A 144,179-nucleotide genomic window follows, 5' to 3' on the forward strand; every position below is an offset into this window, starting at 1 on the left:
AGTATCTGAGCAGTGTTAGCTTAGTGTATCTCAGCCCTAGCATGGCAGGTGTATGTAGTATAGAAAAGCCCACAGTAACTGAGTGTTACTAGACCGGTGTATCTCTCAGCCCTAGCATGGCAGGTGTATGTAGTATAGAAAAGCCCACAGTAACTGAGTGTTACTAGACCGGTGTATCTCTCAGCCCTAGCCGACCCCCGGCTGATGATATTGACAGCTAATGTTAACGCTCCTCGCCTGATAGAGTGGTGGAGACTAGCGTGAGATTGCCAAGATCCGTCAACGTCTGTGAAACACACACCTCCCTGCATCCCCACCTCAACCCCCCCAGCCCATCCCCCCTCAGCATCCCCCTCAGCCTCTGGCCTCCATCCTCCCCATCTTCCTGCCTTAGTCTTAACATCCGGATTGTGTCACCGTTTGATCTGACCCCCGTCTACCACACCTCCCTTCACCGGAGATGGACACATCCCTCCATTTTCTTCTCGTTTCCCATTCTCTCGTATTCAGGATCGATGTACTGTTAATGTGGTAGCGCCACAGAGGGAGAGTGGGAGGGTGGAGGATGGAGGGTGGCAGGGGGGAGAGGTAGCTACAGCAGCGACAGTAGGGTGACAGCCTGCTCTGTCTTAGGGAAATGGGGATGGGAAGTTCTGTTTATTTTAGCCAGGGGCGTGAGCATTCTTTGAGAGACATGACTAGTAATTGTCCTGATTTATTGTGTGTTCCCCTCCCTACTTTTAGGTGTGTTTGTGTGTGTGGTGTGTGGTGCATGTGCTTGTGAGTGTCTGTGTAAGTGTGTAGATACGTGTGTGTAGAATGAAGTCGCCCCTAAACTGATCTAAGGTCAGTTATGCACTTTCCCCCCAAATGATTCCAAATTGAATAGGGAGAATAAACTGATCCTACAGCTGTACCTAAGGCCACTTCTAAGTGCTGTGTGGAAAGGAGCAGTGAAATATTAAATGTTGGCCTTGTGCCTTACACACAAGGGCAATTTTAAATCATTGTTACATAAGCTAATGAAATTAATATTCCCTCTTTTATCTATTGCGGATAATTTCAGGTCAATGCATTAACTAAAGACTATCACTTGTAGTTCTCAGGGTTTCCTTATTTCATTTATTTAACATGACACACCACAGTACGTCTCAAAGAAAGCTCTCTTAACTTTTCTCTTCTCTAACTAACTGACTGTCAAGACAAATTTCATTTGTCACAATTCTTCTGAAAAGCACAGACACTGAGCAATAACAATGGGTAGATTTTCTCATTGATTTGACAAATTCACCGGGAATAGAAATAACTCTGAGAATAAGAATCTGAGCGATCAGATTTGTACTTGATTTAGGCCTTGGGTTGGAGACTGTGTGTGTGTGTGTGTGTGTGTGTGTGTGTGTGTGTGTGTGTGTGCATGCCTATGGGTGCACATTGGACACGTTGTGTCCTTAAGCATACAATAATACACTGTGCTGTCAATCAAATGTTAAAATGAAATGTTCTTCAAACGCAAAACTATGTAGGAGCAGATCAGGCCAAAAATGTAAGTAAGTCCAGTCCTCTAGCACTGGCAGAAAATTCTAGATACCATCTCCGGCTATTGTGCCCTTGAGCAAGACACTTAACATACACAAACTGCTCTATGGGTGCTGAGCCATGGCTCACCCTGGCTTCGCACCCATCGAGCTGTTGCTCATGTCTTGTCCTATAGCAGTGTGCATCAGCAAAGCGCTCAATCACTGAACAGACTACATCCTCCATACAAGACTCTCTCCCTCCCTCTCCTTGCCTTGTTGCATATCTGTAATCCCTCTCCCTCTCCCTCTCCCTGCCTTGTTCCAGATCCCTCCCTCTCTGTCTCCCTCCCTCCATACTACTGATCATCATTGTGAGTGAGCTCAATCTGAACTATTTATTTGCTTTATTTGCCGGGATCAGCGATAAACAACAAACACTATTAAGACGGTCAATCAATACAGGAACATCAGCGCTCTCCACACAATAGATTTATACTATCTGCCCCAGCTACATAAATCACATATTCATACATTAAATTAAAAACCTGATTGATAGAGGTGCAAGAGAGATTGTGTACAAAACCGCATGATGTAAAAAATATTAAATATTATTTTGAGGGGACATTTTGTTCAGAGAGACAAATATTTTTCTTCGATAAGATATATGTCCTGGTTCTTTTCCTTTTCTATGTCCTTTTCCTTGTTGGTCAGATGTTTAGAAGTTGTTGTCTATATACACTGAGCGTACAAAACGTTAGGAACACCTGCTCTTTCCATGACATAGACTGACCAGGTGAATACAAATGAAAGCTATGATCCCTTATTGATGTTACTTGTTAAATCCACATCCCTCAGTGTAGATGGAGGGAACAGATTAAAGAAGGATTTTTAAGGCGTAAGACAATGGAGACATGGATTGTGTATGTGTGCCATTCAAAGACAACATGTTTAAGTGTCGTTGAATGGGGCATGGTATAATGCAGGCCTGGGCAATTATTTTCCATGGAGGGCCACATTAGAATATTTTTTTGCCATAGCGGGCCAGAATCATATTACAGGATTATACATCATGTGTATGACTGTGTTGACAGATATATCTACTGCAAATCACGTCCAGATATGCTACTTATTTTACGTGCACATAAATAAACCACATCCATGTTCTCCTTTTGGTAGGTATTTTCATTATTAAACATGCAATGAACTACACAGAGGGAAAAGTACACTGTGCATTCAGCACCTCAGACAGAACTCTTGTTAACGGGTATGCACAAGAGAGAGAGAGCTCAACATTACATGTAAACTACTCAATTAAACATTCTTTAATGAATTTGCCCTCAACGAATGGCTTGCTATGTTAAGCAATTTTGTGGGACAGTACACAGCTAGGTCTCGCAATTCCGTTGTTTGATGAATGCAGTTTTGTGAAAAGTCCTTGCTGCTTTTGCAACTGAGAAAGCAACTCTTTCGATGAACTTGCCCTCTGCTCACAAGACACATTCCTATATTTCTCTGCATGCTTTGTCTGGTAGTGTCGGGACAAGTTGCAGTCTTTCAAGACAGCGATGCTCTCTTTGCACAATAAGCACACAGCTTTCCCTGATACCTCAAAAAAGAAATATTTTGATGTCCACTCTTGCTGGAACACCCGACATTCATTGTCTACATTCATTTTCTTTGAAAATCTTTGAAAAACAATTTTTTGCGCAATTTCTAGCAAGCTATTATTTGTAACTGTGACGTGTGTGTCAGTTTGTCAGTCAATGTCTGTCCTCGTGCAGTTGTTATTTATACGTGCCTTCAAAATAAATGTCCCACAAGCAGTGGGAGTTAAATCATTACACAAAGGCGAGAATTCATTGGGCTTTAAAATTTGAATAACAAATACGTTTTTCAGAACTTTACTATCACAAATTCTTTATGTGATTTGAGCTTAATTCCACGGGCAGTATTGAATCAGGTCGCGGGCCGCATACGGCCCCTTGGCCGGCCATTGCCCAGGCCTGGGATAATGTGACATCGCACCGGTTTGAGTGTGCCAAGAACGTTTCAAATCAAATCAAATTGTATTTGTCACCTGCGCCGAATAAAACAGGTGTAGACCTTATAGTGAAATGCTTACTTACAAGTCCTTAACCAACAATGCAGGTTTAAGAAAATACAGAAAAAAGTTTGAGATAAGAATAACAAATAATTAAAGAGCAGCAGTAAATAACAATAGCGGGGCTATATACAGGGGGTACCGGTACAACTCCAGCTCTGTTGTGTTTTTCATGCTCAACTGTGACACCCTGACCAACCAAACATAGAGAATAAAAAGATCTCTACGGTCAGGGTGGGACTCGGGTGGGAAACTCTATGTTCTGTGTTTCTATGTTTTGGCCAGGTATGGTTCTCAATCAGGGATAGCTGTCTATCGTTGTCTCTGATTGGGAATCATACTTAGGCAGCCTTTTCTTCCTTTTGTATTTTGTGGGTAGTTGTCTTTGTTAGTGGCCTGTATAGCCCTAGTAAGCTTCACGTTCATTTTTGTTGTTTCTTGTTTTGTTGGCGACATTTATAATAAAGAAAGATGTACGCTCACCACGCTGCACCTTGGTCCGGTCATTTCCACGACGACGGCGATCATGACATCAACAGCTTCCCTTGTGTATTACGAATGGTCCACCACCCAAAGGTCATCCAGCCAACATGGCACAACTGTGGGAAGCACTGACGTCAACATGGGCCCGCATCCCTGTGGAATGCTTTCGACACCTTGTAGAGTCCATGCCCCTACAAATTGAGGCTGCTCTGAGGGAAAAGGGGGTGCAACTCAATGTTAGGAAGGTGCATCTACACCTACAGTATTCCAAATTGTTGCATTACTTTACTGATAAGAATATAGGCATTGCACAGGAGGAATTTCAAGGATAGAGAGAGAGAGAGAGAGAGATAGAGAGAGAGGTATAAAGGGGTGAAGAGAGAGGGCAAAAAGAGTGGGAGAGAGAAACAGAGAACAATATGGCAGCATCCAGGCTGGGCCGGATGGAGGGAGGAAAGGATGGAGGGAGGGAAGAAGTGAATGGAGGGAGAGAGGATGAGGGAGGGGGGTCTGTCAAGGACATTTAAGAGAGCTGTCAGAGAAAGGTGATCTACTGAGCTCCCTGTCGGTGGCTAAACCTACACACCAAGCAAGCAGCATGTCTCTGTTCCAAACGGCAGCCTAATACCCTACAGTACATAGCCTCATGGGTCTTGCACAAAATTAATAAACTATAAAGGGAATATGCATGGTGCTATTTGGGAGGCAGCCCATGTGTATGAAGCGTGATCTCAGCACTCAGCCCAGGGCTCTGGAACCCTGGTTCACAAACGTGCGAGCATGTAAGCACACACACACGCACATGCACACATGCATTCCATACAAACACACACACTCACACACTCACGTACAGTACCAGTCAAAAGTTTGGACACACCTACTCATTCAGCGGTTTTAATTTATTTTTACTATTTTCTACATTGTAGAATAATAGTGAATACATCAACACTATGAAATTACACATATGGAATCATGTAGTAACCAAAAAAGTGTTAAACAAATCCAAATATATTTTATATTTGAGATTCTTCAAAGTAGCCACCATTTGCCTTGATGACAGCTTTACAAGCTCTTGGCATTTTCTCAACCAGCTTCACCTGGATTGCGTTTCCAACAGTCCCACATAAGGACTTTCCACATATGCTGAGCACTTGTTGGCTGCTTTTCCTTCACCCCGTGGTCCAACTCATCCCAATCTATATCAATTGGGTTGAGGTCGGGTGATTGTGGAGGCCAGGTCATCTGATGCAGCACTGCATCACTCTCCTTCTAGGTCAAATAGCCCTGATACAGCCTGGAGGTATGTTGGGTCATTTTCCTGTTGAATACCAAATGATAGTCCCAATAAGCGCAAACCAGATGGTTTGGCATATCGCTGCAGAATGCTGTGGTAGCCATGACAGTTAAGTGTGCCTTGAATTCTAAATAAATCACTGACAGTGTCACCAGCAAAGCACCCCCACACCATAACACCTCTTCCTCCATGCTTCATGGTGGGAACAACTCATGTGGAGATCATCCGTTCACCTCTGTGTCTCACAAAGACACTGCAGTTCGAACCAGAAATCTCAAATTTGAACAGATTTACACTGGTCTAATGTCCATTGCTCTGGTTTCTTGGCCCAAACAAGTCTCTTATTATTATTGGCATCCTTTAGTAGTGGTTTCTTTGCAGCAATTCGACCATGAAGGCCTGATTCATTCAGTTTCTTCTGAACTGTTGATGTTGAGATGTGTCTGTCACTTGAACTCTGTAAAACATATATTTGGGTTGCAATTTCTGAGAATGGTAACTCTAATGAACTTATCCTCTGCAGCAGAGGTAACTCTGGGTATTCCAGTGGCGGTCCTCACGAGAGCCAGTTTCATCATAGCACTTGATGGTTTTTGTGACTGCACTTGAAGAAACTATCAACGTTCTTGAAATTTTCAGAACTGACTGACCTTCATGTCGTAAAGTAATGATGGACTGTCGTTTCTCTTTGCTTATTTGAGCTGTTCTTGCCTTAACATGGACTTGGTCTTTTACCAAATAGGGCTATCTTCTGTATACCACCCCTACCTTGTCACAACACAACTGATTGTCTCAAACGCGATAAGAACGAAATAAATTCCACAAATTAACTTTTAACAAGGCACACCTGTCAATTGAAATGCATTCCAGGTGACTACCTCATGAAGCTTGTTGAGAGAATGCCAAGAGTTTGCAAAGCTGTCATCTAAGTAAATGGTGGCTACATTGAAGAATCGCGAATATAAAATACAGTATATTTAGATTTGTTTAACAGTTTTTTGCCTTCTAGTAGATTCCATACGTGTTATTTCAATGTAGAAAATAGTAAAAATAATGAAAAACCCTTGAATGAGTAGGTGTTTCCAAACTTTTGACCAGTACTGTATGCACATACTGATCTAAAAATACATACACACGGGGTGACAATTTAGTTGTCTTGTGGTGCAACAGCGTGGGACTATATATTAATGTATGCACTCATCCAGAGCAGTTTGCAGGGCAAGAATGTATTAGAATTCAGCCTGGTGAACTGCACTGTGCTTCCAGTAAATAAGGTGTGCAGTTAATAGTCAATTGTATGGCCATTTATGTCCCTTCCGACCTGGCCATCTAGTGCCTGCACTCTCCATCCCTCCCCAGTCCATAGCAGGCTAGTTAGCCAGCAGAGTGAGAATCACTGTGCCAGAGGGTTCACTGCATGGGGACCATTACTAAAGCTTAATGATATGAGAAGTGTTCTCCCTTTCACCACCCTGCACAGAGGAGATTCATCACAGCATGAGCACAGTGTGTGTGTGTGTGTGTGTGTGTGTGTGTGTGTGTGTGTGTGTGTGTGTGTGTGTGTGTGTGTGTGTGTGTGTGTGTGTGTGTGTGTGTGTGTGTGTGTGTGTGTGTGTGTGTGTGTGTGTGTGTGTGTGTGTGTGTGTCTTTGTGTTTGCAGTCATACAGTCGTTGATAACGGAGCTCAGAAGAGATTCATCAAAATGCTGTAGCACTAGACAGCCTACCACTATGAGAGGGACATTTCTTCTCACCGTAGTAAAACTCCTGAAAAGGGACTTCCGCTATTTTAAGATCAGGATAATTCCCACAGGGGAAGGGGCATGCGAGGTCTTAGAACGGTGTCTATCAGTGTGGGTGATAGATTCAGGGGTTTATTAGCTGAGTAAGGGGATGATCGGGAATTGATGGAGGGGAAGTGGAATTTACGACACACACACACGTTTCCCATGACTCAACTCACGCAGGACCCTGATTCCGCGACCGAGTCAGGAAGTCCTACTATCATTGAGCGATAGATTTAGAATGGTGTGTGTGTGCGTAATACATTGTTTCCAGGGTTTTTCCAGTCTGACGTTTGTCACTATGTCTCCCTGAGGAAAAGTCACTCTCTAACTGAAAGATGCCTCAATCACTCAACCATAGATATACAGTACCTTCAGAAAGTATTCATACCCCTTGACTTATTCCACCTTTGTTAAAATAATAGTAATAACAACAAAAATTATCACACATATACACACAACCCATAATGACAAAGTGAAAACATATTTTTATAATTTCAAATATATTTAAAATTAAATACATAAATATATATTTACATAAGTATTCACACCCCTTTGCTACGACACTAATTTCCTTTGATCATCCTTGAGATGTCACTACAACATGAATGGAGTCCACCTGTGGACATGGATGGAGTCCACCTGTAAATAGTTTTTTTCATCATTTAGAAAGAACCCCACCTGTCTATATAAGTCCCACAGTTGACAGTGCATGTCCGAGCAGAAAATATACCATGAAGTCCAAGGAACTGTCCATAGATCGCTGAGATAGAATTGTGTCATATCTGGGGTAGGGTAAAAACTTTTTCTAGAGTGTTGAACGTTTCCAAGAGCACAATGGTCTCCATCATTAGGAAATGGGAAAAATATGGAACTTCCCAGACTCTGCTTAGAGATGGCCGCCCGACCAAACTGACCAACTGGGCAAGAAGGACCTTGGTCAGGGAGGTGACCATGAACCCAATGACCACTCTGACAGAACTACAGAGTTCCTTGGCTGAGATGGGAGAACCTGACAGAACGACAACAGTCTCTACAGCACTTCACCAATCTGGGCTTTATGGTGAGTGGCCAGAGAGAAGCCACTCCAGAGAAAAAGGCAATTGACAGCACTCCTGGTGTTTGCAAAAAGGCATGTGAAAGACTGTGAGATCATAAGGCAAAAGATTGTGTGGTTTGATGAGACAAATTTAACTCTTTGGCTTGAATGCAAAGTGCTATGTCTGGAGAAAACCAGGCACAGCTCATCACCAATCTAATACCATATTGTGAAGCATGGTGGTGGCATCTTCATGCTATGGGGATGCTTTTCAGCAGCAGGGACTGGGTGACTGGTAAGGATAGAAGGAACAATGAATGGAGCCAAATGCAGGCAAATCCTTGAGGAGAACCTGATACAAAGTACAAACAATCCTAGACTGGGGGGTGAAGATTTACATTCCAACAGTACAATGACCCCAAGCATACACCTAAAGCAACACCGGAATGGCTTCAGAACAAGAATGTGAAATCATTGAATGGCCCAGCCAAAGTCTAGACTTGAATCCCATTGAAAATCTGTGGAAACACTTGAAGATTGTTGGTCACTGCCGCCCCCCCCCCATTTATCAAAATGTGGAATAAGTGTATGAGCACTTTCTGAAAGCACTATCCCAGTGTCCCACATAAATAACATTGTAACCAGCCACATGGGAATAGCACACATAGTAAACCAGAACTGCAGGTAAGTTCCAGCACATTTTGCTTACATTCTTTAATGTTGGCTTGTATATCGACCCTACAAGGTATTTTGAACTTTGCTGTGCAGATAAAAACAATATGAATGAACTTCCATCTGGAGATGTTATATTTTTTGCTTACATACAATTTTACAGAAATGTCCTGTTTTCAAATGATAAATTAAACTACTTTTACAAATCTGTAAGAATAGTGAGGAACGATCAAAATGCTCTATATATTATTTATGTTCCAAATAATTTTCTTTATTTGATAGTTAATTGACAAGACATAAGGATTTACACGGTATGTTAAAGACAATAACAGCACACACAACACACACACACACACACACACACACACACACACACACACACACACACACACACACACACACACACACACACACACACACACACACACACACACACACACGTACACAGACACACACAGTGTATAACAATATATTACAGAGGTACACTACATGACCAAAAGTATGTGGACACCTGTTCGTCGAACATCTCATTCCAAAATCATGGGAATTAACATGGAGTTGGTCCCCCATTTGCTGCTATAACATCCTCCACTCTTCTGGGAAAGCGTTCCACTAGATGTTGGAACATTGCTGGAGGGACTTGCTTCCATTCAGCCAATAGAGCGTCAGTGAGGTGGGGCACTGATGTTGGGCGATTAGGCCTGGCTCACAGTCGGCGTTCCAATTCATCCCCAAGGTGTTCGATGGAGTTGGGGTCAGGGCTCTGTGCAGGCCAGTCAAGTTCTTCCACACCAATCTCGACAAACCATTTCTGTATGGATCTCGCTTTGTGCACAGGGGCATTGTCATACTGAAACAGGAAAGGGCCTTCGCCAAACTGTTGCCACAAAGTTGGAAGCACATAATTGTCTAGAATGTAATTGTATGCTGTAGCGTTAAGATTTCCCTTCAATGGAACTAAAGGGCCTGAACCATGAAAAACAGCCCCATACCATTATTCCTCCTCCACCAAACTTTACAGTTGGCACTATGCATTGGGGCAGGTAGCGTTCTCCTGGCATCCGCCAAACCCAGATTCTTCCGTTGGACTGCCAGATGCTGAAGCGTGGTTCATCACTCCGAAGAACATGTTTAAACTACTCCAGAGTCCAATGGCAGCGAGCTTTACACCACTCCAGCCGACGGTTGGCATTGCACACGGTGATCTTACACTTGTGTGCGGCTGCTCAGCCATGGAAACCAATTTCATGAAGCTCTCGACGAACAGTTCTTGTGCTGACGTTGCTTCCAGAGGCAGTTTGGATCTAGGTAGTGAGTGTTGCAACTGAGGACAGACAATATTTATGCTTCAGCACTTGGTGGTCCCGTTCTGTGAGATTATGTGGCCTACCGCTTCATGGCTGAGCCGTTGATGCTCCTATGCGTTTCGTCTTCACAATAACAGCACTTACAGTTGACCGGGGCAGCATTAGGTGGGTAGATATTTGACAAACTGACTTGTTGGAAAGGTCCCATCCTATGAAAGTGTCACGTTGAAAGTCACTGCGCTCTTCAGTAAGGCCATTCTACTGCCAATGTTTGTCTATGGAGAATGCATGGCTGGGTGCCCGATTTTATACACCAGTCAGCAATGGGTGTGGCTGAAATAGCCAAATCCACTAATTTGAATGGGTGTCCAAATACTTTTGGATATAGTATATAGTGTATATAGGTTTACTAAGTTTATGACCTCAGTAGTTTGTATGTTTTAAGCGTCCCAACCTCACTGGCTTTAAATTATGGTGGGAGACGTCCTTGAAGAAGTGAACGTCTCATTTCAGTGGGGAGTGCATACAAACAAGTGCGCGAACACACACACACACACAATAAAACACACACAAATGCATGAGCGAACACAGACACACACACAAGTGCGCGAACACACACACACAAACACACAATAAAACACACACAAATGCATGAGCGAACACAGAAACACACACATCTCATTTCGCTAGGGGGTCTCAGGGAGGCTAGGTCATCAGAGCATGACCAGGGAATTATACAACTGCAGACCAGCAGCAATAAACCTGCAAAGGCACACACACATGTGCGTGTGTGTATGCGTGTTAGTCTGATCAGTGTCTGAGCAGCACCGACTCAATTCCAATCTCCTCACTTAGCTCTCTGTAGATAAATTGTGACTGCAGAGAGAGCAGGATCACTCAGTGTTATAACACTGTTTGATGTAACATTGCTTAGTTCACTGGAGGGTACTGCCATTCTGAAGTACAAGCCTATGCCTTGTGGAAATGTTGTGTTTCTATTATTCTACCCACAGTCTGTGATATGTTCCTTGCAAATTGAGAGCAGAGAGATTCTCTTATCTATAAAAATTACCCTGACGTGGGATTGCTACTGCAGGTAACATTTCATAAAATTCCTCCCTAATTGAAATAGTGGCAAACTAGACAGACCAATAGCACCTGAGCTGCAAAAAGTTTTGAAGCCTATATTCGAGTGGAATTCATTTTCACATGGATGTATTTTTTTCTGCGTTTGGATTATTGCCATTACATATGAGGGGCAGACAAAATGCTTTGATTGGTGAAAACGGTTAACCTATAGCCTATATTTGGGTATATAAGATGTAAAGAGTAGAAAAGTTTCACAGATTCTGTACGCACGTATGAATCATGATGAGGATGAAATGTAAAGGCATTGAAGCATCCTCTTAGCATCCCCGAATAACCATCGCATCTCCCAGTCCCCGGTCGCCGCTGCAACTCATTTCATATTTTAATGAGCACCTGAGAAAATTTACACTCCACGCGCCCACGACTCCCTTTCCGCACTATCCATTGGCTGCCTCCTAAAACTTCACGCACATGTCTGCCGATTGGTTTAAATCTGACACTAGTGATTTCATAAAGCTTTTCTTTTCTAACTAGTGTAAATGGGTGAAGAAGTCTGGTACCCAAGAGACACTTGAAGTGGCTTGTCTCTACAGAATTCGCTGACTCGTCTCCTCTTACTCTTTCTGGCACTGGAGGAATAGTTGCATCGGTGTGTCCATGTGATTGCGAGTGAGTACCCTGGGTCTTTTGACAGTTCTGCGGCGGTAGGCTACTGTACTTAACTGGACGGCGCGCAGATAGGATGCTCTGAGCGCGTCTGTGGAAGTTTAGCTCGTCATCATTCAACACAGTGATATTATGTTATATTCTATCATACGAGCGCATGGCCAATGATGTGTTGATATGGGTTCTATTCTAAGCTTGTACAATATGTTCGTGGTAGGTAGGTAGGTAGTTAGTTAGGTAGGCTACTAGACTACAGTATAAAGTTGATACCCAAGTCAAAGGTTTGCGGGATTGGGTAGCCTAAATGCAAAATGCTGTAATGTTCAGTGATGCTGAGTAGTCGCTGCAAAACTTTTAACTTGTGTGTTATATATATTTGATATAGGATAACAGTTGTTCCCAGGCTATTTGCAAGATAATATATTATGGATTTGAAAGTAATGTCTGCGCAGACTATATCATTTGTATCTAGGCTAGAATGGATTTATTTATTGTAATGATTACATTAATTCATTAATGAATTAATGGTTGATGAAAAATAACATCTTATAACCCCTATCCTAACCCTCAAGTTAACCCTTACCCTTATCTGAGCCCTAACCTTAACCTTTACCCTAACCCTAACCCTCATTCTAAACCTAACCCCAACATTAGCATATCAACAGATGGTATGTAGAGCATCTACAATGGACTATCCAAATAAAGTGTGACTCATTATTATCATTATTATTATAAAAAAAAAATTATCGAGCTAATCAGTTATTAATTATTTTTCAGAGCTAATCAGATGTGATTGAATTGCAGTGAAATATTTAAATACATTCGTAGTTTGTGCTGAGTGTCAAGTTGGACCTATTTGAGAGCAGTAAGTGTTGTAATTGGCCATTAGTATGATTGTATAAGTGCCCTGGCTCTGATTTGAAGATGGTATGTGTTTGTGTGTGTGATGAGGACTCTTGCTGCTTCTCACTTTTTCAGAAAATCTCCTGATGAAGTAGCATTCCTCTAAACTGTTGATTGGTCAGAATGATTATGACTAAGCTCAACTCAGTGTGTCTGGAACAGTTTTAATTCACTGATGGCGGCTCTCTCTCTCTCGCTCTCTCGTGTGTGTGTGTGTGTGTGTGTGTGTGTGTGTGGGTGTGGGGGGGGGTGCAGTAATGGTGTCCTTCACAGAGAGGAGCCTCCATACAGCGTGTTGTGTAAGTGAAGATGCTGGTGCTGCATGGGGCTCTTTGTCGCAGTCTTATCAAGATTTGAGCACGGCGTGAACACTTGCTGATGTTTGCATACTGTACTGTAATGGCCTCTTTATGGCCCCATAAATAAAGTCCAAAACATCTCACCATTTCAAACGACAGTGTTCCAATCTGTCAAATCATCTTATTTCGTTATTGAGAGTGATATTCTATTGTATTGAAGGAGAGAATTTGGTTATTTTCCATAAAGAAAGCAGGTTTTGGACTATATTTCTGTATTGTTCACTGATGTCCGAGTTGTTGGTTGTGTGAGAGTGGGGTTTGGTTTAGTCAGCATATCCGTAACTGAGGTTACTCACAGCTCAAATACAACCATGATATATCATATATGACAAACATATTTCATATGAGTCATAGCTAAGTACTTTAGAACTTCCGAAACTCTTGTAGGGAGGGGTGTGGAGAGCAATGTGATAAGGGACGTCCCAGAGAGTGTAATGTGTTTTACTGCAGTGCGAGGTAGTTGAGAAATGGGCAGGAGCCGCTCAGATCTGTCCTTGAGGTACAGTAGTACCGTAGAAGCCTAATGTACTAGCAGGGTTCTGTCCTCTCTGCTCCTCTCCTGTTGTGAAAGAGCTGGACTGGTGAAAGCAAAAATACTTGCTAGACATTTTGTTGTCCGTGCAGGGGAAGGAGAAATGAGAAGAAAGATACTTTTTAGACTGTTGAGATTAACACAGTTCCAACTCTTGGATAAGTGCAAATTAAGAAAGGAGGGGAAGAGAGGATGCCACGTTAGACCATTGAGATGCAGCTGCTGTCTCATTGCAGCAGTAGAGCTTGTGTAAGACCTCTGTCTTGGTTTGGCACCAAGCTAGCTTAACAAAGGATCTAATAATAAATCAAATCCAATTTTATTGTCACATACACATGGTTAGTGGATGTTATTGCGAGTGTAGCAAAATGCTTGTGCTTCTAGTTCTGACAGTGCAGCAATATCTAACAAGTAATATCTAACAATTCCACAACAATTACCTAATACACACAAATCTAAGCAAAGGAATGGAATAAGAATATATAAATATACAAATATATGGATGAGCAATGACAGAGCGGCATAAGCTAAGCTGCAATAGATAGTATAAAATACAGTATATACATATGAGATGAGTAATGCAAGATATGTAAACATTATTAAAGTGACAACTGTTACATTTATTAAAGTGGCCAATGATTTCAAGTCTGTATGTAGGCAGCAGCCTCTCTGTGCTAGTGATGGCTGTTTAACAGTCTGATCTCCTTGAGATCGAAGCTGTTTTTCAGTCTCTTGGTCCCAGCTTTGATGCACCTGTACTGACCTTGCCTTCTGGATGGTAGCGGGGTGAATAGCTGGTGGCTCGGGTTGTTTTGTCCTTGATTATCTTTTTGGTCTCCCTGTGACATTGTGTGCTGTAGGTGTCCTGGAGGGCAGGTAGTTTGCCCACCCTGTGATGCGTTGTGCAGACCGCACCACCATCTGGAGAGCCTTGTGGTTGTGTGAGGTTCAGTTGCCATACCAGGTGGTGATACAGCTCACCGGAAGCTCCTAATTGTACATCTGTAAACGTTTGTGGGGGTTTTAGGTGACAAGATAAATTTCTTCAGCCTCCTGAGGTTGAAGAGGTGCTGTTGCACCTTCTTCACCACACTGTCTGTGTGAGTGGACCATTTCAGTTTGTCCATTTCAGTTTGTCCCTCACCTCCTCCCTGTAGGCTGTCTCGTCATTGTTGGTAATCAAGCCTGCTACTGCTGTGTCGTCTGCAATCTTGATGATTGAGTTGGAGGCGTGCATGGCCACGCAGTCATGGGTGAACAGGTATTATAGGAGGGGGCTGAGCACACACCCTTGTGGGGCCCCAGTTTTGAGGTTCAGCAAAGTGGAGATGTTGTTTGCTACTATTCACCACCTGGGGGCGGCCTGTCAGGAAGTTCAGGACCCAATTGCACAGGGCGGGGTTGAGACCTAGGGCTTCAAGCTTAATGATGAGCTTGGAGGGTACTATGGTGTTGAATGCTGAGCTATAGTCTATGTATATCATTCTTACAGAGGTATTCCTCTTGTCCAGATGGGATAGGACAGTGTGCATTGTGATGGCGATTGCATCATCTGTTGACCTATTTAGGTGGTAAGCAAATTGAAGTGGGTCTAGGGTGACAGTTAAGGTGAAGGTTATATGATCCTTGACTAGTCTCTCAAAGCACTTCATGATGACAGAAGTGAGTGCTACGGGGTGATAGTCATTTAGTTCAGTCACCTTTGCATTCTTGGGTACAGAAACAATGGTAGCCATCTTGAAGCATGTGTGGACAGCAGACAGGGGTAGGGAGAGATTGAATATGTCTATAAACACAGGCTGGTCAGGTGAAAAAGAAAAAAAAGGACTTGACTTCTTGTATGTTGTTACAATTACACCATGAGTCATTAATCATGAAACATACACCCCCGCCCTTCTTCTTCCTGGAGATGTTTATTCCTGTCGGCGCAACGCACTGAGAATCCAGGTGGCTGTACCGACTCAGACAGCATATCCCGAGAGAGCCATGTTTCCGTGAAACAGAGTATGGGACAATCCCTGATGTCTCTCTAGAAAGCAACACTTGCCCTGATTTCATTGACCCTGTTATCTAGGGACTGGACATTAGCGAGTAATATACTTGGAAGCGGTGGGTGGTGTGCGCGCCTCCGCCTCTCCCTCTTCTCCGGCGGCGTTGTTTTGGGAAGGCCTCTGGAATCAGTTAAAATTCCCTGGGTGGGAAAGTCGTATTGCTGGTCATTGTGCTGGTAAGTAGACGTCACTCTGATATCCAGTAATTCTTCCCGGCTGTATGTAATAACACTTAAGATTTTCTGGGCTAACAATGTAAAACAAAATACTGCAAAGTTTCTTAAGGACTAGAAGCGAGACAACCCTCTCTGTCAGTGCCATCTTGCCACGGATCCCCCCGGTACTGCTGCTCATTCCGTTCACCAGCTCCGGAGGTCTACGTCACTGGCCTTCTAGGCGTCACTGAATTGGATTCATTACCACCAACCCCGGACTGTCTTGTCTCATTACGCACACCTGGTTCCCTGCCTCCTATCATTATACAACGTGACACATCTTTAATCTTTGTAGTAGGGTAGGAGTGTACAGCATCGGGTAATTATTAATTGATCAATACATGTACTTTGTTAGTTTGTTTCTATTTAAGTGGTATACCCTTAACTTTCTCACCAACCACTGGCCAACATTGCACCTATGAAACATAACACATTTTCCTTCATATTTTGTGGTTATAGTTTTTCAGTCAAAGTTCCATTACTCATCTATCCCTTCCTGTCCTCCCCTTTTGTAATATATGTTCTGCCCTCTTATCTATTACAGAGCATTAGCAGGCCTGTAAAATGGCCTGTATTTCTCAGACTCATCAGTCATTATGCTCGCTTCTAATGGGTAGAAACGGCCACATCTCTTCCCTTCTCTACCATTCATTAACCCAGAGGCGATGAACGCAAGACTGTCTTTGCTGAACGCTACCCTCTTATCACTGTGCTGCCCACACACACACACACGGCCAAGGAGGCTGGTGGGAGGAGCTATAGGAGGACGGGCTCATTGTAATGGCTGGAATGGAATGAATGGAACTGTATCAAACATATGGAAAGCTCATGTTTGACTCCGTCCCATTTATTTAATTCCAGCCATTACAATGAGCCCGTCCACTTATAGCCCTCCCACCAGCCTCCTCTGACACGCGGATGTACACATGAATGTGCACACACACACACACACACACACAAACACACACACAAAAACACAGCTTGCTATTACCCTACCCCGATTACTGGGACAATGATGCCGTTTTATCTCAAATTGAATTGTTGAGGAGGATGTTAAAGAGTCATATATCACTCAGACAGAGGCAAAGCAGAACGGTGTGTGTAAGCACTAAGCAGTGAGTGAATCCACAGCACCAGGGAGCTGAGATGAGAATGGTTGTATTACATTAGAACTGAGGGACTGTGATGATGGCTTTTGGTGTTTATACAGTCAGTTGGTAAATCAAGTTGTCAGCTTTTATAAGGCCATCAGGTTCAGTGTGTATATGTGTATGTGTGTGTGTGTGTGTCTGCTTGACATTTACAATGGGAATGACCTTCCCCAGCGGTCAAAACTGGTTGCCATTTCCTCGTTATGACGCCATGATCAGGTTGTAGAAGACTGTTTTGTTATTGTTTTTTTAGTGGTCAGAATTATTTTTTATGAAGACAAGACGAGAGCCTTGCAACCAACGGGCATAATGTAGTGCTGTGCTACGCATTACAGCCCACAAGAATAAACTAGCTGATTTGTGTCAAGTGATTATGATACCAGACAGCTGCTTCTAGGTTCTCTACTCCCACCCGCAATGAAATATCGAGCATCAGGAGCTTCAAAAACCATATGCCATTTGAAATAACTTTATTAGCCTAAATTATATTTTGATAAAAAATGTAAAAAATGAATCACAAAATTTAGTTCCACATTTCAAATATGGACAGTCCAGGAATATTGTACTCCAGATTTTGATAAGAAATGGCCATACCAGACAATTTTTTTAAAGACAGTGGTAATGGACTGCATAGATTGGAAACTGATCAAATAGTAAGAGTAGGGTACACCAACATAAGTTTTCCATGCATACAATAATTGCCACAGTAGAGATTATTTCAGTTGTACGTAATGATTGTTAGATTGTCTGGGCAAAATGTAGGACTAAGTTTTTCCGATGATAATACCCACCAGAGGGCGAATATACAGTACCAGTCAAAAGTTTGGACACACCTACTCATTCAAGGGTTTTTCTTTATTTTTACTCTTTTCTACATTGTAGAATAATAGTGAAGACATCAAAACTACGAAATAACACCTAAACAAATTAAAATATATTTTAGATTTTAGATTCTAGCCACCCTTTGCCTTGATGACAGCTTTGCACACTCTTGGCATTCTCTCAACCAGCTTCATGAGGTAGTTACCTGGAATGCATTTCAATTAACAGGGGAGCCATGTTAAAAGTACATTTTTAAAATAGATTTCCTTAATGCATTTGAGCCAATCAGTTGTGTTGTGGCAAGGTAGGGTAGGTATACATAAGATAGTCCTATTTGGTAAAAGACCAAGTCCATATTATGGCAAGAACAGCTCAAATAAGTAAAGATAATTGACAGTCAAGCATTACTTTAAGGCATGAAGGTCAAGAATTTTGAAAATTTCTTCAAGTGCAGTTACATAAACCATAAAGTGCTATGATTGAAACTGACTCTCAATGAGGATCACCACAGGAAAAAGATGCAGAGTTACCTCAGTTGCAGAGGATAAGTTCATTAGAGTTACCAGCCTCAGAAATTGCAGCCCAAATAAATGCTTCACAGAGTTCAAGAAACAGACACATCTCAACATCAACTGTTCAGAGGAGACTGCGTGAATCAGGCCTTCAAGGTCGAATTGCTGCAAAGAAACCATTACTAAAGGACACCAATAATAAGAAGAGACTTGCTTGGGCCAAGAAACACGAGCAATGAATATTAGACCAGTGGAAATCTGTCCTTTGGTCTGATGAGTCCAAATGTGAGTTTTTTAGTGAGTCGTGAAGTAGGTGAACGGAGGATCTCCACGTGAGTGGTTCCCACCGTGAAGCATGGAGGAGGAGGTGTGATGGTGTGGGGGTGCTTTGCTGGTGACACTGTCTGTGATTTGGAAAAGGCACACCTGTTAATTGAAATGTATTTCAGGTGAAATGCATTTCCTCATGAAGCTGGTTGTGTTATTTCAGATTTTTGATGCCTTACCTATTATTCTACAACGTAGAAAATAGTAAAAACAAAGAAAAACCCTTGAATGAGTAGGTGTGTCCAAACTTTTGACTGGTATTGTATATTCAAAGACCTTGGTAGCAAGCAGGACAGAAGGTGTCATCGACATCAGCTTTTTGGGTACAGTTATGAGGTGACCAATAATGGTTGCAAATGAGATCAGCTGTGTTGGTGAATTTAGCACTTATTGATGGTTTAATGTGAGATCAACTGGTGATAATCTGGTGGCCATCGATGGTTACAATATGCCTGACACCTTTTCCAGTACATTTTGTTATGAAAAAACAAGTATTTACCTGGTTGTAATAGTGACTATTTGGTTTGGTTCTGGTTATAATCTTCTCAACCAGAAAGACACTTTTCATCCAGAATGTGATGTCAATGTGATGTCATATTTTCACCTCCACTGCCCAGCTGTTCTGAGGGTGTGGAGGGTTGCAAAATTATGCTAACTTGACCAAAATATAAAGGTTATCCAGAAGTCCTGCTTAGAAGATTTCCGGAATCGGAAGGGAATATGCAGAAAATGTAGAATTTTCCAACCAGGATTTCCAGAAATGGAACGATGCTAAAATTTTGCATCCCTAAGGTTGTGATTCTGTCTGCAGGTGATGATGTCCCTGTGGGTGTGTATATTCCTCCCTGTCCTCTCTGCGGCCCAACGGTCAGAGCCCATGTTCTCAGCGGTCACAGAGACCATGCTTCCTCCGGACTATGACAACAATCCCACCCAGCTCAACTACGGAGTGGCTGTCACCGACGTAGACAACGATGGAGACCTTGAGATGTTTGTAGCCGGGTGAGTGAGTGACATGGTCATTAGAACTAATCAGAACTAGTCCGAATTGGTCAGAACCAGTCAGAATGTGTCAGATCCAGAATATGTTAGACATAGGAAGCAGTGGATGATCTGGAGATGTTCATAGCCAGGTGAGTAAGTTAGAAGGTCTCAGAACCAGTCAAAACTTAGAAGAACTTATTTACCTTCAGAGGTGAATGTAGCAAGCCAGTGGCCGTGATAAAAGTTTGTTGTTGTTGTACACTCTCCTCAAACAATAGCATGGCATTTTTCACTGTAATAGCTACTGTAAATTGGACAGTGCAGTTAGATTAACACAAATGTAAGATTACTGCCCATATAAGACATGTCTATGTCCAGGAAAGTTTGCTGTTACTTACAACGTCATGCTAATTACATTAGGGCACTTTAGCTCAACAGTCCTGGTATAGGGACACCGATCCTGTAGAGGTTTGTGTTTCCAAGTCTATACTGTTGTTGTGTAAACAAATTGTATATATGCTTTCACTGGACATCGTCATTGGTTTTGAAAACTATTATAAATAAACAGCACAACGCAGAAGCATCAATTATTGAGAAAGTGGCACACATTTTTACCCATTTATAAAAATAAAAAACTGAAATATCACATTTACGTAAGGATTCAGACCCTTTACTCAGTACTTCGTTAAAGCAACTTTGGCAGCGATTACAGCCTCGAGGCTTCTTGGGTATGACACTACAAGCTTGGCACACCTGTATTTGGGGAGTTTCTCCCATTCTTTTCTGCAGAACCTCTCAAGCTCTGTCACGTTGGAAAGGGACCGTTGCTGCACAGCTATATTCAGGTCTCTCCAGAGATGTTTGATCCTGTTCAAGTCGGGGCTCTGGCTGGGCCACTCAAGGACATTCAGAGCCTTGTCCCAAAGTCACCCTTGCATTGTCTTGGCTGTGTGTCTTGGTTGTTGTCCTGTTGGAAGGTGAACCTTCACCCCAGTCTGAGGTCCTGAGCACTCTGGAGCAGGATGTCAAGGATGTCTCTGTACTTTGCTTCGTTCATCTTTGCCTCGATCCTGGCTAGTCTCCCAATCCCTGCCATTGAAAACATCCCCACAACATTATGTGGCCACCACCATGCTTCACCGTAGGGATAGTACCAGGTTTCCTCCAGACGTCATGAGAGTTCACTTAGTTCAATCTTGGTTTCCTCATACCAGAAAATCTTGTTTCTTGAGGTCTGAGAGTCTTTAGGTGCCTTTTGACAAACTCCAAGCAGGCTGTCATATGCCTTTTACTGAGGAGTGGCTTCCGCTTGGCCACTCTACCATAAAGGCCTGATGGGTAAAGTGCTGCAGAGATGGTTGTCCTTCTGGAAGGTTCTCCCATCTCCACAGATGAACTCTAGAGCTCTGTCAGAGTGACCATTGGCTTCTTGGTCACCTCCCTGACCAAGGCCCTTCTCCTCCGATTGCTCAGTTAGGCCGGGCGGCCAGCTCTAGGAAGAGTCTTGGTGGTTTCAAACTTTTTCCATTTAAGAATGCCACTGTGCTCGTGGAGACCTTCAATGATGCAGAAATGTTTTGGTACCCTTCCCTAGATCTGTGCTTCGACACAATCCTGTCTCGGAGCTCTACGGACAATTCCTTTGACCTCATGGCTTGGTTTGTGCTCTAACATGCACTGTCAACTGTGGGTTCTTATATAGACAGGTGTGTGCCTTTCCAAGTCATGTCCAATCAATTGAATTTACCACAGATCGACTCCAATCAAGTTGTAGGAACATCTCAAGGATGATCAATGGAAACAGGTGCACCTGAGCTCAATTTTGAGTCTCATAGCAAAGATTCTGAATACGTAGTAAATAAGGAATATTATTTTTTTAATCAATTTGCAACATTTTCTAAACCTGTTTTTGCTTTGTCTTTATGGGGTATTGTGTGTAGATTGCTGAGGATTTGTTTTTATTTAATCCGTTTTAGAATAAGGCTGTAACAAAATGTGGAAAAAGTCAAGGGGTCTGAATACTTTCTGAAGGCACTGTATATGACTCTGGTCAAAACTGTTATAAAACAGCCTATTCAATATACTCTCAATTATGTTTGACCTTGTTACATTTATTCCTGCTTCAAGAAAATCCACAAGCGCATGTTTTATAGAAAATTCACAGGGTGGCCAAAATGACATCAACCTTTATGTAACATTACAGAAACAAACCTAAAACAACCTCTATTCTGTTTAAATTCACTCCTGCCTCAAGAAAATCCACCATGACATGCTTCAACAGTAAGTGCAATACAAGGTGGTACTATCACAAATTATGTCTATTACAGATAATTACATAACAAAATGTCTTCTCTGTTATAAAATGTGAAATCCCATTCTGTTTCAAGAGGAAAATTGATTCGTTCTCACAGTAACAGGAGAATCAGGGAGTTTATAGCAGTAAAACGCTTTCTTCCATTTATGGACCTAAGAGACAATTACAGCGATTCCAAGACAAGATAGTGATCTCTCCAATAACCCCAACAAGGTGGGAAAAATGGAGTGATCTATCGTTTGCTTAACTAAAGTTTAAATAGGTCCGTAGCTCTTGCTCTTATGTTAAGGTATCGTTACTTCACTGAACTAAACATAGGGGGAAAGGGGATCTGTCATTTCTGACCAAGAGGACCAGATTGAGGGTAGGAAGTGTTCTGTCACTCACTTAGCTAAATGTACAAGAAAAGGGGGGGAAGAGATCTGTCATTTTCTGAGCTAATGGAAGAGAGAGAAGGGCTGAACAAGGATGAAAAGAAAGTGTTTTACAGGATGAAAGTGTATAAGGGTGACCTGAGTCTTCGACAAGTGGTGCTCATGAGAATGGATAATGCTGGATGGCGCTACACTTGGCGAGACTGCAGTATACAGGAGAGTGGAGGGAGGGGCAGAGACAGGGATGGTGAAATTAAGCACTGTCATCCCATGACTATGATATAGTTTAGTGAAGTGTGGCATCTAGTTGAAGTTAAGTGATTGGAAGTTCAATAAGAAGTGGTCCTTTATTCTTAAAAACAAGATGTTTTGGCATCAAACCTTTCATCAGAGCAGGCTGGTAACCTTCACATTGTCTGAAGATCCCCTTCTCTTCTCCTTTATTCATTATTCATGACAAATGGCCAGATTTGAACCAGGTGCATATATTTTCTAAAGGGAACATTGAGGACACAGATTAAATAATGGTGAGATATATAAAAAAGTAAATTGTAAATGAACATAGTTTAATGTTTTAGATTTTATTTTTTGGGTGTTTTAACCTCGCTAAAAAAACCTGGCACTTTGGAAGTAAACCTGTCCCTCAGACATAAAATACTGGGACATAGCCTACTGTATACATGTATATCTTTGAGCAGCATTATTATTCCATATACACATATTTTGACATAGTTCAGTCTCAACCTCTCTCCCCAGAACCAGATCTCACGCAATATTTTGTTCTGGGTTGCCGAGATGAGACAGTTTAATGTGTGTCTATGCTCCATAGAACACATCTATAGTCAAAGTATGAGACAGGTTGTCAGTTAATTCCTGAGGTCAGATAAGGGTATGTGCTATCCGGGATCCCCGGGACGTCCCTACCAACCTCACTGAGCTCGAGCTGTTTTGCAAGGAGGAATGGGAAAAAATGTCAGTCTCTCGATGTGCAAAACTGATAGAGACATACCCCAAGCGACTTACAGCTGTAATCGCAGAAAAAGGTGGCGCTACAAAGTATTAACTTAAGGGGGCTGAATAATTTTGCACGCCCAATTTTTCAGTTTTTGATTTGTTAAAAAAGTTTGAAATATCCAATAAATGTCGTTTCACTTCATGATTGTGTCCCACTTGTTGTTGATTCTTCACAAAAAAATACAGTTTTATATCTTTATGTTTGAAGCCTGAAATGTGGCAAAAGGTCACAAAGTTCAAGGGGGCCGAATACTTTCGCAAGGCACTGTATATATATTTTTGCATGGGCTGTGTCTCAATTCTCCGCATCTGCCTATGTCTCACTGCTGCATCTGCGATGGAAAGTGTCAGAGCTACAGCACTGTTTCAGACCAACAGACATCCGGAAATCCGTCTTCTCACAAAAACAACTGTAGCATTTGAACGGTTTGGCCTTCAAACTAATACCATTCTATAGAAAGGGGAGACTCTCACAAATATGATGGTGTTTTCTGTTTTGCTCTACGACCCCCACAAGCCTCACGGGACTTGTCTGAAATCAGTAACGCTAATTTGCCAACTTTTGTCTGTAGTGTCCGAACCGTTTGGGCTACAAACGAATATGACCCCAGGGTAGACTTTCACGAACATGATGGTGTCATGGGCCTATAAAAATAAGGGGTTAAATGTGTCAAAAAAACTACAAATATTTCCAAAGCTTTCTTATATTTCCTAGATATAAGAAAGACACGTCAATAACGTAATATTATAAATAATTGTAAAATTCAAAATCAAAGACATAGACTTTTAAGAAATAACATCGACAACCTATAACATCCAGCCTATAACTACTGTAGTAACTACACACAGTTTTAGAAACAGACTTTTCTAAGGGAACTCTTATGAACCTTAGATGGGGCTTGAACATTTTTACATTATTCTAAATACCTGAAGGTATAAGACATAAACTGGTGTTTACTAATACCTCAACTTTAGCTCAGAGGGTTAACACGATCTTGAGGCGAGTAAATACAAGAAGGCAATTACTCCCTGTTGTTCCCCCATGATTGATTGTTTGTAGGTGCAGCCCTATGGGCGACAATGAACTCTTCTTAAAACAGGTACTATTTGCCCTAACAATGCCTCACAAATCTTCAAGTGGGATCTCAAAACTTCCTTTAGAATAATGTCCATGAAAAGGTAACGATTATTTATGCAAATATTAAAGTTAACACTGGAACTCTGTGCCCTGTAACTCTGATGTTGCTATTGCCTAGCTCAAAGGGTTTACATGATGTGCAGCCTTTAACTCTGTTGTTGGTCTCTTACAGGTACAATGGTCCTAACCTGGTTCTGAAGTACGACAAGCAGAGGAAGAGACTGGTCAACATTGCTGTTGACAACCGTAGCTCCCCTTTCTATGCTCTGAGAGATCGCCAAGGCAATGCCATCGGAGTGACAGCCTGCGACATTGATGGAGACGGAAGAGAGGAGATCTATGTGCTCAATACCAACAACGCCTTCTCAGGTAGACATGCATACACACACACACACAGAGATGCATGCATACGTTTAAGCATTAATACTGTACATACACCCGCACATGCACTAATACACACACACACGAGTACACACACACATCCACACGGATCATGTCCTCTCATCTCTCTTCAGACACAAACACGGAAGGGAGGATCAATATAGCAGAGATAAACATTTCTAATCACAGACTTCATCAGGTAACAGATAAGGACTTTGTGTCGCTATTAATCTTCTGAGAGTTTATAGGACTGACTGCCAAAACTACAATATCACAGCTTTATCATTTTCTCTTTACTTTATTTACCCCCAAAATGGTTGTATAGGATTCTAGATGTTTTATCTTCATTTAAATCTAAAATATTCTGTTCTTTTCTTTTCTCTTTTCTTCTCCCCTCCCCTCTTCTTTCCTCTCCTCCTCCTCCTCCTCCTCCTCCACCTCCTCTCCTCTCCTATCCTCCTCCTCTCCTGAAGGTCGTGCCACCTACTCTGATAAGCTCTTTAAGTTCCGTAATGGCCGGTTTGAAGATCTGTTAAACGACGATATTAACGAACACCGCGATGTCGCCAACCGCTTGGCTGGACGATCTGTAGCCTGCGTAGACCGAAAGGTACAAGAGCCACACACACACACACACACACACACGCGCGCGCTCAGACTGAGAAACACACTCGCACTGCAGAACTCACTATACACAGCTCTCTCTAAACAGATCTGTCTTTCTATGTCAGTTTCTGTCCTTTACACCCCATTACTAACCTCTTATCTCATTTGAGCATATCAACAATAACTCAGGCTTTCTGTTTAGTGTCTCTTCTCCCAGCCCATATTATGATGTGGGTTTTATATTTGTGTGTGTGTGTGTGTGTGTGTTTGTGTGACTGTAGGTGCGTAGTCATAATTCATGCTTGCTGTGTGTCCCGCCCTCCTCAGTGTGTGTTATGACAGTTCATTAGAAGAGAGATGTGGTGTTCCGTCTCCTCTTTTGCTCAGTGCACCGCTGTAATTACAAAACAATGGGCTCGTTCATTCTACAGACTGACATACAAGGGGAGAAATTATGTCTACACACAGACACGCATACACACAAAATACAATGACACAGACAAACACACACATTTAAACAAACATGCATGCATGCACTTGCATGCACACACACACACACACATACAGTAAAATAATGTGGCAATGGATGGCCAGTGTATGGGCCAAATGGAGATAGGCAGAACAGCATATTTCTGTAATCATGACTGCAGTCCTCTCTACCCCACCCCAGGTTGAGGGATAAAGCTGTTACCCAGTGAGGTACAGTACGGACGGTATTAGAATCGATTTTCTGACTGCAGTCTCATCTGACTGGGCATGGGAGAGGAGCCAAGCCCATAGGAAGAGATCTCCTTTTAATATGACAATACCTTTACAACGGTCCAAACTCTTAGTCTCCTTGAGTGTGTGGTCTCCTTGAGTGTGTGTATTGTGTGTGTGTACTGTGTGTGTGTTTGCGCACGGGCATGTGCGTGCGTGTGTGTGTGTTCATTTCATGAGATGGATGAGAGAATAAAGCTGTAAAAATCTACCTCTCCTATAGTTTCTGAGAGGACCTTCTTATTCTCCCATCCACAGTTGGAGTTAAGTTTACAGCAGTCATTGATGAGCAGGATGTGAGCCCGCCTCATGTAATGGAGATTTCTCATCATTGTACTGTAATATGATATATAATATATACATTATATCCCCATTGGAGCAGCATCACAAGGTTATAAAAGCCACTGGTTTGAGCAGTTTCAGAAAATATTCCTGCATTATAATTAATTGGCATTTTTGTAAGGGTTGATACATCTTTTGTTAATCAAGTCTGACATTTTCTTAGGTGTAAATTACAAACTTCAGAAGCCTTTTAAACCTTGTATACACTGTTTGCATTTCCTGCTGCACAGGAAAATTCCATTTCACAACACAGATCAAATTAAGATATAGCACATTTGTATGTGGTAGGAAATTCAATTGATCAATCAACTTCAATTTTGTATCACTCACGTCCCTAACACACTTTATAGTGAAAGACAGTGTGAAAAAAGGGGGAAAAGACAGAGAAAAATGTTGTAATAAGGCCTAAGATGTGAACCACTCTGTCTTGTTCCCCCTTTCAGGGGACCACCAAATCACAGTCAAAAGCTCTTGAAGACCACAATTCCCAGAGTCGCAGAGATTTTTTTTAACATAAAATATGTTGCAGTATGTTTTTTTGTATTTATACAGTACCAGTCAAAAGTTTGGAAACACCTAGTCATTCAAGGGTTTGTCTTTATTGTACTATTTTCTACAAGGCATGAAACTCTGAAATAGCACATATGGAATCATGTAGTAACCAAAAAAGTGTTAAATAAATCAACATATATTTTAGATTCTTCAAGGTAGCCACTCTTTGCCTTGACAGCTTTGCACACTCTTGGCATTCTCTCAACCAGCTTCACCTGCAATTATTTTCCAACAGTCTTGAAGGAGTTCCCACATATGCTGAGCACTTGTTGGCTGCTTTTCCTACACTCTGTGGTCCAACTCATCCCAAACCATCTCAATTGGATTGAGGTCGGGTGATTGTGGAGGCCAGGTCATTTGATGCAATACTCCATCACTATTCTTGGCAAATAGCCCTTACACAGCCTGGAGGTGTGTTTTGGGTCATTGTCCTGTTGAAAAACAAATGATAGTCAAATGATAAGCGCAAACCAGATGGGATGGCAAATCCCATGCTGGTTATTGTGCCTTGAATTCTAAATAAATCCCAGACAGTGTCACCAGCAAAGCACCCCCACACCATTACAACTCCTCCTCCATGCTTCATGGTGGGAACCGCACATGTGGAGATCATCCGTTCACCTACTCCGCGTCTCACAAGGACACGGAGGCTGGAACCAAAAATCTCAAATTTGGACTCATATCACAAAAAGGCCACTGAAAGTGTGGGGGAAAAGAGAAAAAAAAAGGTAGAAAGATGAATGTGTTTGGTGTTATTTACTTCTAAATAGACTTCTATCGCTCACTCAGAGATATAATTACTCATCTAGACCACTGCATCTTTCTTAGTCTCCTTCAGTGTGTGTGTGTATTCCGCATACGTGCCTCTGTATATGTGTGTGTGTGTGTGCATGCCTCTGTATGTGTGTTTTTTTAGTCTCCTTGGGAGGGAAGTGCCATCATTTGTCTTTTCCAAACTGATGAAGGGAAGCTATTGATTTAAGACATGTGAAAGTGATAGATGACACTGAAACAGGACCACTTTCAGACAAAGACTAGTGACCGAAAATGAGCTTTGGTATAAAGAGTTATCTGGAAACTATTTACACTTTTAGCTCCAAATGTGAATATTTGGTCCTACCCGAATGTCAAAGTTGATTTGTTGACTGTAATAGCCTCCCTAAGTCAAACAACGTCACAATGCGAAAGGCCTTCAAAACACGCACACACACATGCCCACACAGCCATTCATGCATGCATGTACACACACACACACACACACACACACACACACACACACACACACACAACCACACATATTATGTATAGTCTCCTGATCTGTAATGACTGGTTACAGAAATGAGCGTGAGTGAAACATCATTACTGAAAACCACTGACTTTTAACACCAGTAACTAATTTTCAATGGCCTTGGAGCCTGCAGCACTAAATCATACGTGTGTGTGTGTGTGTTTGTTTCTATTACCTGAGATGGATGTGCTGAGAGAGTGAGCTGTGACGATCTGATGCTGGTGGTGACATTTACATTCCTTAACAGTCATTTTCATTTTAGTCCCGCAGTGGAAATTAGATTAGATTGGATTTAGTCACATACACAGGGTCACAGATGTAGTTGCAGTGTATAGTGAAATTGTTAAGCTCCGAGCTGATTGTCTGGGGGTAGAAGCTATTGCCCAGTCTCTTAGTTTTAGCCATGATGCTCCTGTACTGCGTGCGTCAAAGTGATGGATGCGAGGAGAACAGGCCGTGGCTCAGGTGGCTGATGTCCCGGATGATCTTCTTGGCCTTCCTGTGACATCTGTTGTTGTAGGTGTCTTGGAGGGCAGGCAGTGTGCACCCAATGCTGCATTTGGCTGAGCGTACCACCCTCTGTAGTTCCTAACGGTCCGCGGTGGTGGAGACTGTGGGACTGGGACTGTGGGACTGCTGTGATGCAGTCCCACAGTATTCTCTCGATGGTGCTTCGGTAGAAGCAGGCAAATTTCAGCCGAATTTCTTCAGCCTGAGGTGGAAGAGTCGCTGTCGTGAATTTTAAGATAGACTGGATCTTTATATTTTCCATCTGGGTCTTGTTTTAATAATAGTGAAATAAGACCTTCCTGCTTAGTACCTGACAGACCATTTCTATAGGATTAATTAAAACAATCTAACAATGGAGCTTTTAGTATATCAAAAAAGGCTTGATAGACCTCTACCAGTATGACATCAAGCTCTGGGTTTTTTCCAGACTGAAAGGATTTAATAGCCTCAAAGTTATTCCTCTGTAATTTGGCCTTCACACTGATCTTTCTGTACATTTGTTAATTTTTCCATTTTTTGTTTTATTTGTAATAATTGCTTACCGTAATCTTCATTCAGTGGGAGAGGATGAGACGGAAAAGAGAACATCTGCTTAAAATATTTAGCTTCCTCTTTTAAAATATAATTCGGAGAATCATAGATGACTTCAGTAACGAGTTTCTGCAAATTATTTTTGTTAGCGTTCCTGTGTTGGAGGTTCAAGAAGAATTTTGTGCATTTTTCTCCATATTCCATCCAGTTTGCTTTATTTTTGTAATATATTTCATTAGATCGTTCTTGAATAAGTTCCTCAAGTTCTTTTTGTTTTTCCTCTAACTTATTTTGTCTCTGTAACACCGTTTTTATTGCTATCTACCTGTACTATTAGTTCATGTATTTCCCTTGTTAGTCTTGTCTCTTTAGCCAGAAACTGCTTTTTATTATTGATGAATATTGAATTGAATGACCTCTGAAGGTACATTTAAAGGTATCCCAAACAATAAGTGAATTTGCTGTTCCTATATTATACTGTAAAAATTCAGTTATAAATGATTTTGTCTTAGTTAAAAATGAGTTGTCCTCCAGTAAACTTTGATTACATTTCCAATATCCCTGTGGAAATATCCATATCCAATATCCATGTGGAAATTCTATAAGAGTTATGTGAAGGCCAATTAGATTATGATCCGATCGCGTTCTGTCTCCTATTAAATCTTTTTTCACCTTTGATGCAAGAGAGAAAGAGACAAGAAAGTAGTCAAGACGGCTAGTTTGATTAATTATATCTCTCTAGGTCGGGGTTTTTTAGTCTACAAATATCCACTATTTCTAATGTGTTCATAATATTTGTGATTTCCTTAACGGCACGGTGATAATAGTTTGTAGAGTGATTTCCTTTACAGTCCATTGAGGTATTTAACACTATGTTATAGTCTCCTACCAGAATGATTTGGTCATTTGTTGGCTGTAAGTTCAATAAATTGGTATCAATATTTTCAAAGAAGTATGGATCATCCTGATTTGGACCATATAGATGAACCTTTCTAGTGCAGGTGTTCCACTAGCGGAACCCCTCGACAACATTCCGCTGAAAAGGCAGCATGCGAAATTCAAAAATATTGTAGCTTTCACACATTAACAAGTCCAATACAGAAAATGAAAGATAAACTTCTTGTTAATCTACCCATCGCGTCCAATTTCAAAAAGGCTTTACAGCGACAGCACAACATATGATTATGTTAAGTCAGAGCCAAGTTTCAAAAACACACAGCCATTTTTCCAGCCAAAGATACGAGTCACAAAAAGCAGAAATATAGATAAAATGAATCACTAACCTTTGATGATCTTCATCAGATAACACTCATAGGGCATCATGTTACACAATACATGTATGTTTTGTTCGATAATGTGCATATTTATATCCAAAAATCTCAGTTTACATTGGCGCGTTACATGACGGAATGTTTTGATTCCAGATAGCCACATCAAATCCCAGAAATACTCATAATAAACATTGATAAAAGATACAAGTGTTATTCACAGAATTAAAGATAGACTTCTCCTTAACTTCTTATGGTATAGAGGACGCTTGCGTGCCACTTGGGCAAAAGCCAGGGATAATGCAGCTCGGCAAATAAAATAAAAATGATATAAAAATCTAACTTTCATTAAATCACACATGTAAAATACTCAATTAAAGCTACACTCGTTACACTCGCGAAAGCATAAGAAGCTATTATCTGATGATAGCACAACAGTAAACAAAGATGGTAGCATATTTCAACCCTGCAGGCGCTACACAAAACGTAGAAATAGAATATAAAACATGCCTTACCTTTGACGAGCTTCTTTTGTTGGCACTCCAATATGTCCCATAAGCATAACAATTGGTCCTTTTGTTCGATTAATTCCGTCCATATATATCCAAAATGTCAATTTATTTGGCCCATTTGATCCAGAAAAACAGCTTCCAAAATGCGCAATGTCACTTCAAAATATTTCAAAAGTTGCCTATAAACTTTGCCAAAATACTTTGAACTACTTTTGTAATACAACTTTAGGTCTTTTTAAACATTAATAATCGATCAAATTGAAGACGGGTCTATCTGTGTTCAATACAGGAACACAACAAACCAAGCTACTTTTCAAGTCTTGCGCAACTCTCAACAGTATTACGCAGTTCCTAGATGGCCAGACTTCTTCATTGCACAAAGGAATAACCCCAACCAAATTCCAAAGACTGGTGGCATCCAGTGGAAGCGGTAGGAACTGAAAACAAGTTCCTAAGAAATATTGTTTGCCAATGAGGACTCAATGAACAGACAGAGACCTCCATTTTTTTTTTCTGAACGGTTAGTCCTCGGGGCTTTGCCTGCTACATAAGTTCTGTTATACTCACAGACATGATTCAAACAGTTTTAGAGACTTCAGAGTGTTTTCTATCCAAATCTACTAATACTATGCATATCTTATATTCTTGGCATGAGTAGCAGGAAGTTGAAATTGGGCACGCTATTTATCCAAAAGTGAAAATGATGCCCCCTATACCTTAAGAAGTTAATGCAACCGCTGTGTCAGATTTTTAAAAAACTTTACGGAAAAAGCATAATCTGAGTACGGCACTCAGAGCCCAATCCAGCCAAAGAAATATCCGCCATGTTGGAGTCAACAGAGGTTAGAAATAACATTATAAATATTCACTTACCTTTGATGATCGTCATCAGAATGCACTCCCATGAATCCCAGTTCGACAATAAATAACTGATTTGTTCCATAAAGTCCATCATTTATGTCCAAATAGCCACTTGTTGTTAGCGTGTTCAGCCCAGTAATCCATCTTCATGAGGTGCGAGCACTACGTCCAGACAAAAACTCAAAGTTCCGTTACAGGTCGTAGAAACATGTCAAACGATGTATGGAATCAATCTTTATGATGTTTTTAACAGAAAAATTCAATAATGTTCCAACCGGAGAATTCCATTGTCTGTAGAAAAGCACTGGAACGAGAGCTAACTCTGTCGGGACCGCGCTTCACGAGCCTGAGACACTCTGACAGACCACTGACTCATTCATCTCCCATTCTCCCCTCCTTTAAAGCAGAAGCCTGAAACAAGTTTCTAAAGACGGTTGACATCTAGTGGAAGCCTTAGGAAGTGCAACTTGACCCCATAGACACTGTGTATTTGGTAGGCCAAGCTTTGAAAAACTACAAATCTAAATCAAAACAAATCAAAACAAATGTATTTATATAGCCCTTCGTACATCAGCTGATATCTCAAAGTGCTGTACAGAAACCCAGCCTAAAACCCCAAACCGCAAGCAATGCAGGTGTAGAAGCACGGTGGCTAGGAAAAACTCCCTAGAAAGGCCAAAACCTAGGAAGAAACCTAGAGAGGAAGCAGGCTATGTGGGGTGGCCAGTCCTCTTCTGGCTGTGCCGGGTGGAGATTTTAACAGAACATGGCCAAGATGTTCAAATATTCATAAATGACCAGCATGGTCAAATAATCACAGGCAGAACAGTTGAAACTGGAGCAGCAGCATGGCCAGGTGGACTGGGGACAGCAAGGAGTCATCGTGTCAGGTAGTCCTGAGGCATGGTCCTAGGGCTCAGGTCCTCCGAGAGAGAGAAAGAAAGAGAGAATTAGAGAGAGAGCATACTTAAATTCACACAGGAGACCGGATAGGACAGGAGAAGTACTCCAGATATAACAAACTGACCCTAGCCCCCCGACACAAACTGCTGCAGCATAAATACTGGAGGCTGAGACAGGAGGGGTCAGGAGACACTGTGGCCCCATCCGATGACACCCCCGAACAGGGCCAAACAGGAAGGATATAACCCCACCCACTTTGCCAAAGCACAGCCCCCACAGCACTAGAGGGATATCTTCAACCACCAACTTACCATCCTGAGACAAGGCCGAGTATAGCCCACAAAGATCTCCGCCAATCCAACCAATTATTCTCAGGTTTTCGCCTGCCATATGAGTTCTGTTATACTCACAGACATCATTCAAACAGTTTTAGAAACACCAGAGTGTTTCCTATCCAATACTAATAAAATATGCATGTATTAGCAACTGGGACTGAGTAGGAAGCAGTTCACTCTGGGCACACTATTCATCCAAAAGTGAAAATGCTGCCCCCTATCCCAAACAAGTTAATGAGCCAAATGTCTTTTTCATCCACTTTCATATTAATAAAGATCCACCTTCCTTGCACATCATTCGTAACTAGTTGCACATTCAGATTGACATTTTTGTAAATTAATATTATCACTCCTTTTGAGTTACCGTGTCCATGACAGAAAATTATTTCACTGCTCCATTCCTTTTTTCCACGCAACTTCATCTAAGGATGTAGAGTGAGTTTCCTGTAAACAGAATATCTTCTTTGGGAACAATCATCAGGTTATTTTTAAAATATATAATCGATAATATTTCAACCGGACTGTACCTTCTTCAATAGGAGAGAGAGAGAAAAATTCTGCTCCAAGCTGTTGCGCATGCAACACTCTGCTGGCTCCCAGCCATACAATGACGCGATGTGATCTTTCTCACTCATTTTTTCAGAATAAAAGCCTCAAACTATGTCTAAAGATTGTTCACAACATGTGGAAGCCATAGGAAAAGGAATCTGGTTGATATCCCTTTAAATGGAGCGAAGGCAGGCAATGGAGCAGAGAGCTTTCAGGAAAAACAGCACCTCCGGGTTGGGATTTTCCTCAGGTTTTCGCCTGCGATATCAGTTCTGTTTTGACAGTTTTGGAAACTTTAGAGTGTTTTATATCCTAATCTGATAATTATTATATTAATCCTAATTATATGCATATTCAAGATTCTGGGCCTGAGAAATAGGCAGTTTCATTTGGGTACGTTTTTCATCCAAACATCAAAATACTGCCCCCCTACACTCAACAGGTTAAAACTTGTTTTTCAACCACTCCACAAATGTCTTGTTAACAAACTATAGTTTTGGCAATTCGGATAGGACAACTACATTGGGCATGACACAAGTTATTTTTCTACCAATTATTTACAGACAGATTATTTCTGTTATAATTCACTGTATCACAATTCCGGTGGGTCAGAAATGTACATACACTAAGTTGACTGTGCCTTTAAACAGCTTGGATAATGATGTCATAGCTTTAGAAGCTTCTGATAGGCTAATTGACATCATTTGAGTCAATTGGAGGTGTACCTGTGAATATATTTCAAGGCCTACCTTCAAACTCAGTGCCTCTTTGCTTGACATCATGGGAAAATCAAAAGAAATCAGCCAGGACCTCAGAAAAAAATAGAGCTCTCCACAAGTCTGGTTCATCCTTGGGAGCAATTTCCAAACACCTGAAGGTACCACGTTCATCTGTACAAACAATAGTTTGCAAGTATAAACACCATGGGACCATGCAGCCGTCATAACGCTCAGGAAGGAGACGTGTTCTGTCTCCTGGAGAGGAACGTACTTTGGTGCAAAAAGTGCAAATCAATCGCAGAACAAGGACCTTGTTAAGATGCTGGAAGAAACCGGTACAAAAGTATCTATATCCACAGTGAAACGAGTCTTACATCGACATCACCTGAAAGGCCGCTCAGCAACTGCAACTGCACATGGCGACAAAGATTGTACTTTTTGGAGAAATGTCCTCTGGTCTGATGAAACAAAAATAGAACTGTTTGGCCATTTTGACCATCGTTTTGTTTGGAGGAAAAAGGGGGGGCTTGCAAGCCGAAGAACACCGTCCCAACCGTGAAGCACGGGGGTGTCACGTTCTGACCCTAGTTCTTGTGTTATTTGTTTGTTTTAGTTGGTCAGGAAGTGAGTTGGGTGGGCATTCTATGTTTTGTGTTTCTAGGTTGGTTTTCTGTGTTCGGCCTAGTATGGTTCTCAATCAGAGGCAGCTGTCGTTAGTTGTCTCTGATTGAGAATCATACGTAGGTAGCCTGGGTTTCACTGTTGTTTTGTGGGTGATTGTTTCCGTGTCTGTGTTTGTCGCCACACGGTACTGTTTCGGTTTGTTCACGTTTATTGTTTTTGTATTCATAGTGTTCAGTTTATGTTTTTTAAATAAACAACCATGGACACTTACCACGCTGCGCATTGGTCCTCCGATCCTTCTCGCTTCTTCTCCTTAGACGAAGAGGAGGAGGAAAACCCTTACAGGGGGTGGCAGCATGATGTTGTGTGGGTGCTTTGCTGCAGGTGTGACTTGTGCACTTCACAAAATACACTAAATGTATGTGGATATATTGAAGCAACATTTCAAGACATCCGTCAGGAAGTTAAAGCTTGGTTGCAAATGGGTTTTCCAAATGGACAATGACCCCAAGCATACTTCCAAAGTTGTGGCAAAATGGCTTAAACAAAGTCAATGTATTGGAGTGGCCATCACAAAGCCCTGACCTCAATCCTATAGAAAATTGGGGGCAGAACTGAAAAAGCGTGTGCGAACAAGGAGGCCTACGAACCTGACTCAGTTACACCAGCTGTCAGGAGGAATGGGCCAAAATTCACCCAACTTATTGTGGGAAGCTTGTGGAAGGCTACCTGAAATGTTTGACACAAGGTAAACAATTTAAAAGCAATGCTACCGAATACCAATTGAGTGTATGTAAACGTCTGGCCCACTGGGTAATAATTCATTCTTTCTACTATTATTCTGACATTTTACATTCTTAAAATAAAGTGGTGATCCTAACTGACCTAAGACAGGGAATTTTTACTATAATTAAATGTCAGGAATTGTGAAAAACTGAGTTTAAATGCATTTGGCTAAAGTGTATGTGAACTTCCGACTTCAACTGTATATATTCTTAATTTCTTTAATTTTTACTTTTGGATTATGTGCGTTTTGTTTTCTAGGTATTATTACTGCGCTGTTAGATCTAGAAACACAAATATTACGCTGCACCTGCCGTAACATCTGCAAATCTGTGTACGCGATCAATAAACTTTGATTTGATGTGTGTGTGTGTAAGGGCCAGTGGGTAACTTAGCGCATTGTAATGGTAGTGTGTAATCTATTAGGGTGGTTCCGTCTGTGCCTTTATGTCTGCAGGGACCCTCACTGATAATGGAGTGTGAAATTAACCTCCAAAGGGATGAAGAGAAAGATGGAAGGAGGAGAGTGAGAGAAGGAGGGAGGAGAGAGAGGAGGGAATGAGATGGAGGGCTAGAGAGAAAAGAGAGGGAAGGAAAGAAAGATGGAGTAAGAAGACAGAAAGAGGGAGAGAGAGATTGTAGGATGAAAGAGAGAGAAGGGAGATGGGTAGAGAGGTGAAGAGAAAATTGTATGTGTGTGGGGAACTGAGTAAGGAATTAGGGAACAAGGATAAGGGTTGAGTTAGATGAGTGAAAGATAGGGGTCTAGAGTTCCAACCTTTTTGTGCAGTCAATGGTTGCAACTTTTCATGTCTCTCCTTCCTTATGGAACTGGTTGTGATGCCATGGACAATGTTTGTTCACGTTGCTTACTAAAGTCTCTTATCCAAATAATTCCTTCTCCTTTCATATGGTACATATTGTTATGCCATCTTCTAAATACTGTTACAAACTTCACCTATGTTCTTCTCTTCATACATGGTTGTTTTAATAACCAAATTTACCAGCGGTAACTTAAATCTAACTCAAAGTCCATGTCTTCTTGTCTCTAGGGTACAGGTCGTTATGCCATCTACATAGCTAACTATGCTAGTGGTAACGTGGCTCCCCATGCCCTGATAGAAATGGATGAAGCTGCCAGTGACCTCTCCCGAGGCATCATCGCCCTGTCCAACGTCGCAGAGCAGGCTGGAGTCAACAAGTTCACAGGTAGATCTGTGTGTGTGTGCTTGTGTACCTATGCAGAATTAGAGAGAGAGAGTAAAAGTGAGAGTACTAGAATGAGAGAGAGAAAGACAATTTGGGAAAAACGGAGGAGTGATAGAAAGGGAGGAAGAGACCATAATCCATTGTGTGCCTACTTGTCCGGTCTGTGTTTATTTTACACCTAAATAAAATACAGAAGAATGTGCTATCGAGAAAGACAGCAGTTGCTTTGCGAGGTCTCTCTACCTGAAAATGCATGATCTAAGTGATTGATAGTTGGTATTCAGCAGTCATAAAATTATTTTTAAAAACATTTTATTTAACCTTTATTTAACTAGGCAAAGGTAGGCCTTATTTACTTTGAAGAACTACTAAAATACTAAAATAGTGGTTTTGTAAGACAGCATAGGCAGCAGCTCTGTAGAGATGAGGGTGAAGTAATAAAGTCATCAAATAAAACAAATGTAATGCAACAACTGAAATAAAAGTAAAGTATTGTGAATAAATGATGGTTAATAAGCAGTAATGATAAGCAGTAATGGGCATCACTACCATCATGGGACTTGTATTAATTGTTTTATTCTGTTTTGTTACATTATTCAACCCACATAATGCATACTGCATTTTCATGTTTAAAAAAATAATCGAAAACAGTGATTTAAAAAAATGATCAAACCGAAACCGAACCGACCTCAAAAAGAACTAATTGCTTAACACTAGTTTGAGATAGTTAAAACATTTGCTAATAACAACGTATGCCTATTTCTGAACACTAAGAGTTCTTTGGGAAGGGTGATGGTTTTATGGGGAACCATAGTGAATCAAAGAACCCTTCAGTGGTTCAATCGAATATTTAGGGGCGTGGTTTGCTCACAGCTCTTATTGTGCAACTGTGAGTGAGAGTCATTCCAGTTGATCTAATCTGTTGTGTTATGCCATTACATGCTATATATGACTATGGCCAGTGACTGTGTCTTGTGAAAGAGTCACGTATGGTCTTGTGTCAATTGAGAACGGTCGACTAAGTCAGTGGTTAACAATTTTCTCCTCGGGGACCCCCAGCTGTTCCAAAGCTAGCACACCTGATTCAACTTGTCAATTAACACAATAATAACGCCTATGGCATTTTAACAGTATAGAATACAGAACCCTCTGGCGTAGTGGTTAAGGGCGCTGTACTGCAGCGCCAGCTGTGCCACCAGCGCCAGCTGCGCCCAGGCTCTGTCGTAACCGGCCGCGACCGGGAGGTCCGTGGGACGACGCACAATTGGCCTAGCATCGTCCGGGTTAGGGAGGGTTTGGCCGGTAGGGAAATCCTTGTCTCATCGCGCACCAGAGAGTCGTGTGGCGGGCCGGGCGCAGTGCGCATTAACCAAGGTTACCAGGTGCATGGTGTTTCCTCCGACACATTGGTGCGGCTGGCTTTCGGGTTGGATGGTGCTGTGTTAAGAAGCAGTGTGGCTTGGTTGGGTTGTGTATCGGAGGACGCATGACTTTTAACCTTCGTCTCTCCCGAGCCCGTACGGGAGTTGTAGCGATGAGACAAGATAGTACCTACTAAAAGTTTCTATACAGCCCCCAAAAGGGTTGTAACCATAGTGGAACCCTTTTCTGGTGCAATTATAGAACCTTTTTTTTATGGTCCTTAAGATACCTTAGGAAAGGGTTCTTTATAGCACCACAGGTCCATTTACATAAACTTAAAAAATGGTTCTATGTAGCACCAACAAGGGATCCGCTTTTGTTGCAACCCAGCCAGATGAGGACTGGCCACCCCTCAGTGCCTGGTTCACGTTGCCCCTAGTGGATGGGATTGAAGCATCCCCCGACATCCTGCAGTGGATCTGGTGTGTGTGTGACTGGCCATGTTCTTTGTCCCGAGCCTGATTTACAGAGCGACCAAGTCCCACTGAAATATAGACCTTTTTGCGAGAGAGAGAGAGAGCAAAAGAATGAGTGAGAGAGAGCAAAAGTGAGAGCACTAGAATGAGAGAGACAATTTGAGAAAAACGAAGGAGTGAGAGAGCAAAAGTGAGAGCACTAGAATGAGAGAGACAATTTGAGAAAAACGAAGGAGTGATAGAGGGAAAGGGAGGAAGAGTAAGAAACGAGACATAAAGGTGTTATAAGAGAGGAGAGATAGACAGAGACTGCCTTGTCAGCTGTTTACTCCAGTCAAAGTCATGAAGTGAGGGAGAGGAGAAGAGAAGGGCGACACGCACATACATCACCCTGGACTGGCTCAATGACATTACTCACTGCTTAGTAGAGCTGTGTTCGTGCGTATGTGTGACAGGGAGTAGAACGGACAAACCCTGAATCCCAAATGTACTCCTTGCCCTCCTTAGGTCTAGATCTAAGAAGATTGGATAAGTGTAGGCAATATCATTGTTAGCTCCATATATTCCTCTGATAGGCAAGATATACCTATCCAATCCTCTTTGATCTACACAATTGCCTAGGAGATCAGAGATAGGGGTTGATTTGGTCTAGGTAAGCAGCTAAATTGCTAAACCAGGTTTTGTGGTCCTGGGATTGCACACAGGTATGGTGACCACTGCTGTAGGAAGGCATCCAAACCACTAGAGGGCAGAGCGTTCAGAGTGGGTAGCTCATTAATCACACTGGAGGAGGAACAGACAGTGAGGTTGTATTTTTAATCGTAACATCGTCCTGGGGGAGTTCATATTTTATGACCTAAAGGAGCAGTTGTGTTGTCTGAACTGATAGAGAGAGATAGTCAATCAACAGATATAAATCTGATACCAGGGTGACTCTGCAGATTTTAAGACTGAGTCCTGACTCCCCCCCCATACTCCCCCTGGTCCCTCGCTCTTCTTCCTTCAATCTGGTGTTGTCCTGATATAGGGGGGACAGATATTATACAGGGAGTATTTTGGGTGGCTAGTTCGACCCATTTCATTCAAGCCAGCATCGGTGCAAGATTAAAAGCAAAGTGATTTGAGCAATTAATACAAAAGGGCTTTTGGCTTCAATAAATTAATTGTATGGTACAGGGTGTGCGCGTGTTTGTATCTGTGTTAACAAGATCTCACGGTTTTACCAATTTGACTTCAGATTCTAACGTTTATTCACGTTTTTACTAATGTCAAATTTAGAAGTTTCCCCAAATGTCAAATTCGACCCATTTCAGGAAACTAGGCTTATGTCTCTACTTCACAGCAGAGCCGTTTGAACGTAATTTTTTTTTTTATCTAAATGTTTTTTTGGGGGGCAGAAATGCCTTCTCGAACATATACATTTTTATGTGCCTTAATAACACACTTGTATGCCATCTGAAAATACAATTGTTAAATTACGAGCCTAGTTGGTTTAGCCACAAAGTCAGAAACCTTCCCGCTAGCCATGATTGACTGATAATGAGTGGGCTGGACAGGCAGAGAGATGAGTTTGGATTGGTCTGCCATATAGCACGCTTCTGTATATTTGAGCTGGTCAGTGTTGCTAAGTAATCCTGTCTAAGGCGGCTTTACATTTTTTTATTGAGTAGTAAAACTGCGTAAGTTTTGGTCTCCACTTTCTGGAGGACCGAGTTTTGAAATCAGTGGAATTCGAGTATGATAGCTAAGGAGATGGAGAAAACACCTGTCTCCAGATTACATCTTCAAACTAAGGGCAACCATGGCATCCGACAGGAGACGCGTCCATCCATGATGTATACGAGTAGATAGTCTAGCTAGCTACATTTTCAGATATTACACGTTTCTAATTTTGACAGAAATTTTAATTTTGACATTTCAAGTTAAAGTGTACTGTTAGCTAGCTAGCTAATGTTAGCTGGCTGGCTCGCTAGCTAATGTTATGTGTATGCTTGGCTAGTTATAGCCTAATGTTAGCTAGCTAACATTGAACCTGGTTGCAGATTCATGCAGGGTAGTAACGTCATGAGTTGGGATTATGGTTCATTGTTTAGCTAGCTAAATTTTTTAACAAAAGACTACACTATGCAAGTAACCATTTCGGGTGTGTTCGTAAATTCCATCTACTGGCCATCTACTCCGATTTCAGAGCACTCTCATCTGAGTGTGCCAGAGCGCAGAATATCAGATGAATTTACGAATGCTAAACACCCTTTGAATATGGCCGGTGTCAGTAAACATCGACAAAAAAGCATAATTCAATTGTTGCCAGCAGGACAGTTAGTCACCAACGCTCTGGATAACATGAAAACAGCCTAACCAGCTCTGCTAGGGCAAGTACAATGGGTGGGGGCTAAAGCTTAAGAGAGTGTAAACGATGCTGAATGGGTGTAGACAAAAAGAGCTTTTCAGTACGTACCAAAACATTCAAAGGCCTCTCCAGTAGGTTCCAAAGCATTTCCCATTGTTCCTCAAATGCAGTGTATGATATACCATTTTGTTGCTCTGTGTCTCTGCTTTTATCCAGTGTAAATAGAAATGTACTTGTTTTTTACACCATGGGTTTTACCTCCTACTCCGCATCATTCTATTTCTCCAAACGTTACATTTCGAATTTAAGGATTAAGGTTTCGAAAAGGGTTAAAACATTTAGTTTAGGAATTAATTCTGATTGTTTAAGGGTTACATTTTGAGATAAGGTTAAACAAAACTACAAAAAACGAGTGTCTACCATTGGGATTGAATTTACTACCTTCAAATCAGGAGATTACACCTATCTGCCACTGCTGTCCACAACACCTTAGCAAAACCCAAGCCTACTTGATGGTAATAGTGCTCACTGTTGCCCGTAGTGGCTGGTTTTGAAGTAATTTCCCAACGTCCTCTGGTCATGGACAGGCATTACATTTCTAAGTCAATCTTGAGCAATCTGGCTGATCTGTGCGTATTGTATGTGTGAGTGTGCGTTTTTGCATGCATGTATCTTTCTGTGTGTGCGTGCGTGCGTGTGCATGTTCATGTGGTCATGCTCCCTGTGATGTGTTGGCAGTTGGTGTTCTTTCTCTCTGTGAGGTCTGTGTCAGCAGAATGCCCTATGTTCCGTTCAGGGGAAATGGCCTGGAAAGACTGTAATGATCTCTCTGATCGCTTTTCTGATGGAGCCTGCTCTCGCCTTCTTTCCTCTCTCACTCGCTCTCACTCTCTAGCTCCCTCTCTCTTTCTCTCTCTCTCTCTCTCTCTCTCACTGTCTCTCCTTTCTGTTCTCTTTTGATGTCTCCCTGTCCCGCGCTATCCCCCCAGGTGTTGGAACCAAAATTACAGTGCCTTCAGAAAGTATTCACACCCCTGGACTTTTTCCACATTTAGTTGTGATACAAAGTTGGATTAACATTTATTTAATTGTCAATTTTTGACAACAATCTGCACAAAATATTCTGTAATGTCAAAGTGTAAGAAAAATTCTAAAATTTCAAAAAAATATATGAAAATAAAACACTTGGTATTGTATTTAGTACTGAACCCTCTGAGTCAATACATCTTAGAATCACCTTTGGCAGCAAGTACAGCTGTGAATTGTTATGGGTAAATCTCTAAGTGGTTTCCACACCTGGATTGTGCAATATTTGCCCATTAATCTATTCAAAATTCTTTGAGCGCTGTCAAATTTGTTGTTGATCATTGCTGGACAACCATTTTCAGGTCTTGCCATAGATTTTCAAGCAGATGTAAGTCAAAACTATAACTTGGCCACTCAGAAACATTCACTGTCTCCTTGGTAAGCAACTCCAGTGTAGATTTGGCCTTGTGATTTAGGTTATTGTCCTGCTGAAAGGTGAATTAATTTCCCAGTGTCCTCTAGGATTTTGCCTGTGCTTAGCTCCATTCCATTCATTTTTTTACCTTGGAAAAACTCTCCAGTCCTTAATGATTACAAGCATACCCATAACATGATGTAGCCACCACTATGCTTGAAAATATGGAGAATGTTACTCAGGAATGTGTTGTATTGGATTTGCCCCAAACATAACACTTTGTATTCAGGACTAAAAGTGAATTGCTTAGCCATATTTTTTGCACTATTACTTTAGTCAAAACATTTTTATGGTAAATGACTTCACCAATCAGTGCAGCTAGAGCAGCTTGCTATGGAGCGAGTAAGCACTTTAATCTGTATAGTAAAGTTGTTAAGAGCAAATTGTATTTTGCTGTAACAGCATGCACTGTTAAAAAAGTGTTTTGTAACACTAAAACTAATGGCAACTGAGCTGCCACTATTGTTAGGGAGACAAAACCTTTACTTTGCTGGGGTTTACACCAATCAGGCCCCTGAGGACTGTAATTGCCTGTGGCCTCAGGAGATATGTATGGGGTTATGAGGCAGATTTACGGTGTACTGAAACCAGTGGCAATTTTACTATGTAAGTCTTGGTTGGGAAAACTCAAATTTTTTAGGCGGGGGATACATGCCAGCAAAGCCACAACACTAAACAATACATGAATTGCACTATAACGGTGACAAACGGTGCCCGTAAACTGTTAGGGTCTACATAAATGTGTTCAAACAGCAAAGCTGTCTTTTCAGCAACCATGGAGCGAATCCTTACCTCCACCACACCTGGCTATCAGTGGGGCCTTGTCTGGCAGCGACACAGTTAATTCAGCATCATTTACTACAGTTTAAAAAAAAAAATCTGATATGGCTGACTCGCTTAAACAAATGTGGTTTCTACTGACAATTGAGATGTACAAATTATGGCATAAGGGAACGATGAGTGGATAAGATGTAATCCATAATTTTGATTAAGACATTAATAAATCCTCTTTGGATAGAGTTTCTAAAACTGTTTGAATCATGTCTGTGAGTATAACAGAATAATAAAATTTATGTAGCAGGCTAAACCCCGAGGACTAACCCTTCAGATTTTATTTTTTTGAGGTCACTGTCTATTCAATGGGTTTTCATTGGGAAACACTTGTTTGCAGTTCCTACCGCTTCCACTGGATGTCACCAGTATTTGGAAATTGGTTGAGGTTATTCCTTTGTGTAATGAAGAATACGGCCATCTTGAATCAGTGTAACGTTATGTGTCCTGTTTGAGTGTTGCGCAAGACTAGAAAGCATGCTTGAGTTTGTTGTCCTCCTGTATTGAAAACAGAGAGACCCGTCTTCAATTTGATCGATTATTAACGTTTAAAAATACCTAAAGTTGTATTACAAAAGTAGTTTGAAATGTTTTGGCAAAGTTTACAGGTAACTTTTGAGATATTTTGTAGTGACGTTGTGCAAATTGGAAGCTGTTTTTTTTCTGGATCAAACGCACCAAATAAATGGACATTTTGGATATATATGGACGGAATTAATCGAACAAAAGGACAATTTGTGATGCTTATGGGACATATTGGAGTGCCAACAAAAGAAGCTCATCAAATGTAAGGCATTATTTATATTTTATTTCTGCGTTTTGTGCTGCGCCTGCAGGGTTGAAATATGCTACTCTCTCTTTGTTAACTGTTGTGCTATCATCAGATAATAGCATCTTATGCTTTCGCCGAAAAGCCTTTTGAAATCTGATACAGTCCCAAGATTTAAACACCCCAAGGAGCACTGTGCAAGCGATAATATTGAAATGGAAGGAGTATCAGACCACTGCAAATCTACCAAGACCTGGCCGTCCCTCTAAACTTTCAGCTCATACAAGGAGAAGACTGATCCGAGATGCAGCCAAGAGGCCCATGATCACTCTGGATGAACTGCAGAGATCTACAGCTGAGGTGGGAGACTCTGTCCATAGGGCACCAATCAGTCATATATTGCACAAATCTGGCCTTTATGGAAGAGTGGCAAGAAGAAAGCCATTTCTTAAAGATATACATAAAAAGTATTGTTTAAAGTTTGCCACAAGCCACCTGGGAGACACACCAAACATGTGGAAGAAGGTGCTCTGGTCAGATGAAACCAAAATTGAACTTTTTGGCAACAATGCAAAACGTTATGTTTGGAGACGGAGATTTGTCTTCCAACAAGACAATGATCCAAAACATAAAGCAAAATCTACAATGGAATGGTTCAAAAATAAACATATCCAGGTGTTAGAATGGCCAAGTCAAAGTCCAGACCTGAATCCAATCGAGAATCTGTGGAAAGAACTGAAAACTGCTGTTCACAAATGCTCTCCATCCAACCTCACTGAGCTCGAGCTGTTTTGCAAGGAGGAATGGGAAAAATTCCAGTCTCTCGATGTGCAAAACTGATAGAGACATACCCCAAGCAACTTACAACTGTAATCGCAGCAAAAGGTGGCGCTACAAAGTATTAACTTAAGGGGGCTGAATAATTTTGCACGCCCAATTTTTCAGTTTTTGAATTGTTAAAAAAGTTTGAAATATCCAATAAATGTTGTTCCACTTCATGATTGTGTCCCACTTGTTGTTGATTCTTCACAAAAAATACAGTTTTATATCTTTATGTTTGAAGCCTGAAATGTGGCAAAAGGTCGCAAAGTTCAAGGGGGCCGAATACTTTCGCAAGGCACTGTATGTTGGCTGGATTCACAACGAGTGTAGCTTTAATTTGGTATCTTACATGTGTGATTTAATGAAAGTTAGAATTTTATAGTATTTTATTTGAATTTGGCGCTCTGCATTTTCCCTGGCAATTGGCCAAATGGGACGTGACAGTCCTGCCTATCCCAGAGAGGTTTGAGCGAGCTAAGACAAACGTAGTCAATAAGACGGATGTAGTCAAAACTATTTGTTCAGCACTTCTAAAATGTACAATGACAGAATTCAGAACATGGGCCATTCTTACAGTAATCTCCCATTACACCAAGTCAGAGCCGTCGGATAAATAAAGGGGGAATATTAGCAGACAATGAAAGCTTTAACAATATTCGTTGATGACATTTCTCTAAAACAGGTTATAGGCTACATGTGCACCTCCAAGTTGGAACTGTAGGCTAAGTTATGAGGGGTAGAAGGACCAAGTTATTAGGGTGTGGCACATGGGCTACTAACAGCTTACTACACAACATACATTCAGTATTACTTTCTAAGCTACAGTATACATATCTCCCTGGCATTTTACATCATTTATTCAGCAGCATACAAGTCATTTTTGGAGTCATCATTGTGCTGTGCTCACTTGAACAGGAAGGTGGCTCACGGTCCTTCTTGTGGGCAAAGTTTGTCATGAAACTTTGTCATCAAAGTCTTGTCATTCTCTGGATTTATGGTGCTTTCAAGACAACTGAGAACTCAGAAAAAATACAAGGTTAAATCATGACGTCAGTGCTCTTCCTCAGTCGTTCCTTAGAGTTCCGAGTTGTCTTGAACTCACTGAAGTCTGAGATTTTCCAGTTCCTAGGAATGACAGCATGGCCAATTTATTCAACTTTTTCTGGCCCATTGTTTTGCATGTGAATTTTTATCCTTTTAAGCTTGGAAAAGAGACCCTTAAAACCAGACTTGAACCACACACCCTCCCCACTGAATAGCAGGGTAAGCAAAACAGTGATTCCTTTGCAACACTTGCAGTTAACCACGGATTCATTCCAAAATAGTCATTGCTGAATTTGCGATTTCCAACTTGTTGTGTAATGTTTATGCCAAATGGCCGATGAGCACCGATACATTTTAGCTATAATTTATCTTTATATGACAAGGATTGAAAAGGATTTGCCAGTAGATTGTCGGCTTGTCTAGCTTGCTAGCTAAGATTTTGAAAGTATGATGTTGAAATTATCAGTCCAATCAAACTACGGTAGCTATAGTTGAAGTCGGAAAGCTACAAAGCTACAAAGCTACAGTTGAAGCCGGAAGTTTGCATACACTTAGGTTGGAGTCATTAAAACTCATTTTTTCAACCACTCCACAAATTTCTTGTTAACAAACTATAGTTTTGGCAAGTCTGTTAGGACATCTACTTTGTGCATGACATAAGTAATTTTTCCAACAATTGTTTACAGAAAGATAATTTCACTTATAATTCACTTGTATCACAATTCCAGTGGGTCAGAAGTTTACATACACTACGTTGACTGTGCCTTTAGACAGCTTGAAAAATTCCATAAAATGATGTCATGCTTTAGTCAATTGGAGGTGTACCTGTGGATGTATTTCAAGGCATACCTTCAAACTCTGTGCCTCTTTGCTTGACATCATGGGATCTGTAAGTTATTTATCATATTCATATTCTTCAAAATCAAGGGCAATATGGTATTATATTTGACATGAACAGAAAAAAAACTGTCAATGACTGCTAATGTTAGAAGTAGCACTATTACAAAACTTGTACAAAACTTCAGCTCAGTGCTCAATGCGATCCACCAGTCATCCCTTATGCTAATGTCTCTGAACTGAGTCTTTATATTCAGATGATGGTACATGGAAGTTTGTTCAGATGGCTTGAGTCACAGTACAATTATGTTAGATGATATGATTAACAGTTGACAGGTCAGTTGGCATTCGTCTGTGATCATTGTCTAAATTGGCTTTGGTTAGGATTGGCCAGCCTGTGGTAAATGTAGTATGAATGTTTTTCTGCATTGAAACTGAGAAATAGCTAATAATAACAAGCAATAATGATAGAACATGAATGCGTATTTCAGTTATTAACTACTTTAATATTTCTTAAATTGCAACATGAATATACAATTATTAAACATCAATAGCAATATGCAAAATGCATATATACATGAATAAAGCTATGCGAATATAGAAACAAGATAACAATATGAATGTCAAAAGTTGGATGCAATAACATGCTTTCTCCAGTGAGATTCATTCAGGCTCTTGTGATTTGAAGGAAAATTATGAAACACAGAGATGAAAGACAAATCATTTTTTATTTTTTTCTTGGTAAATTTTTGGGGGGGAAGGCGGGCTTCCCTTGGCATCCATGAGTTCATGCCACTAATAATTACTGCCATTGTCTACCCTAGGAAAAGTGTTAAATTCCCAGTGTTAAATTCCCAGTGTTATCTTTAAAATGTTGATTAAAATATTGTCTGAAAATTATCAATCAATATTTACAGTATAAACATTGGCTTTTCAAAACCATTTGATTGTATGAAAGACACACTCTGTTAAAACATTATTTTTCTGTTTGGATGCAGCCTTTTTCATGGACTGAAACACCAACAATGGGTTTCACAAGGTTCTCTTAAAAACACTAATATTCAGATTGAAGAACCACTTTTGGTGTTTCAGAGTACTTCCATTCTGTTTTTAGTACCTGCAAAACAGCAGTCTTAACATCAACAGTGAAGAGGCAACTCCGGGAAGCTGGCTTTCTAGGCAGAGTTGCAAAGAAAAAGCCATATCTCAGACTGACCAATAAAAAGAAAAGATTAAGATGGGCAAAAGAACACAGACACTGGACAGAGGAACTCTGCTTAGAAGGCCAGCATCCCGGAGTCGCCTCTTCACTGTTGACTTTGAGACTGGTGTTTTGCATGTACTATTTAATGAAGCTGCCAGTTGAGGACTTGTGAGGCATCTGTTTCTCAAACTAGACACTAATGTACTTATCCTTTTGCTCAGTTGTGCACCAGGACCTCCCACTCCTCTTTCTATTATGGTTAGAGCCAGCACAAACAATAAATCTGAGAAGCCCCTCTTTGTATCAGAGATTGACCAGACGATAAAATTAATGAAATGCGGTGAGGCCCTGGGTCCCGATGGTTACCCAATTGAGTTTTACAAAAGATTATCTTCTAAGCTGACTCCCTTATTATGCTAAGTTTATACTGAGGCACACATGCAGGGGTCACTCCTCCCTACCATGTCACAGGTTGTAATATCAGTCCTCCTGAAAAAGGGGAATGAAATTTGAGCCTGCTTTGCTGTGACTATAAGATACTTACTAGGGCTCTGGATATCCGATTAGAAGTGGTTATGCCTACAATAATACACCCTGATCAGACAGGCTTTATCAAGGGCAGACGTTCATTCGGTAACCTACGGGCATATTCAATGTTCTTTACTCACCAAATTCTTCCCCCACTCCAGAAGCCCTGATCTCTCTGGATGCCCAGAAAGCCTTTGACTCTATTCAATTTGAATACCTTTTTACTGCACATGAAAGATTTGGATTTGGCCCTACTTTTGTCTTGTGGATAATGGAACTGTATTCAGTTCCTCAAGCATCTGTTCGTACCAACAGCACTCTCACAATATTTCTCCCTGCATAGAGGAAATTGTCAAGGCTGTCTGCTGAGTCCTCTCCTGTTTGATATAGCCATTGAACCCCTAGACATCTCCCTGAGAGGTGGCGCAGGGATGACAGTTGAGGAGGGCAGGTCCACAAACTGTCTCTGTATGCTGACGACCTCTTACTGTATATCTCAGACCCCATCACGCCTATCCCAATCACTATTGATATCATCTCTAGATTTGGCAATGTTTCAGGTTACAAAATCAATTTTACAAAAAGCTTACTCTTTCCGCTCAATAAGCGAGCAATAGATCTATCTTTGGATTAATTTCCTTTCACGGTAGTGCTCAATACTTTCACATATTTAGGGTTCTGTGTGACTCTGAACTTGAAAGACCTGTTCAATTTTAATTTCAAGCCAGCCTTGGAGAAGGCTCAGCAAGACCTCAATCACTCCCCTCACCTCAATCATTTGCTGAGTGAACTCGGTCAAGATGGTCATCATGCCAAGATTCCTGTATCTATTTCAGACTATTCCCATCTTTATTGCAAAATATATATTTTTAAAAACTGGATAGACATATCTACTTTCATTTGGAAAAAAAAGATCCCGTGGTTGCGTAAAGTGTTTTTGGAGAGACAGAAAGGAGAGGAGGGTCTTGCCCAACCCAATTCCAGTAATATTGGGCTGCTAATATTCACAAGATAACCTTTTGGGCCTCTACATTTTTAGAGGCGGAAGGACTGGTGTGGTCCCTTATGGAAGAGCACTCGTGTCAAACATCATCCCCAGTCTCCTAAGTCTGTGCACCCCTACCATTGAGCATTCAATACCACTCAAACCCTACTGTGAAAAGTTCACTCAGGATATGGTCTCAGTTTAGGATCCACTTTGGACATAGACAAGCTATCTCATCCATGCCTTTTATTTCCAACTCACTCTTCACACCTTCCCTAATAGATACAGCCTTCCAGCTATGGTTTTAGAAAGGATTGAAGAGTGAAAATACCTTTTCCATGAGCGTATATTTACCTCCTTTGAACATCTAGTTAGAGAGCATAGTATACCCCAGACATACTTCTTCAGGTACCTGCAGATTTGTAACTTTACAAGAAAGATTTTCCCCTTATTCCCATCTCTCCCACCCACAAGCTGGCTCGATGAATTTCAGAAACTGGATCCCTATGCAAAGGGAAACATTTTGAAGTGTCACGTGCTCCCTCTCCGGTCTCTAGGTCACCAGCCTGCTCGTTATGGCGCACACCTGTCACCATCGTTACACACCCCTGCTCATCATCAGACTCTCCTGGACTCCATCACTTCCCTGATTACCTTCCCTATACTGTATATGGCACACCCTTTGGTTCCTTCCCCAGGCATTATTGTTATTGTTTCTGTTCCTGGGTCATGGCTGTGTGTTGTGTGTTTGTTTCATTTGTTTATTAAAACACTCACTCCCTGAACTTGCTTCCCAACTCTCAGTGCACATCGTTACACTAAGCTATATGACAATATTCAGAATATTGCATGCCCCACTCTTGACTATGTAAAGTGTTCATGGGAGGAAGAGTTTGATTTCCGATATGACCTGGCATTCTGCAATTGACAGGATACACTCATCCTCTATCTGCATTAGACATGGGTTATTACAGTTTCAAGGATTTCATCACCTACACTTTTGCAGGAGTAGACTTGCCAGATTGTTTCCAGAAATAGACCCAACCTGCACTAGATGCCATCAGGCACCCTCCACGCTGTATCACACATACTGGTCATGCCCGGCACTAGTTCCATTCTGGTCCTCTATATTTGAGACTTTCTCATATATATGCAATAAGGAAATTGCCCCAGATCCCTCTGTTGCTATTTTCGGGGTATCCCCCGAAGAACTTACTCTTTGTAACACCCAAGCAGACGCCATAGCCTTCTGGCCCGCCAACTCTTTCTTTTGAAGTGGAAGTCATATATTGTTTAACAGCTATTGCATAGGATAGTATCAATTTAACTTGTTGCTGTATTTATGTTGTTACTGTCCATTATGTTCTATCTACTTTTAAAAATCAATAAAACCAATTTCTCATATCTCTCTCTCTCTCTCTCTCTCTCTCTCTCTCTCTCTCTCTCTCTCTCTCTCTCTCTCTCTCTCTCTCTCTCTCTCTCTCTCTCTCGAGGTGTGAGAGTCAGATTGTGAGATGTGTTCTTTCTCTCTCTCTCTCTCGCTCTCTCTCTTGGGGTGTGACATCAGTCAGATTGTGAGACGTGTTCTGTCTCTCTCTCCAGGTGGCCGTGGTGTGGTTGTAGGTCCCATTGTTAGCCAGTACTTGTCTGACGTGTTTTGTGATAACGAGTACGGACCTAACTTCCTGTTTGTAAACAATGGAGATGGAACCTTCACTGACGTGGCTCAGCAGGCAGGTGAGAGAAAGATGGAGAGACAGCTAATTGAACAGGTTTATCTATGTATTTTGATTGCCACACCATATATTACTGTGGTGTTTTTCATTTTAAAAGTTAAAATGGGAGTTCCCTCCTCTGTGTACCAGGTGTGGAAGACCCTATGCAGCATGGTAGGGGGGTGACTTTGGCTGACTTCAACAGAGACGGAAAGATGGACATTGTCTACGGAAACTGGAACGGGCCACATCGACTCTACCTACAGCTGGGCAACAACCGCAAGCACAGGTTCAAGGTATGGAACACAGGTTTAAACACAGATTCCAGGTACGGTACTGTGGTTTAAGCACAGGTTCAAGGTTTGGTAGACAGATACAAACACAACTTCAGCACAGGTTCAAGTTACAGAAAGTAGGCTCACACACAGCTTCAAGGAACGATAACAAAGTTTCAAGCACAGTAATCAACTAGCATCCCACCGTTTCTTCTATTGAGCAGTACATTGATCTTAGCTAACCTTCAGCTACTGTGCTTAATGATTCTTGAGGGTACAGCAGATCCTTCCTCTGACACACACGCACGCTGCTGCTGCGGCTGCTGCTGCTCTGTCTCCTCTGAAAATAATCAATGGCTACTTTCTTGCCAGAACAAAGCCCAGCTATTTAGATCCTGAATCCCATTATTATCAGTGTATTTTTATGGTCTTAAATACTTTCGGCTGATGATTTACCAATTACTTCTAACTGTAGTTAAAAGTAAAATAGCTCATTAAATTTGTTTCCAGTGTATGCGTGTGTGTGTTTTGTGTGTGTGTTGTCAGGGATTAAGCTGTCCCAGTGAGGCCTTACACCACAAACCCCATAAACCTTGGCTGGGCTGATGTTTCTGTTAATTCAATGAGTCCTACCATCGCACCGGCGTGATTTATACTGAACAAAAATATAAACGCAACAACAATTTTACTGAGTTACAGTTCATATAAGGAAATCAGTCAATTGAAATAAATCAATTAGGCCCTAATCTATGGATTTCACATGACTGGGCAGCCATTGGTGGACCTGGGAGGGCATAGGCCCACCCACTTGGGAGCCAGGGCCACCCACAGGGGAGTCAGGCCCAGCCAATCAGAGTTTTTCCCCACAAAAGGGGAAAACTGTATTACATACAGAAATACTAATCCGTTTCATCATCTCTCCGGGTGGCTGGTCTCGGGTGATCCCACAGGTGAATAAGCTGGATGTGTAGTGCCTGGGCTGGCATGGTTACACGTGGTCTGCAGTTGTGAGGCCGGTTAGACGTACTGCCAAATTCTCTAAAATTATGTTGGATGCGGCTTATGTAGAGAAATGAACATTCAATTCCCTGGCAACAGCTCTGGTAGACATTCCTGAAGTCAGCATGCCAATTGCATACTCCTTCAAAACTTGAGACATCTGTGGCATTGTGTTGTGACAAAACTGCACATTTTAGAGTGGCTGTGTATTGTCCCAGCACAAGGTGCACCTTTGTAATGATCATGCTGTTTAATCAGCTTCTTGATATGTCACGTATACTCCATCTCTGGCCTCTAGGTCATCAGACTGCTGATTACCCCGCACAACTGTCACCATCATCTTGCGCACTTGCGTCTCATGACACTCACCTGGACTCCATCACCTCCTTGATTATCTTCCCTATATCTGTGACAAGTTCTCGCACATCAGCAGGGGTGATCGGTCTGCTTCTGATCCCCGGGTTCGTCCCCTTTGACGGCGTCCTGCGGCTGGAACTGCGCGTCGGGGAGGGGGTATTGCCACGTATACTCCCTCTCCAGCCTCTAGGTCATCATGCTGCTGATTATCCCGCACACCTGTCACCATCGTCTCGCGCACCTGAACCTCATGACACTCACCTGGACTCCATCACCTCCTTGATTATCTTCCCTATATCTGTCACTCCCCTTGGTTCTTTCCTCAGGTGTTATTGACTCTGTTTTCTTGCCGGTGCGTTGTTTGTTTCGTGATCATTGCTTCTTTTATTTATTAAAACACTCACTCCCTGAATTTGCTTTCCGACTCTCAGCGCACTTGTTACAATATGCCACACCTGTCAGGTGGGTGGACTATCTTGGCCAGGGAGAAACGTTCCTTAACCAGGATTTAAACAAATTTGTGCACAACATTTTTTATTTTAGCTCATGAAACATGGGACTAACACTTTACATGTTGCTTTCATATTTTTGTGCAGTAGGACTTTTAACCCCTTTTTTTAAACATTGTGTGTTTGACCTACAGACCTCTGGGTTGTACCATTGGATTTGTCTATTTCATCCGTAGATACCAACCATGAGTCTGTGTGGTTAACAGGGGCTGAACTAGAGCGGGGTTTGTGAGACAAGGGTGGATCCCAGGTATTTCTTTACAATAACGTCTGTAGAGTCCAAATGGTTTGAGCTACAAAATATTTAAAAAATATATATATATATATATGAAAAGCTGAGACTTCCACAAACGAAGACGATAGGAAATCTCAGGACATAATGACTATAATACCAGAATTAGCTCACATAATTGCTGTCACAACCTCAATTCTCTCACACACACAGTATCTGGGTTGACCTTTAGCATTGGTAATTAAGGTGTTTTTAAAAGGTGTGTATGGGAGGCGAAGTCAGATGCAGGAGAGCAGAGTGTAGTGAACAGGCGCACTTTAATTCCGTTCCAAAATACACAGCACATAAAAACAATAACGTGACAAAAACACAGAACTTGACAAAAGTAAAGCGCCCGACAATAATCCACAATACCAAACAAACAATTACACACAAAGACATGATGGGAAACAGAGGACTAAATACATGTAGAATGATTAGGGAATGAAAACCAGGTGTGTATGGGACAAAACAAATGGATATATTAAAAATGGAGCGGCGATGGCTAGAAAGCACGAACAAGGAGAGGATCCGACTTCGGCTGAAGTCGTGACAGGTGTTTTGCCACTCCAGTAATCTACTGAATAAAAGGAGCTGAAGCAGCAGCTTGGCTGGACAGTGGATGGACAGGGGGAAGAGGGGAAAGTGCGGATTAGGACTGTTTTAACTCTATGGATGCAGCGACCACACACACACACACACACACTTGCACACTCACACATGCACGCAAAAACATAGGCACACACACTCATCTTAGCAGTATGTCTCCCAGCCCCACCAACCGTAACTAAGAATAAATCTCAGAAGACATGATGTGAGCTAATGGGGCATCTTGATATGAAATGTCAGCAGGGATTCAGTGAAAATCACTATCATGTTGATTTGAATTGAACAAATCTGAGATTTGACAAAGTAGTTGGTCCTCTTCCCTAATCTGGCTAACAACTAACTCTCCAAGTCCTGCTAGCTTCATTCTGGGATGGCTCATTGATGTTGTAGCCACAATGCGTCAATAATGAAGGGGGCTGTATTTTTTACTGGTTGGCTCTCCTCTTTCTATTTCGCTCAAATCCCCTCATACTATGCACAGCCCTGAGCGCCGCCCCTTCCATTACAACGGTTGGATTTTCAAATCCAAACAAGTTGAGGTCTCAAAACATTTGAGAGAACCAATCAATGCCTCCTTTCTAGATCAGTGTGTCACAACTCTCCCTGCACTGTGAGTCATGTGGGCCGCATCAGCCAGGCTACTTTTTCCCAGTATAGAGCACCTCACTCCATCTCCTTTGCCCCTCTCTTTATCTCCCCTTCCCTAGCTCACCCTTTCTGAATTTCCCTTCCCTCTCTTCTCTCGTCAACTTCTCTCTTTCCCCTCTCCCTTTTTTCTTTGGCCATTCCATTCTCTCATTCACCAAAACAACAGAAGGTCACTTTCTGCCCATTTCTTCTCTTCCGTCGTTCCCTTTCCTTCTCTCCCTCTTTCTCTCTCCTCGCTCCTCCTCCCCTCACCTCCCTCCTTCCTGCCCTCACTTGGCCATCCCCTCTCCTTCACCTAAACAGTAGAAGGTCACTCCCCTCCCTCCCCGCTTTCCTCATCCCCTCTCCTCTACGCCCTCCCCTTAGGCTTTATGATCCATATAATTAACACAGGGAGTAAACACTGTAAGGAGAGGAGAGAGGGATGAGATAGAGGTGAGAGAGAGGAGGAAGAGGAGAGGAACATGTACACTACAAGACCAAAAGTATGTGGACACGTGCCCGTCAATCATTACATTCCAAAATATGGAGTTGGCCCCCCCCCCTTTGCTGCTCTAACAGCCTCCACTCCACGAGCCCAGGACTAAATCAAGACTCCCTCCCCCAGTGTTGTAAAACAGTACAATATTTTGGGCTTGAGTCTCCCAAATACTTTGACAGTTGACACTATGCCTGGTCCTGGATAGGATGTGCAGGTTTTTGTTACAGCCCAGCTTACTCAGCAGACCAACTACAAATTACTCACTTTGCTTATCCATACTCACAGTGAGTCCAGCAGTCATTTCATTTGTTTATTTTACTAAGCAAGTCAGTTAAGAACAAATTCTTATTTTCAATGACAGCCTAGGAACAGTGGGTTAACTGCCTGCTCAAGGGCAGAACATCAGATTTGTACCTTGTCAGCTGGGGGATTTGAACTTGCAACCTTCCGGTTACTAGTCCAACACTCTAACCACCAGGCTACCCTGCCGCCCACAATTGCACATGTATTACCCTTTTAAGAAAACGAATGAAAAATGCTTCCAGACAGGATGGAGTGACCCACTATTTGGGTTTGGTTGAGAGTTTTTCCACTCAACAGATGGTACATTTACAGAAATACAATTTTATGAACAGGAATATCCCCCAGTGTGTATGTAATATCAACACGAAACATTGCCTAAACCCCATGAGGTCGCCATAGTGAGATGTTAGCTACCTGGAGTGAGTGTACATAGTGAGTATCCCCATAATGTTACATTGGTCTCCTGCTGTTCCTGTTGTGTGTGGAGGTGTGTGTGCTTGCATGCAAACTCGTGCCGTGCATGCATATGTGCGTTCGTGCCTGTGTTCGTGTGTGTGTGTGTGTGTGTCTCTCTGTGTCTGTGTGTTAACATATTGTCTCCCTCCCCCAGGACATAGCGTCTCAGAAGTTCTCCATGCCGTCTCCGGTGCGTACGGTCATCGCTGCAGACTTCGACAACGACAACGAACTAGAGGTGTTCTTTAATAACATTGCTTACAGAGGGTCGTCATCCAACAGACTGTTCAGGTACACACGCACACACACACACATACACGGAGACGCACACACATACACACTCACACACATGCAATATATCAGTTGAATCATCAGTTCCAAAAAGCAAATCAACTAATTTAATTTCCATGTAAATTTGAGCCTCAAATCTTAGCTAACATTTGTTAATGTCAGATATCTAATTCCTCTGTTATTTTAGACTTAAAGCATTTCTGTAGTCAGGAAGTAGTCATAATGACTGAATATTCCCAGACGTGTGACTATTGGTGGAATGTGTATGTGTGTGTTTGTGTGCTCATGTGTTTGTCCCCTTTGTAGTTATGCAGGATATCTGTGGTTTGAAATGGTGATCAATCCAACATCCAAAGCCCGAGGCTCCACTTGTACCATATTAAAACCTGAGTTGAAGTTTCAATCATGAAACACAATCCACCAAAATTAACGGTTATGCATTGTCTGGCAATGAAATACCCAGCTTGAACTATTGTCCTCATTGTCCTCATTGAAGCTAATTAATTGAATCAATCAAAGTTGTGCTGGGTTTGAGTGCGCTGAAAACCTCTGTCTTATGTTCTAAGTTGACAATGTTCTGAAGTTTAATAAAGTTGATAGAAAAACATATTTGTGACCCAATCTCAATATGGAAAGTTTTGTTAGGTGAGGCGCTGTTCAAACTATGAGATGTTACGAGGAAATGACAGTGATTAGTACCAGATGTGTAAATGATTGAACTTGTCCATGCCAGGATAATCAGGACAAAATAGCTGCTGTGCTTCATAACATCCAACATTACAAATGTGTAGTGGATATGAAACTCGTCCAAAGTGTGTTGGCTGGAGTAAATCAGGGACATTACTGAGATCTAAAAGGCAACTGTCATTCACAGAGAGTGACAGGCTAGTCCTGGCTTCTCCAACTGGCGGCCCGCGTGCCGAATTTGGCCTGCGTGTGTCATTGTGGGACATTAAAGACTGTAAAAACACTAGGAAATCAGCTCCAAGTAATTTACATTTTGGAAATCTGTTCCTAAGTATTCCCACCATAATAGAGAGACACATGATCGTATACAAATGCAAGCAAGGTTTGAAATTATTGTTTTAGTCAAATATTTTATCTGTTTGGGCTTTTTGTGGTCAATTTGCGATCAACAAATTATTTGACATTCTGTTCCGGCCCCCCAACTATGCACTCAAGAACAAATTGGCCCAAGGCTGAATCAAGTTGATGATCCCTGGCCTTGTGTCTTGCTTTTTTGACTAAGGCGGTTGGCTTTAAGGGGCATTTGTTGCTGTGCAGAATGTTGTGAGTTTGAGTCCCACTTGGGGAACAACAGAATGCATCCTGAGTGATGGTAGCTGGGCCTGGGTTATTATGGGGAGTTTAACAGATATCTGGTTGCTATGGCAGGGTAACTAGGAGAGAACATGGGGACCCCCAGATTGAGGAGCTGAATGTGGGGGAGGCAGCCGAGCCAGAAGGACGAGGAACAGGTGAGGGTTGGGGGTCGGGGAGTGTACAGGTGTATGTGTATGGGGGGTAGAAATACCTATTAGGCTTACACTGTGATGAACTGTTTATCATTAACCAATTCTACACTGTAAATGTGTAACACACATCGATTAAATAGTGTAATTCCTACTTCCTCCAAGGGATGGTGCTAGATGTCTGTGGTTTGAGATTGTAAACTTGACTAATCAGCTTTGGCAGCTCTGATTCTAGCTCTTTATCAGCCTCTTTTCTCAATGTGTGTTCTCTTATTATTCTTATTGTGTTGTATGTTCGTGTCCTCTCAGTGACCTGTGTCCGTTGTTAGTTCGATGTGTGTGTTCTAAGTGTTTGCATGTGTATATGTGTTGTCGTCTATCAGGGGCGGCAGTGACAGACTTTGATGGAGACGGTCGTCTGGACCTGCTGATATCTCATGGAGAGAGTGCTGCACAGCCTCTCTCTATCTACAGAGTCAACCAGGTACCACTGTGTGTGTGCTCTGACCACGTGTTCTCGTTGTGTGTTCTCTCACCATATTTTCTAATTTGAGATGTTGTATCCCACACACATCTCCTTTAATCTGTCCCCCCTCCCCCCCTTCTCTTTCTCTCAGGGTTCCACTAACTCGTGGCTGCGTGTTATCCCTCGTACCCAGTACGGGGCGTATGCCCGGGGGGCTAAGGTAGTGGTCTACACTAAGAGAAGTGGTCCACACACACGCATCATCGACGGGGGCTCTGGATACCTCTGTGAGATGGAGCCTGTAGCACACTTTGGGCTCGGTAGGTCTGACACATACAGATGTACGCTCATGCACACACACATGCAGGTACATATAGATGTACGCTCATATACACACAGATGCACGTAGGAAACAAACACATGCAGCGTGCACACAGACTGAGTGTGTGTGTGGAAAGCATTGCCAGATCCATGTGGAAAGCATTGCCTTAATACACCTTCTGATTGGAGGCCCGGGGGAGAGATGGAGAGAAAGAGAGAAAGGGGAGGAGGTGAGGGGGGAGGAGGTGGAAGGGAGAGGCAGGTGCAGGTGCAGCAGCTGGAAGGCCTGGATAGAAACCCCTCTCCAGCCCCTCATCCCCATAGTCCAGCCAAGACAGTTAACCTCTGCCGGTTCAGACTAGCAATAGTGTAGTGTGTGTGTAGTGTGTGTGTGTACTGACATGATATAGAAACATTAAAGGAACATTATGTGGATTTTACGGGAACATTATGTAAACATTCTGACAATGTTTTGGTGATGTTACCTGTCTCTCTTACCTGTCTCTCCAGGTAAAGACATAGCCACTAATGTTGAGGTGTACTGGCCAGATGGGAAGTCAATAGCCAGGCCTCTGGAACCAAGTGAGATCAACTCTGTCCTGGAGATCCGGTATCCCAGAGAGGAGGAGGAGGGCACACCTGAAATAGAGATAGAGGTAAGGACCGTCTTTTTATCTCACTCTTTCTCTCTCTCTCTCTTTCACTGTTTCTTTCTCCCTCTCACTGCCCCCCCCACCCCCCACCCCCTCAATTCAATTCAATTCAAGGGGCTTTATTGACATGGGAAACATATGCTAACATTGCCAAAGCAAGTAAAGTAGATAATATACAAAAGTGAAATAAACAATACAAATAACCATAAACATTACACTCACAGAAGCTCCAAAAGAATAAAGACATTACAAATGTCTTATCATTTGCAATGTTGTAACGATATGCAAATGGTTAAAGTTCAAAAGTGAAAATAAATAAACATAAATATGGGATGTATTTACAATGGTGTTTGTTCTTCACTGGTTCACTGGTTCTTCACTTGTGGCACCAGGTCACAAATCTTGCTGCTGTTATGGCACACTGTGGTGTTTCACCCAGTAGATATGGGAGTTAATCAAAAATGGATTTGTTTTCAACATCTTTGTGGATCTGTGTAATCTGAGGGAAATATGTATCTATAATATGGTCATACATTTGACAGGAGGTTAGGAAGTACAGCTCAGTTTCCACCTCATATAGTACACGCAAAACAGCAGTCTCAAAGTCAAGAGTGAAGAGTCGACTCCAGGATGCTGGCCTTCTAGGCAGTGTTGCAAAGAAAAATACATATCTCAGACTGGCCAATAAAAATAAAAGATTAAGATGGGCAAAATAACACAGACACTGGACAGAGGGACTCTGTCTAGAAGGTCCGCATTGCGGAGTCGCCTCTTCACTGTTGATGTTGAGGCTGGTGTTTTGCGGATACTATTTAATGAAGCTGCCAGTTGAGGACTTGTGAGGCGTCTGTTTCTCAAACTAGACACTCTAATGTATTGGCCTCATGCTCAGTTGTGCACCGGGGCCTCCCACTCTTTCTATTCTGAATAGAGCCAGTTTGCGCAATTCTGTGAAGGGAGTAGCACACAGTGTTGTACGAGATCATCAGTTTCTTGGCAATTTGTTGTTTTGTAGTGTTCAGTTTTTCCATTAAAATGAGGAACACTTACCACGCCGCATCTTGGTCCGATCCTTACTCCTCTTCAGACGAAGAGGAGGAAATCTGCCGTGACACAAATGCTGATGCTCCAGATACTCAACTAGTTTAAAGAAGGCCAGTTTTATTGCTTCTTTAATCAGGACAACAGTTTTAAGCTCTGCCAACATAATTGCAAAAAGGTTTTCTAATGATCAATTGGCCTTTTAAAATGATAAACTTGGATTAGTTAACACAACATACCATGGGAACACAGGAGTGATTGTTGCTGATAATGGGCCTCTGTACGCCTATGTAGATATTCCATAAAACATCTGCTGTTTCCAACTACAATAGTAATTTACAACATTAACAGTGTTTACACTGTATTTCTGATCAATTTTATGTTATTTTAATGGACAAAAAATTAGCTTTCTTTTGAAAACAAGAACATTTCTAAGTGACCCCAAACTAAGTGACCCCAAAGCCAATTTGACATTTGCTCAGTAGATTGTTTTCGCTGAGGAAATGTACGAGTCTGCTGTTAATGATAATGCAGAGGATATTTCCAATGTTGCTGTTGACGTATATCCCCCGGTAGTTATTGGGGTCAATTTAGTTGCTCTCTCTCTCTCTCTCTTCCTTCTCTCTTCTCTCTCTCGCTCTCTGGTTGTTAATAATTATTATCCAGTGACTATATTCTGTACTTATCATAAGATCTTGTGTTATAAGATGATAGTGTTTCTTGCTTTCAACGAGACAGTATTGAAGGTGTATCCCTTTCTTACAGTGTGGCCAAGGGTTTGCTATGAATGAGAATGGCCGGTGCACAGGTAGGTTGAGCTCCACTATATGTCTTTAACAATCCCTGTCCTGTTTGCCAATGTGCTATCCTGCATCTCTTTCCCTGCAATAAACGTCTTCTCACGCTACCTTCCTTCTCTCTCCCTCTCCTCCCACTCTCCTCCCTTCCCCCTTTACACGTCCCATTCTTTCCCTCCCCCCTCCCTCCAGATAAGGATGAGTGCACCCAGTTCCCCTCTGTGTGTCCCACTGACCGTCCTGTATGCACTAACACCTATGGCAGCCACAAGTGTCGTGCCAATAAGAGGTGCAACCAGGGCTTTGAACCCAACGATGATGGATCGGCCTGCGTGGGTGAGTGGGCTTACCCTGGTCCTAGATATGTTTGTGCTGTCTTGCCATCTCTTGTAAATGCCATGCCATGTTTAATAAAAAGTGGCTACACAGCACTAACAGACCTGGGACCAGGCTAGAATGTGCTACGATATACAATAGATATAGCTGCCTAAGCGAAATAGGTTTTTTGAGGCTACAGTCCTTCCAACGAGTGATTGTAACATTTTCCAAACTACTTTTCTCCTCTCTGCATCCCTGTACCTGCATGACTTACTGTTTGCACTGGCTTTGCACTGTGAGTTAATCTATGGCTGTTATTAATCTTTCTGTCTTCATTGTGCCTCTCTGCAGCTCAGGTAGCTTACTTTGGGGGGACACGCTCCTCGGGGGTCCGAAGATGGGCTGGCTTCTCTCTCTGGCTTCTTTCTCTCTCTCTGCTGCCTCTCCTCTCCTCCCGTCTGCAAACCGGACTACTGTAGCTGCTACACACTTCCTCTCCACTTCACTCTGGAACCTTCACTCCTTCGCTCTCCTCCCTCTCTCCCTCTCTCTGGGGGAGTGTACAGTGACTCTCGAAAACAAACTGAACATGAAAGTCTCTTCTATATCTTCATTCCTCTGGAAAATGAACTGCTCATGGAAGCATCTACCATCTTTTCACTCATCCTGAAACAAACGGATCATAGAACTCACTCCGTCTCTTCACTCTCAAAACGAGCTCTCCATGAACATTTCTTATTCTCTTCACTCCTCTCATACATAACAAATCATGGACTTCTCTTCCTCCTTTCTTCACTTGTTCATGGACTTTTCATGGACTTCTGTTTGTCAACACTTAGCTCCCAGCCCCCTCTGAACTGTAGAATTACACACACACACACTGGGAGCATGCTGCTGTGAGTTAAGGAGTTAACAACGAACTGCAGAGTCCTTCACACCACCTCATCAGCTGGACTAGCCTTGGACTTCAGTGTGTCTGCGTCGATATATCGCACACTATTCCCTCTAGAATGCACCGGTACATATCTGGGTCATGTTCAAAAGGACACACCATAGAAAAACGTTTCCATATATTAATACCTCTGCATTTCACTCTGTTCCAAAACGTTTATTTTGTGCCTACTGAACATAATATATGCCATTTAGCAGACGCTTTTATTCAAAGCGACTTAGTCATGCATGCATACATTTTACATATGGGTGGTCCCAGGAATCAAACCCACTACCCTGGTGTTACAAGCGCCATGCTTTACCGACTGAGCTACAGAGGACCCTGCTTTGGGTTTCCCATGATGGAAGAAAGGTAATGTCTGCTTTATTTGATATACAAAGGACATGATCTTCATCATGTTTTTGACATTAGCATTGGATGATTCTTGATAGATGCTTTTCATGAAAACATATTGCATAACAAATACATATCTAAACACATATCACACAGTCATACCCAAGCCTTCAATGCCAAACAGTGTTCTTCAATCCTGCTTCTAGGGTTCCGCAAGACTTTTCTTCCGTCCAAGCACATACATACTGTACCTGATTCAAACTCAGTTGATCAGATGAATCTGGAATGTTAACGTTATGCTGGAACAAAATCCTGCACAACATATAGATCCCCAGGACAAGCACTGAAGAACACTGATGTAAAATGATGCTCCCGGTACCTCAAACCAGGCTTTCCACCAAATGTTGCATTGCCTCCTTACTGTAAATAAATTATGATGATGATGATGATGTATAAATTATGATGTTCAACCTGTTTTCAAGTTAATTGCATTCCTTATCGTGTCTCCAATGTCAAATAAAAGTGTCATTATTATATAAAAGAGCCATGTGCAATGTGATTTAAAAAATCAAATCCATCTCATTATAGGATGAATCCTAACCTGAGATTCCTGCATGTACTGTAACTCACACTTTCAATATGAATCACAGATGTCAATCAGAGACATCCGGTACCGAGTCAATGTGTGGGGATACAGGTTAGTCGAGGTAATTGGTACATGTAGGTAGGGGTAAAGTGACTATGCGTAGATAATAAACAGTATTTGGTTTTAAATATACTTATGCATCAAAAGTACATGTAATTTCAAAAATATACTTAAGTATCAAAAGTAAAGGTATGATTTGTTTCAAATTCCTTATATTAAGCAAACCAGGTGGCACAATTTCAAATTTATTTAATTTATGGATAGCCAGTGGCACACTCCAACACTAATACATAATTTACAAATGAAGCATTTGTGTTTAGTGAGTCCGCCAGATCAGAGGCAGTAGAGATAACCAGGGATGTTCTCTTGATAAGTGTGTTGATAAAACACACCAACAATAGCCTAAATATGTATTGTATATTTCTTCTTAGTGAGACAAGGTAATGGGATAAGACAGAGGTCTGGAATTTCAATAAACAAAGAAAATATTAAAAAATGTTCAAGACCGGAATCTCACTGGATATCTGCTGGAGCCATAATGATACTGTCACAATTCTCATGTTCTCATGTTCTGTGTTCTATGGAATGTTGGTATGAACAGATCATAATCTATGGAATGTTGGTATGAACAGATCATAATCTATGGAATGTTGGTATGAACAGATCATAATCTATGGAATGTTGGTATGAACAGATCATAATCTATGGAATGTTGGTATGAACAGATCATAATCTATGGAATGTTGGTATGAACAGATCATAATCTATGGAATGTTGGTATGAACAGATCATAATCTATGGAATGTTGGTATGAACAGATCATAATCTATGGAATGTTGGTATGAACAGATCATAATCTATGGAATGTTGGTATGAACAGATCATAATCTATGGAATGAGAGGATTGTTTGCTTTCAGGATCATCTCAGGTGAAGTTCTTTTATCTTTTACTGAAGAAACTTAGCCAAAGCAGCAGCATACACAATTAGACAATCACCAGCATAAAACATTCAATCACCTTTTCGGCTAGATCAGGGATGGGCACTTATCTGGAAAACCAGGTGTATGGCCTCCCTGACCAATCAGTGACATTAATGTACCAATGAAGTGCCAGGGAGAGGAAAAAAACAGGAAGCCACGGGACCTGAGTGTCCCATTCCTGGTCTATGATGCAAGAAGGTACTATCTGACTCAACCAACTGCAAACTGTAAACAGGATCTTTGGTTAGTGCATGAACCAATAAACAGTTCAGTGGAAAAAATAGGGTGATTCACACATACCTGCTCAAGAAACAGAGATGATGTGATAGAATGGAAACTTGCCATTGTCAACACAGTTTAGGGGTTACAAATTCCCTTAATAAGGTTCATTCTAGGTGAAGTCATCTGTCCTTGTGGCTGCTAGGGGGGACTTCCTAGACTAGAAGCAGTGGCCCTTTGGACACTACCTCTACCATTTGTACTTCTGTTTTGCCTTTACCTTTTGGTCAAGCTTCATTCAGCCTCAGTATGGGAGGACCTGGAGAGAAAGATGGCATATGCTAACCTGCAGACAGCGCTAGGGAGAGTAAGTGTCACATCACAATCTACATTCCTTTGGAGTACTTTTACCTTTAGCTTCTGGTCAACCTTGGTTCAGCCTCACAGTAACATGAAGAGATGGATGGGAAATGCTGAACTATAAAGGGGAACAGTACCTCTATCTCACTGTGTCCTGTAGACTGAGCGTTTGGTGATGTCATGTCCATGTCCCTCTGTTCAACTGAACCAACAGCTGTGTTTCTACTGACTGTGTGTGTGTGTGTGTTTATTTGTGTGTTATCTTGTTTTTTTTAAACTTACGGATAGCCATGGGCACTCTCCAACACTTAGATATCATTTACAAACAAAGCTTTTGTGTTTCGTGAGTCCGCCAGATCAGAGGCATTAGGGATGACCAGGGATGTTCTCTTGATAAGTGTGTTGATGGACCATTTTCTGTCCTGCTAAGAATTTAAAATATATCAAGTACTTTAGGGTGTAAGGGAATGTGTATGAAGTAAAAAGTACATTATTTTCTTTAGGAATGTAATGAAGTAAAAGTTGTCAATAATATAAATAGTAAAGTAAAGTACATAAACCCCCCAAAAAACGACATATAGTACATTGAAGTATTTTTTTCTTAAATACACCACTGTGTGCGTGTGTGTTTGCATTTGTCAGTGTGTTTGCAGTCACTTGTGCATGTGTGCATGAGCGTTTCGGATGGGGTTAAAACATAACGTTTAGGCACTCATTCCGAATGGTTAAGATACGTGTTAAGGTTTGGGATAGCATTAAAACAAAAATAAAATAAACTGGGATCGAGCACACAACCTGATCCAGGGTCATTGGATTACGCCCATCCACGTCCCCCGTCCACAATACTTGAACAAACTTGATGGTAATACTGCTCACTGTTGCCCCAATGGCTGGTTTTGAAGGGATTTTCCGACGTCCTCAAGACATTGAAAGATGTCCAATTTTGAAGTCACTCTTGAGCGATCTGCCTGGATGGTGTGCCGCGTGTGTGTTTGTTATGTTTGAATGCAACATTAGATTCCTAAGGCGGCGCTAGACTTTTGAAGAGCTTTGGGGAAGAGAAGGGTAGGAATGAAAGAGGAGAGAGACGGGTAAGAGAGCAAGCGGCTTTACCCTCCTCTCCGCTTGGGCCAAATGAACTGGAACACAGGGCTCACGCTATTGACTCCCCTGTTTATCCAGGTGCCACTCTATCTCTCCCTCCTCCTCCTCCTCTCTCCCTCTCTCTCTCAATTCAATTCAAGGGCTTTATTGGCATGGGAAACATATGTTAACATTGCCAAAGCAAGTGAAGTAAATAATAAACAAAAGTGAAATAAACAATCAAAATTAACAGTAAACCTTACACTCACAGAAGTTCCAAAAGAATAAAGACATTTCAAATGTCATATTGTGTCTATATACAGTGTTGTAACGATGTGCAAATAGTTAAAGTACAAAATGGAAAATAAATAAACATAAATATGTGTTGTATTTACAATGGTGTTTGTTTTTCACTGGTTGCCCTTTTCTTGTGGCAACAGCTCACAAATATTGCTGCTGTGATGGCACACTGTTGTATTTCACCCAGTAGATACGGGAGTTTATCAAAATTGGGTTTGTTTTTGAATTCTTTGTGGATCTGTGTAATCTGAGTGAAATATGTGTTTCTAATATGGTCATATATTTGGTAGGTTAGGAAGTGCAGCTAAGTTTCCACCTCATTTTGTGGGCAGTGTGCACATAGCCTGTCTTCTCTTGAGAGCCAGGTCTGCCTACGGCGGACGGTCTGGTTCCCTCTACCCTGAGGTGGTCCTCCTTCCCTGTGGCCGACATGGTTGCTATATGGACATTGGAGAGGACATGGATGTCTCGTTTGTCATGCCACTTTACTGCCAACTGTTGACATTTATTATTTTGTATAACTCCTCTGTCACTGTCAGAATCTGATTCCTGACTTTCATACTCAGACTCATTGTCAGAATTGTAAAAAATATCCAGAATTTCCACGTTTGTGAGGTGTCTCCTTTTTGAAAGACATTGCTAATGCTACAGCTTAGCTCACGAGTTACATACATAAACAACAACACTGAATGGCTCAGGGTGGGAGTGAGAGGTTATGTGATTGATTGCCGGCACGCGTCATTTGCATCAATAAATCACTATCAAAAAATGTTTTGTGTGGTAATTATTTATATATTTACTGTTTCATTCACGTTTTCAAGTAATGGTGATAAATCCTGCATTCCGATTCTTGCATAGATTATAATGGGCACATATTATGTGTGTAAAATACTTTTGAAGGTTGTTCTGATTATGATGAGCTAAGCTAATTCCAGCTGTGTGTGGAGCCATGTTTGTTGACATACAATGCATTCTGGGTTTCACGTAATCGTCTGTCTGACCAAAGATGCTATAACAAAATGAGGTGAGTAAGGGTTCACTCCTTTTTTGAGAACTTCAGGAAGTGAATGGCGGGATGTGAACGATGGTAGACGACCACCCCTTCAAAATGCATACTATAAAACTGACCAAGCTCATCTTGTCTTCTTTTATTATCTTTGGTTTCTGTGAGGAAAAAAAGCATGGCAGCACGCTGAAACTAATCGTCGGATTAGTTTCGATTTCTAGAAAGTATTTTACTCAATTATTTCAATCAATGGTGAGCTCACCCGTGATGTGATTAATTATAAACATTAATTGCTATTAGCTCATTCATATTGTAGTTTGTCAGCTGAGAGTTACACAAAAATGGCCGCTTGTGTTGCGTCATTCTTTCCTCAGTTGGCTAGGACAAATGTAGCCTACATTTTTCCGGTTTGGATGATTGTCTTAGCTATAGATACTTCTGTGAATGTCTGAACATTGCAACCAAAAATAAACTGCTTACATTCTGGACATAACTTTGTAAGGACTGTGTTTGTGTAAATAGTTTCTGAAAAAAGCGTAGCCAGCTCAAATGCTGATTGTTGCGTCATTCGAAACTGGCCGTTCTAAATAAGCGTTCTAAATAAGCGTTCTAAACACACGGGTGTGATCGTACGCTTCAGGGACCACTGTAGAACGATCACTCCTGTGTGATGGTATGTGTGAAAGGGTTAATACCTTCACCATGCTCAAAGGGATATTCAATGTCTGCTTTTTGTTTACCCATCTACCAATAGGTGCCCTTCTTCTCTCTGGTCTTTGTGGTTGAATCTGTGTTTGAAATCCACTGCTCAACTGAGGGACCTTACAGATAATTGTATGTGAGGGGAACAGAGATGAGGTATAAAAAATGAAAAAAATCATGGTAAACACTATTAATGCACACAGAGTCCATGCAACTTATTATGTGACTTGTTAAGCAAATGTATACTCCTGAACTTATTTTGTGCTTGCCATAAGAAAGGGGTTGAATACTTATTGACATTTCAGCTTTTCATTTTTATTAATTTGTAAACATTTCTAGAAACATCATTCCACTTTGATATTATGGGGTATTGTGTGCAGGCCAGAGACACAAAATCTCAGTTTAATCCATTTTAAATTCAGGCTGTAACACAAGAAAATGTGGAAAACGTTAAGGTATGTGAATACTTTCTGAAGGCACTGTATGTCAGATTTCAGTATGTGTGTATGCATGCCCATGTGTTTCACTTGTGTGTGTGTGTGTATTTCTTTTCATGTGTGTGTGACCAGGAAAAGGTTATATTATGGTTACTGCAGATGCTACTCTATGATCTGAGCCAATGACTGAAGACATTACTTAACTTTGCCGACCCTCCGCTCTCTCACAAATATGAATGAATAAGGTGCATTCAACTTGCAGGCTGTCTGGGCAACTCTGACAACACACATTTTCTTGGGTTACAGCCTGAATTTAAAATGGATTAAGGTGGAAACTTATGGTATGAGTCCCATATATTCATATAATGCAGTACTTTTAACCTGAGCCCTATAGGCCGGAGCCTATGGTCAAAAGTAGCGCGCTGTAGAGGGATGGGTACCCTTTGGGACACAGGCATGAACTTGATGCAGAATGACAGTCTCTGCCACTCAACCACACAGCTCAATATGTCATCATCAACAGTAGGTGTTGTAATGGAAATAACCAGTTAAATCTTCTTGTTATGTATTTAGTTATTTGTCGCCCAAATACAAGGGGGTTTAGGCAGTGGGGTTGTTGGGGTCATAGTTGAGACTGTTAAGGAATCCTAGATTAGCACTCCTACTCTGAGACGCTTTATGAATATAGGCCCTGATATACATTTCAGTGTTAACAAATTCTAAATCAATGTCTAACTGTAGCCTAAGCGTAGAATTTTTTTTGGTACTCAAAGCTTTAGTGGTATATGTTTTGAGTGGTATATCTTTCAAACTTTTCAGATGGTCTCTCAACTAGAACTAGGGCAACTTTCCCGAAATTCCTATTTCCAGAAGTCCTAAACCTCATGGCAGAACACCTCTCCCCTATGTGAACTAAATAACTTCTATTAACAGTATACTGTATTTAAACTGATGCACAGTGGGGTCTGAAATTATTGGCACACTTGATAAAGAATAGCAGAAACGACTGTATTAAATAAATCGTTCAAATACTGAGCTAAATTGAATGTAAAAAATGTTTTTTTTTTAGTATAAAATAATATAATAAAATAAAAATTGCCATACAATTTAGCTCAGTATTTGAATTCTTTATTTTAAAAAGAAATGTTTGCTCATCTTTATCAAGGGTGACAATAATTTCAGACCCCACTGTATATCCAAGATATCCTTGACTGAGCTGGGAATATGGGTTGTGGGTTGATGTGGAGGAGAGCTTTGAAGACTTGTCTCTATTCTACATCCAATAACAAACACACAGGGCCACACACTGAGAGAGGGAGACACAGAGGGAGAGAGAGGCAGCGAGAGAGAGAGTGAGAGTAAGCTAGCGAGAGGGAGAAACACACTCACACACACAGAGTTGGCCTTCCCGTAAGCCCATTGCCAGACATTCTGTCTGTCTGCAGCAGTGTGTGTCCCAGCTTTCATTAACAAACCAGCTCCTCTTATGTTCACTAGACCCACTGACAGGTCTGATCACTATCTGATTTGGCACAGTGGGTTACTTACCACAACTTGTACATTTGAAAGACGAACCAGGGGTTGGAACCAATATTATTTGTCAATTGTTTCGTTCTGAACAGAACCATAACTTTTTTCGTTCCATTCCAATGTTCTGGCCAGGAAAATAAAGTTCTGAACCGGTTTGAACCCCTAAAAAGTTACAATTTAGATCTTTCTTTTGTGTTCCCTTTTTAACCTCTGAAATGTAAATTTAGCTCGACATCAAATTACTTCACCAATGGATGAGCGGTCAAGTTATATACATGCATTGGACAGAAAAGTGTAGTGTAGGGTGTGACATGCGACTGAAATTTTGTGGCTGAGGAGAGAGCTGGGCATGAAGCGCTGGGCATCTTGTTGTTATGACATGCATTACCTGAATTAGGCCCACAGAATTATACTTATGGAGGAGTGGCTTCTATGAAGGATCTTTGAATGTCTTTGAACTTCAGAGAGATGGCTTAACTAACGTTGGACCAGAGCTAGCCCTTGATCATGACTCTCAGTTCCATTACATTACACACAATGCCATCTAGTTTTCAAGAGCTAGACCAGAGCTTGCTATCAAGCAAGCTACCTAACAAGCTTATGTGTGCAGAGCGGCACCAGAATTCAAATGGATTTTTTAAAACCTTTTTCTACTTATTAAATACAATGTGAAACGTGATAACTATGGTATCCTTGACTAGCATTGAAAAAGGTAATCCATTGTTCTCTAATAAAAAAATCTCTTCCTAATTTCTGGATCATGTCTGCAATGTCTGTAGCTACAGTAGACTATGCATGCTTCGGGGGAGGGGGATGGGCAGGTAGCCTACACGCACGGGCAAAGATTTTGAGCTGGCAGGCAGGCAGACACTGAAAGAAGTTTCTGAGTGACAGTGAGGGCTTTGCATAGGCACTTTGTTGCATTTTTTTGTGGGACTGGAAAAAAATTTGCGGAATGTAAAATAACATTATTAACCGGTTCACATGGTTATAAAATAACGGTTGTGTTCCGGAACACTATAGATCACTTTCGTTCTCACTTCTGGTCCTGTTCCTAAATTTTTCTTTGTTATTTTCCAGTTTTCGGTTCTGTTCCCTGAACACCTGAGACAAACTGACTTATTTTGATGTCAACTGTTGTTTATATGACTAAATATGCTCATTCATCACAGGATCCATAAAGTGTGTCTCAAATAGCACCTAACTCCCTACAGTGCATATATTTATAAAAACAGGACTTTATGGTGCCATTTGAGATGCACAGTATATCTCTGTCATATTCTTATTCCAAGTGTTTAAACTCTACTTGGTTAGAGTTAGTGAATCTGCTAATTCCCATGCTCTGATGCAAATACATTTTGTTGTTATTCGACATTCCTAAATCCGCTGGGTTAGCGTTAGCTATTCCCCAGACACAACAACAATACTGTCAATCTCAGTAAGGTTAGACAAACCATAGCCAAAGACAACAGACATTGGGCAGCACAGAAGGCTGTGGAAGGGGAATAGGGATTTAGGAAAAACGTTCCAAGACCAGGCTCAAGGACAATAAATAAAATGTGGTCAAAACATTCACTGACTGAGAAAGCTGGTAGTTTCCATCGTTCTCTCCCGTTTCTCTCACAAATAACACCTTTTTCACTCAACCTCTCTCTCCTCCCTTCCTCTCGCTCTCCCTTCTTCAAAGTCACTCTCAGCAATGTGGTTGCCTGGAATGTCATGAGTGATAAATATTCCAAACAAATGTTGAGAATCAGAAAGAATATTCCTAATGTTCTGACCTTCCAACAGATCATACCTGTTCTGTGAGGTCTGCATGGGGGCCAAACTCTCTCTGCGTGTGTTGTGTGAGACGTTGTGTGTGCGTGAGTGAGTGTGTCATGACGGTTCAGTGGTTGCTACTGTAGGGTATTGTCCTGTCAAAGGCAGGTTCTCTGGGTTTGTAAAGAGCAGATGCCAGCTGGCATGATAGAACACTACTGTACTGTGACTTGGTTAGGATTGGAGTCTGTGTGTGTGTGTGTATGTGTGTGTGTGTGTGTTTGTGTTTGTGACTTAGTTACTTTCTCTTGATCTGAGGAAGAACGGTAGCCTTGTGCAGCCTCTGAGCTGAACATACAGCATCTCAGCTGCTAGCTATACTTTTTGCAGTTACTTATGTTCTATATTCTTATAACTGTGACATCTTGTGAGTTATCACATGTCTAAGGGTGCCTTAAAACACTGCTGTCTGTTCGAAGACTCTTAGCCTACACATTTTGTCTTTTCAACTCTTATAATATGTTCTTTTTTTGGGCTTTTGAGGTGAGAAGACCACACAAACAGGTCTGGGACCAGTGGGATCAGGCTATACTATAGATAGTACTACATGATGGCAGATAGGAGACTGTTGCACTGATACTGAGCTCAGGAGTCAAGCTGCTCACAGGGAGGAGATCTCCCTCCTTAGCTGGAATAACAACACACAGGTTTATGAGTCAGTAAAGCAGAAAACAGCATGTCAGAGCGTGCAAACACACACACACACACACACACACACACACACACATAAACACTCACACAAACACACACATACATACACAAACACACGCACACACACACTGAAGTGATGTGGTGTGTGTCTCAGTATTACTTTAGACAGACGTTTAGGTGAGCTCAGCCAAATACTAATAAAGTTAACTCTGTTCAGGGATAGAAATATAACTTTTTAATAGAAACAGAGCTTTTTGAAAACATTTGTTATGGTCAGTTATTTAAAGAACTGGGTGACTAGAGCCAAGCAGTTCATTCGAAAAATAGGAAGACATAGAGCGTGAGGGAGGTAGAGTAAGAGAGGCAGAAAGGGAGAGCAGGACAGAAAGAAAGAGGCTGAGCAGAGGGAGAAAGAGGAAGAAAGGTAGACGGAGAGACCTTTTAGTCAGGGAACAAACCCCCTCTGTGAAGGAGCAAGCGCTTAGAAAACTGTAAGCACAACAGCAAAACTGACCTTTTAAAGAGGGATGGGGAGAACAGGAAGAGAGAGGGAGAAATAGAAGGGTTTGAGAGGTGGCCAAGAAAGATGGAAGGAGAAAGAAAGAGAGTGGCCTGTGAACATAAAAGCTGACCTTTTCTCCACAGGTGTAGTGCTGTAAGTTTACTCTTCTATCTTCTTTGAACTAATTCACCATTTCTTTGAACTCATCCAATGTTTCTTTAAGCCGGTGGATTTAAAAAAGCTACTGTATCTTTCATATCTTTATCTCTCAATATTAACTGGCCTTGACAGATCTGTGCTGCACATACACACTGACACCCCTCTGAAGGCTTAGACTATAACCTGAGTGATGCTGTTATTACACAATAAGATGAAAGTGAGAGAAAATTCAGTTTGAGAGAGAGAGAGAGAGAGAGAGAGAGAGAGAGAGAGAGGGGGGGGGAGAGAGAAAGAAAGAAAGAAACTACATTATGGGTCATTCCAAGCCACTTGCTTGGAAGTCCCATTGTGTGGTTTGAGATCACCCCAATACACAACAGTGGACACAAATTTGACCCCAATAACTACCGGGGGATATACGACAACAGCAACATTGGAAATATCCTCTGCATTATCATTAACATACAGTATATGTATGTACAGCCAAAACACTGGCTCAGAAACATGACGTGAGCAATACAGTGAGCAAAAGTATTGGGACACATTTTGTTGTTGTTTTCCTTTTGTTCTCCAGCAAATGTAGCAATGACTATGAGGTTAAAGTGCAGACTGTCAACTTTAATTTTGGGGTATTTTAATCCATATACGGTGAACAGTTTAGGAACTACAGTACTTTTTGTACATACTGTAGTCCGCCCATTTTAGAAGACATAAAGTATTGGGACAAATTCACTTATACCCTATGCGTATTAAAATAGTAAAAAGTTTAGTATTTGGTCCCATATTCATAGCACGCAACGACTACATCAAGATGGTGACTCAGCAAAAATTGTTGTATGCATTTGCTGTTGGTTTTGGTTGTGTTTCAGGTTATTTTGTGCCCAATAGAAATGAATGGATATGACCATGGTTACATGGTTACAGATAATCCTGAATGTATCATGAATAATGATGAGTGAGAAAATGACAGAGGCATAAATATCATACCCCACAAAAAATGCTAACCTCCTCTGTTATTGCAATGGTGAGAGGTTAGCATATTTTGGGGGAACGATAATTGTGCTTCTGTAACTTTCTCACTTATCATTATTCATGATTCATTCAAGATTATCCATAATCATGGTAGCATCCACATTACTGTGGAAATGTTTAGAAACACATTCTATTCTGAAACCTATTCTGAAACACAAAACATTATTTACCATTCATTTCTATTGGGCACAAAATAATCTGAAACCCAACCAAAACAAACAGCAAATATTTCAAACAAATTTGAAGAATCACAATCTATAGTCATTGCGTGCTATGAATATGGGACAAATATTTAACTTTTTACTACTTTAATACACATACAGTATAAGTGAATTTGTCTCAATAGTTTAGTTTTGGTCCCCTGGGGGGACGATGTACAAAAAGTGCTGTAATTTCTAAACGGTTCACCATATCTGGATAAATATTAAAGCTGACAATCTGCACTTTAACCTCATCGTCATTGTATCATTTCAAATCCAAAGTGCTGGAGTACATAGCCTAAACAACAAATAATTTGTCACTGTCCCAATAGTTTTGGAACGGGGGACATGTCACGTCTGTAGGATGACTCCTGTCGTGATTTGGCCTCAGATTGGAGCTGCTTTGACCGTGATCGTCCTAGTACTGGCGTGTGTCAAATCAAATCAAATGTTACATGCTTACTTACGAGCCCTTCCCAACAATGCAGAGAGAACAATTAAAAACGTATAGAACAATAATAACGAGAGGAAACGATACGTTGGCTATGTGCACGGGGTACCAGTACCGAGTCGATGTGCAGGGGTACGAGGTCATTGAGGTAGATATTTAGATATACTTTAGGTAGGGGTAATGGGACTATGCAACAGGATAAATAATAAACAGTAGCATTATGTGAAGAGTGCAAAAGGGTCAATGCAGATAGTCTAGGTAGATATTTGGTTTACTATTTAGCAGTCTTATGGCTTGGGAGTAGCCCTGTTGGTCCAGACATGGTGCATCGGTACTGCTTGCCAAGCTTCCTCTGACACCGCCTGGTATAGAGGTCCTGGATGACAGGGAGCTCAGCCCCAATGAAGCACTAGGCTGTACGCAGTACCCTCTGCAGCCTCTTGCAGTCAGGTGCCAAGCAGTTGCCATGATGCAGCCAGTCAAGATGCTCTCAATGGTGCAGCTGTAGAACTTTTAGGATCTGAGGGCCCATGACAAATCTTTTCAGCCTCCTCAGGGGGAAGAGACGTTGTCGTGCCTTCTTCATGACTGTGTTGGTTTGTGTGGACCATGTTAATTCCTTAGTGATGTGGACACCGATGAACCTGAAGCTCTCGACCTGCTCCACTACAGCCCCCTCGATATGGATTGGGGCATGCTCCGCCCTCCGTTTTTTGTAGTCCACAATCAGCTCCTTTGTCTTGCTGATGTTGAGGGAGAGGTTGTTGTCCTGGCACCACACTACCAGGTTACTGACCTCCTCCCTATAGGTAGTCTCATTGTCATCGGTGATCAGGCCTACCGCCGTTGTGTCGTCTGCAAACTTAATGAGGGTGTTGGAGTCATGCACAGCCATTTAGTTGTGGGTGAACAGGGAAGGGCCCCCGTGTTGAGGGTCAGCATGGCGGAAATATTGTTTCCTACCCAGGATCCAGTTGCAGAGGGAGGTGTTCAGTCACAGGGTCCTGAGCTTACTGATGAGTTTGGAGGTCACTGTGTGGTTGAACATTGAGCTGTAGTCAGTGAACAGCATTCTCACATAGGTGATCCTCTTGTCCAGATGAGTGAGGGCAGTGCACAGTGCAATAGAGATGGCGTCATCTGTGGATCTGTTGGGGCGGTGTGTGAATTGGAGTGGGTCCAGGGTGTCTGGGTCGATGGTGTTGATGTGAGCCATGACCAGCCTTTCAAAGCATTTCATGGCTACAGATGTGAGTGCTACGGGGCGACAGTCCTTTAGACAGGTTACCTTGACGTTCTTGGGCACAGGAACTATGGTGGTCTGATTGAAGAAGAAAGTCAGTGAAGACACTTACCAGCTGGTATGTGTGTGTATGTGTGTGTAACAAGTCAGTTCAGGGCTCTCCCACGCATGGTAATGGTCCAGATATCCTGTCCTGTCCCAAAGCCTGATCCACCACTATCTATCTACCTGTCAGCACCATCTTACAAAGTCCACATAAAAGATGAGCAGCTGAGTGCTGAGCAGTTACCCTAGTTGAACTCTTGGAAAGACAGCTACAAGATAAAAATCAACAAATGAAAGCAAGTAGTTACTGTAGGTACAAGGTAACGGAAACAGGACAACGGCAAGTCAATGCCCACCGTTGTTTTTATCATTCGATTTATACAAATAAAGTTTGGGAGTAGTAAAGGGAAAAGCATTTACTTTCATTTGACAAGGGAGAAATGTGAGATATGGAGAGGGAGAAAGAAAGAGAGAGGGGATAAGGAGAACATTTGAGGGGAAGAAAAAGATACAGACGGAGGTTTGAGAGAGAGAGGGAATGGAGAAAAAGAGTTAGAGGAAGAGAGATATAGAGAAAAAGGAAAGAGAAGGAGAGACATTTTGAAAATATAGGGATGTTGAGAGGGAGAGAAACAGAGGCAAAAAAATGAGGAAAAGAAAGTGAGAAGTTGCGAGAGCGAAACAGATAAAAAAAGAGAGGTTAAGAAGGAGATAAATAGAGGGAAATAAAAAGAGAGACATCTCAGCTCTTACCTCAGATGAACTGGTGTCCATAGTGTTTACTGGGACTGAGGGACAACATGGACTCTGTTGCTAAACAACTGAAGGCTGAGGCTATTCCCATGGACCAAGCATAGCTAGGACACACACACACACACAAACACACACACACACACACACAAAGACCAGCACACACACATAAACATGTACACACACACACACACACACACACACACACACACACACACACACACACACACACACACACACACACACACACACACACACACACACACACACAGCCTGCCACAATAAATCAATCTTTGAAGTAATAACATTTTTTTTATCTTCCAGTTACTGTTCAAACTTTCAAGGCTCACTTCAATAATAATAATCTTGGTGAAAATTAAATACATAACTCTGACTGATAAATACTAAATAGGATTATGCAAATACATAAATAATACTCTAAATACATAAACAGTATTAAGTTAAGTTCCAAGATCCTCTTTTTCTCATTGCAGCAGACGTGAGTCGTGTTAACTCTTTGGAGATCCCTGTTGTAGACTACCTTATACAAGGAAGAAATTATTTCAGCACTCAGAGTCAACAGCCTGAGCCTGGGTCGTATTCATGAGAGCAAAATAGTTTGCATTGGAAAATGAAAACAAGTGTTTCTTGGGTAGTCCCTCCCTGTTTGTCTCTTTTCTTCTGATTGGTGCCTAAGGAACACAAGCCAGAGCACCTGACTGTTTCTTTATTTAACACCATGCTACACTGTTGCATTGCCAACAACAGCAAGACAATGACAAGTTGACTGAAGCAGAAACAGAACCCAGCTTACTCAACATTACAAAACATCTGGTCCGTGTTCATTGGGGCAAGCAAAGGAAAACATTAAAAAATGTTTTGCAACGAAAAATGTGTTACTTATTCGACACGTCAAGGTAGTTCTTCAATTTTTTTGTGTGCTTTCTCCTGTTTCGGGCCTAATGAATACAACCGTACATTATAGGAAGATCGGATTATAACTCACTTTCACAGGTTTACATATCAGAACATACAGTTGAAGTCAGAAGTTTACATACGCCTTAGCCAAATACATTTAAAATCTGTTCAGCACAATTCCTGACATTTAATCCTAGTAAAAATAGCCTGTTTTAGGTCGGTTAGGATCACCAACTCATTTTAATAATGTGAGATGTCAGAATAATAGTAGAGGGAATTATTTATTTATTTCATCACATTCCCAGTGGGTCAGAAGTTTACATACACTCAATTAGTATTTGGTAGCATTGCCTTTAAATTGTTTAACTTTGGTCAAACGTGTCAGGTAGCCTTCCACAAGCTCCCACAAGCTTCCCCCAATAAGTTGGGTGAATTTTGGCCCATTCCTCCCGACAGAGCTGGTGTAACTGAGTCAGGTTTGTAGGCCTCCTAGCTCGCACACGCTTTTTCAGTTCTGCCCACAAATGTTCTGTGGATTGAGGTCAAGGCTTTGTGATGGCCACTAAAATACCTTAACTTTGTTGTCCTTAAGCCATTTTGCCACAACTTTGGAAGTATGCATAGGGTCATTGTCCATTTGGAAGACCCATTTATGACCAAGATTTAACCTCCTGACTGATGTCTTGAGATGTTGCTTCAATATATATCCACATCATTTTCCTGCCTCATTATGCCATCTATTTTGTGAAGTGCACAAGTCCCTCCTGCAGCAAAGCACCCCCACAACATGATGCTGCCACCCCCGTGGTTCACGGTTGGGATGGTGTTCTTCGGCTTGCAAGCCTCCCCTTTTTTCCGCCGAACATAACAATGGTCATTATGGCCAAATAGTTATATTTTTTGTTTCATCAGACCAGAGGACATTTCTCCAAAAAATATGATCTTTGTCCCCATGTGCAGTTGCAAACAGTAGTCTGGCTTTTTTTATGGCGGATTTGGAGCAGTGGCTTCTTCCTTGCTGAGCGGCCTTTCAGGTTATGTCAATATAGGACTTGTTTTACTGTAGATATAGATACATGTGTACCTGTTTCCTCCAGCATCTTCACAAGGTCCTTTGCTGTTGTTCTTGGATAGATTTGCACTTTTCGCACAAAAGTATGTTCATCTCTAGGACACAGAACGCGTCTCCTTCCTGAGCGGTATGACGGCTGCGTGGTCCCATGGTGTTTATACTTGCATACTATTGGTTTTACAGATGAATGTGGTACCTTCAGGCGTTTGGAAATTGCTCCCAAGGATGAACAAGACTTGTGGAGATCTACAATTTTTATATATTTTTTTCTGAAGTCTTGGCTGATTTCTTTTGATTTTCCAATGATGTCAAGCAAAGAGGAACTGAGTTTGAAGGTAGGCCTTGAGATACAACCACAGGAACACCTCCAAATGACTCAAATGATGTCAATTAGCCTATCAGAAACTTCTAAAGCAATGACATAATTTTCTGCAATTTTCCCAAGCTGTTTAAAGGCACAGTCAACTTAGTGTATGTAAACTTCTGACTCACTAGAATTGTGATACAAGTGAAATATGTGAAATAATCTGTCTGTAAACAATTGTTGGAAAAATTACTTGTGTCATGCACAAAGTAGATGTCCTAACTGACTTGCCAAAACTATAGTTTGTTAACAAGAAATTTGTGGAGTGGTTGAAAAACGAAGTGTATGTAAACTTCCGACTTTAACTATACATACAGTACCAGTCAAAAGTTTGGACACACCTATCTACATTGTAGAATAAAATAGTGAAGACATCAAAACCATGAAAGAACATATGGAATCATGTAGTAACCAAAAATGTGTTAAACAAATCCAAATATATTTTAGATTCTTCAAAGTAGCCACCCTTTGCCTTGATGACAGCTTTGCACACTCTTGGCATTCTCTCAACCAGCTTCACCTGGAATGCTTTCCCAACAGTCTTGAAGGACTTCCCGCATATGCTGAGCACTTGTTGGATGCTTTCCCTTCACTCTGCGGTCCAACTCATCCCAAACCATCTCAATTGGGTTGAGGTCGGGTGATTGTGGAGGCATGGTCATCTGATGCGGCACTGCATCAATCTCCTTCTTGGTCAAATAGCCCTTACACAGCCTGGAGGTGTGTTGGGTCATTGTTCTGTTGAAAAACAAGTGACATTCCCACTAAGTGAAAACCAGATGGGATGGCTCATCGCTGCAGATTGCCGTGGTAGCCATGCTGGTTAAGTGTGCCTTGAATTCTAAATAAGTCAGACAGTGTCACCAGCAATGCACCCCCACACCTACTCCTCCATGCTTCACGGTGGGAACCACACATGCGGAGATCATCTGTTCACCTGCTCAGCATCTCACAAAGACATGGCAGTTGGAACCAAACGTTTCAAATTTGGAGTCATTAGACCAACGGACAGATTTCCACCTGCCTAATGTCCATTAATCATCTTTCTTGGCCGAAACAAGTCTCTATTTCTAATTGGTATCCTTTAGTAGTGCTTTCTTTGCAGCAATTCGACCATGAAGGCCTGATTCACGCAGTCTCCTCTGAACAGTTGATGTTGAGATGTATCTGTTACTTGAACTCAGTGAAGCATTTATTTGGGCTGCAGAAACAGTTTTATCATAGCGCTTGATGGGTTTTACGACTGCACTTGAAGAAACTTTAAAAGTTCTTGAAATTTTCCATATTGACTGACCTTCATGTCTTAAAGTAATGCTGGCCTGTCATTTCTCTTTGCTTATTTGAGCTGTTCTTGCCATAATATGGACTTGGTCTTTTACCAAATAGGGCTATCTTCTGTATACCACCACTACCTTAACACAACACACTGATTGCCTCAAACGCATTAAGAAGGAAAGAAATATCACAAATTAACTTTTAACAAGGCACACCTGTTATTTGAAATGTATTCCAGGTGACTACCTCATGAAGCTTGTTGAGAAAATGCCAAGAGTGTGCAAAGCTGTCATCAAGGCAAGGGGTGGCTACATTGAAGCATCTGAAATATAAAATATATTTTGACACTATTTTGGTTACTACATGATTCCATATGTGTTATTTCATAGTTTTGATGTCTTCACTATTATTCTACTGTGTAGAAAATAATCAAAATAAAGAAAAACCCTGGAATGAGTCGGTGTGTCCAAGCTTTTGACTGGTACTGTATATGACATTTTAACATATACAATACATCTTAACTTGGCCATCACCACATTTGTGATGGGTTCCAGTTAGCAAGCTTACAGCGGCCTATGAGATTCAGTGTCCCATCAGATTTACAAAAAGCCAACGACATAACAACTGTTGGGGCTCTATTCAATATGTATCACCGAGTGTTACAGGTTGCGTGATGGAAATGTCAAGGTCATTTCAGATTGTGCCAACATATGCAGCGTTTACGCAGGCTCTGCTGACACGAGAACATTAGCTTTAAATTTCAATCACGCTTTAACGCTGAACGCAATACGGATTGAATAGAGAGCCCTTGGTTAGTTTTCTGTCTTCCCTTCCATCTCCACAGTACAGAAACGTTCAGCACGAGTACATCCTCTTCTCTCAATATATACAGTTTTACAGTCTTTACGTCTCTCAGTATGCTACATTCCATTCCCATTGCTGGCTGAATAAAAATGCTACACAAAATATAACATGCTGTCAGTCAATACAGTATGTATGCATATCTTCTCTTTTATATATTTGGCACCTTCCACTCCTCCTCCCCTGAGTATCCTTCTCATCATCATCATCATCATCAAAGATTTACACAAAAACAAGACTTGGTCACTCGACTCGATGACGGCACTTTTACAGAGTAGATAGTAAATGGCCATGGTAGAAAAAAAAATGGCAACATCATTCAAATGAATGGGCAAATGTTGTTGATTAGTGGTAAAGCACCATATATCTTTGCCTTTTTCTAGCATGGCCAGATAGTGACAATAGAGTCTACACATACAAAAGGTCAAAGGTTATTTAGATGTCCACTGATTGGTTCATATACATGTCCATAGAGCCCACCGGATGGCTCGTTGGCAGTGTTAGTCTATGTGTTGGTCAGTCAGCCCCAGGTTGGGTAACCAATTCAGAGGGATGAAACATGAAAGCATTAAAAGCATATGAGGCTGGTCAGAGAGATTTAGAAGGTATCGAAGCAAAGGAGGCTGCACAACAAGCATGGCCAAACTGATATGAGTAGAGATTTAGAGGGTGTACTCTGGAGGGTTTCTTGGTGGGTGATCTGATGTAAGTGCAGATTAAGAAGCATGTCTGATTGTTGGGGGATTTGGCTAGAGGTTGCTCTTAGGCACAGCACTAGAATCAGATTATTCTCCCTAGATCCTAACCGTGACCATCAGTAGTAAATCACAAAACTGACATTAGATCTGTGTCTTAGGGTAAGTTGGTGGTAGCACTTCCTCAGTCCACACACTAGAGGGTGATATAACTGCGTCACATAAAAAGGGAAAATGAAAAATAATAGTGAAATGGGTGGATGACAATGTGAGACAGAAACTGAGACCACCTGTGTTTCCATGGAGACTTCTTTCGGAGACATGATTTTTAATACTATTCCTGTCAGCAGTGTTCCAGAGATTCAAAATTGCGTGTGTTTGATAGAGAGAGATAACGAGAGAGTGAGAGAAGAGAGAGAGAGAGCAACTACATTATATGCAGGGTCAATGGACTCAGCCACTTGCTTTGAAGTCCCATTGTGTGGTTTGATAACACAGAAGTTATACCCATGGCAATATTGCTTTATGTTATTTTATCCATCTCTATGGTTGACTGTGATAGCCAAGAGTCCACAGAGGAAAACCCAGTCAGACCCAGCTGGCATAGAGAAATGTAATCAGTCTCCACTTTACTCCTATTCAACTGATCTCTCTCTCTCTCCCATAGAGAGGCAGTCAGTTATGTCCATTGTGAGAAAGGCTCAATTATCCCTCTTTGTGTGTGTGTGTGTCTGTGTTTGAGAGAAAGTGTGTGTGCGCATGTATGAGTGTATGTGAGAGTGCATGCGCGGGGAGAATCATCCAACATACACACTAGGGGCCATCATTATTAGCACCCGTTCATATACGGAGAGACCAGAGAACCAGAGAACAGTCGTTATCCAGCTGTAGTGTTAAAACTACACTGAGTCAATCCGCTGTGAACCACATCTGTCTAAATAAGCTTTATACAGGCCTCGTTTGGAGCGACGAATAATCTGCAATTAGCCAGGCAGTTTAGCAGTGCTACAGGCCAGGGCAGGGACTAGCATGGCTATATTAAAGGGATGGAGGTTTGCTTGTGATTCCAATGAGCTGAGACCACAGAGAACACTGCTTGGCTGAGTGTTTGGGAGAGAGGGAGGGAGGGGAGAAGGAGAGAGAGCAAGAGAGAGAGAGAAACAGAGAGTACAATGCATTCGGAAAGTATACTTTTTCAGCCTCATTCTAAAATGGATTAAATAGTTTTTTCCCTCATCAATCTACACACAAACCCAATAATGACAAAGCAAGAAAAGCAGGGTTTTATACATTTTTGCAAATGTATATAAAAAATAATTCTGAAATATCACATTTACATAACTATTCAGACCCTTTATTCAGAACTTTGTTGAAGCATCTTTGGCAGCTATTACAGCCTAGAGTCTTCTTAGGTATGACGCTACAAGCTTGGGGAGTTTACAAGCTTTGGGGAGTTTATCCCATTCTTCTCTGCAGAACCTCCCAAGCTCTGTCAGATTGGATGGGGAGTGTCGCTGCACAGCTATTTTCAGGTCTCTTCAGAGATGTTCAAATGGGTTCAATTCCGGGCTCTGGCTGGGCCACTCAAGGATGTTCAGAGACTTGCCCCGAAGCCCGTGCTGCGTTGTCTTGGCTGCTTAGGGTCGTTGTCATGTTGAAAGGTGAACCTTCGCCCCCAGTCTGAGGTCAACGATCTCTGTGTTCTTTGCTCCGTTCATCATGCCCTTGCTCCTGACAAGTCTCTCATTTCCTGCCACTGAAAAACATCCCAACAGCATGATGCTGCCACCACCATGCTTCACTGTAGGGATGGTGCCAGGTTTCCTCCAGACGTGATGCTTGGCATTCAGGCCAAAGGGTTCAGTCTTGGTTTCATCAGACCAGATAATCTTGTTTCTCAAGGTCCGAGAGTCTTTAGGTACATTTTGCCAAATTCCAAGCAGGCTGTCATGTGCCTTTTACTGAGGAGTGGGTGGAGTGCTGCAGCGATGGTTGTCCTTCTGGAAGATTCTCCCATCCCCACAGAGGAATCTGGAGTTCTGTCAGAGTGACCATAGAGTTCTTGGTCACCGTCCTTCTCCCCCGATTGCTCAGTTTGGCAGGGCGGCCAGCTCTGGGAAGAGTCTTGGTGGTTTCAAACGTCTTCCATTTAAGAATGATGGAGGCCACTGTGTTCTTGGGGACCTTCAATGCTGCAGACATTTTTTGGTACCCTTCTGCAGATCTGTGCCTCGACACAATCCTGTCTCGGAGCTCTATGAATAATTCCTTCAACCTCATGGCTTGGTTTTTGCTCTGACATGCACTGTGGGACCAACTGTCAACTGTGGGACCTTATATAGACAGGTGTGTGCCTTTCCAAATCATGTCCAATCAATTGAATTTTTCCACAGGTGGACTCCAATAAAGTTGTAGAAACATCTCAAGGATGATCAATGGAAACAGGATGCACCCGAGCGCAATTTTGAGTCTCATAGCAAAGGGTCTGAATAACTTTGTCAATTAAGGTATTACATTTTTTTCATTTGTAATACATTTGCTAACATTTCTAAAAAACAGTTTTTGCTTTGTCATTATGTGGTATTGTGTGTAGATTGATGAGGGAAATTTTTTTTTAATACATTTTAGAATAAGGCTGTAATGTAACAAAATATGGAAAAAGTCAAGTTCTGAATACTTTCCTAATGCACATTATGTGCCTGTGTGTGTGTATGTGTGTGTATGTGTGACCTGAGACCACATGGATATGTGGCTGCCAGGATATTGTATGCAGGAACCCAAGGCCAGTGGCCACAGGTGTGTGTTTGTGTGTGTGTTTGCGCATTTGCCTGTGTGTGCATGTGTGTGTGCGTGAGTGTATGTTTGCATATGAGTCTGTGTGTTTTGCACATGCGGCTGCGTGTGTGAGTGTAACCTTCAGCTGCGATGTGGATCATCAGCACCCAATGCTCTGAATGAGCATTGATAAATAATCCAAGGTGTTTCAGTTTGAAGTCCCAGACAGATACATGTAATATTACCAAGAATAACTAGCAGTCCTTCAGAAACACACTGAAAGCTGAAGCAGTAGGTCCAAATAGAACAGGGCAGGACATGTCAACATTCACAATGTACTGACCTCGTTCTCGCACTGCCTGAAATGAAGCGTCTTTTCCAGAAGATTACCAGTAAGTTGCCAGCATTCAATGTGAGTTATACTACTGCTGTAGTTATAATGTTGCTTCAAAATAGTCAATCCTAGTGATAACCATTGTTTCTTGCTGCTCATGATTGAATGTTGAACGCAACTGAGGATGACAGTGATGTATTGGCTATGGCATAATGATCATAATTAAACTCATGGAAACACAGGGAATGGTGAAAAAGTAGAATGGTCATGGGTAAAGGAGTAGATGGTTGGGAAAGTGTGCAGAAATATGAGTGTAAGCATACTGTCAGATATTCAAAGATGTGTGTTTAGTGTGTTTGACTTGGTGTGTGCCTGCTTGAACATTATATCATTGCATGTGTCAGCTCCTGGCCTCCTGGTACTTCAGTTTCCTGTTGAGAGTAGCCTACAAACCCTGGCCTTTCTCTCTCTCCTTCCTGACTCAGAACTATAGATAGTATATACATTCAATATCTATTTCCTGTATCACATATACATCTATACTCAGAACAATAGATGGTATTTTGATTACATACACATCTATACTCATAACTAGAGATAGTATATTGATTACATATACATCTATATTCAGAAGCGTGTGCTCTCATGTTTCAGCATGCGGATGTTGGTGAGGGATCCGCTGCCTCTGTGGTGGTGGTGGTGGTGTTGTTGGTACCCATATCCCTGGTGCTGTTCCTCCAGTCACCGCTGGCTGATTCCAGACGACACATTGCTGCTGGGGCTAGAGCCACTCGAACCGCGGTCTTCAAACACACTCACCTCGATCTGGAGGGCACAGGGGTTAAGGAGTGGGAGAGAAGGGGGTAATATATGTACACAGATTGGGGATAAGGGGTATACTCTAGGCCAGGGGGAGGCAACTAGATTCAGCCATGGGACAATTTTATTCTGAAAGAATGGTCGGGGGGACGGAAAATCATTCGAATAATTTGTACACTGCAAATTGACCAGAACTAAGCCAAATAATATATTGTATTTTAAAATAACAATAATTTCATACCTTGATTACATTGAGACACGATCACATATGTCTCTTTTTTTTGTGGGAATACTTGGGAACAGATTTCCGAAATTAAACACATTTTTGCTGTATTCCTGGTGATTTTAGTCTTCATTTATTTTTTTTCCTATGTTTATAAAAAGAAAAATACATGTAGACTGCCACTCAAAATAAAAATAACAGTAAGAAATAAATACAGCGTTTAGGTAATAATACATTCAGTATAAACAGGAAAAGAAAACATAAAAAAATTGGGCCTCCACCATCAAACTCCCATTCCATTCCCCCAACCCCACCCAGCACACGTCTCCATCCAGAGGTATTTACAGTGCCTTTAGAAAGTCTTCATCCTTTTAAAGAAAGGGTAACCCATTTTGAATGTTGAAATTGCTTTTGCCTCCAGTATTTATGCTGCAATAGTCTATGTATCAGGATGCTAGGGTAAGTTTATTTTTATTTTACCTTTATTTAACTAGGCAAGTCAGTTAAGAACAAATTCTTATTTTCAATGACGGCCTAGGAACAGTGGGTTAACTGTCGTCTGTTATGTCTGGAGTATTTTTCCTGTGTTATCCGTTGTCCTGTGTGAATTTAAGTATGCTCCCTTTAATTCTTTCTCCCTCCTCTCCTGGAGGACCTGAGCACTGGGACCATGCCTCGGGACTACCTGGCCTGATGACTCCTTGCTGTCCCCAGTCCACCTGGTCGTGCTGCTACTCCAGTTTAAACTGTTCTGTCTGCCTGCCTATGGAACCCTGACCTGTCTCTAACTCTGAATGCTCGGCTATGAAAAGCCAACTGACATTTACTCCTGAGGTGCTGACCTGTTGCACACTCTACAACAACTGTGATTATTATTATTATTTGACCATGCTGGTCATCTATGAACGTTTGAACATCTTGGCCATGTCCTGTTATAATCTCAACCCGGCACAGCCAGAAGAGGCCTGGTTCCTCCCTAGGTTTCTTCCTAGGTTCCTGCCTTTCTCTGGAGTTTTTCCTAGCCACCGTGCTTCTACACCTGCATTGCTTGCTGTTTGGGGTTTTAGGCTGGGTCTCTGTACAGCACTTTGAGATATCAGCTGATGTACAAAGGGCTATATAAATACATTTGATTTGTATAGCACTTTGTGACTTCGGCTGATGTAAAAAGGGCTTTATATATACATTTGATTGGTTGATTAGATTTGTGTGCATCTCTGAGTGATATTCTATTGATTCCCTGTGTAAATATATGTTTTCATGTGTATCTGAGTTATTGGTGTTCAAGCAGGCAGAAATCCGGTCGGTATTACGTAGCACCGTGATAAAGTCTCCTCACTACACTGGAAGTTAATAGGAATACAACCTTTAGATCGTGAAAATGTCTTTCATACAGATTTCAATACTCGGGAGGATGTCTTTTCTCAAATGAGCCATTGATCATATTTTTGCAATATTCCTATCTCAAGAAATGTGTAATTTAACGGAGGGTCTAGAACATTTTTCCTATGAGTCTGCCTTTTTAGTCCAGGGTGCATTGCATGTTGGAGTTGTCAGAGATATTATAGGAAGGAGATAGGAATCCAATGAATGAAGGAACGTATACACCCCATCCAGCAGACTGTCGACCAATTGCGTCCACGTTGTCATGCTGCGTCATGCAGTTGCAAAGCTAATCGCCACGCAATCCCTTCTCATACAGTGTATACTGTATGTCGAGAAACATGCTTATTTCCCTCGAAAGTATGTAATGTCATGATTCCAAAGCTAAATGATACTACAAATAGCAAATTAATTATCGCACATCTCAGAAAGTATTTGTAATATTGTACTTCTTGTTGACGAAATTTGTGCTAATGTTTGGTCTAATGCCCAATAGACTCCCATTTAATCCTTGAAGGATAGAGCTCCTTGTCCCAGAATCACCGTTGTGAATGTTAGACTCCACTCTGTAAGTCACATTGATCTGCAGCTGGCGAGATTGTAAACTCCTAAATTGATAATTCCGTTTGTTTAGGCAATTTTACAGCTAACTAGCTACGTTACATGCTGATATAGTCTTTTGAATTATTGTGTGTAGGTATGTTTGCTATCTATCTAGCTAGCTAGCCAGTCAGCCCATAGAGAGCATTGAACTGTGGATTTTGTAGTTGACATGAGTTGAAACAGATTTCCACAGCGATTTTCCATGTTGCTACCAACCTTATTATAACGCCAAAATGAAACATTTGTTCACAAAAAAGTTGGTGTCATTTAACACTGTAAATTAAAGGAATTAGTGGTTTTGGGTGGATTTATCCTTAAACTTTGTCACGACTTCCTCCGAAGTCGGTCCCTCTCCTTGTTCGGGCGACGTTCGGCGGTCGACGTCACCGATATTCTAGCCATCGCCGATCCACCTTTCATTTTCCATTTGTCTTGTCTTCCCACACACCTGGTTTCAATTCCATCAATTCCATGTTGTGTATTTAATCCTCTGTTCCCCACATGTCCTTGTCCGGTATTGTTTTTTTTTATGTCTGGGGTTTTGTCCCATTGTTTAAATGGTTTTTGTTCCACAGTGATTTTATCATTAAACTGCGCCGTTGTAACACAGTTTTTGCTCTCCTGCGCCTGATTTCTCTACCGCCAGTATGCCCGCTTTACAAACTTATTATACATTTTGTTGTGTTACATCCTGAATTCAAAATGTATTCAATTGATTGTTTTCTCACCCATCTACACACAATACCCCATAATAACAAAGTAACAACATGTTTTTAGAAAATGTTGCACTTCTTAGGGAGGATGTTCCCTCGGGGGGGATCAAATCAGCGGGTAATCAGCGGATATTTTAGAGCGCCACTGATCGTTTTCGATAAAACTCAAACTTTCATTAAAACACAAATGCAAGGTAGTGAATTAAAGCTACACTCGTTGTGAATCTAGCCACCAAGTCAGATTTGTAAAATGCTTTTCGGCGAAAGCATGAGAAGCTATTATCTGATAGCATGTAACACCCCAAAAGACCCGTAGGGGATGTAAACAAAAAGAATTAGCGTAGTCGGCGCTACACAAACCGCACAATAAAATATAAAACATTCATTACCTTTGACCATCTTCTTTCTTGGCACTCCTTGATGTCCCATAATCAATACTGGGTCTTTTTTTGGATTAAATCGGTCCATATATAGCCTAGATATCGATCTATGAAGACTGTGTGATAAACTGAAAAAAATAGCGTTTCATAACGTAACGTCATTTTTTAAAAGTTAAAAAGTCGACGATAAACTTTCACAAAACACTTCGAAATACCTTTCTAATGCAACTTTAGGTATTACTACACGTTAATAAGCTATAAAAATCATCAGGAGGCGATGTAAATTCGATAGCTGGTCGTGTGGAAAAAATGTCCGGAAAAACACAGAGACAATGCATCAAGTTGGTGGTCGGAGGGAATCGGTTCCCTTTGGTCGGATCTACCAAGAATCAAATCAGAATCAAATGAGAAGACTCTATACATCCTGTGGAAGCTGTAGGTACTGCAACCTCGGCCTCATTTAATACGGTTCACCTTTAACAATTCCTGGAAGTGGCGCATGGATATTTTTTTCCATCTCCAGTGATCAGATTTTCCTGCGCTTTTCGATGAAACAGACGTTCTGTTATAGTCACAGCCGTGATTTAACCAGTTTTAGAAACGTCTGAGTGTTTTCTATCCACACATACTAATCATATGCATATACTATATTCCTGGAATGAGTAGCAGGGCGCTGAAATGTTGCGCGATTTTTAACAAAAAGCTGCGAAAATTCGCAGCCTCCCTAACATTAAAAAAAAATTTGAATACAGAAATATCTCATTTATATAAGTATTCACACCCTTGAAACAATACATGTTAGAATCACCTTTGGCAGCGATTACAGATGTGTTTTTATGGGTAGGTTTTTGCAAACCTGGATTGTACAATATTTGCACAGAATTATTTAAAACATTCTTCAAGCTCTGTCAATTTGGTTGTTGATCATTGGTACACAGCCAGTTTCAAGCCTATTTAAGTCAAAACTGTAACTAAACCACTCAGGAAAATTCAATGTCATCTTGGTAAGCAACTCCATATTTGGTGTGGTGTTTTAAGTTATTGTCCTGCTCAAAGGTGAATTTCTAGGATTTTGCCTGTGCTTCGCTATATTCTTTTTATCCCCCCCAAAATGACAAGCATACCCATAACATGATGCAACCACCACCATGCTTGAAAATATGAAGAGTGGTAATCAGTGATGGATTGTGTTGGATTTTCCCCAAACAAAACACTTTGCTTTCAAAACATAAAGTTAATTTCTTCAGCACATTTGATGCAGTTTTACTTTAGTGCCTTATTGCATGTCATTTTCTGACCTTAGTTCCTTTATTATGTCTTTGTGTTAGTTTGGTCAGGGCGGGAGTTGGGGTGGGTAGTCTATGTTCTTTTTTCTATGTTGTATTTCTGTGTTTGGCCTGGTATGCTTCTCAATCAGAGGCAGCTGTCGATCGTTGTCTCTGATTGAGAATCATACTTAGGTAGCCTGTTTTCCCCATTTTGGGTGTGGGTGATTATTTTCCGTGTCAGTGTTTGCTCCATACGGGACTGTGTCGGTTTCCATTTATTCTCTTATTCTTTTGTTTTCTGTGTTCAGTTATATTTCATTAAAATTATATCATGAACACTTACCACGCTGCGCATTGGTCCGATCCTTCCTACTCCTCCTCAGAAGAGGAGGACGAAAACCGTTACAGAATCACCCACCAAAGAAGAACCAAGCAGTGTGGTAACAAGGAGCAGAGGGTTCTGGACTCCTGGGCTTGGGAGGAGATACTGGACGGCAAGGGACCCTGGGCAGAGGCTGGGGAATATCGCCGCCCCAAGGAAGAACTGAAGGCAGAGAAAGCTGAGCGGCGGCGATATGAGGAGGTAGCACGGCAGCGCGACAGGCACGAGAGGCAGCCCCAAACATTTTTTTGGGGTGAGGGGAATGGGGAGTGTGGCAGAGTCAGGTTGGAGACCTGAGCCCACTCCTCGTGCCTACCGAAAGCAGCGTTGTACTGGTAAGGCACCGTGTTATGCGGTGGTGCGCACTGTGTCGCCAGTACGCGCTCATAGCCCAGAGCGCTACAGGCCAGCCCCCCGCAAGTGCCATGCGAGAGTGGGCATCCAGCCAGGGCGTGTTGTGCTGGCTCAGCGTGTCTAGTCTCCTGTACGCCGTTTCGACCCAGGTATCCTGTGCCGGCTCTGCGTGCTGTGTCTCCGGGGCGCTGGGAGGGTGCAGTGCGTCCTATGCCTGCGCTCCGCCCGTGCCGGGCGAATGTGGGCATTGAGCCTAAGGGAGAGGTGCGAGTAGTATTCACCAGATCTCCAGTGCTCACCCACAGCTCGGTTCAACCTGTGCCTGCACTCTGGATGGTCCGGGCTAAAGTGGTCATCCAGCCTAGAGGAGTGGTGCAAAGGCTGCGCACCAGAGCTCCCCACAGCCCGGTCCATCCGGTGCCTCCTCCACGCACCAGGACTCCTGTAGGTCTCCCCAGCCTGGTGGGTACTGTGGCAGCCCCACGCACCAGGCTGTGTCTCCGTCTCCTCCCAGCAGGGTCTCTCTCCAGGCCAGAGCCGCCCGTCTGTCCTGAGCTGCCAGAGCCGCCCGTATGTCCTGAGCTGCCAGAGCCGCCCGTCAGTCAGGAGCTGCCAGTGCCGCCCGTCAGTCTGGAGCTGCCGGAGCCGCCCTTCACTCCGGTGCTGCCAAAGTCTCCCGCCTGTCTTGCGCTGCCGGAGTCTCCCGTCTATTCGAGGCCCGCTGTTAGGGTCCTCAGTGCGAGGTCGGCTCCCAAGGCGCCCCTTAAGTGGGCCAAGACTATGGTGGAGTGTGGTCCACGTCCCGCGCCAGAGCCGCCACCGCGGACAGACGCCCACCCAGACCCTCCCCTGTAGGCCGCACCTTTTTTTTTTTTTTGGGGGTACTGCCACGTTCTGACCTTAGCTCCTTTATTACGTCTTTGTGTTAGTTTGGTCAGGGAGTGAGTTGGGGTGGGTAGTCTATGTTCTTTTTTCTATGTTGTATTTCTGTGTTTGGCCTGGTATGGTTCTCAATCAGAGGCAGCTGTCGATCGTTGTCTCTGATTGAGAATCATACTTAGGTAGCCTGTTTTCCCCATTTTGGGTGTGGGTGATTATTTTCCGTGTCAGTGTTTGCTCCATACGGGACTGTGTCGGTTTCCATTTATTCTCTTATTCTTTTGTTTTCTGTGTTCAGTTATATTTCATTAAAATTATATCATGAACACTTACCACGCTGCGCATTGGTCCGATCCTTCCTACTCCTCCTCAGAAGAGGAGGACGAAAACCGTTACAGAATCACCCACCAAAGAAGAACCAAGCAGTGTGGTAACAAGGAGCAGAGGGTTCTGGACTCCTGGGCGTGGGAAGAGATACTGGACGGCAAGGGACCCTGGGCAGAGGCTGGGGAATATCGCCGCCCCAAGGAAGAACTGAAGGCAGAGAAAGCTGAGCGGCGGCGATATGAGGAGGTAGCACGGCAGCGCGACAGGCACGAGAGGCAGCCCCAAACATTTTTTTGGGGTGAGGGGAATGGGGAGTGTGGCAGAGTCAGGTTGGAGACCTGAGCCCACTCCTCGTGCCTACCGAAAGCAGCGTTGTACTGGTAAGGCACCGTGTTATGCGGTGGTGCGCACTGTGTCGCCAGTACGCGCTCATAGCCCAGAGCGCTACAGGCCAGCCCCCCGCAAGTGCCATGCGAGAGTGGGCATCCAGCCAGGGCGTGTTGTGCTGGCTCAGCGTGTCTAGTCTCCTGTACGCCGTTTCGACCCAGGTATCCTGTGCCGGCTCTGCGTGCTGTGTCTCCGGGGCGCTGGGAGGGTGCAGTGCGTCCTATGCCTGCGCTCCGCCCGTGCCGGGCGAATGTGGGCATTGAGCCTAAGGGAGAGGTGCGAGTAGTATTCACCAGATCTCCAGTGCTCACCCACAGCTCGGTTCAACCTGTGCCTGCACTCTGGATGGTCCGGGCTAAAGTGGTCATCCAGCCTAGAGGAGTGGTGCCAAGGCTGCGCACCAGAGCTCCCCCACAGCCCGGTCCATCCGGTGCCTCCTCCACGCACCAGGACTCCTGTAGGTCTCCCCAGCCTGGTGGGTACTGTGGCAGCCCCACGCACCAGGCTGTGTCTCCGTCTCCTCCCAGCAGGGTCTCTCTCCAGGCCAGAGCCGCCCGTCTGTCCTGAGCTGCCAGAGCCGCCCGTATGTCCTGAGCTGCCAGAGCCGCCCGTCAGTCAGGAGCTGCCAGTGCCGCCCGTCAGTCTGGAGCTGCCGGAGCCGCCCTTCACTCCGGTGCTGCCAAAGTCTCCCGCCTGTCTTGCGCTGCCGGAGTCTCCCGTCTATTCGAGGCCCGCTGTTAGGGTCCTCAGTGCGATGTCGGCTCCCAAGGCGCCCCTTAAGTGGGCCAAGACTATGGTGGAGTGTGGTCCACGTCCCGCGCCAGAGCCGCCACCGCGGACAGACGCCCACCCAGACCCTCCCCTGTAGGCCGCACCTTTTTTTTGGGGGGGGTACTGCCACGTTCTGACCTTAGCTCCTTTATTACGTCTTTGTGTTAGTTTGGTCAGGGAGTGAGTTGGGGTGGGTAGTCTATGTTCTTTTTTCTATGTTGTATTTCTGTGTTTGGCCTGGTATGGTTCTCAATCAGAGGCAGCTGTCGATCGTTGTCTCTGATTGAGAATCATACTTAGGTAGCCTGTTTTCCCCATTTTGGGTGTGGGTGATTATTTTCCGTGTCAGTGTTTGCTCCATACGGGACTGTGTCGGTTTCCATTTATTCTCTTATTCTTTTGTTTTCTGTGTTCAGTTATATTTCATTAAAATTATATTATGAACACTTACCACGCTGCGCATTGGTCCGATCCTTCCTACTCCTCCTCAGAAGAGGAGGACGAAAATTGTTACATTGCAAACAGGATGCATGTTTTGGAATATTGTTATTCTGTACAGGCTTCCTTCTATTCACTTTCTCATTTAGGTTAGTATCGCGGAGTAACTACAATGTTATTGATCAATCCTCAGTTTTCTCCTATCACAGCCATTATACTCTGTAACTGTTTAAAAGTCACCATTGGCCTCATGGTGAAATCCCTGAGCAGTGACCTTCCTCTCTGGCAACTGAGTTAGGAAGGACATCTGTATCTTTGTATTGATACACCATCCAAAGTGTAATTTATAATTTCACAATACTCAAAGGGATATTCAATGTCTGTTTTTTTTTACCCATCTACCAATAGGTGCCATTCTTTGCGAGGTATTAGAAAACCTCCCTTGTCTTTGTGGGGTACAGAGATGAGGTAGTCATTCAAAAATCATGTTAAACACTATTATTGCCCATAGAGTCCATGTAACCTATTGTGTGACTTGTTAAGAACATTTTTACTTCTGTACGTATTCAAGCTTGCTATAACAAAGGGCTTGAATACTTATTGACTCAAGACATTTTAGCTTTTAATTTTTAAATAATTTGTAAACATTTCTAAAAACATAATTCCACTTTGTCATTATGGGCCAGTATGTATAGGCCAGTGACACAACATCTAAAAAAATGTATTCTGTCTCTAACAACAAAATGTGGAAAAAGTCAAAGGGTGTAAATACTTTCTGAAGACACAAACTGCAGGGCACTCCCACATCATGAAGAAATATGCCTACCTGATTTAGGGGACACAGACAACAGTTGGGGCCAATTTCATAGTAAAGCATTTCCTTGGTATTTTACCGAAACGCAACATGATTACATGTACAGTGTTGGTCCCATGTTTCATGAGCTGAAATAAAAGATCCCAGAAATTGTTTATATGCAAAAAAATGCTTATTTTGCTCAAATTTTGAGCACAAATGTGTTTACATCCCTGTTAGTGAGAATTTCTCCATTGACAAGATAATCCATCCACCTGACAGGTGTGGCATATCAAGAATCTGATTAAACAGCATGATCATTACACAGATGCCCCTTGTGCTGGGGCCAATAAAAAGTCACTCTAAAATGTGCAGTTTTGTTACACAACACAATACCACAGATATCTCAAGTTTTGAAGGAGTGTGCAATTGGCATGCTGACTGCAGGAATGTCCACCAGAGCTGTTGCCAGATAATTTAATGTTCATTCTCTACCATAAACTGACTCCAATGTCATTTTAGGGAATTTGGCAGTACATCCAACCGGCCTCACAACCGTAGACCAAGTGTGGAGTCGTGTTGGCGAGCGGTTTGCTGATGTCAGCGTTGTGAACACGGTGCCCCATGGTGGCGGTGTGGTTATGGTATGGGCAGGCAGGACAACAAACACAGTTGCATTTTATCGATGGCAAGTTGAATGCACAGAAATACTGTGATAAGATCCTGAGGCCCATTGTGAGGCCCATTTTTTTAAAGGTATCTGTGACCAACAGATACATATCTGTAATACTAGTCATGTGACATCCATAGATTAGGGCCGAATTAATTTCAGTTGACTGATTTCCTCATACGTGACCCATTTCAGAAAACTAGGTGTATGTCGCAGGTCATGACTTCACAGGAGAGACATTTTAATTATATATATTTTTTAATCAAAATGAGTTTTTTGGCAGAAATGCCTTCTGGAACTTTCATGTGCCTTAATAACAAACTTGTATGCCATCTGTAAATACAAATACCATCTTTAAATTACAAGCCTTCCCACTAGCCATGATTGTCTGACATTAATGAGTGGGCATGCCGAGAGAGGAGTTTGGATTGGTCTGCCATATAGAAGGCTTATGTCTATTTGAGCTGGTCAATCTGTGTTGGGTAAGCTTTTTTCAAATGTATCGTGCAGTGTCACTCTCCACCTTCTGGAGGATCAAGTTTTGAATATGATAGCTAAAGAGATGGAGACAACATCTGTCTCTGTATTACATCTTCAAACTAAGGTCAACCGTGGCATGGCATCCGTGACAAGGAGACACATCCATCATGCTTGATGATATATACGGGTAAGATAGTCTAGCTAGCTACATTTTCAGATATTATACGTTTGTAATTTTGACAGAAAGTGGTTTCATTTCAAGCTAAAGTGTACTGTTAGCTAGTTAGCTGGCTGGCTCCCTAGCTAACGTTACTTGATGTGACATGTGTGATCTTACACATTGTTTACCTAGCTAGGTTCATTGTTTATCTAGCTAGCTAGCGACATGTCTTAAGCCAAAGTGTACTGTTAGCTAGCTAGCTAACGTTAGCCGGCTGGCTGGCCTCCTAGCTAAGGTTCGCGTATGACGTTATTATTCGTATCCCAGAGCCATTTGCGTTGCTAGTTAGAGCCTAATGTTAGCTAGCTAACATTGAACCTGGTTGATTAGCTTCCAGCAGATTCATTCAGGGTAGTAACAACATGATTTGGCACTAATTTCATTGCTGTTTAACTAGTTAACATTAGCTGGCTGGCTCGTTAGCTAACGTTACGTGAAGTGTGTGATCTTACACGTTGTTTACCTAGCTAGCTTCATTGTTTACCTTGCTAGCTAGTTAGCTACATGTCTTACGCTAAAGTGTACAACACCCGTTGAATATGGCGGGTGTCAGTAAACGTCGGCAAAAAAAGCGCAATGAAATTGTTGCCAGCAGAGCTGGTTAGGCTGTTTCTTGTTATCCAGAGGTAAACAAATCATTGGCCAGAGCGTCAAGTGTGCGCTCTGAACACTCCGAGAGCAAAACGAGATGGGTGGGGTTAAAGCTTAAGAGGGTGCGAACGATGCTGAATGGGTGTAGCCAAAGAGCTCTTCACTAGATACCAAATCATTCAAAGGCCATTTTTTCAAAAGTGAGTTTACAAGTTTATCAATTTCAAAGCAGAATTACTTTCCCATTGTTCCTCAAAAAAGTGTATGATATAGCATTTTGTAGCCTCTACTTTTATCCCATGTAAAAAACACAATTTGAAATGTTGCTAGATAAGACCAAATCCTTGTGGTGAGTTACATATGAAGTAAAAGTAAAATCTAAGTAAAATCTTTCAAATTGTTGCATATTGCGTTTATATTTTTGGTCAGTATAAATACAGTCTGTGAACAAACTAAAAATATATAAGGTTCTGGTTCAGATTAGGGGATGCCAAGGTCATTTTTTAAATATTATTTTCCAGTTAAAGGGTGTTTCAGATTCAATTAGGTCTGTGAACCATACTTTTTTAATGGCTAGCTCAGAATATGAGCTTTCCAAAAGTTGTTTATATATCATAGAGATCAGTCCTTTCAAGAGCTGCCATGGGAAATTACATAATTAGTCACGCTATTCCTTGTTTTACAGCTTAAAGAATAGTCTCTTGTTATATGCTTGTGTCTTTCTAACCGGATATAAACTTTGTGGGACTTAGTCATAAGACTGGGCGTATAGCTACGGTCAGTTCGGGTGCGACCGCAGCATGTGATATACCGTGATATACCGTATACCGTTTACTATCTACAGTAAGTCACATGTATGGAAACTTGCAGAAAGGAGCAAATTATAGTGTTTGCTTTTGTGAATGCAGTTAGACGGTTCAGACCTCAGGCAATCAACCTTGTGCTAACTTAAATCTGCACAGACAACTAATTGCCTTTTACACACTATCTGCTGACTGCCACATCTACAAAAAGGATGTGCTTCTCTATAAAAGCTGAGAACCGACACTGTTCGTTGGGCCTTAACTGCACAACTGTTTTAGTGCATTGTTAAGCGTTACATTTTTGCAAATCTTATAATAAAGTGTTGTTTGAAAGAATCTGCAGTCTCTCTTCCCTTTGATTAGAATTTCTATGACAGAGCCCAGATAGTTTATTTATAAATCCCATAATTGGAAAGAAAAAAGGAGTTGCCTGGTGTGTGCATCTATCTTTCAAATCTAGGAATGTTCTCAAACCATTACTGTACATGATATCGGCAAGGGTACAGTTCCCACAGTTGGAGCATTGGGAGGATGCAAAAGGCTGCCCTTCAGATCGCAAGGCATTATTGTGAAATATTGGAGTATTACATTTCCATGATCATTGCAGAATAAATTCTTCATCTTTTCTGACTTTGATGGTTTCATAGACCACTCACAAAATAACCTATTGGCCTACAGCAAGTTAGTATAGGCTACCATTCGTCTGATCTCTCATTTAACTGGACCCAAGTCACAGTAGTAAATAGATAAGCTAATGTAGATTCAGCGAAAAAAAGTGGATGCAAAACATTATTGCATTCAAACGATCTGTTTACAGGTCCACAACTATTTGCAATTGATTTTGTCTTGCAGAAACGGTCAGAAACAGCAAATGTCACTTAAAAAAACATTCTGCCACCACAGATATTTTATAAAGTTCGCCATTGCTATTTCCCCTAGATACTGTCTTGCCCTAATTCCAATACTTCCAAAGTATACAGCAAATAAGGGCATTATTTGTCACCATAAAAGGTGAATTATGGGCGTTATTCAAGTGGAATTATAATGTACGACAGGACTTGATTTATAACGGGCACGTGTATGTATGAGGTGCGCCAAGTTTATAAAACTCAATATTTTTGTGCGTGCGCCGTCTTATCAGAAATGTACAGTAGTGTTACATTTATGCAACGGTTATAAATGAGGCCTAAGAGGAGAGAGCAGGACCAGGGGGGAGAAAAGGAGGAAGGCCTTAATAAAACTAAAACTATCCTTAGTGAGCTACAACCACACTGAAGTCGCCCTAACCCTCTAAACTTTTACTCTACGAGGCTTTGCCTAGTCACTTTAATCACCAGCAGTCAACTTTAAGGAAATCTATGTCTTGTAAGACACCTAACCCTAACCTCTATAATCAAATCGCTAACGTTTGGTAAGAAGACCTGCCGTGACAATAGATCAATGTATTGCTCAAAAAGGATACGACTCTCATGCCTCTCTCAACAGGATCGGTCAGTAGCAGACCTCTGGGAGCGTAGATCTTCTCATTCTGTTCCTGGATATACCCTGAGATCTTCTTCAATACCTGATAGAGTGAGGGGAGAGAGAAAGAGGCAGAGGGAGAAGAGGGAGAGATGGAGAGGATGTTGCTTAGAATAAAATATGTAAGAGGTGAAATGAGGACAAGGCTATAAATCCCTGCCCCTTGCTTTTGCATTTGCACCCCTCTTTACCCTCCCCCTCATGTGCCCCACAGAGTGGAAGAAATTATGGACGCACCAAAGTACGTTCATCTCTAGGAGACAGAACGTGTCTCCTTCCTGAGCGGTATGATGGCTGCGTGGTCCCATGGTGTTTATACTTGCGTACTATTGTATGTACAGATGACCGTGGTACCTTCAGGAATTTGGAAATTACTCCCAAGGATGAACCAGACTTGTGGAGGTCTACAAAAAAAAATTCTGAGGTTTTGGCTGATTTCATTAGATTTTCCCATGATGTCAAGCAAAGAGGCACTGAGTTTGAAGGTAGGCCTTGAAATACATCCACAGGTACAAGTCAAATTGACTCAATGCTTCTAAAGCCATGACATCATTTTCTGGAATTTTCCAAGCTGTTTAATGGCACAGTCAAATGAGTGTATTTAAACTTCTGACCCACTGGAATTGTGATACAAGTGAATTATAAGTGAAATGATCTGTCTGTAAACAATTGTTGGAAAAATTACTTGTGTCATGCACAAAGTAGATGTCCTAACCCGACTTGCCAAAACTATCGTTTTTTAACAAGGAATTTGTGGAGTGGTTGAAAAACACATTTTAATAACTCCAACCTAAGTGTATGTAAACATCCGACTTCAACTGTATGTTTGCTGCACCTTGCGGGTTGATATGCATCTGATGCATACTGTATGCTAAAGGGGACACCCGGCAACATTCTCTAGTGGGTACTTATAAACTGAAAGGCCAGGCTGTTCTAGTGTTAACACACACAGATCATGCATGCACGTACATGCTCATAGACGCACCCACACACACACAGTAAGTATTCCTGGCTGGGTATACATTATCTTTATCATCAGTCATCTGTCAATTTCTGAGATTTTATCAAATCTTGTTCACAAACAACTTTCCTCACATGGCCAATATGATCTCGAGATCTCCATGTTGCACATATCTTATCCAGTTGCGACGAGCAAACCCGTATCCGGGAGCGTAATCATAGCCTCAAATGCATTAGCATAACGCAACGGACATAAATACCCCTAGAAACTTTTCCTATTCATGAAAATGAAATTGAAATAAATATATTCAAACACAAGCTTAGCCTTTTGTTAACAACACTGTCATCTCAGATTTTCAAAATATGCGTTACAGCCAACGCTAGACAAGCATTTGTGTAAGTTTATCATGGCATAATGCTATGCTAGGCTCTGCTGGCAGCAGGCAACATTTTCACAAAAATAAGAAAAGCAACCAAATTAAATAATTTACCTTTGAAGAACTTCAGATGCTTTCACTCAGGAGACTCCCAGTTAGATAGCAAATGTTCCTTTTTTCCAAAAATATTATTTTTGTAGGCGAAAAAGCTCCCGTTTCTTCACCATGCTTGGCTGAGAAATCGACCGAAAAATGCTACAACTATAACGCCAAACGTTTTTCAAAATTAGCTCCATAATATCGACAGAAACACGACAAACATTGTTTAGGATCCATCCTCAAGGTGTTTTTAACAAATATATTCGATAATATATCCGTTGAGGCAGTTGGTTTCTCATAAGAAGCGATTGGAAAAATGGCTCCCTCAGTATTTTACGCAAGGTTTTCTGCGGGAGACACCATGTGACCACATGCCATATATGGTCCCTTACAGCCATTCTTCAAGGGAAATGTCTAAAAAGACGTCACAATGCTGTAGACACCTTGGGGAAAACGTGGAAAACATAAGCTCATTCGTAGCTCATTCACAGCCATATAAGGAGTCATTGGCATGAGGCGGTTTCAAAAAATGCGGCACTTCCTGGTTGGATTTTTATCTGGGTTTTGCCTGTAACATCAGTTCTGTGGCACTCACAGACAATATCTTTGCAGTTTTGGAAACGTCAGAGTGTCTTCTTTCCAAAGCTGTCAATTATATGCATAGTCGAGCATCTTTTCGTGACAAAATATCTTGTTTAAAACTGGAACATTTTTCATCCAAAAATTAAAATAGCGCCCCCTAAATCCAACTGGTTATCTGACAAATACATTATCTTACAATGACATGGAAGGAGAGCACAGAGCATACTTCTGCTTGGCTCAAACCTGAATGGCAATGCATCTAGTGTGTCTTGATTCCCTTCCAGTACTTTTGCATGGTTTTGATCCAAAAATGCTTTAAAAAACAAACAGAAACATACATAGAGATGAATTCTGTGTGTCTCGATTTGCTGTGTCATCTTCAGCATAGTATCAGTGAAAGAATGTTTATGAGAACATTATAGAAACATGTAGATGAAAGTTGTGTGTGAGAGATAGCGAAGAGGGGCAGGCTGGGACTTTTTGATCTCTTAACGTCTTGCTCTGTCTGACCTACTAACACACACACACACACACACACATAGCTGAGGAGAGGATTAATTAGTCCGTGTGTTTGTGTGTGCATGTGACCGTAGGGGCATCAAGAGAAAGATGAATCCCTTCATCAGTTGTGTTTGTGCCTGTCATTCGCTTAGACGGAACACACACAAAAGCCATGTTATGGTTGGAAGGGCTGTCCATGCCCACCGGCACCCAGGTGCCAGCTGTATGACACACACACACACACACACACACACACACACATACTAGCACAAAGCAGTGGACAGCTGAAGGCAACATAGTGTATCAGAGGCTCAATCAGACCTTATCACAGAGCCTTTGGCTGAATGTGTGTGTGTGTGTGTGTGTGTGTGTGTGTGTGTGTGTGTGTGTGTGTGTGTGTGTGTGTGTGTGTGTGTGTGTGTGTGTGTGTGTGTGTGTGTGTGTGATGTATACGTGTGTCCAGCTGATAAGAGGCCACACACCAGTGAGCATGTATGAGTGGACAGATTCCCAGGACTACCCACAGTCTAGATCAACATCTTTGTCATCAAAGCACACTGATTACGCAAAGCGTGTCAGAACAACTACAAAAAACAATGTTCTCTCAGCCGACACTCATAACTAATTCAGGTTATTGAACCAATTCAGTTTATTTCCCTGCGTCAAATGGCAGGTTTCCAAACTGGTATTGGTAACCAGTCAAACCTTAGTACACGTGCTATCTTAATTTGACCAGTTTCTCACAGCAGGAAAATATTCATGCAGCAACAGAAATTGTGAATTATATGTGGATTATAATAAATGTATATTTTTGTATGGGGTGAATACAATTTTAGTTAGGATATATCAAGTCTGACATTTTAAAGTGGAAATTACACACTTGAGAAGCTTTTTTAAACCTTGAATACTATAATTTCCATTTCCTGCTGCAACAAAGTGATCAAATTAAGATAGAACACCTGTAGGTGGACGTCACAATAAAACTTGCTTACTTCAAGAGTCAGCAAACTAGCCATACAGACAAATGCAGCATGTCAGAACAGTTGTAATTCAACTGTATGCTTCACCATGCCATAGTTCACACCTCTGAAAAGGTGAGGCATTTCTGACACTTCCATCCTGTGATCCCTACCCCTTTCTCTTTGGCAGAATGTCTCAGTGTTTCATGTGAACTTCCCATGCCCATAAGATACCAGCCTTTAGACCAACTGTTCTTAGTGTCACCCAATACTGACGCTGCATTGGCACTCTCAATGTCAAATTGGTTCAAATAACCTTGCTCCTCACAAACACAAGGCTACCAGTATGTGTGTATTTTCGTGTGTGTGTGGGGTGTGTGTGGGTGTGTGCGTGTGCGTGACAGAACCTCTCTGATCAACTCACCTTGGTCTCACAGTGTATATAAAACCCCATAGAGCCTGATCAAACTGTGACATTGTTAGATTGAAGTCAGCAGAAGCATGGCCCATCAGCATTGTAACTGTCCACAGGAGCATGGAGTGCTGCATAAGCAATCCAGCCACTGTGATTGATGTTAGGTTAGCGTAGCATGTTAACGAAGATGCTACGCTAAGATGCTACGCTAACGTGACATCAATAACAGCATGGAATTTAAAAATATATATTTCACCTTTATTTAACCAGGTAGGCCGGTTGAGAACAAGTTCTCATTTACAACTGCGACCTGGCCAAGACAAAGCAAAGCAGTGCGACACAAAGTAACACATGGGATAAAGTAGTAAAAAGTACAGAAAAAGTACAGTCAATAACACAATGTAAAAATCTATATACAGTGTGTGCAAATGGAGTAAGGAGGTAAGGCAATAAATAGGCCAATAGAAGCAAAGTAATTACAATTTAGTAAATGAACACTGGAGTGATAGATGTTCAGATGATGATGTGCAAGTAGAAATACTGGTGTGCAAAAAAGAGCAAAAAAAGTAAATTAAAAACAATATGGAGATGAGGTAGTTGGATGGGCTATCTGCAGAAGGGCTGTGTACAGCTGCAGCGATCGGTAAGCTGCTCAGATAGCTGATGCTTAAAATTAGTGAGGGAGATATAAGTCTCCAACTTCAGCGATTTTTGCAATTCGTTCCAGTCATTGACAGCAGAGAACTGGAAGGTCTTGGGATGACCAGTGAGATACCTCCTGGAGCGAGTGCTATGAGTGGGTGTTGTTATGGTGACCAGTGAGCTGAGATAAGGTTGATCCTTACCTAACAAAGACTCATAGATGACCTGGAGCCATTGGGTACAGAGCATACAGCTCGTAGTGGTGGGTGGTATATGGGGCTTTGGTGACAAAACGGATGGCACTGTGATAGACTGCATCCAATTAGCTGAGTGGCGTGTTGGAGGCTATTTTGTAAACAACATCGCCGAAGTCGAGGATCGGTAGGATAGTCAGTTTTACGAGGGTATGTTTGGCAGCGTGAGTGAAGGATGCTTTGTTGTGAAATAGGAAGCCGATTCTAGATTTAATTTTGAATTTTCTTAGTCAGAACCGTCCAGAGTAGTGATGCGAGACGGGTGGGCAGCGATCGGTTGAAGAGCATGCATTTAGTTTTACTTACAGTACGTTTAAGAGCAGTTGGAGGCCCCGGAAGGAGTGTTGTATGGGATTGAAGCTCGTTTGGAGGTTTATTAACACAGTGTCCAAAGAAGGGCCAGATGTATACAGGATAGTGAGATCAAGGTGAGCTGGATCAAGGAATCACCCGCAGCAAGAGCAACATCGTTGACATATACAGAGAAAAGAGTCGGCCCAAGAATTGAACCCTGTGGTGCCCCCATAGAGACTGCCAGAGGTCCGAACAACAGGCCCTCTGATTTGACAAACTGAACTCTGAGAAGTAGTTGGTGAACCAGACGAGGCAGTCATTTGAGAAACCAAAGCTGTTGAGTCTGCCAATAAGAATACGGTGATTGACAGAGTCGAAAGCCTTGGCCAGGTCGATGAAGACGGCTGCACAGTACTGTCTTTTATCGATGGCTGTTATGATATCATTTAGTACCTTGAGCGTGGCTGAGGTGCACCCGTGACCAGCTCGGAAACCGGATTTCACCTCGGCGAAGGTACGGTGGGATTAGAAATGGTCAGTGATCTGTTTGTTATCTTGGGTTTCGAAGAATTTAGAAAGGAAGGGCAGGATGTATATAGATCTGTAACAGTTTGGGTCTAGAGTGTCACCCCCTTTGAAGAGGGGGATGACCATGTCAGCTTTCCAATCTAGGATCTCGGACGATACGAAAGATAGGTTGAACAGACTAGTAATAGGGGTTGTAACAATGGCGGCGGATAGTTTTAGAAAGAAGGGTCCAGATTGTCTAGCCCAGCTGATTTTCATGGGTCCATGGGTTTTGCAGCTCTTTCAGAACATCTGCTATCTGGATTTGGGTGAATGAGAAGCTGGGGAGGCTTTGACAAGTTGCTGTGGGTGGTGCGGAGCTGTTGGCTGGGGTTGGGGTAGCCAGGAGGAAAGCATGGCCAGCCGTAGAGAAATGCTTATTGAAATTCTCGATTATCGTGGATTTATTGGTGGTGACAGTGTTTCCTAGCCTCATTGCAGTGGGCAACTGGTCGGAGGTGCTCTTATTTTCCATGGTGCAGAGCCAGAGCGCACTGCTTAGACCACTATGCCACTGCAGTTCACAATGTTCTAGCAAGTTGATTAAGTTGATTGGAGAATCATTTTTTTGTTAGATATAAGAAGAATAAACCTTTTTGTTGCACCATATCCCTGGATCGCATTGAATGTTTTGGCCGTTTGGAAACCTTGAGTGTGGACTGTATGCGTACGAAACAATCCAGCTTCAGGATAGGGCAGTGGCTATGGTAAAGAGGAAAGGAAGCCACTACAACTCCCTTTATGTTAACAAGGCCCTACTTCAGAAACGTTATCTAACTTTGCTGTTGAAGTATAGACACCTGAGTTGCCTAATCCGTTCACAGGATTGGTTAACTCTTTGTAACAGATGCAGGGAGTCAGGATGCAGGTGCAGTTAGTGAGTTTAATAATAACGAACATGGCGCGATACAAAACAAGAGAAGCGTCTGACATAGAAACAAAAACAATACCATCTGAGACTGAAAACAAAAGAGTGCTATATATAGGGTAAATAATCAATGGAGTAATGAGGTGTGACTAATGTGTCTCATGTGACTAATGAGACGCAGGTGTGCGTAATGATGGTTGCCAGGTGTGCGTAAAGATGGGTTGCCAGGACCGGTGATTAGTAGACCAGTGAAGTCAAGCCCCGGAGCGGGAGGGGACATGACACTCTTGCGGTTCCTAGGATCTCCAAGGAGCTAGGCAAATCTATATTGAAAATATATTTAATCTTTATTTTCTGGTGCTGTTCAGGCAATTTAAAGTAGGTAGGCATTCTGGAGGTCAAGTTTAGAAAACACTGTGACACCATGGAGGGGGGCAAAAGCAGCACTGATGAGTGACAAGGGATACTTGTTCCTGACAGTGATGCTATTCAACCCACGGAAGTCTATGCATGGCCTCAGTGACTCATCCTTCTTCTTGACAAAGAAAAACCCAGCTCCCACCGGAGAAGAAGAAGGCCCGATATGTCCGACAGCCAGGGAGTCCTGGATGTATTCTTCCATGGCTTCTTGCTCGGGGCGAGAGAGGTTATACAACCTGCTACTAGGGAGAGGAGCTCCAGGCTGAAGCTCGATAGCACAGTCGAAAGGCCAATGAGGCTGCAGCGATGGGGTGTGGGGCTTACTGAATACAGGAGCTAGACTGTGATATTCTGGAGGAACAGAAGACAATCAGTTGGGTCTGGACACTGTTTCATTCGATTCACCTCTGGATGCACATGCTGTCAATGGAAAGCTACTCTTCCATGTTTTGGAGAGAACTGTCCCTGTTATCGTGTGTCTCTCTGGAAATCACCAGGAAAAGATCAGTTTCCACATAATCGACTGTTCTCACTCATCTCTGGTTCTGGGTCATCCATGGTTAAAGCTACACAACCCACAGTTTGATTGGTCTACCGAAAGGGTAACTACTTGGAGTACATTTTGTCATTCTAATTGTCTACAATCTGCCCTTCCTCCTGCCTTGTCTGCACCCCAGTCCATTCCAGAACCCCCAGTCCTAACGAACCCTCGGTCCAGAAAGCTCTTGTCGGCGCCTGAATCGATGAGAGCAGGCAGAGGAAAAGCCTGGTTCTGCCACACAATATTGGCCTCAAGCAGTGGTCTGGGAGATGATGGGTAGGCGATTTGGCTCAAAAGTATATTCCCCACTACTGCTGAGCCCCCACTTTTGCTGGACACAGGGAACAAGTGGAGACCAGGTGACCAACCTGGCCATAATATAGACAGCTCCTAGTGCTGATACGCCGCTACCTCTCCTCTGGAGATAGACGGGTCCGGCCGAGCTGCATGGGTACAGGATTAGAACATGCCTGGAGGCACCGAAGCAGATTCTATGGGACATGCAACCCTACCTTCTCTCTCCCTCCGACGCTCACAGAGACGGTTGTCAATGCGGATAGTGAGAAAAATGAGTTCATCAAGTCCATCAGGGCCCCTCTCTGGACACCAACTCGTCTTTGAGGGTCTCAGTGAGTGCGTTCCGGAATACTCCCTGAAGGGCCTCGTCATTCCAGCTGCTCTCTGCAGCGAGGGTGCGGAACTCACATGCCATTTCGGCCACACTCTGGGTGCCTTGACGAAGGGACAGAAGTCATTTAGCGGCATCCTTTCCACAGACAGGGTTGTCAAATACCTTCCTCATCTCATCTGTGAATCCACCTTAGGAGAGGCAGATAGGTGACTGTCTCTCCCACAAGCAGTGGCCCAGGAAAGAGCTGCTCCACAAAGGCAGCCAATCAAAAAATACATCTTGGCTTGTTCACTAGCATAAGAGTAGGGCTGTTGCTCAAATACTAATACATTGCACAAGAAAGGCTCTGCAAGCGCCAAGATTACCATCATAGCGCTCAGGAGTCGGAACAAAAGGCTCCCGGGGTGGAGAAGAGGGACTTGAGACGGTTGTGAACTCTGGGCGGAGGTTTGGACCTGTAGGTCAGACATGGTCCGTGAAAACTCCCTGATGTTCTCCAGTAGGGCTTTCAGGGCTTGGTCATGTTGCTCAAATAGGCCGCCTTGACCAACAATACTTTGGTGAAGAGTAGTGGAGTCTGCTGGGTTCATCTCTGGGCCAGATTGTACTGTTAAGCGGAGCGACACAGGGGAACACAAGAGCAGACTCAGATGAGGAAACAGGGATGAATGAACCAAAATATTTATTGTTACACTTGGAGATATGGAGTGCAGATCCGGAGAAGCTCGGATGAGTTGCAGAAAAACCAGATGTAGAGACGGAGGTTGGAGTTAGCTGAGTAGAACAGGGTAAACGGGTTCTGAGGGGAATCCAAGGCAGTGGTGGTGAGTAAAATCCAGAGCAAGGTAGTTGGGTGGTGAGATGTGGAAGAGGAGACAGGAGCCAGAGACAGAGCGGTAACTGCAATGAGAGGATAAACGGTGTCAGGCAGGGAAACAGGCACAGTAGAGTAACAGGATCTTGAATAATAATAAATGGCTAGAATCGTGAACTGACTGAGCAGAGATTACGATCTGGCAGAGGGGAAGTGGCAGGACTGAGTATTTGAAGAGATCTTGATTATGGTATGAGTTGCAGCTGGTAGGGATCTGCTCTGACTCCAGCACACCTGGCTCCAACCACACAATCACACAGAGAGGGAGAGTGTACAGGGGGAGTAACTGCAGGTCAAGAAGACCCCGGATGAACACCAGAGGGTGTAGCAGGAGCAGATGTGACAGTAACTGAGCCAGGTTTGTAGGCCTCATTGCTTGCAAATTTCTGCCCACAAATGTTCTATGGGATTGAGGTCAGGGCTTTGTGATGGCCACTCCAATACCTTGACAACTTTGGAAGTATGCTTTGGGGTCATTGTCCATTTGGAAGACCCATTTGTGACCAAGCTTTATCTTCCAGACTGATGTCTTGAGAAGTTGCTTCAATATATCCACATAATTTTCCTCCCTCATGATGCCATCTATTTTGTGAAGTGCACAAGTCCCATAACATGATGCTGCCACCCCGGTGCTTCACGGTTGGGATGGTGTTTCTCGGCTTGCAAACCTCCCCTTCTTTCCTCAAAACATAACAATGGTCATTATGGCCAAACAGTTCTATTTTTGTTTCATCAGACCAGAGGACATTGCTCCAAAAAGTACGATCTTTGTTCCCATGTGCAGTTGCAAACGGTAGTCTGGCCTTTTTATGGCGGTTTTGGAGCAGTGGCATCTTCCTTGCTGAGTGGCCTTCCAGGTTATGTTGATATAGGACTCGTTTTACTGTGGATAGAGATACTTTTGTACCGGTTTCCTCCAGCATCTTCACAAGGTCCTTTGCTGTTGTTCTGGGATTGATTTGCACTTTTCGCACCAAAGTACGTTCATCTCTAGGAGACAGAACGCCTCTCCTTCCTGAGCGGTATGATGGCTTGGTGGTCCAATGGTGTTTATACTTGCGTCCTACTGTTTGTACAGATGAACGTGGTACCTTCAGTCGTTTGGAAATTGCTCCCAAGGATGAACCAGACTTGTGGAGGTCTACCATTTTTTCCTGAGGTCTTGGCTGATTTCTTTTGATCTTCCCATGATGTCAAGCAAAGAGGCACTGAGTTTGAAGGTAGGCCTTGAAATACATCCACAGGTACACCTCCTATTGACTCAAATTATGTCAATTAGCCTATCAGAAGCTTCTAAAGCCATTACATCATTTTCTGGAATTTTCCTAGCTGCTTAAAGGCACAGTCAACTTACTGTATGTAAACTTCTGACCCACTGGAATTGTGATACAGTGAATTATAAGTGAAACAATCTGTCTGTAAACAATTTGTGTCTACACAAACTACTTGTGTCATGCACAAAGTAGATGACTTAAACGACTTGCCAAAGCTATAGTTTGTTAACCAGAAATTTGTTAGACTGGTTGAAAAACAAGTTTTAATGACTCCAATGTAAGTGTATGTAAACTTCCGACACTGTATATACAGTACTTAGTCAATGTGCAGGGGCACTGATTAGTCGAGGTAATTTAGGTAATATGTACATGTAGGTAGAGTTAAAGTGACTATGCATAGATTATAAACAGAGAGTTGCAGCAGTGGAAAAGAGGGGTCTGGATATCCCTTTGATTAGCTGTTCAGGAGTCTTATGGATTGGGGGTGTGGTAGCAAAGAGAACAATTGACCATTTTTAGAGCCTTCCTCTGACACCGCCTGATATAGAGGTCCTGGATGGAAGGAAGCTTGGCCGCAGTGATGTACTGGGCCGTACGCACTACCCTCAGTAGTGCCTTGCGGTCGGAGGCCGAGCAGTTGCCATACCAGGCAGTGATGCAACCAGTTAGGATGCTCTCGATGGTGCAGCTGTAGAACCTTTTGAGGATCTGAGGACCCATTCTAAATCTTTTCAGTCTCCTGGGGGGGAATAGGCTTTGTCGTGCCCTCTTCACGATTGTCTTAGTGTGTTTGGACCAGTCTTGCGTATGTCTATGTCTGGTGTGTATGTTTGGTACCTTTTCATAGCGTGTCTCCATACAGAGGAAGATGAAGTAGGCTGTAGCGCACGCCAGACATCCCTCCATGTAGGACTGGCCTCCGACCTTCTCTGCCTCCGCATAGTAGGTGTTCAATGTCTTTACTGTGTCCTCAAACAGAGTCCGCTCGATCTACACACACACGCACATCCACGTAGGCGCACACACACACAGTTAGCAAATCAGCACTATTAGAGTGAATGCTCCATCTGTCAGAAGACTGCAACACAAACATACACACACACACACACGCACATACACGCCCACGCCATATGTATACCAGCGTGAGGCTTTTATGTGACACTGTGTGAGCCATGATACACAAGCTGTTCTTCCACCACCTCCGGACACAAACACACACACACACACAAGCACACACAAACACACAAATACACACACCACCAGGCACATTCTGTTCTCCCAAAATACCCTTTATTCTATCGATTTAGAAATACATGCGTCACTTGTGGCATTCAAGGATGGACAAAAGAACCTTGAAAGGCTCCAATTCTAGGAATGTGAAAACAAAGTGAAGTCATATGTCTGTGTCTGTCTCTTTCGTGTACCTGCCTGTGTGCATGTGTGTGTGTGCTCACCCTGCTGCCCAGCTCGGAGGGGAACTTGATCTGGAATCGGCAGACGGTTCCTTCGCTGTAGTCTCTCTGGATGAACACCTTGGTGGCTAGAGACGGACTCTGCCTCAACTCCTGAAGGTTATGGAACTGTGGAGGAAGAGAGAGAGAGTAGTACGAGAGATATGGAAGAGGGGGGGTGCCAGAAAAAAAGGGGTGAGGAAGAGCGAGGAGGGAGATACAGAGACAGGAGAGAAATAAAGACATGGGAGATACAGAGTGAGGGGAGAAAGAGAGAGATGGGAGAGACAGGAGGAAGGGGAGGAACAGAGATTGTCAAGGATCAAGGAGCCAAAACACACTGACAAAAATTGAAATTGAGAAAATACTGCAATGTTAGATCGGTCTTATACTGCCCTTCAGCCATTGAATGAAAATAGGTGGGTAAAATAATGTCTCTGAAGCACAAAGAACTGAAGCCAACCAGAAGAGTCAAGCATACTTACAGTATTGGAAGAAGGATTGGTATATCATATTTCTACGGCAGTTTCACTGAACTGTGTGCTATTTTATATTATAAACCGGGTAGTTTGGTTCCTGGATGCTGATTGGCTTATATAGCATGTCAGCCCTATGTATATCAGAAAATATACCACAGGGATGACACAGAAATGATTGTTTACTGTTCTATTTATGTACAGTTGAAGTATATATACACCTTAGCCAAATACATTTAAATTCAGTTTTTTGCAATTCCTGACATTTAATCCTTGTAAAAATTCCCTGTTTTAGGTCAGTTAGGATCACCACCTCATTTTAAGAATGTGAAATGTCAGAATAATAGTAGAGAGAATGATTTATTTCAGCTTTTGTTTCTTTCATCACGTTCCCAGTGGGTCAGAAGTTTACATACACTCAATTAGTATTTGGTAGCATTTCCTTTAAATTGTTTAACTTGGGTCAAATGTTTCGAGTAGCCTTCCACAAGCTTCCCACAATAAGTTGGGTGGAATTTGGCCCATTCCTCCTGACAGAGCTGGTGTAACTGAGTCAGGTTTGTAAGGCCTCCTTGCTCGCACACACTCTTTCAGTTCTGTCAACACATTTTATATAGGGTTGAGGTCAGGGCTTTGTGATGGCCACTCCAATACCTTGACTTTGTTGTCCTTAAGCCATTTTTAATTTTAAATTTATTTATTTATTTTGCTCCTTTGCACCCCATTATTTTTATTTCTACTTTGCACATTCTTCCATTGCAAAACTACCATTCCAGTGTTTTACTTGCTATATTGTATTTACTTTGCCACCATGGCCTTTTTTTGCCTTTACCTCCCTTCTCACCTCATTTGCTCACATTGTATATAGACTTGTTTATACTGTATTATTGAATGTATGTTTGTTTTACTCCATGTGTAACTCTGTGTCGTTGTATCTGTCGAACTGCTTTGCTTTATCTTGGCCAGGTCGCAATTGTAAATGAGAACTTGTTCTCAACTTGCCTACCTGGTTAAATAAAGGTCAAATAAATAAAATAAAAAAATTAAAAAAATTCCACAACTTTGGAAGTATGCTTGGGGTCATTGTCCATTTGGAAGACCCATTTGCGACCAAGCTTTAACTTCCTGACTGATATCTTGAGATGTTGCTTCACTACATCCACACCATTTTCCTTTCTCATGATGCCATCTATTTTGTGAAGTGCACAAGTCCCTCCTGCAGCAAAGCACCCCCACAACATCGGTGTATGCTAGCTAAAACACTTATTTACAGCAATCATATGCCAAAGCACATCCCAGAAAGCCCCTCAATCCCTAACAGGTACCATATACCCACACATTAATAAATTAGTGATGTACAGCAAACTTGTACACATTGTAAAATAGAAAACAGTATTCACAATGTGACCTACCCCTTGAATCACATTTTCAAACTGGGAAGACCTGATGTTTGCGATCTCCCCCTATCTGCAAGCGGGGCCAATCACAACACACCTTATTGTCATCAGAGTTGAACCAACCAATAAGAATGCTTGAACATTAAATACACCTTTCTTTAGAGGCAAGTGGAAACATTTTTTAAAACATTTTATTTCACCTTAATTTAACCAGAACAAGTTCTCATTTGCAGCTCCGACCTGGCCAAGATAAAGCATAGCAATTCGAAACATACAACAACACAGAGTTACACATGGAATAAACAAAACATAGTCAATAATACAGTAAAACAAAAAGTATTTTTACAGTGAGTGCAAATGAGGTAAGATAAGGGAGTTAACTTCTTCGATATAGGGGGCGCTCTTTTAATTTTTGGATAAAAAAAACGTTCCCGTTTTAAACAAGATATTTTTTCACGAAAAGATGCTCGACTATGCATATAATTGACAGCTTTGGAAAGAAAACACTCTGACGTTTCCAAACCTGCAAAGATATTATCGGTGAGTGCCACAGAACTGATGCTACAGGCGAAACCAAGATGAAATTTCAAACAGGAAATGCCCCAGATTTTGAAGGCGCTGTGTTCCAATGTCTCCTTATATGGCTGTGAATGCGCCAGGAATGAGCTTACACTTTCTGTCGTTTCCCCAAGGTGTCTGCAGCATTGTGACGTATTTGTAGGCATATCATTGGAAGATTGACCATAAGAGACTACATTTACCAGGTGCTCGCTTGGTGTCCTCCGTCAAAATTATTGCGTAATCTCCAGCTGCGTGTATTTTTCCATTTGCTTCAGAGGAGAACCCAAACTGCCACGAATGATTTATCATCGAATAGATATGTGAAAAACACCTTGAGGATTGATTCTAAACAACGTTTGCCATGTTTCTGTCGATATTATGGAGTTAATTTGGAAAAAAGTTTGGCGTTGTAATGACTGAATTTTCAGGTTTTTTTCTTAGCCAAACGTGATGAACAAAACGAAGCGATTTCTCCTACACAAATAATATTTTTGGAAAAACTGAACATTTGCTATCTAACTGAGAGTCTCCTCATTGAAAACATCCGAAGTTCTTCAAAGGTAAATGATTTTATGTGAATGCTTTTCTTGTTTTTGTGAAAATGTTGCCTGCTGAATGCTAGGCTTAATGCTATGCTAGCTATCAATACTCTTACACAAATGCTTGTGTAGCTATGGTTGAAAAGCATATTTTGAAAATCTGAGATGACAATGTTATTAACAAAAGGCTAAGTTTGTGAGCCAATATATTTATTTCATTTCATTTGCGATTTTCATGAATAGTTAACGTTGCGTTATGCTAATGAGCTTGAGGCTATGATTACGCCCCCGGATACGGGATTGCTCGACGCAAGAAGTTAAGGCAATAAATAGGCCATTGTGGCGAAGTAACTATAATATAGCAATTAAACACCGGAATGGTAGATGTGCAGAAGATCAATGTGCAAGTAGAGATACTGGGGTGCAAAGGTGCAAGATAAATAAATAAATACTGTATGGGGATGAGGTAGGTAGATAGATGGGCTATGTACAGGTGCAGTGATCTGTGAGCTGCTCTGACAGCTGGTGCTTAAAGCTAGTGAGGGAGATATGAGTCTCCAGCTTCAGAGATTTTTGCAGTTTGTTCCAGTCATTGGCAGCAGAGAACTGGAAGGAAAGACGACCAAAGGAGGAATTGGCTTTGGGGGTGACCCGTGAGATATACCTGCTGGAGCGGGTGCTACGAGTGGGTGCTGCTATGGTGACCAGTGAGATGAGATAAGGTGGGGCTTTACCTAGCAGAGACTTGTAGATTACCTGTAGCCAGTGGGTTTGGCGACGCGTATGAAGCGAGGGCCAACCAACGAGAGCGTACAGGTCGCAATGGTGGGTAGTGTATGGGGCTTTGGTGACAAATCGGATGGCACTGTGATAGACTGCATCCAGTTTGTTGAGTAGAGTGTTGGAGGCTATTTTATAGATGACATCACCGAAGTCGAGGATCGGTAGGATGGTCAGTTTTATGTTTGGCAGCATGAGTGAAGGATGCTTTGTTGCGATATAGGAAGCCAATTCTAGATTTAATTTTGGATTGGAGATGCTTAATGTGAGTCTGGAAGGAGAGTTTACAGTCTAACCAGACACCTAGGTATTTTTAGTTGTCCACGTATTCTAAGTCAGAGCTGGACAGGCGAGCAGGTGCGGGCAGTGATCGGTTGAATAGCATGCAGTTAGTTTCCCCTGCTTTTAAGAGCAGTTGGAGGCCACGGAAGGAGAGTTGTATGGCATTGAAGCTCGTCTGGAGGTTAGTTAACACAGTGTCCAAAGAGGGGCCAGAAGTATACAGAATGGTGTCGTCTGCGTAGAGGTGTACCAGAGAATCACCAGCAGCAAGAGCAACATCATTGATGTATACAGAGAAGAGAGTCGGTCCGAGGATTGAACCCTAGAGAGACAGCCAGAGTTCGAGACAACAGGCCCTCCGAACATAACCAACCGTGTTACACAAGGATGAACCAAACTTGTGGACGTCTACAATTTATTTTCCTGAGGTCTTGGCTGATTTCTTTTGATTTTCCCATTATATCAAGCAAAGAGGCACTGAATTTGAAGGTAGGCCTTGAAATACATCCACAGGTACACCTCCAATTGACTCAAATGATGTCAATTAGCCTATCAGAAGCTTCTAAAGCCATGACATAATTTTCTGGAATTTTCCAAGCTGTTAACCTCTCTGGGATCTTTCAGATGCAAACGTCCCACCTCGCCAACAGCCAGTGAAAGTGCAGGGTGTCAAATTGAAAACAACAGAAATTAAAATTCCTCAACCATACAAGTATTTTACACCATTTTAAAGATACACTTCTCGTTAATCCAACCACAGTGTCTGATTTCAAAAGGCTTTTCGACGAAAGCAGAACATATCATTATGTTAGGTCAGCAACTAGTCACAGAAAGCATTCAGCCATTTTCCAACCAATATAGATAAAATGAATCACTAACCTTTGACGATCTTCATCAGATGACACTCCCAGTACTCCATGTTACACAATACATGTATGTTTTGTTCGATCAAGTTCATATTTATATCCAAAAACCTCAGTTTACATTGGCGCCATGTTCAGAAATGCCTCCAAAACATCCGGAGGAATTGCAGAGAGCCACATCAAATAAAATAAATACTCATCATAAACCTTGATGAAAGATACATGTTTTACATAGAATTAAAGATAAACATGTTCTTAATGCAACCGCTGTGTCAGATTTCAAAAAAGCTTTACGGCAAAAGCACAATATTCAATTATCTGAGAACAAGTTCAGCCACAAAAGCAAGCCATACAGTTACCCGCCAAATTGTGGAGTCAACAAAAGTCATAAATAGCATTATACATCTTCACTTACCTTTGCTGATTTTCGTCGGAATGCACTCCCACTTCCACAAGAAATGTTTGTTTTGTTCGATTACGTCCATATTTATGTCCAAATACCTCCGTTTAGTTCGCGCATTTAGTTCACTATTCCAAAGGCACAATGCGCGAGCGCAAAATCAAGACGATGAGTCAAAAGAGTTCCATTACAGTTTGTAGAAACATGTCAAACAATGTTTACAATCAATCCTTAGGGTCTTTTATGATAAATCTTCAATAATATTCCAACTGGACAATAGCGTATTTATTACAGAAGAAAAAGAAGGAATGGCGCGCCTGCGTAACTGCGCAGTAAACAACTGATTGGCCTCAGCCTAGTCCACTTGTTGAAACAGCTCTTATTTGACACCCTTCCACAATAGAAGCCTCAAACAACTTTCTAAAGACATCTGCTGGAAGCCTTGGGAAGTGCAATCTGGCCCCATAGACACAGCATATTGGATAGGCAATCACTTAAATGAAACTACAAATCTCAGATTTCCCACTTCCTGGGTGGATTTGTCTCAGGTTTTACTCACAGACATCATTCAAACAGTTTTAGAAATTTCAGAGTGTTTTCTATCTAATACGACTAATGATATGCATATATTAGCATCTGGGACAGAGTAGCAGGCAGTTTACTCTGGGCACCTTATTCATACAAACTACTCAATACTGCCCCCCTGTCACCAAGAAGTTAAAAGGCACAGTCAACTTAGCGTATGTAAACTTCTGACTCACTGGAATTGTGATACAAGTGAAATAAGTGAAATAATCTGACTGTAAACAATTGTTGGAAAAATTACTTGTGTCATGCACAAAGTAGATGTCCTAACTGACTTGCCAAAACAATAGTTTGTTAACAAGACATTTGTGGAGTGGATGAAAAACAAGTTTTAATGACTCCAACCTAAGTGTATGTAAACTTCCGACTTCAACTATAGGTAACCAGTTTATAATAGCAATAAGGCACCTCGGGGGTTTGTGGTACATGCCAATATACCACGGCTAAGGACTGTTTCCAGGCACTCTGCTTCGTGCCGTGCTTAAGAACAGCCCTTAGCCGTTGTATATTTAAGCAATAAGGCCCGAGGGGTGTGGTATATGGGCAATATACCTCGGCTATGGGCTGTTTTCAAGCACGACGCAATGCGGAGTGCTCGGATACAGCCCTTAGCCGTGGTATATTGGCCATACACCAAAAACCCGAGGTGCCTTATTGCTATTATAAACTGGTTATCAACATAACTATAGCAGTGGTATACGGTCTGATATACCACAGCTGTCAGTCAATCAGCATTCAGGGATCGAACCACCCAGTTTAGCCAATATACCACACCAATATACCACACCCCCTCGAGCCTTATTGCGTAAATAGACAAAGCAGCTTGAAGTGAATGGCGTCAGCACACACATGCATGCACACAAACACTCACACACACAATACTGCATTAATCTGTCAACAACAGTGCATGCTCAGCTATCGCTGCCATTACATAACTTCTCAATCAACAGCACAATTATAGTAATAGACTAAATTAAGAGGAACCACTTCAGAACAGTGTGCCGAAGTCAACTATATTACACCAAAATATTCAATGGCTGTGCATCCCAAATGGCACCTAATTCTCTTTATAGGGCACTACTTTTGATCAGGTCCCATAGGGCTAGGGTCAAAATAGTGCTCTATATAGGAAATAGGGTGCCAATGGAGCGCAGTTATATACTTCAGGTTTGGAGAGGGTGAGTGAGCCAAAGTCAGCTTGTCCTGTGAATATTACAGGATTATTACCCTCTCTGTGAGGAGAGGAGTCAGAGACAAGGGGTCCACAAAGTTTATATTCATAGAAGAACACAAGGACAGCAATCTAACATGAGTGTGTGTAATTTTTACCTAAATTCCAAAGTGTTTCCTTGACACAAGTGTTGACGTTTAAATATTATATGTGACAAAGTATTACTGTGTGTTTTTTTTGCCAAGGACTGATGATTATATTGATTCTTGCCAATATGTTGGGAGTTGCTAAGGCTAATGCATCTAACAACAATGATGTAGCATAAAAATACATGATCTTAGAATGAACATTTGAGCTTCTACATTCACTATCTGTTCTACACTCTGAGAAATAAGGATACGGTTAGGGTACCGTATTGTTCCTGGGGTTACAAAAACATCAAACTACACAAAATGTACCTTCAGAGGTACACATACAATCTCATGTGGTACTGTTTGGTACCTTTTAGGGTACATGTGCAGATAATCTAGTATAATGGTAAAATGTCTTACCCAATATTCTGAATATAAAAGGTACAATCATCACACACTCTCAAAAACCACATCCATCCTCATCATATTTCCCAGCATGCTCTATTGCAAGTAGATTTTTAGAATTGTTTGTTTCAATGTGTGTCTTTGCATGCATATTGATTGATTGATCTTATGCTACACAAAGATAAATAACATCCCCACTGGGCACAAACTGGTTGAATCAAGGATTTGAAGGATTATGTCATCATGGTAACCAATTTTCAACAGACAAACCTTGTATAAAATACACTGAAATTGTACTTTGAAAGAACGTCAGATCTTACATTCACTGTTGCTATCCAAGACATTCCAAAGGGTAAGTTTAACAGAACAAATTAAATATAACCATACTTTATATGTCATATTTCATAAATTATACTATTTAGGCCTATATAGCATTTGCGATGTCATCAACAGCTATTGTTTCAATTCAACCCAGGGTTCAACTACAAATAGACAATACATATACAGTAGGCCCAGGGTTTCAAGCTTTGGTTGATATAAAATGTAATCTTCAAGTTAATAATTTATTCAGTTCACGTCTCCATCGCAACCAAAAATCTAAGTTAAATAATAGGACTAAATCACATCAAACTTTAAAAGTGCATTTAAAGTTTGAATTGATTTGATTTAGTCCCATTCTTTAATTCAGATTTTTGACAGACAAAATGAGAAAAAAAAAACAGAACATCACATTGTAGGATTTTTAATGAATTTATTTGCAAATTATGGTGGAAAATAAGTATTTGTTCACCTACAAACAAGCAAGATTTCTGGCTCTCACAGACCTGTAACTTCTTCTTTAAGAGGCTCCTCTGTCCTCCACTCGTTACCTGTATTAATGGCACCTGTTTGAACTTGTTATCAGGATAAAAGACACCTGTCCACAACCTCCAACAGTCACACTCCAAACTCCACTATGGCCAAGACCAAAGAGCTGTCAAAGGACACCAGAAACAAAATTGTAGACCTGCAACAGGCTGGGAAGACTGAATCTGCAATAGGTAAGCAGCTTGGTTTGAAGAAATCAACTGTGGGAGCAATTATTAGGAAATGGAAGACATACAAGACCACTGGTAATCTCCCTCGATCTGGGGCTCCACGCAAGATCTCACCCCATGGGGTCAAAATGATCACAAAAATCCCAGAACCACACGGGGGGACCTAGTGAATGACCTGCAGAGAGCTGGGACCAAAGTAACACAGCCTACCATCAGTAACACACTACGCCGCCAGGGACTCAAATCCTGCAGTGCCAGACGTGTCCCCCTGCTTAAGCCAGTACATGTCCAGACCCATCTGAAGTTTGCTAGAGAGCATTTGGATGATCCAGAAGAAGATTGGGAGAATGTCATATGGTTAGATGAAACCAAAATATAACTTTTTGGTAAAAACTCAACTCGTCGTGTTTGGAGGACAAAGAATGCTGAGTTGCATCCAAAGAACACCATACCTACTGTGAAGCATGGGGGTGGAAACATCATGCTTTGGGGCTGTTTTTCTGCAAAGGGACCAGGACGACTGATCCGTGTAAAGGAAAGAATGAATGGGGCCATGTATCGTGAGATTTTGAGTGAAAACCTCCTTCCATCAGCAAGGGCATTGAAGATTAAACGTGGCTCGGTCTTTCTGCATGACAATGATCCCAAACACACCGCCCGGGCAACGAAGGAGTGGCTTCGTAAGAAGCATTTCAAGGTCCTGGAGTGGCCTAGCCAGTCTCCAGATCTCAACACCATAGAAAATCTTTGGAGGGAGTTGAAAGTCCTGTTGCCCAGCAACAGCCCCAACACATCACTGCTCTAGAGGAGATCTGCATGGAGGAATGGGGCAAAATACCAGCAACAGTGTGTGAAAACCTTGTGAAGACTGACAGAAAACATTTGACCTCATTGCCAACAAAGGGTATATAACAAAGTATTGAGATAAACTTTTGTTATTGACCAAATACTTATTTTCCACCATCATTTGCAAATAAATTCATTAAAAATCCTACAATGTGATTTTCCGGATTTTTTTTCTGATTTTGTCTGTCAAGTGTACCTATGATGAAAATTACAGGCCTCTCTCATCTTTTTAAGTGGGAGATCTTGCACAATTGGTGGCTGACTAAATACTTTTTTGCCCCACTGTAAATGATTAACTTGAAGATTTGAAATCAACCGAAGCTTGAAACCCTAGGGCTATATACAGTATATTGTCTATTTTTAGTTGAACCCTGGGTAGAATGGAAACAAGAGCTGTTGATGACATCGCAAATGCTATATTTTTAAACTGGATATTGAATAATGTTTGATTGTCAACACATCCAAATATCGACATTTGAAGGACATAAGCAGAATTTCGTTTTAAGGCTATCCCAAACCTTAACCCTTAACCCTTACCCCTTACCATTCGTAATGAATGCAGGCCCTTAAGATCTTGACGTTAAAACTGCTTAAGGCAAGGGGGCACTATTTTCACGTCCGGATGAAAAGTGTGCCCAAAGTAAACTGCCTGCTACTCAGGCCCAGAAGCCAGGATATGCATATTATTAGTTAGTAGATTTGGATAGAAAACACTCTAACGCTTCTACAACTGTTTAACTGAATTATGTCTGTGAGTATAACAGAACTTATTTGGCAGACGAAACCCCAAGGACAAACCATCCAGGAGAATTATTTTTTGAGGTCACTCTCTTTTAAATTAATTTTCTATGTGGATCTAGATTTCAAAGGCACTTGCTTGCAGTTCCTATCGCTTCCACTAGATATCAACAGTCTTTAGAAATTGGTTGATGTTTTTCCTTTGAGAAATGAAGAAGTAGGACAGTTCAGAACGAGGGTTGAGTCTAGTGTACTGTTGTGGTTGGGGCGCACGACCTGAAAGCTCGCTCCACTTTGTTTTCGTCCGGTATTGAACACAGTTTATTATTTCCATTTAAAAATACCTAAAGTTGGATTTGGATGTTTGGATCAAGTTTACAGGTAACTAACTATATTAGATACTTTGTAGTCATGTAGCGCAAGTTGAAATCTGTGTTTTTCTGGATCAAACGCGCCAAATAAATTTACATTTTGGAGATATAACGACAGAATTTATTGAACAAAAGGACCATTTGTGATATTTAATGGACATATTGGAGTGCCAACAGAGGAAGATCTTCGAAGGTAAGGCATGAATTATATCATTATTTCTGACTTTTGTGTCGCGCCTGGCGGGTTGAAATGTGATTTTCATGTGTTTGTTTGATGGGGTGTTGTCCTCTGATAATATCATGGTTTGCTTTTGCCCTAAAGCCTTTTTGAAATCTGACACTATGGCTGGATTAACAAGAAGTTCATCTTTAAACCGATTTATAACACTTGTATGATTCATTAATTATTATTAAGAGTATTTCTGTTTTTGAATTTGGCGCGCTGCTATTCCACTGTGTGTTGTCAAATCAAACCCGTTAACGGGATTGGCGCTCGAAGGGATCACTAAGAAGTTAACGCCTAAACCTAACCCTAAACACTTCAAAATTTGACGTCTGAAACAACTTCGAAATTTGACGTTTGAGGTTTTAGAAACATGGATGACCGTCTACTTCTGACGTGTGACTGTGAGAGCTACAGTAGTTGATCTTCTTACTGGAACCTCCCATGTCACCACATTCATCTAAAACAGGCAGGTGAAAGCATCCAAACACAATACAGTACAGTCCCCTTATTGTCTTGATCTCTCAGACGCTAGGGGTAATATCCCCTGTCTGTCTGTCTGTCTGTCTGTCTGTCTGTCTGTCTGTCTGTCTGTCTGTCTGTCTGTCTGTCTGTCTGTCTGTCTGTCTGTCTGTCTGTCTGTCTGTCTGTCTGTCTGTCTGTCTGTCTGTCTGTGTGTATGTGTGTGTATGTGTGTGTGTTGGTACCACAGAGTGTTTCAAAACAGAGAGCAAACATATCGGTATGTTCCAATCACATGTACTTATATCACACACACACCCATCCATTAAAACACACACCCATTACAAATCTTGTTGACAATGACATAACATTATTGTGCTACAATCATTGCAACAGATCAAACTCAGTGATCAAGACATCATTAAGATCTTATTAATAGTGATGTAATTACCATGGTAATTACTTCGTCCTACACTGTTGCTAGGGGAAGCATGAAATAATATGTCCTAACAGCAACGGAAACAGGCCTAAATACAGAGATAGAGATGGAGAGATAAAAATAGAGAGAGCGGGGGGGAAGATAAATAATTAAGAGACGGAGCAGAGAGAGAGAGAAAGAGACAGAGATGACTATGGGCTTGCAGGCATACAGATATCAGTACCTTCTATTTTCCTAGAAACACAAAGCTCTGTACAGTCATATCAATATCGACCGATAGAACTGAACTGCAGACAGCCTGCTAACAAACTTTCTCCTCATTGGCATAGGTTTACAAAGAGTAACTTTACATGCTGTTACAACACAAGACATTACAAACAGTCATTGCAGAATGTGTAAGTGATCTCTCTGTGAATTACACCAATGACCTTAGCGCTCTGCTCCTACCAACTGAGCTAAACTAGAACCTCTAATGTAGCAGAGGTGGTTTGGTGAACTACGCTCGCATGACTAACATTGACTTAGGTCTGAGGAATCATGTTAGCTCACAAAACGTTGTTAGGTGACTGGGGCTCAAAACCATGTTCGTCATATTCATTGGAAACCATGTAATCTAAACAGTAGGCTAAGTAGGTTTGGCCTACTTTTGAACTGACAACAGAAGCATACACACACACACTTTCTGTGCTCAGCTAACCGCCCAGGAGGAAAGCTGCATTTGTGCATCCGTAAGCATGCCACTAATCATAAACACACACACACATACAGTAGATGCCTCCAAGGCCACTACTCATGAATTTATAATCTCTGCATTATTTCTCATGAAATTCCAGAGGGGAAAGGGGGAGAGAGAAAAAGGGAGCCAGGCTCCGACAGTCTTCAATTAGTCCCATGAGATTAGTGTTTTTTCTCTACCTCAGGTTATTCCTCCTTCCTTCTTTTTTTCTCTCCATCCTTCTGTTGCTTGTTTACCACAACAAGCGTTCTTCTTTCCTCAATGTTGCCTTTTTGAGTGATGAGGTAGCTACAGGAATTTGAATAGCATGAAATACAAAGATGTTATGAAGCTTGAAATTGAAACTATCAATGGTATTGTCAAGCTGCATATTATAGATATATTTCATGTACTTGATCAGGGGTCCGGTTAACACAGAATTCTGTGTTTTTCCACGCAGAATTCTGCGTTTTTCCACGCAGAAAAAAAAATGCATAAGAAATATCTTGCTACGTTTTGTAAATGCAGATCTAAAATGTGTCTAATCGTAATTTCTGCTTGGCATCAGACAAATTTTGTGCTTCAATTGCACTTCTCCACTCCCATGAGAATTCACGAACATCTGAATCATACGTAGCTACATTTCTATGGTGCTCTTCTCGGCGTAGCCTACTTTTCTTTGGTAAAATACAAGATTAACTTCAAGCAAAACATGAGGAAATGTACACTACATGACCAAAAGCATGTGGACACATGCTCATCAAACATATCATTCCAAAATCATGGGCATTAATAAAGAGTTGGTCCCCCCTTTGCTACTATAACAGGGCTCCCAAGTGGCACAACGGTCTAAGGCACTGCATCTCAGTACTAGAGGAGTCACTCCCGACCCTGTTTCGATCCCGGGCTGTATCACAACCGGCCGTGATCGGAGTCCCATAGGGCGGCACACAATTGGCCAAGCGTCGTCCGGTTTAGGAGAGAGTTTGGCCGGGGTAGGCCGTCATTGTAAAATAACTGACTTGCATGTCAAATAAAGGTTAGATAAAAATAAACATCCTTCACTCTTCTGGGAAGGCTTTCCACTAGATTTTGAAATATTGCTGTGGACACTTCCTTCCATTCAGCCACAAGAGCATTAGTGAGGTCGGGCACTGATGTTGAGCGAATAGGCTTGGCTCGCAGTCGACGTTCCAATTCATCCCAAAGGTGGTCGATGGGGTTGATGTCAGGGCTCTGTGCAGGCCAGTCAAGTTCTTCCACACCAATCTCGACAAACTATTTCTGTATGGACCTCGCTTTGTGCACGGGGACAATGTCATGCAGAAACAGCAAAGGGTCTTCCTCAAATTGTTGCCACAAAGTTGGACGGACAAAATCGTCTAGAATGACATTGTATGCTGTAGCGTTAAGATTTCCCTTCACTGGAACAAAGGGGCCTAGCCCGAACAAAGAAAAACAGCCCCAGAACATTATTCCTCCTCCACCAAATGTTTTAGTTGGCACTATGTGTTTGGGCAGGTAGCGTTCTCCTGGCATCTGACGAACTCAGATTCATCCGTTGGACTGCCAGATGGTACCGCGTGATTCATCACTCCAGGGAACACGTTTCCACTGCTCCAGTGTCCAATGGTGGCGAGCTTTACACCTCTCCAGCCGACGCTTGGCATTACACATGGTGTTCTTAGGAGTGTATGCGGCTGCTCGGCCAGGACCATTTCATTAAACTCCCGACTAACAGTTCTTGTGCTGACGCTGCTACGAGAGTCAGTTTGGAACTCGGTAGTGAGTGTTGCAACCGAGGACAGGCGATTATTACGCGTAATGTGCTTCAGCTCTCGGCGGTCACGTTCTGTGAGCTTGTGTGGCCTACCACTTCACAGCTGAGTCATTGTTGCTCCTAGATGTTTCCACTTCACACTAACAGCACTTACAGTCGACCGGGGCAGCTCTAGCAGGGCAGACATTTTATGAACTGACTTGTTGGAAAGGTGGCATCCTATGACAGTGCCATGTTGAAAGTCACTGAGCGCTTCAGTCAGGCCATTCTACTGCCAATGTTTGTCTATGGAGATTTCATGGCTGTGTGCTCGAGTTTATACACCCGTCATCAATGGTTGTGGCTGCAATAGCCGAATCCACTAATTTAAAGGGGTGTCCACATTCTTTTGTGTATGTAGTGTAGCTGGCTACATTCTTTCTATGATAAACGTTTGAAATATGATGGCCATACTTTTTCTTTGTAAGCTTGTGTGGCTGCCAGCCTAATAGTGTTGCACTTCTGTTGTCATCTGATGAAAATGAAGCTATTTTCTGCCAAATGTGTTGCACTAATGTATTATTATTTTGTAAAGGAAAACTATAGTTGCATACCCCTGATCACTCTATTGAATAAAAATAATGAAAAACACTTGACTTTCCCCCCCCAAAAATGCAAGTGAAACAGTTTAAAAGGCTGGTTTCTGAATTCTAGTGTGAGCCCTGTTGGTAATAGGAATCCATGTACTGTTCCAATTGTTTTACTTCAAAGTATAAAGACTCATAATGAACACAGAATAAGGTTCTGATCTTCTCATTGTCTAAGATTCTTCCTTAGCCAATTTCTAGCAACACATACTGTATGCACATCACTTGTCTTAAAAGCCTCTGAGCTGTTCTGGACTGACATTCTGGTGTACAAAGCGCTCTGTGAACGTTGTAGGATCCCGTCCCTTATAGTGCCAGAAAGACCCATCTTTCTGCTCTCTGCTCCCACTCTCTCAGCGGAGCTGACTTGAAGTGTCAGGTTTCAGACCCCACATTTGTATAGGGAATGAAGTGTCAAATGTTCTGACCTATCCAGACAAATAATCAATTTGCTCTTCCTCTGAGCGACTGAGCCAAGCCTGTGTGATGGCATATAAACAGTGACAGTCCAGCCTGTGATATTCTCAGCCGGATCCAGAGCTCTCAACATGCAAACATACTAAATCATTTCATAGAATTTAAACAAGACCATTTTCTCTTGGTCACAGACAGACAAAATCACCTTGTGCTTAAAGCTGAAGTTGTAACGAGTCTGCACACATTGAATGGTGTCTCTGCGCCGCTCAGTGGATGCTTAGGAGAAAATTCTCTGTTGTAAGTTATATGAAATGGTGCCAATATTGTACTGTCCCTTTGTATAATCATATTTATTTTAGTTATAAAAAAAGTCAACCAGTGTTTCTCCTAGACCCTATTTTTCCCAGTCTCTGTTTTTTCCTAGCCCTCCTGGTTTTGACCTTTGCCTGTCCTGACGCCGAATCCGCCTGCCTGACCACTCTGCCTGTTCTGACCTCGAGCCTGCCTATCCCCGGGTACTGTTTGGACTCTGTCCTGGTTTATGAACTCTTGCCTGTCCCCGACCTGCCTTTTGCCTACCCCTTTTTTTGTAATAAATATCGGAGCGTAACCATCTGCCTCCTGTGTCTGCATTTGGGTCTCGCCTTGTGCCCTTATATAATTATGTTTGGGTATGTCTATTTAGGCAGAAATCAACATTTTGCCCTACTGTATCATTCAAGAGGAACAGGCTGCTTGGAAACAACAAAAACACAGACTATTTACAGAAGAAACCAAATGTGCAATACTTTTCTTTTCTTGTTAAAATGTTACAAATGAAAAAAAACAGGCTAGTTACACAACAGTAACTGCACACATTCACACACGCACAGTCATACACACACACACACACACACAAACACAAATTACATTATTCCTTAGAGGGGACTGATTGGAGAGAACAATTACTAAATCATTACACATCGCTTCTGTTTTCTGTCTCACTGTATGGCTCGCTCTCTCCTTTCATCCCTTTTCATTGGCCTCACCTCCATCTCTCCTCTTTCTTCCTCTGTAAGCAGATCTCTCTATCTACTTCAGTCTATGTCTGTCTGTCTGGGTCTCTCTTCCTCTCACCCGGTCTGTCTGTTTCTCAATCTCTCGCCTGTGTAGTACTGTGATCCTCTCTTCAGTTCATCAGTGTGACAGTGTGCCTCAGTGTTGGTGTGCCTCAGTGTGCCTCAGTGTCTCAGACATGGTGTGGCCCCTGTCAGCAGGGTATACAAGCCCCCCCACACACACTGTGTGTGAAATATTCCCTGACAGTCAGCATACAAGGACCTTATACAGAAGGCACCCTTTCCTTCTCAACAACCAGCTTGGTATGACTGGTTTCCTCTGGATGTAGTACCCTGCAATTCTTGTCAAATTGCAAGATATAACAAACAAGATATTATTATTATGACCACAGAACAGCCATTGTCATTTTATCTCAGAGTTCTATTTAATCAAACTAGTCTTCAGTTGTGGTCTAATAGGAAACAACTCAGCATTTATTATTGACTAAACATTTAGAAAAGATTGTTCTAGGCCACTGACTTAGGCCTATATGAGACTGTGTGTGTGTGTGTGTGTGTGTGTGTGTGTGTGTGTGTGTGTGTGTGTGTGTGTGTGTAAAATGTGCTGTTCATTTGAGACTCCAGTGGCTGATGGTAACAAACTGCAGCAGCCTGTTCACATTAAATATGTCATGGATAATTGATGGGCTTGGACATGATATGTGTCGCCAGTGTGTGTGTGTGTGTGTGTGTGTGTGTGTGTGTGTGTGTGTGTGTTGTTTGCGTGTGTGCTTGTGTGTGTGCTTGCGTGTGTGTGTGCTTGCGTGTATGCATGCGCATGATTGATGGAACTTGGACAAGACTACTGGCAGACCACCAGAGAAAATCAGCACAGCTCTGCCATCGACTCCAAGGCCTGGAAACACAAAAGATCAATCTGACAGCTCAGCACTTAGCTCCACTGCCTTACTTACAGCTACATATGTTCAGACACACATGCACCCGCTCTCACACACAGACTACACAAACTGTGCTCCACTAACCAGTGGGTCTTAGAGAACACACACACACACTCACAGTCTGACAAGGGCAACAATTGCGCTCATTAAAGACAGCAAAGATCTTAACACATCATGCCTCTCTCACACACACACACACACACACACACACACACACACACACACACACACACACAGTGGGCCAGGCCAGACAGTGAGATTCCCTGAGGCGAAACACTGAGTCACTGGCCTCAGCTGAGGCCTCACAGACATACAGTACAGTAGACTGTGACAGCTCTGAGCCCCACCCATCTATAGAGGATAGAGGAGTCAGAACAACACCCAAGGACACTAAGTCTGTGTCCAAAATGGCAACCTATTCCTTAGTGCCTGCGTTGCAGTAAAAAACAATCATGTTGGTGTGAGTTTATCCACGCACTTCTATGTGCATGTGGATTTGTTGGTTAGAGCATGGCGGTAGGAACTTAAAAATTAAGGGTTAAATTCCTGCAAGAATTACACTAAAAATGCATACACTTACTGTACTGTTTGGACAAAAGTGTTTACAAAGTGGCATGTTATTGCTTTAATACATTTTCTAAACAATGATTTGTCTAACAGGGTAATATAATAATAAAATATGCCTCTCAGCTAACCCACTTACCAGCAACAAGTTGCACAGTGAGTGGATAGATTTTTACAGTAAGTACAGTACCAGTCAAAAGTTTGGACACCTACTCATTCAAGGATTTTTCTTTATTTTTACTATCTTCTACATTGTAGAATAATATTGAAGACATCAAAACTATGAAATAACACAAATGGAATCATGAAGTAACTAAAAAAGTGTTAACAAATCAAAATATATTTTACATTAGAGATTCTTCAAAGTAGCCACCCTTTGCCTTGATGACAGCTTTGCACACTCTTGGCATTCTCTCAACCAGGTTCATGAGGTAGTCACCTGGAATGCATTTCAATTAACAGGTGTGACTTGTTAAAAGTAAATTTGTTGAATTTCTTTCCTTCTTAATGCGTTTGAGCCAATCAGTTGTGTTGTGACAAGGTAGGGGTGGTATACAGAAGATATCTCTATTTGGTAAAATACCAAGTCCATATTACAGCAAGAACAGCTCAAATAAGCAAAGAGAAATGACAGTCCCTCATGACTTTAAGACATGAAGGCCAGTCAATACAGAAAATGTCAAGAACTTTGAAAGATCCTTCAAGTGCAGTCGCAAAAACAATCAAGCGCTATGATGAAACTGGCTCTCATGACGACCTCCACAGGACAGGAAGACCCAGACTCTGCTGCAGAGGTTAAGTTACCAGCCTCAGAAATTGCAGCCCAAATAAATGCTTCACAGAGTTCAAGAAACAGACACATCTCAACATCAACTGTTCAGAGGAGACTGTGAATCAGGCCTTCATGATCAAATTGCTGCAAAGAAAACCAACTACTAAAGGACACCAAAAATAAAAAGAGACTTGCTTGGGCCGAGAAACACAAGAACTAGACATTAGACCGGTGGAAATCTGTTAATGGGTCTGATGAGTCCTAATTTGAGATTTTTGGTTCCAACTGCTGTGTAGTTGTGAGACGCAGAGTAGGTGAACGGATGATTTCCGCATGTGTGGTTTCCACCATGAAAAATGGAGGAGGTGGTGTGATGGTGCTTTGCTGGTGACACTGTCTGTTTTATTTAGAATTCAAGGTACACTTAACGAGCATGGCTACCACAGCATTCTGCAGCGATACGCCATCCCATCTGGTTTGTGCTTAGTGGGACTACCATTTGTTTTTCAACAGGACAATTACCCAACACACCTCCAGGCTGTGTAAGTGCTATTTGACCAAGAAGAAGAGTGATGGTGTGCTGCATCAGATGACCTGGCCTCCACCATCATCCGACCTCAACCCAATTGAGATGGTTTGGGATGGAAGAATGGAAGAAAAAGCAGCCAACAAGTGCTCAGCATATGTGGGAACTCCTTCAAGACTGTTGGAAAAGGATTCCAGGTGAAGCTGTTTGAGAGAATGCCAAGAGTGTGCAATGCTGTCGTCAAGGCAAAGGGTGGCTACTTTGAAGAATCTAAAATATAAAATATATTCTGATTTGGTTATTACATTGGTTAACTTCTTATGGGCAGCGTCTCACCTGGCCAACATCCGGTGAAATTGCAGACCGCGAAATTCAAACTACCGAATTATAAATATTTAACTTTCATAAAATCACAAGTGTAATACATCAGAATAAAGCTTAACTTCTTGTTAATCCAGTCGCTGTGTCACATTTCAAAAAGGCTTTACGGCAAAAGCACACCATGCGATTATTTGAGGACAGTGCACCGCATACAAAAGCATGAAAAATATATTTCATCCAGGCAGGTGCACCACGAAAGTCAGAAATATCGATATAATACATGTCTTACCTTTGATGATCCTCTTCTGTTGGCACTCCAAAAGGTCCCAGATACATCACAAATGGTCCTTTTGTTTGATTATGTCCTTCTTTATATCCATAAAAACTCAAGATTAGCTGGCGCGCTTCAGTCAATAAGCCACCCAGTTTCTCTCCATCAAAATACATACAAAATGAATCCAAACGTTATTAATAAACTTTTCCAAACAAGTCAAACAACGTTTATAATCAAACATTAGGTACCCTAATATGTAAATAAACAGTAAAATGTAAGAAAGAAAATCTTTACCGGAGAAAAATAACAAAGAACACGCTCTCTTCCACGCGCTTGGTAACACTACAGCCAAATTGGGAGCCACCTAGAAAAACTATAATTTCTGGCAATTTTCTGCATGAAACTCTTTCTAAAGACTGTTGACATCTAGTGGAAGCCCTAGGAATTGCAATCTGGTGAGGCTTTCACCTTATAATAAAAGTGACAGCCATTGAAAACAGTGGTAGGCTGAAAACATTTTTCTGGGGGATGGTTTGTCCTCTGGGTTTCGCCTGCCATATCAGTTCTGTTAAACTCACATACATGATTTTAACAGTTTTAGAAACTTTATAGTGTTTTCTATCCAAATCTACTAATAATATGCATATCCTAGCTTCCTACCCAAGAGAGGTTAACACATTTTGATTACTACATGATTACATTTGTTATTTCATAGTTTTGATGTCTTCACTGTTATTCTACAATGTAGAAAATAGTAAAAATAAAGAAAAACCCTTGAATGAGTAGGTGTGTCCAAACATTCATCTGGTACTGTTTGTATCATGTACCCTTCTTGGAATTGAACCCACGACGTGACTAGTGCCGTGACCTTACCAATTGAGCCACAGAACCACACTGAGAAGGAACATGCGCTTTGTGTATAGAAATCATCACTGGACAGTACTTCACCTTGTAACATAAATTAATAGTTACAACCATGCCAGTCACCCTGTCACATAGTGACATCAGCCCTGCTGGCCTCAGCACTGCTAAGCATTACAACCTGCTATAACACAGACACACACAGCCTCTCTCTCCGTCTCTCCGTCTCTCTCTCTCTCTCTCTCTCTCTCTCTCTCTCTCTCTCTCTCACACACACACACACACACGTTGAGGCTGTTAGAGGAAGCTGTTCGTGATCGAGCGTGCAAGCATGTGTGTGTGTTGCTGTTAGTTAGATGAAACAGCATCACAGCACATCCAGGCTACGGAACATAGGCCGTTACAATCCTGTACAGATTAGAAATTGGAAATGAGCATTCAAATCCTATTTAGTTGCTATGTGTGACCAACCTGGTGTCGAACACAGATTAGCATCTCAGTGTAAGCCCACTGAGCAAAAGGCAAGGTATCACAAGTCTTCAGATCTTTGGCAAGGTTACTCATCAGGTGATTATACTTTGCCTAACCAACTCCGCTACAATTGTAAACCATGCAGTTCTCAAACCCTGTCCTGATGGATGCTATATGGAAACAGTGATTGTCATATATCCTTGTTGACATCTTGTTAGTACACTGACCATGACTGCTACTGTACTTGTTGGAGGCACACCAAGGTGACAGTCAGATGCAAACTTCTCTACATCTCTAACGATCCACTGAATCTCATTTAGAATTCAGCAATCTCTGCATAGCAATGTATTGAAATTCTCAAAGAATGTGTGATGAGAAATATGACCACACGCACACACACGTACACACACAGCTCTGCCGCTGTCCATGGTGCTGATCATGATACAGTGGAGTAACCACTAGGTGCGTGCCCGCAAGCAAATTGGACTGACTCACATTCTAGAGCAAGATGCATATATTATTACCAAACAAAAATATAAATGCAAAATATAAAGTGTTTGTCCCATGTTTCATGAGCTAGAAAAAAAAGATCCCAGAAATGTTCCATACGCCAAAAAGCTTATTTCTCTCAAATATTGTACACAAATTGGTTTACATCCTTATTAGTGGGCATTTCTCCTTTGTCAAGACAACCCATCCACCTGACAGGTGTGGCATATCAAGAAGCTGATTTAACAGAATGATCATTACACAGGTGCATCTTGTGCCGGAGACAATAAAAAGCCCCTTTAAAATGTTCAGTTTTGTCACACAACGCCACTGATGTCTCAAGTTTAGAGGGAGTGTGCAATTGGCATGCTGACTGCAGGACTGTCCACCAGAGCTGTTGCCAGAGAATTTAATGTTAATTTCCCTACCATAATGTTGTTTTAGAGAATTTGTCAGTACGTCCAACTGGCCTCACAACCACTGACCACGTGTAACCAAGCCAGCCCAGGACCTCCACATCCGGCTTCTTCACCTGCGGGATCGTCTGAGACCAGCTTCCCAGACAACTAATGAAACTGATGAGTATATATGTCTGAAATAAAGCCCTATTGTGGAGAAAAACAAATTCTGATTGGCTAGGCCTAGCTCCTCAGTGGGTGGGCCTATGCCATCCCAGGCCCACCCATGGCTGTGCCCCTGCCCAGTCATGTGAAATCTATATATTAGGGCATGATTTATTTATTTCAACTGCCTGATTTCCATAAATGAACTGTAACTCACTAAAATCGTTGAAATGGTTGTATTTATATTTTTGTTCTGTAACGTTATATATGCTTCGTGGATACCGGAATTGACAGTGACTCTTTTTGTGACATTCAGTACATACTCTAGGCTATGCAACCGGTATGTGTGTGGATGAGAAAGCCACCATTATATTTGGTCGATCGGTAAAATATGATGTTTGATGCAGTTTGCTTACAGGACTGCCTCCTTGCTCTTGAACCCCGTTTTCCGTCGTGTTAAAACGGGCCTCCCGCCACGGAATGATACAATAAACCGTCTATCCGTCGTTCATTCCAACAGCCCGTTTCTCATCGGTTGAATCAAAGGCACAGCGAGGATAGACTGCATATCGCTACAAAATCAACCTACCATTATATTTTTCTCACAAGGAGAAAAATGTATACGTTTCCACTACACAAGAACGAATAAGATGTTAAATTAGCCGAAAGTCTTACCTCAGTCGCCATGTTGCCATGAGACGGTGCAGGATTCTGTCCTGTGCTGAATAGGTGCTGAAATCGTCTGCTCGTGGGACAGCGTAGCTCCAGCTTCGGGGGGGGTGCACTTGCCAAGCTCGAGCGCGTGTGTGGGGAGGGAGGGAGCAATGACTGTATGTATGTATGTATGTATGTATGTATGTATGTATGTTTGAGAGAGAGAGAGATGCTCTGGGGTGAGGGGGAGGTTGGTAACTAGTTTATAATGATATGGATGGAAAAGAAAGAAGACAAGTTCTTAGATAGTAAACTGGAGGACAGGAGTCTTCAGAGGTATGCTGTGTAAGCATACACTGAATAAAAATATACATGCAACATACAACAATTTCAAAGATTTTACTGAGTTACAATTCATAAGGAAATCAGTCAATTGAAATAAATAAATTAGTCCCTAATCTATGAATTTCACACGACTGTGAATACAGATATGCATCTGTTGTCACAGATACCATTAAAAAAAAGTAGGGACGTCATTGGCCTCATGCAGCGTGACACATCTCCTTCGCATAGAGTTTATCAGACTGTTGATCGTGGCCTGTGGAATGTACTCCCACTCCTCTTCAATGGCTGTGTGAAGTTGTTATCCTACACGTCGATCCAGAGCTTCCCAAACATGCTCAAATTATGACATGTCTGGTGAGTATGCAGGCCATGGAAGAACTGGGACATTTTCAGCTTCCAGGAATTGTGTACAGATCTGTGTGACATGGGGCTGTGCATTATCATGCTGAAACATGATGTCACGCCCTGGTCGAAGTATTTTGTGTTTATCTTCATGTATTGGGTCAGGCCAGGGTGTGGCATGGGGTTTTTGTATTGTGGTGTGTTTTGTCTTGGGGTTTTGGTATGTATTGGGATTGTAGCTAGTGGGGTGATCTAGCAAGGTCTATGGCTGTCTGGAGTGGTTCTCAATCAGAGGCAGGTGTTTATCGTTGTCTCTGATTGGGAACCATATTTAGGCAGCCATATTCTTTGAGTGTTTTGTGGGTGATTGTCCTTAGTGTCTTCATTCCTGTCGCTGTGTTAGTTGACACAAGTATAGGCTGTTTCGGTTTTCGTTACGTTTATTTGTTTTGTAGTGTTTGTATTGATTCGTGTTTACGTTTGTTGATTAAACATGGATCGCAATCTACACGCTGCATTTTGGTCCGATCCTTGTTCCATGTCAGAGGAGGAGATAGAAGAGAACCGTTACAGAATCACCCACCACCAACGGACCAAGCAGCGTGTCAACAGGCAGGAGCCACAGGAGAGCAACAGAGGCAGCAGCAGCAGGAGCAGCAGCAGCTGCAGTGGGAGAGGCTGCACTACCTGGAGAAATGGACATGGGAGGACGAACTGGACGGTAAAGGACCCTGGGTTCAGCCTGGAGAATATTGCCGGCCCAAGGAAGAACTGGAGGCGGCGAAAGCTGAGAGGCGCAGATATGAGGAGGCAGCACGGCGTAGCGGATGGAAGCCCGAGAGTCAGCCCCAAAAATTTCTTGGGGGGGGGGCTCACAGGGAGTAGGGCTACGCTAGGTAGGAGACCTACGCTAACTTCCTGTGGTTACCGGGGGGCTAGAGAGACCGGGCAGGCACCGTGTTATGCAGTGGTGCGCACGGTGTCCCCAGTGCGGGTGCATAGCCCGGTGCGGTATATTCCAGCTCCGCGTATCGGCCGGGCTAGATTGAGCGTCGAGCCAAATGCCATGAAGCCGGCTCTACGCATCTGGTCCCCAGTGCGTCTCCTTGGGCCGGCTTACATGGCACCAGCCTTGCGCTCGGTGTCTCCGGTTCGCCTGCATAGCCCAGTGCGGGCTATTCCACCTCGCCGCACTGGCAGGGCGACCGAGAGCATTCAACCAGGTAAGGTTGGACGGGCTCGGTGCTCAAGAGCTCCAGTGCGCCTGCACGGTCCAGTCTATCCAGTACCACCTCCACACCCCAGCCCTCCGGTAGCAGCTCCCCGCACCAGGCTTCCTGTGCGTGTCCTTGGTTCAGTACCGCCAGTTCCAGCACCACGCATCAGGCCTACAGTGCGCCTCGCCTCTCCAGCGCTGCCGGAGCCTTTCTCCTCTCCTGCGCTGCCGGAGTCTCCCGCCTGTTCAGCGCAGCCAGAGCTGCCAGCCTGCATGGAGCAGCCAGAGCTGTCAGTCTGCATGGAGCAGCCAGAGATGTCAGTCTGCATGGAGCAGCCAGAGCTGTCAGTCTGCATGGAGCAGCCAGAGATGTCAGTCTGCATGGAGCAGCCAGAGCTGTCAGTCTGCATGGAGCAGCCAGAGCTGTCAGTCTGCATGAAGCAGCCAGAGCTGCCAGTCTGCAAGGAGCTGCCAGTCTGCAAGGAGCTGCCAGTCTGCAAGGAGCTGTCAGTCTGCAAGGAGCTGTCAATCTGCACGGAGCCGCCAGAGCTGCCAGTCTGTAAGAAGCCGCCAGAGCTGTCAGCCTACATGGAGCAGCCAGAGCCGCCAGTCAGCGTGAAGCAGCCAGAGCCGCCAGTCAGCATGGAGCAGCCAGATCTTTCAGTCTGCCAGGATCCGCCAGTCAGCCAGACTCTTCCAGATCTGCCAGTCAACCAGACTCTTCCAGATCTGCCAGTCAACCAGACTCTTCCAGATCTGCCAGTCAACCAGACTCTTCCAGATCTGCCAGTCAACCAGACTCTTCCAGATCCGCCAGTCAGCCGGGATCTGCCAGCCGGCCGGGATCTGCCAGTCGGCCAGGATCCGCCAGTCGGCCAGGATCCGCCAGTCAGCCAGGATCTGCCAGTCAGCCGGATCTGGCAGTCAGCCAGGCTCTGCTGAAACCACCAGCCAGCCAGGATCTGGTAGATCTATCTACCTGCCTGGGCTTCCTCTCACTCCTGGGCTTCCTCTCACTCCTGGGCTTCCTCTCACTCCGGAGCTTCCTCTCACTCCGGAGCTTCCTCTCACTCCGGAGCTTCCTCTCACTCCGGAGCTTCGTCTCACTCCGGAGCTTTCTCTCACTCCCGAGCTTCCCCTCAGTCCCGAGCTGCCTCAGTCCCAAGCTTCCCTTCAGTCCCGATCTGCTCCTCAGTCCAGTGGGGTTCGGGGTGAGGACTACTGGGCCATGGTCGGCGGCGAGGGTGGACTATCCAGGGACGCGAGGAGAGGGGACAAAGACATTGACTGAGTGGGGTCCACGTCCCGCGCCGGAGCCGCCACCATGGACAGACGCCCACCGGGACCCTCCCTGTTGTTTTGAGGTGCGTTCGGGAGTCCCCACCTTAAGGGGGGGGGGGTTCTGTCACGCCCTGGTCGAAGTATTTTGTGTTTATCTTTATGTATTGGGTCAGGCCAGGGTGTGGCATGGGGTTTTTGTATTGTGGTGTGTTTTGTCTTGGGGTTTTGGTATGTATTGGGATTGTAGCTAGTGGGGTGATCTAGCAAGGTCTATGGCTGTCTGGAGTGGTTCTCAATCAGAGGCAGGTGTTTATCGTTGTCTCTGATTGGGAACCATATTTAGGCAGCCATATTTTTTGAGTGTTTTGTGGGTGATTGTCCTTAGTGTCTTCGTTCCTGTCGCTGTGTTAGTTGACACAAGTATAGGCTGTTTCGGTTTTCGTTACGTTTATTTGTTTTGTAGTGTTTGTATTGATTCGTGTTTACGTTTTGTTGATTAAACATGGATCGCAATCTACACGCTGCATTTTGGTCCGATCCTTGTTCCACCTCTTCGTCAGAGGAGGAGATAGAAGAGAACCGTTACACATGAGGTGATGTCGGTGGATGAATGGCACGACAATGTGCCTCAGGATCTCATCACGGTAGCTCTGTGCATTCAAATTGACATCAATAAAATGTAATTGTTAGTTGTCTGTAGCTTTTGCCTCCTCATACCATAACCCCACTGCCACCATGGGCATTCTGTTCACAACCTTTAAAATCAGCAAACCGCTCGCCTACACAACGCTTTACATGCTGAAACTGGGATTCATCCATGAAGAGCACACTTCTCCAGCATGCCACTGGCCATCAAAGTTGAGCATTTGCTTAACTGCAGTCAGGTAAAGACCCTGGTAAGGATAATGAGCATGTAGTTGAGCTTCCCTGAGACAGTTTGACAGTTTGTTGAGAAATTATTTGGTTGTGCAAACCCACAGTTTCATCAGCTATCCATGGATGGTCTCAGATGATCCCGCAGGTGAAGAAGCCAGATGTGGAGGTCCTGGGCTGGCGTGGTTACATGTGGTCTGTGGTTGTGAGGCCGGTTGGACGTACTGACAAATTCTCTAAAACGACATTGGCGGCAGCTTATGGTAGAGAAATGAACATTACATTCTCTGGCAACAGCTCTGGTGGACATTCCTGCAGTCAGCATGCCAATTCCACGCTCCCTCAACTTGAGAAATCTGTGGTTTTGTGTTGTGTGTCAAAACTGCACATTTCAGAGTATCCCTTTATTTTCCCCAGCACAAGGTGCGCCTTTGTAATGATCATGCTGTTAAATCAGCTTCATGATATGCCACACCTGCAAGGTGGATGGACTATCTTGGTATAGGAGTAAGGCTCATTAACAGCGATGTAAACAAATTTGTGCGAGAAATTAGAGCAAAACAAGCCTCTTTTTTTGTGTGTGTATGGAAAATTTCGGGGATCTTTTATTTTAGCTCATGAAAAATGAGACCAACACTATTCATGTTGCATTTAAAAAAGAATCAGTGTAGATGAGTGATTTGTCTGTGCAAAAACCAGAATTCATTTTTCTTTTAAACTTTGTGTCAGGGGTGCAACTTCACTGGGGACAGGGGGGACATGACTCCCCCACATTCTAAAGTTGCATTTTTGTCTCCCCCAGTTTTATTATTGCACTGTAATACCGAATTAATGGCATCAGTGTGGTCGGGCAAACTCAACAACAACAAAAAATATAGATGCATGCCAGCAAAGCCACTACACAACCCAATGCAACACTAAACAATACACTATAACGGTGACAAACATTGCCCACAAACTGTTAGGGCCTACATAAAGCTATCCGAACAGCATAACTTTCTTTTCAGCACCATGTAGTGAATCTTTAGCACTGCTACACCTGGCTTTCAGCGGAGCCTTGTCTGGCAGTGAAACAGTTAATTCAGCCTCATTTACTGCCTTTAAAAAAACATAGCTGATATGACTTGCTTAAACAGTGTGGTTTCATCTGATAATTGAGATGCACAAACTATGGCATAAGGGGATGACGAGAGGATGAGGCAATCCATATTTTGGATTAAGACATTTAAAAACTTCTTAAGGTATAGGGGGCAGCATTTTCACTTTTGGATAAATAGCGTGCCCAATTTCAACTTCCTGCTACTCATGCCAGGAATATAAGATATGCATAGTATTAGTAGATTTGGATAGAAAACACTCGGAAAATTCTAAAACTGTTTGAATCATGTCTGTGAGTATAACAGAACTTATGTAGCAGGCAAAACCCCGAGGACTAACCATTCAGAATTTGTTTTTTAGGTCTCTGTCTGTTCACTGAGTTCTCGTTGGCAAATTATAGTTCTTAGGAACCTGTTTTCAGTTCCTACCGCTTCCACTGGATGTCACCAGTCTTTGGAATTTGGTTGAGGTTATTAATTTGTGCAATGAAGAAGTAGGCCATCTAGGAACTGGGTAACACTGTTGAGAGTGCGCAAGACGTGAAAAGTCACATGGTTTGTTGTCTTCCTGTATTGAACACAGATAGACCCGTCTACAATTTGATCGATTATTAACGTTTAAAAAATACCTAAAGTTGCATTACAAAAGTTGTGTGAAATATTTTGGCAAAGTTTATAGGCAACTTTTGAAATATTTTATAGTGACGTTGCGTTTTTTGGAAGCTGTTTTTTTCTGGATGAAATGCGTCAAATAAATGGACATTTGGATATATATGGACGGAATTAATCGAACAAAAGGACCAATTGTGATGTTTATGGGACATATTGGAGTGCCAACAAAAGAAGCTTGTCAAAGGTAATGCATGTTTTATATTTTATTTCTGCGTTTTGTGTAGCGCCTGCAGGGTTAAAATATGCTACCCTCTTTGTTTACTATTGTGCTATCATCAGATAATAGCTTCTTATGCTTTCGCCGAAAAGCCTTTTTAAAATCTGACATGTCGGCTGGATTCACAACGAGTGTAGCTTTAATTGAGTATCTTACATGTGTGATTTAATGAAAGTTTGATATTTATATCATTTTTAAAAATTTGCCGCACTGCATTTTCACTGTTTTTTGCCCAAGTGGGACGCAACCGTCCCCTATCCTAAAGAGGTTTTAATGAGCGAACTAGGACGGACGTAGTCAATATAAATAGTTGTTCATCACTTTTGAAATGTACAGCAACAGAATTCTGAGCAAGGGCCATTCTTACAGTATTCTCCCTGTACACTGAGTCAGAACCGTAGGATAAATAAAGGGGGCAAATAAGCAGACAATGAAAGCTCTTACAATATTCAATGACATTTCTCTAAAGCAGGCTATAGGCTACACATGTGCACGACCAGGTCAGAACATTAGGCAGAGGCACATGTGCTACGAACAGATTACTACACAACATACACTTAGTATTACTTTCTTTGCTACAGTTTACATATCTCCCTGGCATATTGTAATTTATGCAGCAGCATACAATACATTTTTGGACTCACCTTGTTGCGCTGTGCTTCCTTGAACAGGAAAGTGGAACGGCGGTCCTTCTTGTGGGCTCTAGAAAGAGGGCCGAAATCCGATTTGGAATTCCTGAGTTGAATGACCATTCAAAATTATTTTCCATATTTTCCCAGTCAGAGCTAGTTTTATCTCAGTCCCCAGTTGTCTTGAACTCACAGAAGTCTGAGATTTCCCAGTTCCGAATTTCTAGTTGTTTTGAATGCGGCAGAAGTCATGCTGGATTGACAGCATGGTCAATGTATTCCAACTTCTCTGGCCCCTTTTTCGTGATATCCAATTGGTAGTTACGATCTTGTCTCATCGCTGCAACTCCCCTATGGACTCAGTGAAGGTCAGGAGCCAAGCAGCACCAATGTGTCAGAGGAAACACTGTCGAACCGAGGACCAAAGTCAGCTTCCAAGAAGTCGCTAGAGCACGATGAGACAAGACCATACCCTCCCCTAAACTGGAAGCTGATGGGCCAATTGTGTGCCGCCTTTTGGGTCTCCCGGTCACAGCCGGCTGTGACAAAGCTTGGGATGAAACCTTGGGGGAAAATTACCTGCCCTCCAGGACACCTACACCACCTGATGTTACAGGAAGGCCATAAAGATCATCAAGGACATCAACCACCCGAGCCACTGCCTGTTCACCCCGCTATCATCCAGAAGGCGAGGTCAGTACAGGTGCATCAAAGCTGGGACCGAGAGACTGAAAAACAGCTTCTATCTCAAGGCCATCAGACTGTTAAACAGCCACCACTAACATTGAGTGGCTGCTGCCAACACACTGACAATGACACTGACTCAACTCCAGCCACTTTAATAATGGGAATTGATGGGAAATGATGTAACTATATAAACAATGCTACCTTATATAATGTTACTTACCCTACATTATTCATCTCATATGCATACGTATATACTGTACTCTATATCATCGATTGCATCCTTATGTAATACATGTATCACTAGCCACTTTAACTATGCCACTTTGTTTACATACTCATCTCATATGTATATACTGTACTCAATATCAGCTACTGTATCTTGCCTATGCTGCTCTGTACCATCACTCATTCATATATCCTTATGTACATATTCTTTATCCCCTTACACTGTGTATAAGACAGTAGTTTTGGAATTGTTAGTTAGATTACTTGTTGGTTATTACTGCATTGTCGGAACTAGAAGCACAAGCATTTCGCTACACTCGCATTAACATCTGCTAACCATGTGTATGTGACAAATAAAATTTGATTTGATTTTGATTTGATTTGGGCTGCAGTGGCGCCTTAGCACTCATTGCTGAATTTGCGATTTCCAACTTGTTTAATGTTTGTCCAATTTCCGACACGTTTTATCTGTAATTTCTCTTCATATGACAAGGATTGAAAAGGATTTGCCAGTAGTTTGCCGACTTGATGCATGAGTATGACTGCTTGTTTAGCTTGCTAGCTAGGATTTTGAATGTATGATGTTGATATGATCAGTCCATTCAAAGCTATGGTAGCTATATCGTGATTTAACTTAAGGTCATTGGCCACAGATAAAATTGAGCCTTCTTGGATAGGCACTTCTAATGTAAATCTATGGCAGCACCCAAGGGGGCTTGAACTTTCTAGCTCTCCCTGTAGATTTTGCGGTGATGTAGTGTCCCCATGAGTGACAGAACACTGAGCCAATCATGGAGCAACTAGAGAAGATTACCAACCCCTACGCTCTGTATTTTCCGCTGGCTTCCCCTCTACCACAGAAAACACTGAGCTAGGCTTAAAAACACCTGCATTTTGGAGCTGCCTTAAGAAAGCAAAAAAGAGGCCATGTTTGTATGCAGTTTTATTACCTATTTTATTTTATTTTTTACATTGTTTGCAAATTGATATGTGACATATCAATGCTAAACAGGCTCTGCCCTACCTCTCCTGAATGACGTGTCGCCACTGAAAAGCAAGCAGAGCAGAAATTGGCTACTCTTTATTTGACTGATGTAGCTGTCAATGTAACCGCTGTTTGACTTAACAGAACAATTGTATTTATTCCCAGTGCTGAGCTAGTAGTGTAAGTGACATGTAACATTGGCTAATGTTTTATCCCCTCTCAACTGAAATTCTGTCTGAAGAGAATTAACTAGCAAGCTAGTTAGTAGCTACCTCAGCCAGTTCAGCTCTAGCCTTTAACTATCTGTCAGACAGTAGTATTTAACAGCTGTTTTGTGTATGGAAATGTTTTGTAGCCTTTTTGTCCCATTTCAACAAAAGTAAAATAACTTAGCTAGTTTTCACCAGTTGATGTACCATTAGAGCTAGCCAAACATTAGCTAGCTCACTAACTTTATTTATTATTTTTGCCTCAAACACACTAGAACTGACTCAAACAATGATACTAGCAGCCAAGCGGTTAAAGACTGATATTCTGACGTTTGACCGCACAATGTGGGGGTGAGTTAAGACAATCATGATGTCATGACTGTCCTGCTCGGCTCAGGTTACCAATGACCACAATCCTGCAGAGAGATTTCACCCCCACCAGAGGAGAAGGTTGGATCTCAAGGGATAGGTAGATGGCGAATGTTATGACACCTCACACTCATTGTAAATCTAAGGCAGGAGACCAAATTATTTTGTCCTCTCACTATGGAGAACTGTGGAGAACATTAGCATGCAATAATTAGACTTTGGGACAAGGGGTTTCATCAGCCACAATGGTGGTAATGACGATAGATGGAATATGAAAATTAATGTCAGTTTTGTTATGTTATTAAAAGTCAAAGGACGACATTATAACAAAAACATTGTAACTTTAAGAGTTTTACAAATATCTGCTTGATGTTTATACATTGTATGTTGGGGGGGAAATGTCCAAATCAAAGAGAATGTTTTGGTAAAAATGAAATGTGAAGTTAGTTGTCTAAATTTAGTAAAATCCAGACCTTGCCTTGTAACTTGTTACGCCCAGAGAATTGCGGTTACGCCCACTTCTGAACCTAGCATTTAAGACATGTGAGTTAAGAATTACCATATCAGACTAAGTAACCTAAGCTGCAGCCAAGATCCGAGTAGTCAACAAACCCAAAACGCAACACAAGATTGAAGACAAAGGAACCCTTTTCTACCCATGCTACAGATGAGTAGCTGCATCTAAGCGGGTGAATTCAAGCCAGACCACCCGGTCTCCACTCCCCATCCAATGTGGTATCTACACTGTTTTCTTTCCTACGCTGTGAGCCCTGGGCTACAGGGCTGGCTGTCCTCAGAAGACCCCATTTAGAACA

General features: G+C 42.2%; 2 protein-coding genes across 3 annotated transcripts; one reads left to right on the forward strand and one right to left on the reverse strand.

Moving 5' to 3' along the window:
* Positions 1-11,797: 11,797 nt before the first annotated feature.
* On the forward strand, positions 11,798-63,894 carry crtac1b (cartilage acidic protein 1b). The gene is made up of 15 exons (XM_024429891.2): positions 11,798-11,955; positions 19,636-19,826; positions 24,821-25,017; positions 25,503-25,639; positions 37,224-37,380; positions 51,692-51,826; positions 51,955-52,100; positions 56,867-57,003; positions 58,399-58,481; positions 58,859-58,959; positions 59,093-59,261; positions 59,773-59,918; positions 61,722-61,764; positions 61,946-62,089; positions 62,423-63,894. The coding sequence occupies exons 2-15, from the start codon at positions 19,639-19,641 to the stop codon at positions 62,548-62,550; spliced, it is 1,911 nt and encodes a 636-aa protein (XP_024285659.1). The 5' UTR covers positions 11,798-11,955; positions 19,636-19,638; the 3' UTR covers positions 62,551-63,894.
* Positions 63,895-85,316: 21,422 nt separating this feature from the next.
* On the reverse strand, positions 85,317-134,401 carry LOC112256573 (golgin A7 family, member Ba). 2 transcript variants are annotated; one of them, XM_024429903.2, is made up of 5 exons: positions 134,239-134,395; positions 111,486-111,611; positions 110,869-111,021; positions 99,715-99,816; positions 85,317-86,593 (listed from the first exon to the last, which is right to left on the reverse strand). In XM_024429903.2, the coding sequence occupies exons 1-5, from the start codon at positions 134,248-134,250 to the stop codon at positions 86,510-86,512; spliced, it is 477 nt and encodes a 158-aa protein (XP_024285671.1). In that variant the 5' UTR covers positions 134,251-134,395; the 3' UTR covers positions 85,317-86,509. The 2 variants fall into 2 exon arrangements, with proteins under 2 accessions (XP_024285671.1, XP_042181324.1); XM_042325390.1 differs by lacking the exons at positions 85,317-86,593; positions 99,715-99,816 and adding an exon at positions 106,217-108,783 and having other exon boundaries at positions 134,239-134,401.
* Between the last annotated feature and the right edge of the window lie 9,778 nt (positions 134,402-144,179).

The sequence above is a fragment of the Oncorhynchus tshawytscha genome, linkage group LG01 (assembly GCF_018296145.1).
Source record: "Oncorhynchus tshawytscha isolate Ot180627B linkage group LG01, Otsh_v2.0, whole genome shotgun sequence".
NCBI lineage: Eukaryota > Metazoa > Chordata > Actinopteri > Salmoniformes > Salmonidae > Oncorhynchus > Oncorhynchus tshawytscha.

Bases quoted from the DNA above. Each gene is read 5' to 3' on its own strand.
- crtac1b (XM_024429891.2), top strand. From the start codon at position 19,639: ATGATGTCCCTGTGGGTGTGTATATTCCTCCCTGTCCTCTCTGCGGCC. The intron at 37,381-51,691 runs GTAGATCTGTGT...CTCTCTCTCCAG, and splicing joins TGGAGTCAACAAGTTCACAG to GTGGCCGTGGTGTGGTTGTA. The intron at 62,090-62,422 runs GTGAGTGGGCTT...GCCTCTCTGCAG, and splicing joins TGATGGATCGGCCTGCGTGG to CTCAGGTAGCTTACTTTGGG.
- LOC112256573 (XM_042325390.1), bottom strand. The intron at 111,022-111,485 runs GTGAGCACACAC...GTGTGTGTGTAG, and splicing joins CCTCCGAGCTGGGCAGCAGG to ATCGAGCGGACTCTGTTTGA. The intron at 108,784-110,868 runs GTACCAAACATA...CTCTCATTGCAG, and splicing joins TGGAGACACGCTATGAAAAG to TTACCGCTCTGTCTCTGGCT.